The 144,179-nt window shown below is 37.4% G+C and overlaps 8 protein-coding genes across 22 annotated transcripts; 5 read left to right on the plus strand and 3 right to left on the minus strand.

Annotated features, from left to right (window-relative positions):
• Window positions 1–923: 923 nt before the first annotated feature.
• hsd17b3 (hydroxysteroid (17-beta) dehydrogenase 3) lies at window positions 924–34,949 on the minus strand. Of its 8 annotated transcripts, none has more exons than XM_058785388.1 (12): window positions 30,158–30,792; window positions 29,158–29,222; window positions 13,517–13,563; window positions 12,614–12,689; window positions 12,416–12,523; window positions 12,251–12,318; window positions 11,828–11,872; window positions 11,317–11,351; window positions 11,145–11,226; window positions 6,051–6,116; window positions 5,717–5,866; window positions 924–5,602 (listed from the first exon to the last, which is right to left on the minus strand). In XM_058785388.1, exons 1-12 carry the CDS (start codon window positions 30,187–30,189, stop codon window positions 5,507–5,509), a joined length of 870 nt encoding a protein of 289 aa, XP_058641371.1. In that variant the 5' UTR covers window positions 30,190–30,792; the 3' UTR covers window positions 924–5,506. The 8 variants fall into 8 exon arrangements, with proteins under 8 accessions (XP_058641371.1, XP_058641378.1, XP_058641375.1 ...); XM_058785395.1 differs by lacking the exons at window positions 29,158–29,222; window positions 30,158–30,792 and adding exons at window positions 13,920–14,022; window positions 14,120–14,376; XM_058785392.1 differs by lacking the exons at window positions 29,158–29,222; window positions 30,158–30,792 and adding an exon at window positions 33,449–34,949.
• Window positions 31,550–74,492, plus strand: slc20a2 (solute carrier family 20 member 2). 5 transcript variants are annotated; one of them, XM_058785383.1, is made up of 11 exons: window positions 31,550–31,654; window positions 49,950–50,504; window positions 50,934–51,074; window positions 53,353–53,438; window positions 55,025–55,121; window positions 55,347–55,466; window positions 57,427–57,636; window positions 57,732–58,341; window positions 62,523–62,708; window positions 66,274–66,358; window positions 73,274–74,492. In XM_058785383.1, exons 2-11 carry the CDS (start codon window positions 50,216–50,218, stop codon window positions 73,436–73,438), a joined length of 1,989 nt encoding a protein of 662 aa, XP_058641366.1. In that variant the 5' UTR covers window positions 31,550–31,654; window positions 49,950–50,215; the 3' UTR covers window positions 73,439–74,492. The 5 variants fall into 5 exon arrangements, with proteins under 5 accessions (XP_058641366.1, XP_058641365.1, XP_058641368.1 ...); XM_058785382.1 differs by lacking the exons at window positions 31,550–31,654; window positions 66,274–66,358 and adding exons at window positions 31,692–32,239; window positions 67,944–68,028; XM_058785381.1 differs by lacking the exon at window positions 31,550–31,654 and adding an exon at window positions 31,696–32,239.
• Window positions 74,493–74,640: 148 nt separating this feature from the next.
• Window positions 74,641–93,976, minus strand: mapk4 (mitogen-activated protein kinase 4). Of its 3 annotated transcripts, none has more exons than XM_058785378.1 (7): window positions 93,727–93,976; window positions 91,502–91,575; window positions 90,469–91,049; window positions 83,959–84,103; window positions 83,426–83,587; window positions 83,148–83,349; window positions 74,641–79,215 (listed from the first exon to the last, which is right to left on the minus strand). In XM_058785378.1, the coding sequence occupies exons 3-7, from the start codon at window positions 91,009–91,011 to the stop codon at window positions 78,246–78,248; spliced, it is 2,022 nt and encodes a 673-aa protein (XP_058641361.1). In that variant the 5' UTR covers window positions 91,012–91,049; window positions 91,502–91,575; window positions 93,727–93,976; the 3' UTR covers window positions 74,641–78,245. The 3 variants fall into 3 exon arrangements, with proteins under 3 accessions (XP_058641361.1, XP_058641362.1, XP_058641363.1); XM_058785379.1 differs by lacking the exon at window positions 93,727–93,976 and adding an exon at window positions 93,493–93,707; XM_058785380.1 differs by lacking the exon at window positions 93,727–93,976 and adding an exon at window positions 92,252–93,477.
• A 2,921-nt stretch (window positions 93,977–96,897) lies between these two features.
• tspan36 (tetraspanin 36) lies at window positions 96,898–100,782 on the minus strand. Its single transcript, XM_058785507.1, has 7 exons — window positions 100,625–100,782; window positions 98,914–99,105; window positions 98,661–98,735; window positions 98,474–98,569; window positions 98,200–98,349; window positions 97,724–97,807; window positions 96,898–97,638 (listed from the first exon to the last, which is right to left on the minus strand). The coding sequence occupies exons 1-7, from the start codon at window positions 100,682–100,684 to the stop codon at window positions 97,564–97,566; spliced, it is 732 nt and encodes a 243-aa protein (XP_058641490.1). The 5' UTR covers window positions 100,685–100,782; the 3' UTR covers window positions 96,898–97,563.
• A 1,586-nt stretch (window positions 100,783–102,368) lies between these two features.
• On the plus strand, window positions 102,369–103,039 carry LOC131546151 (histone H1.4-like). The gene has a single exon (XM_058785508.1). The coding sequence runs from the start codon at window positions 102,441–102,443 to the stop codon at window positions 102,951–102,953; it is 513 nt and encodes a 170-aa protein (XP_058641491.1). The 5' UTR covers window positions 102,369–102,440; the 3' UTR covers window positions 102,954–103,039.
• A 5,519-nt stretch (window positions 103,040–108,558) lies between these two features.
• On the plus strand, window positions 108,559–112,175 carry LOC131546096 (macrophage-expressed gene 1 protein-like). Its single transcript, XM_058785419.1, has 2 exons — window positions 108,559–108,588; window positions 110,532–112,175. The coding sequence occupies exons 1-2, from the start codon at window positions 108,559–108,561 to the stop codon at window positions 112,173–112,175; spliced, it is 1,674 nt and encodes a 557-aa protein (XP_058641402.1).
• Window positions 112,176–127,834: 15,659 nt separating this feature from the next.
• Window positions 127,835–130,869, plus strand: LOC131545816 (macrophage-expressed gene 1 protein-like). The gene is given in 3 exon segments (XM_058784973.1): window positions 127,835–128,324; window positions 128,643–129,714; window positions 129,717–130,869. Coding segments are annotated over 3 exon segments (2,169 nt in total). The 5' UTR covers window positions 127,835–127,871; the 3' UTR covers window positions 130,361–130,869.
• An 8,248-nt stretch (window positions 130,870–139,117) lies between these two features.
• LOC131545205 (perforin-1-like) lies at window positions 139,118–143,271 on the plus strand. 2 transcript variants are annotated; one of them, XM_058783794.1, is made up of 3 exons: window positions 139,118–139,656; window positions 139,877–140,414; window positions 141,664–143,271. In XM_058783794.1, the coding sequence occupies exons 2-3, from the start codon at window positions 139,885–139,887 to the stop codon at window positions 142,685–142,687; spliced, it is 1,554 nt and encodes a 517-aa protein (XP_058639777.1). In that variant the 5' UTR covers window positions 139,118–139,656; window positions 139,877–139,884; the 3' UTR covers window positions 142,688–143,271. The 2 variants fall into 2 exon arrangements, with proteins under 2 accessions (XP_058639777.1, XP_058639776.1); XM_058783793.1 differs by having other exon boundaries at window positions 139,124–139,638.
• The last annotated feature ends 908 nt before the right edge of the window (window positions 143,272–144,179 follow it).

Here is a 144,179-nt window from a genome sequence, read left to right on the forward strand (position 1 = left end):
TGATGAACCAAAGTCCATCACAAGCAGATTTTAAATAATATCATATATAGAAGGTGCACAGTGTCATTCACACAAACACTAAACACCATCATGGTGAGACTCATTAAACTAAAATATGCAATAAACATTAATTTAACAACATTAGATGTAACATACAACCCTAATAAACATAACTGATAAGAAAAAACTAAGAAGAAACCTAGTTATTTCGCAGTTATTTATTAGAAAAAAAATCAAATTCAAACAAAATTTGAAATGCAATGCAGGGAATTCTGGGAACGTCAATTTACGGTTTTTCCCTGTACATTTTACATTCTTTTTCACTTCCAAAAGCGGTATTTCACCGTAAAATTGTCTGAAATGTCTATTACAGTTTTTCACCATATATATTAGGCGAACTTACCGTTAACCATTTAACAGGTTTTTACCGTAGCTTTTTCACAGTTTTTTACCGTTAAAATCACAGTAATTTTTTACAGTGTGGCTGACAGTTTAACAGAATTACCGGCCCAAGTCGAGCCTGTCTTTTTTCTCCCTTCTTCCAAATCAGATCATAATACTGTTTCAGCTATTAAAATAGTTCAGTTTTGTATGTAATGGCAAAGTGATTATATTTCGTTAAATACGTTTTTTCATTCTTAAAGTAAAAAAAGCGGCCAGCAGCAGACCGGCAGGCTGATCATAGCCTATGTTTGATCAATTTAGCCTTCTCAAATCTCCACGACTTGCCTAAAATAAAATCTATAGATACACTGTAAAAAGTGATAAGTTGACTTAACTTAAAAAATTGAGGAAACCCGTTGCCTTAAAATTTTTAAGTAAATTATAGTTTAAAAAATAAGTTACGGAAATTGTCAAGTTCACTTCACTTTTTTTAAAATTATTATTTACTTAATTTTAATGCAAGGGGTTTCCTCAATTTTTTAAAGTTAAATCAACTTATCACTTTTTACAGTGTATGGCCTACTGGAACAGTTCAAACATATAACAAGGTTTAAATGTTAAACCTAGATAAATGTGCGCTGCATCCAATAGTTTGTGCGGAGAGTCGAAGCTAAAGCGCAGGACATGGAGGCACCAGCGCAATCAATTGCATTTTTTCCCCAATGGAAACACCTTAAAATACGCCATAATTTTTGCTCATAAAGGTAAGAGTAATACATCATTCGGAACTGTAAAGGGTCTACTTTTATTTGTGTGCACTCACAATATCAACAAAACGTCGTGCTTTTAAGAAAACAATGATACGCTTTCTGCCGTCTCGTCTTGAACAGGAGTGCTTCACAAAAATGCGAATACATGCCTCACAGATATGATAAATATATCTATAGAAAGCATTAAATTACTACTTAACGAAATAAATCAAATCGATAACAAAAACTCTTTCATTATAATCCGTGAAGATGCACTTCTCTCTAAAGGTGCGTCTAATCAGGAGACAGCGAGTCAGGATCGCATCATCTTCATCTTTGCGACACTGACACAGAAAACACTAGTTCATTAGTAAATAATTCAAATATCTCCTTACTATTTCCCCTGGACGCATTCATGGTAATTACTTTTACTGGGGCTTTGCAGCAAGCTTCAGCCTATTGCGTGCATTTGAAAGCAGAACTCTTCAGCTGCGCTTACGGCGCGCTCTCTGCTGCTGCGGGACTCTAAACACAGTCGCAGCACGGTCTCGTGTTGTTTCTACAATTTTTTTCATCACTAATTGATGGATGTCTAAAATATAAAAATAAGGAGAAGCCTAAAACCAGCCCGGCCCTAGAGGAGTAAAAAAGTCGGGGCCGTCCGGTCTGGGCTGAAATGCAGGGCTCTAGCGTTCCCCTCGGTAGAAATCACGTTTCCCCCTTGGGAACAGTATTTACCAGTATTTGGAACCAGTATTTGGAACGACATGAGGGTGAGTAATTAATGACAGAATATTGGGTGAACTATCCCTTTAACATTTTTTAAAAGTGCACTTTGTGGTGTCAAATTAAAAGTTTTACGTTATTCAGTATTGCATTTAAAATATATATTTTAAAGGTATTAAAATGCCACTTTATCATTATAAGTGTTTTAAATAGAAATTATAGCAATAAAATAAAATATATTTTATGCTTGTGAGTTCATTCAGTACTTTAATTTCAAAGACAAGAGAATTATGAAATTACGTATTAAGAAGTTCTACTTGAGAGGGTCACAAAAGCACTCCTTAAGTTCAACTAATTCTATTTATTATAACTGTAAACTAGAAACTCTAAATTAATAAGCTTGTGATGATGGATTGGCTGATTTGCGATGGCGTGTTTTTGTCATCACAGTTGCTATACAGTATATACACATATATATACATATACATTTACATTTAGTCATTTAGCAGAAGCTTTTATCCAAAGCGACTTACAAATGAGGACAATGGAAGCAATCAAAATCAGCAAAAGAGTAATGATATGCAAGTCTCAGGGTCCCACTTTATATTAGGTGGCCTTAACTACAATGTACTTACATTTAAATTAATCATTTGATACAATGCACTTATTGTGTACATACATGTTTTTACATTGCACTTATATTTTTAAAAATACCTGTATGTAGTTACATCTGTAATTAATTTCTGTATTTACATTTATAATTACTCGGGTGACCCATCCCTTACACCTTAACCCACCCTTAAACCTATCCATACCACCAAACCTGTCCCTAACCTTACCCATATCCCACCTCAATAGCAGTAAAAGTGTTTTGCAATACAATAAGTACATTGTACTTATTTTTTGATGGAAGTACATAGTAGTTAAGGCCACCTAATATAAAGTGTGACCAGTCTCAGTTAGCTTAACGCAGTACACGTAGCAAGGTAGAGTAAGCTAGTGTTAGAGGCCTTTTTTGCTTTTGTTAATTGTATAATAAATACATTTTTTTTTTTTGGAAAGAAAACAAGCAGTTAGTACATGAATAGAGTGCAAGTCTAAAAGGGACGAGTTTTTTTTTTTTTTAAGAATAAAATTAGAATACAGAGTGCTAGATTTAGAGGGTCAAATAAAGATGGAAGGGATGTGTTTTTAGCCGATTCTTGAAGATGGCTAAGGAGTCAGCTGCTCGGATTGAGTTGGGCAGGTTATTCCACCAGGAGGGAACATTTCATTAAAAGTCTATGAAAGAACGCAAGCTTCTAGAGGGCACATAAGTCTGAAGTAATTAATTTAGGTAAAGGGGTGCAGAGCCAGTGGTGGTTTTGTAGGCAAACATTAATGCCTTGAATTTTATGCGAGCAGCTATTGATAGCCAGTGCAAATTGATAAACAGAGGTGTGACGTGCATTCTTTTCAGCTCAATAAAAATTAATCTTGCAGTCGTGTTCTGGATTAATTGTAAAGGTTTGATAGAGCTGGCTAGAAGGCCTGCCAAGAGAGCATTGCAATAGTCCAGCCTGGACAGAACAAGAGCTTGAACAAGGAGTAGTGAAGCATGTTCCAAAAGAAAGGGCCTGATCTTCTTGATGTTGAATAAAGCAAATCTGCAGGACTGGGCAGTTTTAGCAAAGTGGTCTGAGAAAGTCAGCTGATCATCAATCATAACTCCAAGGTTTCTGGCTGTTTCTGAAGGAGTTATGGTTGATGTGCCTAACTGGATGGTGAAATTGTGATGAACCAATGGGTTTGATGGAACCACAAGCAAGGTTGAGTTGAAGGTGATGGTCCTTCATCCAGCAATAAATGTCTGTTAGACAAGCTGAGATGCGAGCAGCTATCGTCAGATCATAAGGATGGAATGAGAGGTAGAGTTGAATGTCATCAGCATAGCAAAAGCCATGAATGACAGAACCAAGTGATGCCATGTAGACAGAGAAGTGGTCCAAGAACTGAGCTCCGAGGCACCCCAGTAGTTAGATGATATATGTTATATATATATACTGTATATGCTATATACACACACAACAGATTTCTTTTTTGTATGTTTGTTCATTTATCACTGAACAGTTATTTTTGCTGCTTTTCAAATACATTTATGTATTGATTTGTTTTGTATATGCGAGCTGTAACAATGACGTTATCACACAATACTATTAAACACCGCATCATTTTATTCATTCAATCAAAACATTTAGTTAATAGTTTAGACTAGTTAGCTATGTAGTAGTCTTTTTAATTTAATGAAACAGAAACAAAACAGCCATCTAGCAAAATTATGGGTCAGCGAAAGTGTGACTATTTCGAGATACAGGGTATAAGAGTAGTTTGTACAATGTTTTAAACCATAGGAAATTGTTTTGAGGTATTTGGTGGTTTCCCGCAGATTGATTAGATGATCTGCAATCTTTACTTCTACACCACTTGTTTTTAAAAACACTAGATTTTCAGACACCACTGCTGCAATCAGAGCAAGCATAGCTTTCCCAGTTAGATAGTGAAGAAAATAAAACATGATTATTTTAATTATTGCCTTAGTTTTATACCACATAAATGTCTTTTCTGTTACAAGCAGTAGCATTATAAATTATCAGTGGAAATTCCCTGTAGTAAAAACAGAAACCCCTTTAATAAAAGTGCAAACTGATAGTTATCCTGTCAACTGTATTTCAATCAGGACAGCTCGCTCAAGGGAGAACAACTTTATTAACAACTACATCTGCGGTGGAAATCCCCCATCAGACTGCACTTGTTTGTATCCTTTACCTGCTCAGCATCTTCAAGACATTTGAAACTCGACTCCACAGAGATTCAATCACTACAGCTGATGTGCTTCAGGTTCTGTAATGCCTAGTCAAAAATCTGCCCTCTGCTGGCTGAATGTCAGAAACAGCTCTTTAAAACAGAGCTGCTTCTTTTTTTTAAGGTAAATGAGATATACCATAATTACTGCAGTGAATCTAGTGTTACTTAAAAAAAAATGTTGTAAGATATCTTCATATGTATATTAATATAAATAATTTTCAAAAACTGTGCACATTCTTGTAGTGCTGTCCGCATATCAGTGTTTTCATAATGTATTTTTGCTGTGGGTACAGTGATTAGTCACATAAATGTCGATATAAGGGGATAATTACATCACCTTCAAGCTTTAAAGATCATCACGTCAAAGTGCATTTAACCACTATGTGGCGCCAAATATCTGTTAAAGTGTTATGTGGATATTAATGTTATTTATAAAATGCACTTTAAATAAGACCAAACATTTTCTAATCTCAAAATATAGACAGAAACTAACAAGGCCACATCTCTTACTCTGTCATTTGGCCTTTCTGAGATTGACCTTCTGTTAATGTTATCAAGGTCAGTACAGCTCAACTATCTCCTTTCTACTGATATGATTATGATTAATAATGATAACATTCTATTATCGACACTGATTTAGAGTATTTTGAAGGACTGTGGGTAAACACTCCTTCTCCCTTTCTTTCCCAGCCTTATATTTTTGACATAAAGTACTGTCATAATTAATGCAAACAAACCCAACCATTTTGGTGTGTAAGTATCAAATGTTCAATACTGTACATATACTTTTAGAATGACAGCTCTCAGCTTCCGACCCTCTCCTTCACATATTCCCTAAAATGATGCTGAAATGCTTCACTCTGCAGGACCCAGGTGGGAATGGACTGCACAATCCCGCCCTATAGATCAATTACAGGTTGGTGAGGCACAATACATGCACATACCTGATAATATTACATATTTATTAGTAAAGCAAGTCATTTGCAATCATTACCAGCCATTGAAGTCATTACCAGTATAGTATGAGTGACACTGCCATATGTTTGGTCACCAGCCTTCAGATACTTCAGCGAGTTCCTCACAAACTCTTCAGGTGTGAATGTGACCATATCTGGCTTCTGATGTCCTGTCATTGCTGTTGAAACCCCAAATGGAGCCACCGTCTGAGACCAAAATCACCATTTGGGAATGAGGACATTAATATCTTACTCCTGGTAAACTGTATACATACATGTACTTTTAATACGCACAAAACATTATTTGCCTGATGTGTGGCAAGGTTCTGGATGGTAAAGAGAGCAAAATAACTAGCATTCATTTGCAGGCATGACAAGTTTTTTACTCTACCTGTATAATGATTCCTCTGGATTTATATTCTGCTTGAAGACCCTGTGAAAATCTCTCAACAAAAACCTGTGGATGAGATGTTTTTAAATTGATATGTTGACATTGCCGGTACAGTGCAGAACGGTATTTAGAATTACAGAAAAAGACAGAACGTTTCAACTTTGTATAGATGTCTTCAGAGCTGGGTAGAAACTGATTACATGTAATCTGGATTACGTAATCAGATTCCAAAAATTAAGTATTTGTAATTAGATTAAATTAGATTTTTTAAATACTCATAATCAGACTACAGTTACTTTATATTGATTATATGATTACATATTATTCACACAATAACAATAAATATTTCATAATTTATTGATTCTCCCTAATTCCTAATTTTTTTGTCTTTCAAATGCATTAAAATGCACAAATTCATGTTATTTTCTATTTACATGTAATGCATGGATTTCCAACCTATTTGGTCGTCTGAACCTCTTTCCAGTGTTGCCAACTGCTTTCAATTGATAGTAGCTAAACTTGTAGCTAAATGTCACTAGATGACATCATAATGGCAAATTCACTGATCTATATAAAGATGAATATAGATCAGTGGGCAAGATAAAAACTTAGACAAGGTTTGTCCAAGAAGTTGCTATATTTGTCCCTAAACTTTTGAAAAAAGTCTCAAAAGGGGTGGGGAAGTAACTAAATCTAGCTACAAAATCGCTAAATTGGCAACACTGCCTCTTTCACCTAATATATTTACAACCTGAATTCCGGAAATATTGAGACATTTTTTAAATTTGAATAAAATGAAAACTTAAAGACTTTCAAATCACATGAGCCAATATTTTATTCACAATAGAACATAACAAATAAATTTTACACTTTTATCCACTAAATGAGCTCATTTCAAATTTGATGACTGCTACAGGTCTCAAAAAAGTTGGCAGGGGGCAACAAAGGGCTGAAAAAGCAAGAAATTTAGAAAAGATTCAGCTGGGAGAACATCTAGCAACTAATTAAAGGGGTCATCATATGATGCAATTTCAAGTTTCCCTTTGTCTTTGGAGTGTTACAAGCTGTTTGTGCATATATAAGACCTGTAAAGTTGCAAAGATTCTCAAACCCAAAGAGATATTCCTTATAAAAGTTAAGACTCTGCCACACCTTCCTAAAACGGGTCATTCAAACACGCCCCCACATGTCTACGTCACGGTGTGGGAAGATTTGCATAACACCTCCCAAATGTACATGCAATGAAAGAAGGCGTAACTTTTATTCTCGCTGTAGTATTGTTTCTGCTGCTGCCATGTCGTGGAGACACTATGTGTTTCATTGTGCAAGCGAAAGTACTTTGTTTGGCCTTCCAAATGAGTACACAACTAGAAATCAGTGGTTAAGTTGTATTTACAACACTGCTCCAGAACAGTACAATGCAAATATTTGAGTGTGCGCAGCACATTTTACGGAGGATTATTTCCTGAACCTGGGAGAGAGTAGCCTACAATGTGAACACTATGAATGGCTGTGAACACTATAAAATGGGGCAATTCCAACGTCCAAGGACAGTCTGGTGCTTCTGACTGAGCCTGTAAGTACGTTTTGATATTTAAATAATTTGCTAACTTACTGACTATTCAAATGCGAGTTTTGAGCAGTGTAGAGTAGTGCTTGTTTGGCGTTTCTACGATCACAAATGCAGACATGGTGTTAAGTTTACGTGTAAAAAGACTGTACGAGTCATTATAATCAGTAATTATGTCCTCGCTGAATGCAACAAATGCCTCGTTTATAATGGGTTTTATTGTTTTAGTCTCGTCGCACCGGGACACGCCATCACAACATGGCAAGGGGCATAGCATTTCCGTCACACGCTTGAGGTATTCGGCCAAACACAACGCACTGGATAGCTGGCCAATCAGAGCACGCCTCGCTTCTCAAAACGATGAGCTTTCTAAAAATTGGCACATTTCAGAAAGGCGGAGCATAGAGGAGCAACAATAATGTACAGTATGTGTTTTTTGAACCTCGAACCGCGTAAACACATTGCATTACACCAAATACACAAAATAATATTCTTTTTAGAACATAATTTAACATTTTAATACCATATGACCACTTTAAGTTAATTGACATCAGGGGCTGGATTCACAAAACATTCTTAAGAAGAAATTTCTTCTTAACTGCCATTTTCTTCTTATTTTTTAACTGAAGAAAAAAGTTAAGAATATTTTGTATTCCCAAAAATTCTTCTTAAGAATATTCTTATCTTTCTTCATAAGATTGTTCTTAAGACAAAACTTAAGAAGAATTCAAATTCTTGAAAAGAATCTTCTTAAAAATCATCGTAAATCATTTCTTAAATTTAGGACAGCCCCAGACTTAAATTCCAAAGAGTAAAAATTATTTAATACATTTATTGGGCTATTTCAAATTAATTGTTATATTTAAACATTACAACAACATTAGCTACATATAATACATAGTAGGACTATTAATAGGGATGTGCATGAGTTGACAGACACGACAAAAAGAGCGTGCATGCTTATTATGATTATTAGAGTAATCTGCAGGAAGCGCAAAAAGATAATAAAGTGCGACTTTATCAGTGCGTCATGTATTCACTCACATATAGATATTTTCTTCTTAAGAAAAAAATTAAGATGATCGTAAGAATATATTTGAGAACTTATTAAGAATTTTTCAAGAATTGCACTTAAGAACATTCTTATGAACTTCGTGGAATTTATCTTAAGAAATTTCTTAACTTATTTCTTAAGAAGATTTTAGTGAATCTGGCCCCAGGTCTGTAACATGATTAGCTATAAAAATCTTTTTGCTAAAAATTGTGGAGTACTTAAAAAAACAACAACGTTCCTCAACGTCAAATTGCAAAGGCTTTGCAAAGCTCATCATCTACAGTGCATAACATCATCAAAATATTCAGAGAATCTGGAGAAATTTCTGTGCGTAAGGGACAAGGCGGAAGACCTTTGTTAGATGCCCATGGTCTTCAGGCCCTCAGACGACACTGCATCACTCATCGGCATGATTCTGTCATTGACACTACTAAATGGGCCCAGGAATACTTCCAGAAACCACTGTCGGTAAACACAATCCGCCATCTGCAGATGCCAACTAAAGCTCTATCATACAAAAAGGAAGCCATATGTGAACATGGTCCAGAAGCGCCGTCGTGTCCTGTGGGCCAAGGCTCATTTAAAATGGACTGTTTCAAAGTGGAAAAGTGTTCTGTGGTCAGACGAGTCCAAATTTGACATTCTTGTTGGAAATCACGGATGCTGTGACCTCCGGGCTAAAGAGGAGGGAGACCTTCCAGCATGTTATCAGCGTTCAGTTCAAAAGCCAGCATCTCTGATGGTATGGGGGTGCATAAGTAAGTGAATGAATGAATGAATGAATGAATGAATAAGTGTATACGCAATAAGTGCATACGGTATGGTCAGCTTGCATGTTTGGAAGGCACTATGAATGCTGAAATGTATATAAATGTTTTAGAGCAACATATGCTCCCCTCCAGATGACGTATGTTTCAGGGAAGGCCTTGTGTATTTCTGCAGGACAATGCAAAACCACATACTGCAGCTATTACAACAGCATGGCTTCGTAGTAGAAGAGTCCGGGTGCTGAACTGGCCTGCCTGCAGTCCAGATCTTTCACCTACAGAGAACATTTGGCACATCATTAAACGAAAAATATGTCAAAGACGACCATGAACTCTTCAGCAGCTGGAAACCTATATCAGGCAAGAATGGGACCATATTCCAACACCAAAACTCCAGAAACTCATAACCTCGATGCCCAGACGTCTTCAAACTGTTTTGAAAAGAAGAGGAGATGCTACACCATGGTAAATATGCCCCCGTCCCAACTATTTTTGAGACCTGTAGCAGGCATCAAATTTGAAATGAGCTTATTTTGTGCATAAAATTGTAAAATTTCTCAGTTTAAACATTTGTTATGTTATAGCTGTTTCCATCCACCTATTTTTATGCGCATTTTGGACTATTGCATAAAAAAATGCTGGATGGAAATGCCAAGATGCGCATAAATTCTAATAATGCGCATAAAAAACTTATGCGCACATTTGAGTAGGATAAACTTTTTATCCTATAAGAAAAAATAAAATTCCTCCATGCGCATCAAAAAAGACATGTGACTTTACGCTATGAGATGGGAGAACTTGACTAAAGCGGACTGATCTTGTTCACAGCATCTATATGTTGTTATAGTTATTCTGAAATGCCTGAGCAAAGTCTGTTGTCAAAGTATTTCTGTATAATTGTCTTACATGACTGTGTTCATAAACAGCAGGCATCCACCTCCGAAAGCAATGACTGCATTTATTGTGTTTTGTCTGCTCACTCTGAGGCACAAGTCATTTATAATGTATGAAAATTATTATATTCAGTGGCTTCTCCTAGTTTTCTAAGTGATATTTAGTGCTAGTTTACCCGGAAGTGACGATTTTGTTCTCTTTGACTTGTTGAATGGAAATGGTGCTTTATTCGCAAATGTTTTATGCGATATTCCAGTTTTGCGCATAAGCTTAATTCGAATCTTTGGATGGAAACATAGCTTATGTTCTATTGTGAATAAAATATTGGCTCATGTAATTTGAAATTCTTTTAGTTTTCATTTTATTCAAATTTAAAAAGCATCCCAGCATTTCAGGTTGTACTAGAAGTATGATTTTTATGATTTAATTAATTATTAGCTTTTCAATAAACTCACAAACACCCTGCAGTTCCCTTATGAACCCCAGTTTGGGAAACCTTGACATAATGTAACGTTTAATGCACTTCATGTTGTTAATTAAAACGAATGGAATATATTGTCTTACTCTTTGTATTTTTACATCAATATGGTACAATATTATCCTGTTTAAATCAATGTGATAAATGAGTTAGGTTAAACGTAATCTAAAAGTAATCAAAAAGTAGTCTGATTATATAACCTAAAATATGTAATGTAATGTTATTGTATTGTAATGTTAGTAACTACAATATTTGTCATGTAATTTGGAATCAGTAAAGAACTCAAATTTGTAAGTAATCTACCTAGATCTGGATGTCTCGTGAAGTTTACCTTGGATGCTGCGTAAAGGGTGTAAATGGGGCAGGGTATTTTGGCTATGCCAGAGGACACATTCAGAATGACTCCTCTTCCTCTAAGGAAATACATATGGTCAGTGTGCTGGCCATTTGTTACATTTTGTTTGAAAAATCCTGAGAAAACTATTCAACAGAGAAGGCCAAACCTTTGCTGCATTCCTGGTAGCACAGTTCTGCACATCTGAATATGGAAAACAATGTGAGTACACTATTAAATCTCTTTAGAAGAACCAATTGTTCTCAACTGTCTTTTCTTTAAAAAAATTATAATTTTTTTTTTAAAATAAATAAATAATAATAAAATAATCAAACATTTAAATCTATTAATATTATGATGAACTATAGGCCTAACAAATATCCAAAATTATTAACATGACAGTAAACTAATTAACAAAAATCTTGTTTGAATAGCATCATGACCTTTGGCCTTGATAACAAAAGACTGATAACAAGAGTTTTGTCCCCGACTTTTTAAAGTTGATCAACCAGTTTATTGTTGCTAATCATACATGATTATGCATTTTATTATCTGCATTCTGCAATTCTGTCAGAACAGAGCTGAATTTTGGGTGTGACTACTGCAACACAACAGTTGTTAACCACTGCCTCATTGTAATGTATATGGTGAGTGGTAAAGTTCAGTTTACTTGTACTCACCTTAACCATGGCTTTCACATTGCAGTTGATAACATCATGTATTCTCTAGGAGAGGCCACAACATGAAACATACTGTAGAGATGACAATATCTGATAAACACTCCAAAACTTCGACTGCTCACTTCTAAAAAATAAAGGTTCTTTATTGGCATCTATGGTTCCATGAAGAATCTTTAACATCTATGATTTCTCTTCAATGCACAAACGTTTCTACAGATTATTATAATGTTCACTAAGAAAGAAATGGTTCTTTGCATCACTACAAAAAAGTTATTATGGGCAATTTTCAATTACTACACTACATCTGAAATGATTTAAAAAGACTACTACTTCATTAATGAGAGCTGGCAGTAGCATATTCTTTATATGATTTATAATATTAAAAACATTAATAATGACTGTATGAACCATTGGTGACCTCACTTCTTCCAGATCAGACGTTTCAAGTAGCTTGCAGGGTATTTGGCTGGGCAGAATCCCCACATTGTTCACTGTGTTTAAAGAAAAGTAACATTGATCAGCACTGTTGAACATGTTATAACGTTAAATAAATACTTTGACACAATGAGATATCTGACACCTACTGACCTAAAATACCAATTTCCAAACCCTCAATGTTTTCTTGAATGTGTCCATATATATCATCTTTGGTGAAGTCAGCAGCTATTACTTTGACTTCCCGTCCTGTAGTGAGCTCTGTCAGAACAGGAAAAGGACGCTGGTGAAACCGAGCTCTAAGACTACAGACAAGTTGAGAAGCTGATATTCCAGCAGTAAACGCTTTACCGATCTTCCTTGCTGCTCTGTCAAGCTTCTCTTGGTTTCTACTGATGATGATCACGCTCATACCTAGTTTTGAAAGCTGCAGAGAAAGGCAGTGTTACCGAAACAGCCTAGTCTGATACTTGGGATGAGCTGGTGTAGTTCTTGTTTTTATGTGGTATGGGATCTTTACATAGAATTTTGAAGTAAACTAAAGATTACTTCCTGTTTCTGGTTGTTTACACATCCTGTTTAAGGGCCACTTCACTGGTACAAACATTTTTGTGGAAGAAGGCATTCAGAGATTATTTAGTTTTTATAATTAAATACTGCTGAAATCTGGACACCATGTTATTGCACAGAAGGTTTCATAATAATTTCTCTACTACAGGAACCCTGCAGCAATTTAGTGTAACTTTTCAGGGATCAATGAGCTGAGTAAAGATGCTTATGTATTTATATACATTACCATTTAAATGTTGGTAAGCTAACCATTAAAAAAACCCAAAAAACTTTTCAATTTTAATTTATTTTAAAATGTAATTTATTCCTGCCATTACTCCAGTCTTCAGTATCACATGGTTCTTCAGAAATCATTCTAATATGCTGATTTCTTATTATTAACCATGTTGAAAACAGTTGTTCTGTTTAATATTTTGTGGAAACCAGGATAAATTTTTCTGATTCCTTTAAGAAATAGAAGTTCAAAAGAACCATATTTATTTGAAATAGAAATATTTGATTGTTTAACATTATGAATGTCTTTACTGCCAGTTTTGATCAGTTTAATGCTTCCTTGCTAAATACAAATATTATTTAAGTGTACTTATTTAACTGTTACCTTTTAACTGTATACTTCTTAATTATTTAACTAATCTAATATCTAATCTAACATCAATATCATTACATATGTGGTAGTGTTGTTACCTCTTCAGCATATGCTCTGCCTATTCCATCTGACCCTCCAGTGACCACTGAAACAGAGGAAATAGTCTATATTAGACTTAAAATCATAAACTGGAAGGTATGAATAATAATTTGCTATTCTCTGTTACTAATTCACTGATTGTGAACAAGTGATTGACTATTCATTCTGAGAAACAAATAACTGTTTTTTTACAGTATAAATATAAATAAGTATAACCTTTTACAATATAATAACTATAACCTGCACATAATTAAAAATAGCTTTCAAATCAAGCAAATCCAGAACATGATAGTCTGTCTGTTTCCTGTCACTCTCTCTAAGAATCTCACAAACTTCAGATGAAAGGCAGTCAGTGTCTGTTTGTTTTAACAGCACATTCTTGAACAGACTGTGAGTACCCACCAATTCACTAAACAAATAGGGAGCATGGGTGGTGCATATGTGTGAAAAGTCATCTTCTCTGAATATCTAGAGCTGCATCTTCTCTCAACCACTATTAGTCCATCTGAGAAGTACATGGGAGTACTGAAGAAAAGGGGTGCTGGAGGGTCAATGGCATGACCAGTGAATAATATAGAGGAAATGATGTAAGATGTAATTACGGCCTTCATGCTTTCATTACTTTTGCAGACTAGAAAGGTTTGAACTAATGTCCGCGTTGTCTTCTGTGTGGGAAAATGGCTTTTTTGTGTCTTTCTTTCTTGTTTCCCATGCTTTCGTTCTTTCTTTGCGTCAGTGTTCTTGGTGTACAAGAAGTACAAGTAGTACCCTGCTTTAGATCTCAGTGAGATCTCAAGATAAGCGAAATATTTTGAATGTCTCAAATGTGAACAATTTAGTCTTTAGCTGGCTTGCCTCAACTTTTGCAATGTATAAGAACAATTGTAATAAATAAATACTATTAATATATACATGTTATATTATTTAATAGACCCAAGCTATGAACTAACAATAAACATTTATATTTATATTAACTAATGTTAAGAAAGATTAATAAATTATGTAAAAAAATATATATATATTACTTATAATTTTTGGGGGCCCTATAAGCAAGTGGTCCCTTAGGGGCCCCCTCAGTAGAAATTGTGCTCCGTGGGGCCCCATGGCTGCATTTATTAGATTAATAATAAAATAAAACAGTGGTATTGTGAAATATTAAATAATTAATTAACTGTTTTTTTTTAAATATATATTTTTAAGTATTCTGGTGATGGCAAAGCTGAGTTTTTAACCAGTCATTTCGCCAGTCTTCAGTGTTATATTTAGTCATTTAGCAGACGCTTTTATCCAATGCGACTTACAAATGAGGACAATGGAAGCAAACAAAATCAACAAAAAAGCAATGATCTGCAAGTGCTATAACAAGTCTCAGTTCGCTTAACGCAGTACACGTAGCAAGGTTTGTTTGTTTTTTAAATTATATAATAAAAAGAAAACATATAGAATAGAAAAAAGAATAGTGCAACTAGTGTTAGACGCCTTTTTTGCTTTTGTTAGTTGTATAATAAATAAAAAGAAAACCAAATAGATAGAATACAAAAAGATTAGAAGAGCTAGTGTTAGTTCTTTTTTTAAGAATAGAATTAGAATAGAGAGAGCTAGTGTTGCATGATCCTTTAGAAAACTAATATGTCTCTAGTATATGAACGCAAATCTTACAGCATTCTATCATGCACTCATACTGGCTAAACCAACTAGAATATGCACAACAACTTACAAAAATCTCTGCATGATTACTTATTTATAGTGAAAGGAATAGCAGTGTCTAAACATGCTAGAAAACACCCCCTGGAAAGGGACATTGTAATGCATGCACTCTTCTCTCTCACACACGCACACACACGCACACACACACACACACACCAGGAAGAACTTTTCAAAGCCTTAAAGAGAAAGAATAGTTGCAGAAGGAGAGACAAAAGTAATGTTAATTTGATTTCAAATGAGCAGGAACAACCATTCAAAGTCAAGAAATGAAAAGAGTAATAACGTCCTGGAACATACTGTTCTAATTGCCTTTTGTTCTCTGCCACTCTCAGTGCCGGAAAGGAATGGAAAGGAAGCTTGGGAAAAAGTGGCTGGAATTGTTGTTTTTTGTTGCTGAACTTGTATACTCAGTATGATTTCAAGAAAGCCATAAGGAGGGTCTCTCTTTTGCCAACAATAAAAGCGCTGTTTAGGAAAGCAAGACACTATGTGAGGGACAATTTAAAGTGAGATGAGAACCTTGTTCCTGGGCCAAATGGTGGAACAAAACCAAGGTAGTGATGGTTTGTAGGAGGGCTCCATGGTTCAATCATGCTTTAAATCCACTGCTCTCAAACAGGGTTCCCTCACAGCAGGTGGTCGGTTCAGAAGATATAATAAACATTGCATTTTCTTAAATGCTGAAATCATGACATTTCTAACTGTTAACTAATTTGAAACTTTCAAACTAATTATCCTTTAAGCAATATTTAATGTAGTAATGTGAAATAGTGTTCTTAATGAAAGTTATTATAAAGGTTTACCAACAAAATCCAGCTTTTTTTATTTTTAGCTTATGTCACTAGTTCAACATTGCCACTTTCTCTCTTATTATTTATTTATTTATTAATCATTTATTTCATGCATTTAGTATTATTTTCTTTCTTTTATTTGCAAAAATCTTTCAAGTACAAAAAGGCTGGTTTATACAGAAAATGCATGCTTAACACAAAAATGAAAATCAAAATACTGGTGTATCTCACCTGCCCATTTCCCCAGAGAGGTGAAAAAAGTCTCAGGAAGAGGACAGAAGAGCTTCGGGACAAGCATCATAAGCAGGCATACTAATTTTCCTCCAAAAACCAGGACAGCACAAGTCCCGGTCAAGATGAAGATAATCTCAATGAGCGTCATGACGGCTTTTCTCAAGGCTTAAAGTGAGTCCTTCCTGCTATCTTGGCCCCTCTTTTTACTGCCACGGTTCTCTCATTCTCTCATTTAATCTGACCACAAGCTTCAAAACCCAGTGCTGACAGCTCCCTCAGCCAATCAGAATCTTCTCTGCCCATTCTCACCAGGACAGAATTCACATTCCTCATTTTTTTGTGTCATTTAGTATGAGTAAGCTCACCTATTGTCATCCAAATCCCAGAGTGAAGGTACTTTTAGTGACTTGCCTTGCGTCACAGAATGCTTAAATCCTTTCACTGCTACCTTGATCTTACAGAACTGATTTTAAATGTCTTCATGGTGTTGTCCCTGCTTACTCTGGCAAAAGTGTTGCTAAATATAGTCCAGCCAGTTCAGGCATATCGTTTAACTGAAGGCTGCTGGTTAAACCCAAAACACTGCCAAAAAAAGATTTCACTCGCTATTGTCCCAAGCTGTTTGGAACTCTCTGACAAACTATAAACTATTCACTATATCTGGCACTTTTAGAACTATACCCCCCACCCCCATTTTCAGTTAATTTTATTTTCTCTTATGCGAATATGCTTGTATATGCATATTAACTGTGTTTTGTACTGTTTTAATGTAGTACAATAAACAAAGAGAAATAACTGAGTTAAATAATTACCAGTATTATATAATTGAGATTGGGGATGGGCGATACCTATACCGGTAGATAACATTAACTGGTAGAAATTTGTCAACTGGTATAGATTTTGGACTATCATCTCTACCACAGTTGCATGCTCATGTGACATTGCTGTGCTATGTGGTCATGAAAACCTATCATTTGCACATTTTGAAGCATTGTGAAAGCTATTTCAAGCTACTGAAATGCAATCAGCAGTGAAAAAGAACTCAAGAAGATGGTGCACATAGAGCGCAAGAGTTTTGAACTGTTATTTTTGCCACTTTATAGGCCTTGAACGATTAAATACACACAACTGTGTGTGTCAAAATGCCCGTCTTTGCAAGTTTCCTCGTAAACACATAGGTCTTAAGTGAGAGCAAATAGCTGAGAAAGAAGCACATGTGTAACAGTATACTGAATCCGGGCAGCTCTTAAAGTGAAAGCAGTCTACACTCTAAAAAGTGCTGGGTTAAAAACAACCCAACTTGGGTTATTTGGCAAGCCACACTCTTAAAAAAAGATGGTTCTTTAAAGGTTCTTTAAATGCAGTAATGGTTTTATTTAGAACCATAGCATTCTGAAGAACCCTTTCATGCTGAAATGGTTCTTTGAGTTAAGAGTTTAGGGTTCTGTATTCCCACCCTTTTGTTTTTCAAATCTGTAACTGTCAAAGCACCTCATTACTGATTTTCTGGAGTTCAGTGATCCAACTACACAGACTGTCAACACACTCTCAACATGTAAATGATTTCATTCTTAAAATTTAAATACAAATTTAACTTTAAAATTGTAACTGGTTTCCAAACAAAACATGTTCTTATCTTTTTTTTTTTTTTTTAGTTTTTGGTCACATAAGTGTTTGCAGCTCAGTTAAGCTGTGGAAACTTCTCTCTTCTTCTCCACTAAGTAAAAGAGACAATGAATCAATAATTCATATTGTTAGATTTTTTAATTATTACTTGGGTTTATGTATTAACATACCCAGTCACAAATATATATATATATATATATATATATATATATATATATATATATATATATATATATATATATATATATATATATATATAAACTATCCCATGACTTTATCTCACTTTTTTCTTTTAAGATTGTGAAGGGCTCACATACTGTCCATTTTTGCTTTTGGCCTTCATAAACAATTGTTTTTACATAAACACATGGACACACTGTAACTCTAAACTCAATTGTGTTTTTCAGATGTATCACATCCTACAACCTCATCATCTGCAGAGAAAAATCGCCACTTAATCACACCAAAATTATGGACTTAAAGGCATCATATGAATTGGATTGTGATTGTTTCACTGAAACTTGGTCTTCATCACATCTATTTTTTGTTCTTATGTTGTGTTTTACTTCTTTATGTATTTATTCATGTTAAATTTCAATTGTCATTCATTAATGTATTCAACTAATAACTGTTGTTAAGAGCACTGACAATTTTGCATGCCAATAAAAACAATTTACACAACGTGTTATGGAAGGAGACTCAAACAGAGGATTAGAAACAATAATGAAGTTTATTAAATGGCAATAGAGGCTGGATGGGAAACGGCAGGTGAGTAAACAGTTCAGTGGATGAGTTCGCTGGATAATTAGGGTTTGTAATATGAATTCTTGATCTTACAGGAGTTAGTGGAGTAACTGCTGGCTGAACGGATGACTGCACACACCTCACCAGAGGAAACAATGGAGCCAAACACTTGGAGACAATGGAGGAGACAGACGTTGGAGTGGATCACAGGAGGTAAGTACACGAGGAAGGTAAGGATATCAATCTGTCGCTGGAGTAGCATGAAGAGTCCACTTCGTGCAAACGAGACCGGACACTGAGTGAAGTAAGGTGTGTACTTTTGAAGGAGTGCTGATGAGAGTGCAGATTCAGAACAGGTGCATGTAATCAGAATTCAGGTGACGGTGTGTGCTGTGATTGGGTGGTGAGCGAGTCTGGCCGATCCGTGGCAGTACCCCCCCCTCCACAGCCTGCTCCTGAGGGCCGAGTACCCCGCCATTATGGTGGTCAACCTCTTCCTTGGGAAGCTGGATGATCGGGATGAGTGGAATGGAAGTTTTCCAGCAAACTAGGGCCGAGAATGTCATCCCTGGGGACCCAAGACCGTTCCTCCCGTCCAGAGCCTTCCCAGTCTACCAGGTATTCTATCGGACCACCACGGCGCCGGGAGTCCAAGATCTCGTTGACCTTGTAGATGACTCCTTCTTCCAGGATCAAAGGAAGAGGGGGTGAATCTTGTATTGAGGAGGAAGTTGCAGTTGGTAAGTGACCAGATTAATTTGCTTGGTGATGGTGAAGGGACCAACATATCTGGGACTTAGCTTCTTGCAGGGCAGTCGCATCCTGATGTCCCGTATTGACAGCCAGACTTTCTGACCAGGTTGGTATGATGGCGCTTCAGATCTTGAAGGTCTGCTGTCATCTTCTGTCTGCGCACTGCCCGCTGAAGCTGATGGTGAGCTGTGTCCCAGACCCTCTCGCTCTCCCGGAACCAGTAGTCGACTGACGGAACATCGGATGGTTCCTCAGACCAAGGGAACAGGGGTGGCTGGTAACCAAGTACACACTGGAAGGGAGTGAGTCCAGTGGAAGGCTGTCAGAGGGAGTTCTGGGCGTACTCGGCCCAGCCTAGGAACTGGTTCCAGGAGTTCTGATGACCGTGGCAGAAGGTTCGTAGGAAGCGTCCAACTTCCTGGATCTTCCGTTCCATTTGCACGTTCGACTGAGGATGGTATCCTGATGAGAGACTAACGGTCACACCTAGGAGAGAGAAGAATGCCTTCCAGACCCTTGATATGAACTGCGGTCCCCGGTCCGAGACAATATCCTCAGGGATTCCATAATATCTGAAGATAGAGTTGAATAGCAGTTCGGCAGTTTCCATGGCTGTAGGCAGGCTCTTGAGGGGAAGAAGGTGACAAGATTTAGAAAATCTATAGATTACTACAAGCACACGTGTTACCATCAGAGACAGGCAAATCTGTGATGAAATCCACTCCTAGGTGTGACCAAGGGCGGTTAGGAACGGGCAGCGGAAGGAGCTTGCCAGATGGTAGGTGGCGAGGGCTCTTGGAGATGGCACAATCGGAACAGCCGTGAACAAACCTTCTCACATCCCTGGCCATATTAGGCCACCAGAAGCGATCCTTCAGCAGCGAGAGGGTGCTGCTGGTCCCTGGGGGACCAGTGCCCAAAGATGCGAGTGGAGTGAATCAGGGGAGTGCGTTGTGCTCTGGGGACATACTGTAGTCCTGGTGGACAGCCCGGCGGAGTGGCAGTGGAGGCATTGGAGGAGGATACTGGAGAGGAAGTCCATTGGATGGGACTGACAATGAGTTCTTTAGAAATGATGGGTTCTGGTTCTTCATAGCTTTCCTCTGGAGCATGGAGTCGTGAGAGAGCATCAGCTTTGATATTTCTTGGACCTGGACGATAGGAGATGGTAAAATTGAATCGAGTGAAGAAGTGTGCCCACCGAGCCTGACGGGGATTAAGTCTCTTGGCTTCTTGCAAATATTGGAGGTTTTTATGATCTGTGAGAACGGTGAAAGGATGTTGTGCTCCCTCCAGCCAATGCCTCCATTCTTCCAGGGCTAGCTTGATAGCAAGGAGTTCCCTGTTGCCGATGTCATAATTCTTCTCCTCCGGGCTGAGCTTGCGGGAGAAGGCGCATGGATGAAGTTTGGCTGGAGTCCCCTGCTGCTGAGATAATACAGCTCCTACTCCGGTGGTGGAGGCATCAACCTCAACAATGAAGGGCTTGTCGGGGTCAGGGTGAATGAGGATCGGTGCGCTGGTAAAAGCCCTCTTTAAAGATGTAAAAGCTTCATCAGCAGCTGGTGACCAGGACAGTGACTGGAGACTTGAGCTTGTTTTTCAGCAGGTTTGTAAGTGGACCGGTAATGGTACTGTAATTGTGGATGAACCGTCTATAGAAATTGGAGAATCCTAGGAAGCGTTGGAGTTCTTTGATGGTGGTGGGTACTGGCCAGTTCTTGATGGCTGCCACCTTCCCCTCGTCCATCCGGATGCCACCGTTGTCAATGATCTATCCCAGGAACTGTACTGAGGGTTGGTGGAAGGAACATTTCTCTGCTTTGAGGAATAAGTTGAATTCCCTCAGCCACTTCAGGACCTCCGCAACGTGATGGCGATGTTTGGCAATACTCCGGGAGTAGATGAGGATATCATCAATATAGACGAGGACAAATCGATGGAGAAACTCCCGGAGTACCTCATGCATGAAATCCTGGAATACGGAGGGGGCGTTGACTAGTCCGTACGGCATAACCAAATATTCATAATGGCCAGTAGGATTCACGAAGGCTGTCTTCCACTTGTCCCCCTCACGTATCCGGATGAGGTTGTAGGCGCTGCGGAGGTCCAACTTAGTAAAAACGGTGGCTCCGCGGAGATGTTCCAAAGTCACTGGGACGAGGGGAAGAGGATAGCGGAATTTGACGGTTATCTTGTTAAGAGCCCGGTAATCTATACAAGGTCGCAAGCCTCCGCCCTTCTTAGCTATGAAGAAAAAACTCGAAGCAGCAGGGGACGTAGAAAGGCGGATGTAGCATTGTTGTAAAGCCTCTCCCATGTACTCTTCCATGGCCTTCTGTTCAGGAAGTGATAAGGGGTAAATCTTTCCACGGGGCACTGGTTCACCTGGAATGAGATCTACAGCACAATCCCATGGCCAATGTGGTGGCAGCTGTGAGGCTTTCTTCGGACAGAAAACATCACTGAAGGAGGCATAGTAGGATGGAAAATTGAAAGACTGTTTTTCCACTGGACTCTCGATGGAGGTGGAGTTGATGGGAAGTGTGTGAGGGAAACATGTGCTGCCCCACTTCAGGATTTCACCGGTATTCCAGGAGATGGCAGGAATAAACCACGGATGCTCAAGAATCACATCAGCGGTGGATCCCTCCAGAACCAGGAGATGAATAGTTTCCTCATGTAGTTGACCAACTTGTAGATGGATGGGACCTGCACTGAAGTGAACTTGCTTACGGCTGGGAGGTTTTCCTGTTATCAACTGGACTTGGTAAATGGTCTTAGTTGCTGTGGTCGGGAGGTTGAGCTGGCGGCAGAGGCTCCCGGAGATTAAATTCCCTGCTGACCTGGAATCGAGGAGGGCATGTACTGGAATGGAGATTTTGGAGGCAGTAAGTATTACTACAGTGGTGAGTGGTTGCATATTGATGATCGTTGGCATAAGGACACTCACCATGGGTCGAGTTGGACAGATTGGGCACAAGGAGATTACATGCCCACCAGCACCACAATACAAACATAGTCAGTGGGTCCACTGCCTCTGCCGCTCAGCAGATGAGAGCCGATTAGTATTAACTTGCATGGGTTCGTTGCCTGGTTCTGGAGTGCTGATGATTTCTGGCCGATGGAGGAGTGGAGTGGTTGAGAATGGAGGATGATCCTCATTGCAGGACTGTATCCAATTGGCACATCTGATAGATAACTGAATAAAACGCTCCAGTCCAAAGGAGTCATCATATGCCGCGAGCTGCAACCGCAATCTCGGCTTGAGACCCTGTCTGTAAGTAGTGATGAACGAGCGCACATTCCAGCCGCTGGCAGCAGTGAGGGTTCTGAATTTGAGGGAATAGTCATTAATGGACATGGAACCTTGACGAAGATGATATAGCTGCTCGCTGGCTGATGAATCTCCTATTGGTCTGCCAAAAACCTCACGGAAATGTTCCATAAAGTTAGATAGAGATTGGGTTACAGTACCGTTTTGGGCCCAGATGGTTTCAGCCCATTGGAGCGCTCGTCCTGACAGTAAGGAGATGATAAAGGCAATCTTGGCTCGATCAGTGGTATAGAGATGCGGTTGCATTTCCAGGGCTAAAGAACACTGGAGTAAAAATCCGTTGCACTCCTCCGCCGCGCCAGAGAAGGGCGCCGGTCTGGCCATGGGACTGGCGACTACTGTCGATGAAGAAGTGCTGGTGTTGGTGACGGTAGTGATCGGAGTTGTTGTGGTTGTGGTGGTGAGGAGAACTCGGAGGGAATCCACAAGCTCCTGGAATGGATCAGGTGCACTCATATTGCCTACTGTGTGGTCTAGTCTTCTGTTATGGAAGGAGATTCACACAGAGGATTAGAAACAATAATGAAGTTCATTAATGGCAATAGAGGCTGGATGGGAAACGGCAGGTGAGTAAACAGTTCAATGGATGAGTTTGCTGGATAATTAGTGTTTGTAATATGAATTATTGATCTTACAGGAGTCGGTGGATTAACTGCTGGCTGAACGGATGACTGCACACACTCGGAGACAATGGAGGAGACAGACATTGGTGTGGATCACAGGAAGTAAGTACACTAGGAAGGTAAGGATATAAATCTTTCGCTGGCGTAGCATGAAGAGTCCATTTCGTACAAACGAGACCGGACACTGAGTGAAGTAAGGTGTGTGCTTTTGAAGGAGTGCTGATGAGAGTGCAGGTTCAGAACAGGTGCATGTAATCAGAATTCAGGTGACAGTGTGCACTGTGATTGGGTGGTGAGCGAGTCTGGCCAATCCGTGACAACTTGCTGCTGTTGTTGTTGTTTTCCTGTAGAACCTTAACCGAGGCTACACTCTTAAAGGCATCCCTGGGTATTAAGACTTGTATGGCTTAATATAACGTAAATGATGTCTCTTACTGAAATATGTAGTAGAAAACCCATTAAAGATTTATGTTATTTTAAAAAATCACCTCGTTTTATACATATTTTGAACTATGGGGGCGACATTTTTCTGATGACGTAAAATAGTTGCACTCGGTGAGCTACTAGCGCTACCTGTTGCTATTTTTACCACAGCACAACTCGGAATAGACAACTCGGAAAATAAAATACTGATATGATGACCACAGCTACTGAAAGAGCTTACAGGTGGCGATGGATATAAGTGTAGGTTTAAACCAAATGCTGTACCATCGATTTTTCCCCACAAGAAGTGTAAACGCCCCGGATCTCAAGGGAAATCCATGCTGAGAAACTCCTCTAGCGGCCGCGCGTCGGCATGTTTACATCCTAACAGATGGCATCTAGTGTTCCTTTTTTCAGCCGTTTGTAAGCTCTTTCAGTAGCTGGGGTCTACTAAAAGACTCAAAGGTATCAGGGCTAAAGTGGAGAGAACAAAGAAGCGGGTCTTTAGGAAGTTTTATTCGTCCACGGGCATCTTCCCATTCTTTTCTCCTCTTCTTATCGCTAGGAAAGCAGTGAAATCTTACATTACATCGCTTCTTTTGTTGCCCTTCGATTGAAAATTACAACCAAAAGTCTTTTATTTTATTGTATCAGTATTTTATTTTCTGAGTTGTGTATTCTGAGTTGTGTTGCGGTAAAAAGCGCCAGTAGCTCACTGAGTGCAACCATTTGACGTCATCAACGCAGAATGTACTGTGCACGTAAAATAATGGCGCCCTCCATAGTCCAAAAACGATCTCGATTTTTTCAAATAACATACATTTTCATGGGTTTTTTACTACATATTTCAATAAGAGACATCATTGACGTTATATTAAGCTATACATGTCTTAATACCCGGGGATCCCTTTAAGATACCTCATTACTGATTTTCTGGAGCTCAGCCATCCAACTACATAGACTGTCAACGCACTCTCAACAGGTAAATAATTTCTTTCTTAAAATGTCTTTAAATTATAACTTTCAAATGCTAATTGGTTTCCTATGTCTTTTCTCTTTTTAGTTTAAGAGAACATGTAAGTGTGACCAGCTCTATTCAGTTAAGGATTAGATATTTTTTATTACTAGGGTTTATGCATAAACATACCCAGCTATCCCTTGACTTTATATTGCTTTTTCCTTTTAACATTGTGAAGTGCTCACTACTTTTGGCCTTCATAAACAAGTGTTTTCACATAATCAAATGATAGGACATTTTATATCTAAACTCAATTGTACATTTCAGAAGCTGTCACATCCTACAACCTCATCATCTGCAGAGAGAAACTGCCACTCAATCACACCAAAATACAGATAATGATTAATCTAAAGGCATCATAGAGGATTGTGAAGATATTTCACTGGAGCACAGTCTTCAATACACTATTTTATGTCCTATTTTGTTTTAAGCATTTATGTATGTTCAGTGTCCATTGTCATTCATTAATGTATTCTGCTATTAACTGTTGTTAGAACGCTGTCATTTTTGCTACAATTTCATGTCATTAAAAAAAAAAAAGTACCTAATTGACACATTGTTATTGTTGATTTTATGTAAAACCCTAATAGACACTTGAAGATTATAAGACCAGGCAGATAGAAGGGGAAAAAACAATATTAATAAATAATGTATACAAATAATATTAATGATATTAACATACTAATATTAATGAAAAACTATCTTTAAAAAGGTTATTTATAACACCATTAAGGTCCTATATAGCATTTTCAAAGCATGGTTCTATATGGAACCCTATAAAAAAGGTTCTATTTAGCACTAAAAGTTTACCCAGCGCTCACTCTTAAGAAAAATGGTTCTAAACAGTACCAGAAAAGGGTTCTTCGGCTTGTAACGACAGCAGAACCCTTTTCTGATACTGTTTAGAACCATTTTTCTTAAGAGTGAATGCTGGGTAAATATTGGACAGAACGCATGATGGGTTATTTTGACCCAGCTGGTTGGGTTAAACGTTTTTACTAGTGCTGTCAAACGATTAATCGCATCCAAAATAAAAGTTTTTGTTTACATAATATATGAGTGTGTAATGTCTATATTTATTATTTATATATAAATACAAACACATGCATGTACGCTATCAAGAGATGCTGATTGATCTGCTCAAATCGAACACAACTTTATGCGCTCTGCAGACGGTGCACACATGCTCCTCCAATTAATTATCCATTAACGGTTTAAATAAATAAGTTTGTTAAGAAAACTGAGGGGGCCTGGAAGGAGATATGAAACGAAAGCAAACTCAAAGTACACTCTTTCAGTGTTTTCGTAAGCCTGCCCCTGATGACACAAATCGCTCGAATGTTTTAATTGGCAAGGTAAAAAAAAAACGTGCAAAGGACACACCAGTGGCCCCATCGGAGCAGTGACAGATAAGTCGACTGTCCCGAGCGTCTTTCACACTGGACATCAGATCACTACTTGACCTGGTCATGATCAAATATGTTAGATTGTTATGTTATATGGAAAAGTATGCAATTATTTGTAAATTTAACTGACTGAAAACAAAAGCAAATGAGCGGAGATTTCTTATCCTGTGGCTCCCTCTAGTGGATTGCAGTTGTCATCTAGTCTAGAGAGGGCATTTTTGCTCAGCCAATGCAAGTCAATGGGAAATCTTTGATTTTTGATAATTATACAAAAACTGTAAGTCTCGTCATTTAGAAAAGATACAGAAACAAACTACAGATCATGTCCAAGGTCAAAGCTGAACCCAGCGTTTGGGTTAAAAAAAAAATTACCCAGCACCTGGGTAAAAATATTAAAAATAATCCAATAAAATGACCCAACAGGCTGAACCCAGCATTTTTTTAAATGTAATATTCCTGCAGTTTGTCGTTCATGTTAATCAAACAACAAAAGAGAGAAAATCTCTCACTGCTCTTAACTAAATTACTTCAGTAACTTTATTAGAAGAAATATATATTTTAATGTACACAGTGAAGAATATGCAGTTTTTATATATTTGATTACACAATGTATCGTTTATTTTTTTACTGTAGAGACCTATAAAGACCTTATTTAAAGCAAAAATAACTATATCATGATATCAGTTTTTTTTATTTTTATATTTTCTGTTTTAATTTTTGATAAAGGTTTAGTCGTTTTTTATTAAGACTATACAGGTCTTATTCATTTATTTTAGTATTAGTTACTTTAGCACAAGTTAATCAAGTTAAATCAACTTACAAATTACAATGAGAAATCCAAACTAAAGTTTAAAAAAAATATTTTATCTCAGTTAACGTTTATTTTATTTCAAGTAACAATTTTTGTTTTGTATTTTTGTTTCAGTTTCAGCTGTATCGCACAAATGTTAATTTACTAATTTGATTAAGACTTTTTTTTTTTTTTTTTTACAGGAATAAGGCAGGATTTTACAGTTTATGAATTCAAATCTGGGTGATGTTATGGTGAAGGATAATATTTTATTGATAATTCATCAGTAAGAACATCCAGATTCACCTATTTGTATTCACACTAACCTTTTTCAAGGTAATTGCTTAAGCTACCTTATTTGTTGAGATTTTGCTTTCATAATTATTGATCTTGTGAAGAAAAGTCAACATTTGCTCTTTATTTCATCATCACACTAATTACAGTTCTCTGGTCTCATGAGCCCTGTCTAGCACATTTGTCTGGCACTGCAGAGTTGAGTTCTATCATGGACTCAAAATATTTAAGCAACTCCAGCGCTATCTAGTGGTTAAAAAAAAAAGAAAAGAAAAAAAAAATCATGCCCTACACATTTGGGGATTTATTGTCTGACATGCACAGTTGTGTTCACAAATATTGCATTACCATTATGTAATCATCTATACTGTTTAAAATGAAAAATAAATAACAATATTTCAATATCCATCATGGCACCAAGTCAATACACAATATAAAAAACTTCAGCAGGTTATAAATGTTTCTGGGCTTATATCATTAAAGAAGACATGCGGCTATATTAATATTACATAGGCTACTTAGATGATATAAATCACGTTTTAATGCAAGTTTAAGAGTAACACTTTTGAATTTCCAAATATTAAACAAAGACGTGTTTTTGTGCCATTATTGTCCGTTACGCTGTCATCGCCGCGGCTGAAAAGTAGCACATGAAACACTGCTTACATTTATGTTTTATTCTGTGATAATAATGAAATATAATAATATCAAAGCACTGAAACTGTATCAGTTTTGAAAACAATGTTTGATTTTCTGTTATTGCCAGAGGTGGGAATGTCTGTAATCCTCCAGAACACATCAACCATTTAGTCTAGCAACACCCCAGCAACTGCATAGCAAGAGCCTAGCAACCAACTCTTGATCTGAGCTGTCGACATGACAGATCTCGTCACAGTTGCTGCTGATGTGTCCTACGATGAGAATAGAGGCCAATCCTTGAGGCACATATTCGGCCACAGGTGTCACACAAACACTGACTAGATATTGTCAGGTTTGGGAGGTTTAACATCTAACTGACCAAACTATTTATGTTTCTTAAACAAGACTTTAAGACAAGCCAGCATTAATTTGTCTTTCAAACTTTTCAATCTAGTTATTACAGGTATTCATAAATGCTTACACTCACACAATTCAAATACACAGATGACTTTCCTGCCCAGTGAACACTCATGAGATCAGTAACACTTAACAAAAAACTCTTATTAGGATTCAGGAATTATTTTTGCAGCTCAATGTCTATTACAGTATACAACATAAATTAAATTACAGATAATAATAATAATAATAATTCAGCAATGAACTTATGGGAACAGATAATTTTCCTGGTCTCCTAACACAAGACTAGCTATAACTCTAGGCAGTCATTTCTCAGTTCTGTAAACATGCAGTAGGCTACACATAAAAAAAAAAAAAAGGTTACAAATAAAATTTGACAGTCACACGTTTGAAGGTGTACAACATGTGCTATATAGAATAGTGAATTTTCCATCATCTAATGTACTGGTACTGTGCTGTAATTATAGGCTACTGAATGTGTAAGTAAAACCCATGTACAGAGGTGTAAAATACTTGAGTAATTTTACTTGATTACTTTACTTAATTATTATTTTCGGGGATTTGTACTTTATTCAAGTTGAGGTACTCATATTGAGGTAGCAATGTTGCGCTGCAGGCCCTCCAGGATCAACGCTCCCCATCCCTGTTTTACGGTGACAGTGATGTTGAATAGACAACACAAAAAAAGTGGCCTTTCAAAACGTTAATGTTGAATGTCCTCATTAATTCAACACGTTCTTGTATTCTGTATGGAATATGTTTTTAGCCTCTGCATCACATCTTGCTCTTCAAAGGAATAGTTCACACAAAAATGAAAATTCTCTCATCATTTACTCACCCTCATGTCGTCCCAGATGTTTATGACTTTCTTTCTTCAGATGAACACAAGAAAAGTCTGTGAGTCTGTATAATGCAAGGGGACAGGACCACTTCAGAAACCACACAAAGTGAACGCAACGTTCAAGTTTAAAATATTGGTATTTGTATTTTTTGTATTTATCGTTTCACTAAAGAAGACACTGATTTATTAAAAGGCATTGTATGAGTTACTGTCATATTCATTTTTGGACGTCCCATACACTTGCATTATACAAATATCGAGTTTGTGGACATCGACTTTCTTGAGGTAAATATAGTGTTGCATGCCATATTGTTTGACATGAACCATCATTCATGTTTTCTACTCCACTAGCATGTGCCTCTAGGAGGCACTGTTCAGCTGTGCTCATGAAAGTAATATATATATATATATATATATATATATTCTGTATAGGATGGCATGAGGGTGGAAAAGACAGTTTCCTTTTAATCCCTTTCCCTGTAGTTGTGTGTGTGTGTTCCACTGTGTTGCATTTTAATTGTTGTTGTTGCACTAGATCTATGTGTTTGACCTGCATTTTGTTTTGTTTTCTCCCTTTAACAAAACTTCTGTATATCCGTTAGAAAAAAAGTATTTCTGCCTTTCTAATACTTGAGTACAATTTAAAGTTGTACTTTTTTTTACTTTTACTCAAGTATGTTTTTGTCCAGATACCTACTTGTACTTTTAATTGAGTAAAATTTAGACTGAGTAGCCTATCTGTACTTTCACTTGAGTCAAATTTTTGAGTACTTTTTACACCTCTGCCCATGTAGGCTATTTTATTCGGTCAGCTCTCTCCTCTCTGCGTTGTTAGGATGCAGAGATTCTGATTGGTGTCATCAGTTTTGCTACCTAATGTTTAACTTACTCATTGTTAAACATTTTGAGAACTGAATAGATGGTTTGGGAAAATGGGCCAACTAAAATCAGTTATATTATGTTAACAATCGAGAAAACTGCAATATAAGATTCTTACCTAACTCTGCTATTAGTTTTCGTGATCGACATCTTCTTACTGATTTCATGTTATTGTTTCGTCCGATATGGCAGAAAGGCCTCAATATCCATGATGAAAGTGGAGCAAGCGGTCGGAGAATCGGATCACCAAACAATTACGGGATGAATCTCAGACATATCCGGACGGGATTAGATTTCAAATTTATTTGTATTTTACTTCTGAATAAACCGAGAAACAGTATCTGATTCACGAACAAATGTAAAAACAATCGTTAGTGAATGGGCTGCGTTTTGTGTTTTTGACTCAAAAAGAACCGGCTCATAAGAGTCATTTGTTAATGAACCCGACTACACTGCGTGCGCGTGCAACCATCGTGCACAGTTTAGTGAAAGACGTGTTTTTGTGCCATTATTGTCCGTTACGCTGTCATCGCCGCGGCTGAAAAGTAACACATTAAACACTGCTTACATTTATGTTTTATTCTGTGGTAATTCTGGGGTGGCACAGCTTTTTCTGTCACCCCGGTAGATCCGCCCCTGTTTGTTTGCCCACTCAGGAACGAATGTTTTCTGCCTCATTACTCAATCCCTAGTAACCGGTTTGTTATATGATTCAAGCGTGATGTTATTAGTGAGATGGAGACCTTTAAAATCTTCACTGAGGTATTTTTCTTTCTTAATTTTATTTGATTTAAGAGGTCGTACTAAATCAATATTTATATGTGGGCATAAAACAGCAGAGGGAGCTGTTCACCAAGTATGGGAATTTATTTGTGGGAATCTCAATACAACGATCAAGTCCTACAATAATTTAAATATAAATATTCAAATGCCTAGAATATATATCCATATGGTTCATATTGTCATATATAAAAAATGAACTCTTATAACAGCACTGAAGAAATAACGTGTCTTTGATTATGTATAAGGTCTATATCAAAGTAAACCTTATGGCACGTACTTCAGTAGAACAGAGTTTACTAAATATTCCTAATAATTATTCCTCGAAATATTTATTTCTAAATGTTAATATTCTGGTGCTATACGTCTAGGATGAACTCAGTGAACTCGTCGCTCATCTTAAAGTGTCTCGTGTAGCTGTGTCCGATTCGTAAACAAATCCTTTAATCCAGTCGATTCTGTTCAATGAATCTTTTGAATCACAAGGTTGGTCTGAACGACTCTTTCATGAAAATAAATAATTGTAAATATTAAAATGAATAAAGCGTGATATATTAATCAATATAATACAAAATATATTTATGTTCAATATTTAATGTTCTTTATTCGATGAATCATAGATAATATTACAACGAACTTCCTTAAAGTATTTAAACGTTAGAGCGTGTAATATGGCAGGGACCACGTGATTACGGGCATAAAATAATCGCCGAATCGTTTTAATATCACCCCCAAACGAATCATTAAAAGAACCGATACGCGCAAGGAGTCGGGATTCCCGTCAGTCTCGTGTGGTGCGCATGTGTTGAGAAAGCGCGAATGCTGTTACGTAACGGTGCGTATGCTGACAACTAACGTTACCTGCCCACTTTCTGAGACATAAAACATCAATATTACGAATAAAGTAATGATACCTAATTCATTGTTATCCTAATCCAGCGTCATTAGAGATAAGAATCGATCTCTCGTCACGTGGTCCCCGACAACATTGACTCTTTAATTAAAGGTTTCCTCAGGAAAAACAATGACCTCGTGCACCCACCAGAAAACATTTCTACAACAGCCATATCTAAAACATCCCATAATAAACCTAACATAAGACCGTTTGCGCAAATACGCTGCCATTTGGTTGATTGAGCTGAAGAGGGACAGGACGTTGCATCGACGGGTTTGTCTCCACTCGTTCTTTCCCGTTTTTTCTCCGTACACGGAAATCTCCTGCCCCCTGATCCCTCAGGCGCCCGGATGCACACCACCAGCAGCAGCAGCAGCAGCAGTCAGTCAGGACAAACATGGTCGCCGGAGCTGGAGCTCGCCTTTAGGAATCTCCGCGTTAAAAGTCGCTTAATTAAAGCGAGGGCTCATACACTGATTCCCGAAGCACGTTAAAGCCTCTCCGGAGGACTGAATTCTCTTCTCGGTGAGTAAGAGCTGTGTCATTGACCGCTGTCACGCCGTCGATAATTCGTCAATGGATCAGATTCACGCGACAGGGAATATTTTCAGAACCACGCGCTCTTGAATAGGAAAAGGCCCGCGCTTTACTTTGATACTCAAGTGTGCAGCTACATATGTCTTTGAGACGTGATGATATTGTGTTTAAAGTGAATGTATATTAAGGAGAGACTAACGTTACGTGTTTTTCTCAGGGTCAGATTGTTTGAGTCCACTTGTATTTAATGCTATTAACCGCTTTGTATTAATCACGGTGCTCGTTTTGTAAGTGTGACAGCGCTTTTGGTGATTTGCTTTAATTTGATTTGATGTATTTTGGTAAAGGTCGGACTAGTCAGGTAAACGCCTGTCGTGTCGAGACGGACAGCAACGGGCAGGCTGCGGTGATTTGAGACATACACGTGATTGTCTGTTGTAGCATTTTGTAACGTAGAGGCGCTTATATTTACTATAAACTCTTTTACACGATCCACAACAGAATGTAGCACATATATGCAGTTTATAGTTAAGCAATAACACGCGAGCAGTAGTGCCTCGTGCCACATATAATCACAGCTGTGGTAAAATTCACTACCACAGACAGGGACTGTGATCTTCAATAAATATTTAAGCTTGTATAAGGTAAGTGAGACTCTAGTGCGTTGTAAAAAAAAAAAAAAAAAAAAAAATTCACCACATAATACCTATTTTAAGGACTTATATTTTCATTAAAACACTGATTTATTTGTGAAAATAAAGGAAATTATTCGGCTAGAAGTTACAGTCCCTGTTATAAAGTAACGTTGCTATGCAACAAAAGATAAACTTTTATTTTAACTGAGCAGTGATATGATGTTACTATCTTAAAGCAGTAAGCCCCAAGAAGCTTATTGCTTTTATAAAACGGTTATATAAATAGAAATAAAAAATAGAGCAAATAAGTGTAATTATATTAATAAAAACAGTATTCTTCCACCAAACAATTAGTGATGGAAGTTCGGCTCATTTTACTGACTTGGACCTTTGAGTCTCGTTCAGCAAAATGAACAAATCTTTTTTCGAGTCATTTCGTTCATTTTAGCAAAATATAATTAAAATGTTATGTTACTTCCCTAACACATCTACTACTTATGCAAACGTTGACCACAAAACCATAAAGGTATAAGAAACAGAAAAAAAATAATTCATTGTTTACCTGGGTCTTCAGTCTATGATTAGCTCACCTCACCTCTTCTAACAAGTCTTCGGGTTTGAGTCGTTCGTTCATCACGTGACAGCCTCATAAGCTAAACCTATGCAGTCAGAGCCGGAAAGAGAATTGATTAGTTCATCTATCGAGTCTTTCGAGTTGTTCGTTCTTTTGTCACGTGATGTGACCACATTGGATAGAGAAATTAGTTAAATTACAACCTTCCTTACAAACGGGTGCATAGTTATTGTTGTTATTATTTACTCTTACAGTTACGTGATGAGTTTCTGGTCTCAAATTGTAGCTTTTTATTTCTTACAGTTTATAAATGTGTGAATTTCTGTCATGATGGTTATTTTCCATAACACTGAATGTGGTAACAAAGGTAATAAACTAAAGAGTTGGTTATTATTGAAGAACAACCCATCACTACAATGTAGTTCCTCAGAAACAGTTGTGGTTCGAACCTATGGTTGGAACAAAGTGGTTGCCAAGCAACAAACAAAGTAAACAAAGGTGTAGGTTTGGAGTGTAATTTACAACAGCTTAGAAACGTGGCTCAACCAATCAGAATCAAAGACCGGAACAATCCGTTTTATAAACCTTATTTTGCAACGTGAAAGGTAAGGTATTTTCATTGAATGTTCGAGATTTCTGATTCATTAGCCGCTGGTAAAAACAAACAAACAAAAAAATAAAATGAAAACCAATAACCGTGTGCAATATCTATCTATTTTTAATTTTTTTTACAGGTAAAATAATTGAAAAAGAATGATATTTAAAGTCTTGCACATTCAGATTACAAATCGCCTCACCTGCACTTATGTTAAAAATAAGGTGTGCAACAGTGCCCATCCTTTTTTTTTTTTTCAGTGCACTCACCTCAGTTCTGGAAGTATTTTTCCTATAAGAATTTATTAAAGTCCTTGTTAAAATGTTAGAATCTGTGAACTAAACCAACCAGCTACGAGGTGAATCACAAAATTACAAACTTTGTGCAAAAAATTAAATAATTTAACAACACTGCGTCGTTAGCGTTGGTATTGTATCAGACAGCTGCACTTAACATTATATGAAAATCAAGCTCAAATGGAGTTAATGTTTTTGACCAGAGAATGACGGAGATGGAGTGTTTTGTCTGTCGTTAGAACGGCTGTAACTGTTATGCAGTGCATAAGTGCATTAAGTGCATTATGCTTTCATCAACTTTTACAGGTTATATAACTTTGATTGTAGCTATATGGGCGCTTAGTTTTTTCTTGTTGTTTAATACACTTGGCCAAAATCTCAAATTAAGCGCTTATGCACATAATGCACAGGATATTTAAAATGTATATAGACAGCAAATAACTAATTCTTCTCCACTCTTCAAACACACAAAAACATTATCCTTTACTGACATAGTGTTTGAGTAAAGAAAACGCTGTACTATTCAAACACCAATTATTTATTCACCCTTGCATTGCGAAAAAGCAGAGATCTCATCTTCTCCAGGCTGTGCGTCAATCTGAACGGAGGCGGGTGAAGTTACGAGGTTTCGCTGAGAGCTCGATGATCCAATGGCGTTAAGTTTTACTGACAAGTTATTTTAATGCTTATCATTGGTTTACTATTTTTAAAACTCTCTGATTTAAAATAATAAAACGAATTATAAGCGACTCAAGTTTGGATAATTTTTCACAGCACCTGACTGGGCTAGGGTATGGCAACTGCCATACTCTGCCATACACAAACGCCGCCCCTGCTCCCACACCTTGGATGACTTGGGTCGCACGGATTTCTCTGCCTCCGCCATGTATCTTTCCTCTACCTCCGCTTTTTTTTTTTTTTTTTTTTTACTTTTTGTTTTTATTTATGAGGCGCCAAACTCTGCTAGCATCCGTCGCGAGAGAGACCGAGTGTGTTCACTCCGCTCCGCGCTCAACTAAAGTTTTTTTTTTTTTTAATAATCAAACGTCTCGCGTCGCGCGACACAACGAATCGATTATGAAATTCGTTGCCAACGCTTTTAGTAATCGATTTTTATCGATTTAATCGATTCGTTGTTGCAGCCCTAGCTAACATTAATGGCTCTAGTATTGCGCATACTTGTATATATTACAGAGAGTATTTTCAGGTTTTCCAGAATTGACTTTTCGTTGGGATATAAAAACTAGCATATATAGAATAAAGCAGTATGTTCTTCACTCCGATTCATGTTGTTTTAGTCACCAATTAACATTTTTCCACTCAAACACTAAAACGACTTTATGCAGCCCAATGTTTTTCTGTGGCTATCCAAAACACATGGATATGAGGCACGGAATTGGGTGTCTATTTCTGAAATACACTACACGACTTTTAAAGGGGTCATCGGATGCCCATTTGCTACAAGTTGATATGATTTTCTTAGGGTCTCGATGAAAAGTCTATAACATACTTTGGTAAAAACTTCTCAATTGTAGTGTAAAACAACACACTTTTTCCCTTGTCAAAAACAACTCTGTTCACAGCAAGCCGTTTCAGTGCATGTTCCTTTAAATGCTAATGAACTCTGTTCAGCCCACGTCTCTCTGCCATGGGGTGGTGAGCTGTTCTCATGAGACTGTAAACTTTAGCCGCATTTAGCCACAGAACTTGCTAATGAGCACATAATTAGGAAAGGCTTATTTGCAAAGATTCATAAAAATAACCCTTATACTCACTTCTTCTGGAGGTGAGGCTGGATCACGAATGATTCGCGCGAACATAGACGCATTTAGGTAGATCGGAGGCGCATTCCCTTCAAATACACATGTAATCCACTGTGTCCTCAGCGGCTCAGATGCTGAGAGTAAATGACGACTGCTATGTTCATTATTAAATCCAACAACAAAACACCTCAATCGCTTTGCAGACATTTTTGTCTACACCTGCTTCGGCGTCGAAACAATAGTAGTAATGTAGTGTTCCAGCCTTAAACGTAACATTCTAACACCGCATATTTCACACTGTACAAGTTTGGCACTGCAATGCAGGGTTTACACCGCAAAAGGATGAAAAGCAGTGCTAACCCCATTTCTAAGCTACAAGTGTGAAATGTACTTTTACACGAGATCAAAGGCGGGGTTTAAAACTGAAGATTTAACAAAACCACCAATTAACAACCTCGATTCTCACTGTAGGTCTGTATTTGACGGTTTAATGTTAAAAAGCGATTCCCCTATAGAGAAGATAAATGGGATTTTTGCTTCTTGAACCAGACTGTTGCACTCTGTATCCTTGAATATAACATGGCTGCTGTGTTGACCAGTCAATATCCAGGATCGATCCTTTGTTAAATTGAGTAACTTATGCTTCTAGTAAAATGGCCAGTTAATTCAGTTAAAGATGAAGACCATAATGGACAAATAGTATGGTCGATTGTGTAAACGTGTGAAATGAATGTGACTAGACTCCCTTCCTCATCTCCTATTGTGTGTACAATTTGCAGTCGGTGATTAATCTGCTCTTGATTGGAATATAGTATGAGAGATGAATTTAGATCAACAAGACTCTGAAATGATTTATTTAAATAGCATTCAAATATCCTGGAAGCCTTTCATGCTCTGTCTTCCTCACAGTGCTGATATCATTTAGTGGTAGATCAGATTTCAGTCCTTTTATGGACCTATAAAACAGACTTCACCTGCTATTGAGGTTATACTTCTCCACAGTTTTGAATGGGCAGAATGATGAATAATAATCAATGAATGTCTAAAAATCGATTATTAGTTTCTGTATTAAATTAAACATGTATGTGAATGTTTCTACACACATGCAGAGATGAGTTTAAAACCTGTATTTCATGCTAGAGCATCATGTGCAGCAGCATGTGCTGTGTTTATATTATTGAGATAGGATCAGACAGCAACAGTCGCTTAGGGTTTATGTAGCCAGGCCTACATTAGATAAGTGTTTGATGAGTTGTTGAACTTACTCAAAAAAGAAGTGGTCAGGATTAAGCCAATTTGCCCGTTTTTGGTCTTAGTGATTTATGAGTTTATTAACAAAAACTTTAGTTAACATTAAACTATGCAGAGTGAATAAACAGTTTGAACTTTAAAGCCAGTTCAAATCTTATAGATGGGTGGTCGGTTTGCACCACACCAAATTTTAATGTCTAATGCCAAATTTACACTGCAATGGTGGCACAGATGTGCTCATGAAGAGGCATTTACACAGCAAGTACAACTATATACTGTGATACCAGGGGCTGAAGTGAATCAGAGCAGGTATAATTTGATCTGGCTTTTATGCTTCATTATGTTTTTATGTCTAATTAATTGAAATTATGAAACTTACAATATTAAACAATTTATGAAAATGCTCAATAAGATGTTTTTTTTTCTCCTCTCAAATTCAGTTTTATTTTCTACTAAATTGTTTTCCATTAATTTTCTGAATTCCATTTTAATGATTTCATTAATTCATTCATCAAAAACATATCTAGTTAATTAAAAATATATTATTGTTTTATTTTTTTCCAGATATGCTGTTGTGTATTTGCATTTTTCAGCTAAATAAATTCCTAATATATTCCTAAATATATTCCTTTATAAATAATGTTTTAATAATAATTTTATTAGCAGCAGTAGTAGTACTATCATTACATTAAGTAAAATATTTCTGTCACAGTTTCTTCGAGTTAAACCAAACTTTTATTTTGACTGGTTGCTGTGAATACCTTTAAGTTTATGTTTGTACATGACAGGGGTCACCAAACTTGGTCCTGGAGGGCTGATGTCCTGCAGAGTTTAGCTCCAACCCTAATCAAACACATCTAAACCAGCTAATCAAGGTCTTGCTAGGTATACCTGAAACTTCCAGGCAGGTGTGTTGAGGCAAGTTTGAGCTGAACTCTGCTGGACACTGATGTACAGTCTGGTGACCTCTGGTATATGATATGACCATAGTTTTTCTCAAAAGAAATGGTAAAATGCTCACGAAGACACTCTCTGAGCAGTTCTCTCTGAGCGGCTTAATATTCACAGACACCAATCCATGTCGTGTTTTGATTCAAATGACCTTTTGATTTATTCAAAATTTGGCAAATTCTGTGACATTCCACGTTATACAGTAAATTCCGTGTTTATTACTGGATTCTGTGATTTTTGTCTGCGTTTTTCACATGGGATTTCATGAATTTCTATAAAATATTAAACTGAAAAAACATTTTAATTGTATTTTTTATTTTTACCTTTAATTAATTTACATTTGTCTATAGTATGATGGTGAGTTACACCTTTAATTAAGAAATGAGAAAGTTTTCCACAATACTGGGAGTGAATTACCCATCTTCCATCTTCCATGTTCCCTGTTGCTCTTCTCACAATACTTTCCATACGCTCCCTCTGAGCTTTGAATGCCAGTACTCACAACACAGCCTTGTGTGTATCCCAGACAACATTTGGCTCTTCGGTTGGCATTCTCAAAGGAAGGCAAGTTGCCCATTTACCATGCCCATTGCAGCACTAAAGGAACAATAAGTCATTGATATGTCTGAGGAACTGCTGGGAGGTGCTCTTTAAACACAATGGCCATTTCTCTGTAAAGCGACATGACGGAGTTGTGAAGATGTCGGAACAGGTTATGGTACTGTTTGTAGCAGAACATTGTGGCTGAACTCCCACCTAAGAGACATTTAAACAAAAAAACATGACATAAGAGGGAGGAGAGGAGGTGGCTGCATTAGTCTCTCATTGTTTATGAAATAGCAACGTTCTGAAATGTTTTTAAACAAGAATGTGGGACATTGTGTTGCTTCTTGACGTTTTGCTTCTCGAAGTGAAGTCATTGACTCTATTAAGCTATCATGAGGATGAATGGGTTTTTAAATGAAGTGCTGTGGCTCAATTTATGACCAGGTTAAGTGGTGTTAAGAGTTTGGCTGTTGTTACAAAACAAAATGCCTAAAATGCACATGTTTGCTTCTTGTTTAGGTTTTGAGTAACTCTAATTATGCCCTCCAATAAATTTGGTGGAGGAATCCACAAAGCCTCACCCTGAACTGCTGTTTACTTAAGGAAACTGGAGGAAGAACAGAAACACCCTGTACATGCCCTTCTCACCATCAAACAAGTCTGTGCTTTGCCAGTATGTACTTTAGTGTGTGTAAAGAACTGAAGAGGGTTTGTTTTCTCTTTTAGTCACATGGAAATACATGGCTGCTTGTTGTTGTCTGGCTGTCACTCCTCAGCAACTGGCACCAGTCCCAGATAACACTGTAGGACTGCTAGCACACTGGGGTAATGGGTGAAAATTCGGACCTGTCAGTAAATGGTGCACAGGTCTATCATGTGTCTGTCATCACTGAATCTTTCAGTCTTGAGATTTCACAATTGTATAAAAAAAAAAAAAAAAAAAAATCCGACTGACGCACTGGGGTAAAAATGTAGATCTATAATCAAAGCTATCATGACTGTAGTTGTCATTTCTCTTGGCATGTTAGGGTAATGTACAAAGACAGGTCGCCTGTAGCCACAGGCTGCCCCTAGTGCGCTAGATGTTGCTGTAGGCACACTGTCACCGAGCCGTTAGAACATAATTTTGGCAAATATGTCAAAATATCACCGAAATGACCGGGAGACTTACAGATGTTTTCAAAAGAGAACTCTTCCCTCCTTCAGGCTAAAAGCAGGAATGTTTGAAATGAAGCTCACATCTGAAGGAATGGAATAAAAAACAGATAAACATCATTTTGTGTTTTATCTAAGTTAAAGACAACATGTAAGTTTCGGGGCTTTTAGTCTGTGCGCCTGTTAGTCTAACTTTAAATGTGTAATAATAAAAGTACTTTTCTGTCAGGAAATATTATAAAAAATGATATAATGATATAAAGTCACACTTTATTTTAAGGTCCAATTTTAGCTATTAACAAACCGTTAACTATGACTTTTGCCTCACACTCCTAATTTGCTGCTTATTAATAGTAAGGTAGTTAAATTTAGGTATTGGGTTGGATTAGGGATGTAGAACATGGTCATGCGGAATATGTGCTTTATAAGCACTAATAAACAGCCGATATGTTAATAATAGGCATGCTAATAAGCAACTAGTTAATAGTGAGAATCGGTCCCTATACCAAAGTGTTACCCTTATATTATTAATTTGCTGAAACTGATACCTATCAAGATCTAAACGTTTAGATATCAATCTCAATCTTTTAAAAAAAAATAAGTATTATAAAATTGTCACTACTGTGCCACTTTTTTATATTGATTTTAGCCTTTTTATAAGACTTATTTTCTTTATTACAAATTCTGAACAGTTATCAGACACCTAGATGCTTAGACTTTAAGCCTCATAAAAATTCTCTGAATGAACTGCATTTTTGCATCATTTATTGTTTTTTTGATAATGACACAAAAAACTAGATACGGATTACTGCATTTCAGCCATGACTAGTAATAGTATTTTAGCACCAAACCAAAAATCATGGTTCATGGCTGTGGAAGAAAAATGGACAGGCCATTTGATATGCCTTGCCTCTTATTCCTGTTTAAGAGTAAATACGCCAGCACAGGAAGGAAACTGCGCTTATCAAAGCCATTTCATGGGGTCTTTAATGACAAATTAGTAGGTATATTAGTAGCACAAGGCCTTTTCTTTGGCCTTTACTAACCAACTACAGGCCTTAATTTGGACATTTATCGCACTGTGAGCAGCGTGGTTGCATGACATTTAACAGCGTAACACCTAAGCTTTCCAAAGCGCTCAAGCTGGGAAACATGAATGGGAGCCTCTAAAATAATATTTTCCGTAAACCATCCACCAACCAGCACTTATTACTCGCGCCAACAGTACACAGACAGCAGAGTGCCCATCTAAAAATATCAAATTACTGCTTGGCACTCGAGGAGGAGTGGTGTGCGCTCAAGAGGGTGTCTGTGTGCATTTTGTTCCTGTTCGTATTCCTGTAAGGGTGTTTTGTATGTATTACAGTTGATGATAGAATATGTGCAAGGACAGCTGGTTGCTCTTTTCTCTGAACAGCCTCATGTGTCACGACTATTTCCAGCACCCTAGGGTCAGCTTAGGAAGTGAGCACCCTGCTATCAGTGCAAAAGCAGCTATTGGCAGACATCCGAAGCCATTAATGTCTGTGCGGGGGTTATAATATAGTGGAGCGTCATTGTTGATTTTGAGCACTTCTTTGATGTAGGATAAAGTCTGAAAGAGTGAACATCAGGGTTGTGAATCTTTGACTGATTTGACTTATACAAATTATAACTTGTATGTATGCCAGCCGTCTGCGTGCTGCATTGTTTATTTTACATAAATAACTGGCCACTTCCTCTTATTAATGAAATATAGTAATATTTATTACATTTTATTTGTTTATTTTAGTATTTAAAATATTTCAAGATTGATGCAGTTCAGTTGGCAGGATTTATAATTGCATCAAAATGCATAAAACAGACACACACAAAAAACAAAACAAATGTATCATTCCACTCCTAAGAAAATTGGGATGTCATATTTTGGTATTTGGAGTCATATCAGTTATTAAATGGCTGATAATTTTTATAAAAAATTATTGGTATTAGTGGATGGATGTTCAATCATACATGTTGAAGGGATAGTTCACCCAAAAATGAAAATTCTGTCATCGTTTACTCACCCTCAAGTATTTCCAAACCTGTATGAATGTCTTTGTTCTGCTGAACACAAAGGAAGATATTCTGAAGAATGGGAAACAGAGCAGTTCTGCACCATTGACTTCATAGTATTTTTTCCCTACTATGGAAGTCAATGGTGCCCCAAAACAGCCTGGTTACAAACTTTCTTCAAAATATCTTCCTTTGTGTTCGGCAGAACAAAGAAATTCATACAGGTTTGGAATTACTTGACAGTGAGTAAACGATGACAGAATTTTCATTTTTGGGTGAACTATCCCTTTAATTTCCTTTTTTTTTAAATTTTTTATTAACATTAGCTTTGTCATCTAAACTTCATTTAAAGTTAATATTTTAACATTGGACAATTTCACAAGATTTGGGACCCTTCTGTTACCTCAAGCAATTCTATTCCTTAATGCAATGCATTGTAACTTAAAAGTTGTTCTGAATGTCACTGTATTGTATATTAACAGGCTGGGGAAGGGGTATTACATTTAATGTGTGTGTGTTTTTTTTTTTTTTTTTTTGTAAGTTTCTGTGCATATAGTAAAATTAATCCTGGAACTTGTGATTATTGTAAGGTTATTCGATGACTGAATAAAAAATGTAGTTGACAAAAATAAAAACTAAATAATATTTTTAATATTTCCTAATTCCTCAGAATGTACGTTATAATTTTTAGCATTTACAATGGCTGTTTTTAGTTTTTAGTTTTTTTTTTTTTTTTTGGCAAAAAAATACAATAAAGTCCTATAGAATGGAATATATCAGTATCAGTTAGGATTTTTAAATAAATGCATCCCTATTGAATAAATGAAACTGGCCAGTCATTTGTAATGTCATGTTATCTGACACAATGGACACTGTAAACATTGTTAACACACTGGCTAATATTCTGTGGTTGGTCAGCTCAACAAAGGAAGAGAGAGACAAGTTGTTTTATTGCACTCTGTGTGTGTCATTTGCTTGTTTACGGATTTCTATTTGCAGACCACCCATATATTATCTCCCATGATGCCCGAGACCGCACAGACTTGTTTTGAGTAGCTTGGTGCCACAGGACAAGTTGATAAAAGCGTTGTGTTCTGAAACACTGTGTGATGTGCTGCCGGTATTCCAGTTAGTCTGTGAGTCAGGGCTGTGTAGATGTGAGAGCGATGAGTCCCACAATTGCTTATGACAATGTCTGACAGGCTGTCATCCCCTTCTGATGGTGCATGTTGGAGAGAGTTCCTATAACTGCAGCTATCACCTATAGCTACTGTCTCAGCAGTGGATGAACGATTGTTACTGGAGGTTTGGCTATTTTAAGGATGGAGAGATGGACGACCTGAGGGCGAGTCAATCGGCTCGGGGCTGCAGACATCCCTTAAGTGTTAGTGGCGTGGATCAGTCTGTGATGTGCTGGAAAGGGTTAGTCGCTCTTCATGTTTTCTGGCTTTTGTTTTTGCCCAAGTGTTCAGAGCAAGAGAGGTGGATTGTGAAGGAGGGGGCACATGATAATGATATCATCATCCTGAAAGCACTGATTGTTCCAAACACTGCAAGAAAGAGAGAAAAACAGAAAAACAAAAACAAAAGGGAGGCAGAGAACTGCCGTTAAAGGCTTCTGCATGTATGGCGGTCTTGGAGTTTCCTATGGTTTTTATATATAAACTCAGCAAAAAAGTAACATCCTCTCACATTCAACCGCTTTTATTCCCAGCAAATTTTTAGCACAAGTTTTAGTAAGTTCATCAACTGATGCATAAACTTTGACAGACATGAATGATGAACAGAAATGTAAAAATGAGTTCCTGAACAAAGGGAGGGTCAATATCAAAAGTGGCAGTGAGTATCTTGTGTGGCCAGCAGCAACATCCTCATGGACTAGATTTGCCAGTTCTGGCTGTGAGATGTTACTTTAATCTTCCACCAAGGCACTTGTGAGTTCCTGGACATTTTTGGGGACACACACACAAGGATACATGTGGTTTGCCACTCCAAGGATGATCAGCTGTCCTTCCTGTCTTCCTGTAGCACTGTCTTGCGCGTCTTAGGCCTACATTACCGACATTGCAGTTTATTGCTCTGGCCACATCTGCAGTCCTCATGCCTCTCTGCAGCAAGACTATGGCTTGTTCATGCAGGTAATCAGGAACCCTGGGCATCTTCTGGTGTTTTTCAGAGTCAGCAAAATAAAAGGGCTCTTTAATGTTATTATAACTGTGATGTTTAAATTCCGCTCGTAAACCTTTAGTGTCTTAAAGGGATAGTTCACCCAAAAATTAAAATTCTGTCATTCATTAATCACCCTCATGTAGTTCCAAACCCTTACTATATTACTGAGCTTGGGAACATTTCAGTTGCGTTGCTTTCTGTGCAGGGTCAGAGAGCTCCCGGATTTCATCAAAATATCTTAATTTGTGTTCCGAAGATGAACGAAGGTCTTACGAGTTTGGAACGGCATGAGGGTGAATAATGACAGAATATTAACTGTCCCTTTAAGGAATTTTCCACAGGTGCATGTACATTAATTGTTTATGGTTCATTGAACAAGCATGAAAATTTAAGCATTTAAACCCTTTTCAATAAATTAAAATAAATCTCTAAAGGTTATTTGGTCTTTTAACATTCTTTAAAATACATTGTTTCTTTTTTGTTGAGTTTATATATAGTTATTTTTGCACATTTTATTTATAAAGATACATTCTTCACACAGCTAAATTATATTGATACATAAATATATGTACAATAATTTTCTAAATAAATATTGAATTATGAATGTAAAAGTTATGATTTTAAAATTAGAAATTAGATACTGAAAAGTCATGCAAAAATAATGCAAATTCATTGGTTGAAAGGTGTGGGAGCCGTATAATAAGATTATGAAACTAGATGCGATTTTATTGTTCACTGTGGAGGAGATTACTGAGAGACAATCATCCTTCAGTCATTCCTTTATAAGACTATAGCCATTCTAGGGACCTGATATGCACATTAACATCTACAATTATGTCTAAGTACAACACACGTTTTTTTTTTTTTTTTTTTTTTTGTCATTTAGGCTGTTCTTGTATTGTCAAATTAATAACTGCTATTATTATTACTAATAATAGGACTATTATTATTTGGGTTGGTTTTGTTTGTTTGTTTTGCTCTTATATGTATTGTTAAAATATATGTAATAAAAAATAGTTTTTCTGACACTGCTTGTGTTTTCCCCCATGCAAATTATATGCATACCATTGGCTTCCTTTCATCTGTTGTGCCACGGGAGTTTGCGTATTCCATAATATTGACATTTTTTACAATATTGTGTTTGTCTGCTGCTCCACTCTGAGGAGAGAGAATTCTGTGACGTTTTTATTTTTTGTAAATTTTCCTCTTGAATTTGGTTATGTGCTTATTTGATGCTACATTCCTTCAGAGAGACATAATGCAGATATAATGGAGCCAGCAGTCAGTGTATACACCACTGAATGTCCTTGGTGTGACTGCATGTCTTTTCCTGACTGTTAGAAATGATTCACCCACCCCTCCTCTTCTCTCCCCACTCTGATTGGCTTGATCTCCCCCGTCACGCCTTCTTCCCGTGCTGCATTATCCAATCACATCCACCGCTCCCGTTGAAAGTGTGTATGATTGGCTGGCTGGCCTGTGATGCTGCTACCTCTCTTTAAGAAGCAGTCTAGACTGCAGTGACAGGTTTTTCAATGAGAATCGAGCTGCTGTTGTCCTGCAACACGTCTGACTTTCGTCTGGCAATTCTTTATGCTACATTTTACAGAACATTGTGATCTTTTCTTTATCTGAATCCATTCAGCGGTCTCATTGCTCCTCTTTCAATGTCATAAGTCAGCACATCAGCCGGGCATTTTCCCATCATTTCATTCATGATCCCTCACGTTTAATCTGTTCATCTCCCATTTTTCCAGTTATTTTCCGACCCCACATTACAAAAAAGAGGAAAAACACTGAGCACTGCATAGCCCGAAGGTGAGTACACTTGATTAGAGTTTAGAGTGCTGCAGTCATTACAGATGCATTTTACTGCACTCTCTCCTTTCTTCTTGTCGTGTCGAATGCAACAGGTTCTGTATGTACCTCATATATTGGACAGGACATGTCATTGTCAAGGGGAATGCTTTGTAAAAACTTGCCAGAAAACATATTATTATTATTATTATTATTATGCATAAAAGGACCCCACACATTTCTCTTACTGCGTTTAGCAATCAAAGTATCAGCTGAATGCTTTTAATATTCAGATTAGTTAGTATTATGGTGATATTCTTCTCCCAGTGCTTGTTTTGTGCCTTAGGGGTTTGTAGTGTTGCATATCCCATAGTGTGATAACTTGAATTTTATGGAAATGTTTTTACATCCATGTAAAGCTGTTAAATGCATAATGAACATTTGAGCCTAGAGGGTTTTCTAGAGTTTTTGCACCCTATGGTATATGAAATATATCCTTGGCAATTTAAGTTTGTGCATATGTTTTATGTTGTTGTTGTTGCTGTTGATGAATGGGCCCTTAAAGGGATAGTTCACCCAAAAATATACATTCTGTCAACATTTACTCACCCTCATGTTGATTCAAATATGACTGACTTTCTTCTGTGGAACTCGAATGGATTTCAGTGGTAATCAACACTAAATAGCAGAAGAAAGAATTGATACAGGCTTTGAAAAATGTTAGGGAAAGAAAATAATGACAGAATCATTTTAATTTTTGGATGAATGGTTCTTTTAAGTATGTCTTGAAATGTTGCTGTGATTTTTTGTTGCAAACTGAGTGAATTTCTCACTTTTAAAACAAGGTCAAACATATCAATGAATCTCGAAATAATAATGCAGATTTTATTGATATCAGTTTAATCTCTTTGAATAAGGTGATTGTTTTCTCCTAACAGGAATTAGTTCAACAATAGTATGAAAAATGGGCTTTAACAAGAGCTGTCAACAAATTAATTGCTGAAGCTGTTACAAAGATTGCTAAAAGCTGAAGGGCCAAAAACCAATAGACCTCAAATTTCCGAGAGCAGCAGAAGCGTCTAATTTCATCCAAATTGTCTCAGCTTATCGCCCTGTCCTGATGTCACATGGCTGTATCAGTATTTTGGCTTTGCATCAGTTTTCCCAAAATGTGTCGTAACCATTATTTGTTCTCAAATGCAGACCTCTTTAAAATCCAGTGCTGCTATTTAGTATGCATAAGACATTTATATCTCAAAAGTGCTTTATTTCCCAAAAAACCAACAGGCATTGCTTGAATGTGTTATAACATCTCCTTTAGAAGTTGATCGACAGTATTTTTCTTTCTATTAACACTATTTTTATTTGTTGAAAATCTTGATATTTTTAAAGGATTCTTTGATGAATTTAAAGTTTAAAATAACATAGACATTAGTTGTAACACTATTAATCTTTACTGACATTTGACTCATCATTTTGATCAATTTAATGCATCATTGGTGAAAAAAAGCACTTAAAATTCTTAACCCCAAACTATTTAAGTATATAATTAATATGTACTCAATATCAATTCCGTGTATAGGTTTTTAACACCCCTCCAGTTGGCATGCAATTGTTATTTTAATGTAATTGCATGCGTCGTCATTGGAGAGTACAGCCTCTGCTAGTTGGGTTGGTTGAGGTTTCCTGGGGCTCTATGTTGTACTTGTCACACTCTTTACACAGGTACATCTCAGGTTCTTTTTATTTATAGGTGAAGTATGTCATTTCTGCACCCAATTGAATTGCAAAAATAAGGACAGTTTCAGACATTATGCCCTCCTTTCTGTCACGTTTAAACCGAGGGTGACTTAAAACATAACCATAACTACTATACAGACCATCCAAAGTCAACAACCATGTGATGTTTGATACATGAGGTGTTGACATTCACGTGACTCTTGCACACAATCAGTACCTTGAGCATGTATTAGTCTAGCTTTCCCACTGTTTACATTTAATTCCCTTTAAACAACAGGCTTAGTGAAGTAGAAGAATGTGCCGTTGTCCCCTCTCCGAGTTGACTTTTGTATCACTGAGCAGTGATTTTCACCCTCTGCATTGCAGGTTTGGCCTGTGGTGAGGACGCTCTGTAATTTTACAGGTGATGGTTTTGACGTCACTATACGGTCATATACCGTGTCTTTGTAATGCTTTAAAGTCCATTCAGTCATCAGCTGTTGACTGATGCTCTAAATACCGTACTGTCCCCCTGTGGTGTGGGATCAGTTGTTCCGATAAACAGGACTGATCAGATTTCACCGAGCACATAGTGGCCCATTTACAGACCTGACGTTTTCCAGTGAATTTGACCCACTAAGATTCTTAGACTGGGGAAAGCAGGAAGCAAGGAGGCTGTAAGCGGGTATTAGAGGCTGTGACTCTGCAGTGTTGCACAGTGCAGCTGGAGCATGACTCGCTGTGCTGCTTCGGCTCGGTGGGAGACTCGAATCTGAAACCAAGCCAAGAAGCCGAGAGGAGGTGTGAAGCAGAAGTGATTGTTTTGTGGTGCTTACTGCGCTGTTACATTCTGTTATGGATGTGCACTGGGTTAGTCACGTTGTGTCCTGGTCACACCTGAACGCTTCGCCCTTGGTGTCGTAGTGTAAGGTGGCCAGTTAATGTAAGTGCTCGTGTTTTTTGTCTATTTTGTGTAATGCTGTTTGATGTTTTATTTCAAACCTTTCATTTTTTTTAAATATATTATATTATATTGTACACTTGAATTAAATATAGAAACTTTTCATACTAGTTCAATTGTAACATACAAACAAATGTCTATATCCCACCTCCTAAAAATGCTGGTTTTAGCCTGTCTCACTTCAAAGTTCTTGACTTTTCCGACTCTATTCAACGATTAAAGTCATACAGTAACGTCATAATATCGTCATAATCTTCCCATAATCTGTTGAAATATTCATTTCATTGTAGTCAAACAAATTTGTGATTATTAATCCTGTTACCACATGATTTTCCCCCCTTTTCCAAACAATGTAACATTCTTCTACTATAGTTTTATTTGGACTCTTTTACAGCATGGCAGGAAGACAAGTTTGTCAAGGTGTCAAGTTTGTCATGTTCAGCCCTGTTACTTAAGTTATTGTGCGGGGGGGAAATATTAAACAAAGTCAGTTTAGTTTTTTGGAAAATGACTACTAACCAACATCTAGTTCCTAGCTAGCTAGCCCTTCCTGAGTGGCTAATCTTCAACCCTGTTGCTCATTCTTGTTTTTTTTTTTTGTTTTTTTTTTATTAAGAATTTTTGCCATTTAATTTGTTATTTTTTACTAGGACAAAGCACAGAAGCAGTGTTTTAAGCTGTATTTAGATGTGTCCTAATGGTTGAGTTCTTAAGGTTTATAATAACCATTTTCTGAAGACTAAGCGCCAAATTTTTTGACCATTTGTTGAAGTTTATTTTTGTTATTTTTACTTTATTTTGTGCTGTTTATGTGAAAAATTATCAAATAAATATTTATACAAACCTGCATATGGTTTTCAAACCTGTTACTCATTCTGCCGTTTTTTTTTTTTATTTTTTTTTTTTATATATTGATTTTTGTCATTTTTTTTGTTTTATTAACTAGGAAAAAAACAACACAGGATCAGAGTTTTCCACAGTAGGCCAATTTAGATCCTAGTGTTGATAATCAACATTGTCAGAAGGATAAGCACCTCCTTTTATTGACCATTTGTTGTTTTCTGTTGAGTTTCTAGCTCCCCAATCCTGTATTTTAATTATTTTATTTTCCCAGCTTTAATATTCCTTGATGTCACCAACACCTGTCTCTCCAACTTTTCCATTTCCCATGGTCTTTTAGGCTACATAATGCGATCTATAAGGAAGGCTCAAATACAGTCTAATGATGTCCTTGTCTCTCTTGTTTTGACAGCTGAAGGCGTCTTTGTGGACAGGACACTTAGAGGGCCAAACAATGGAATGCTCTCTCCTGCCTACACTGCTCAGCACTCAACAGACTGAGGTTAAACGGCTTAGTTAGCAGTGTGCCTCTCCCCCAAGAACTCTTTTAGCCTGGGGAAAGTTGGGAGAAAAAAACGGGCGAAGGAGAATTTCCTTCATAGTACAGCACCTTACTCCAGTTCTTTGTAGTTGCTTGCTTGGGATTCATTTGGAAGCTTTGTGTGAAAAAAAGCCAAGATGGATTTGGAACCGTACCTGTGGATGGTCGTGCTTGGCTTCATTATAGCCTTCATCCTGGCATTTTCAGTGGGGGCCAATGACGTGGCAAACTCGTTTGGCACGGCGGTCGGGTCAGGGGTGGTGACACTACGTCAGGCCTGCATCCTGGCTTCCATATTTGAGACCCTTGGCTCCATGCTCCTCGGTGCCAAGGTCGGGGAAACCATTCGGAAGGGAATTATAGATGTCAGTTTATACAATGAAACAGTGCCGATACTGATGGCGGGAGAGGTCAGCGCCATGGTCGGTAAGTAATGGCTCATTTAAAGTTGAAACCTCAAAGTTTCATTTTGAAGATGAATGATGGAGAAGCTTAGCATTCGTTTATTTGCTGTAGGCTTCCAGATTCTGGGGAGTCATGATCACTTGTTTTAGAGCGAGTTGTCCTAGAATATGTTAGCTGAAGTCTTGAGTTAAAAAAAATTCATTTTTAGAGTAACAAATGTAAATTAAAAAAAATGTTATTCAAAGAACTGCATGGATGGTTAAAAAAAACATTATGCAATGTTGTTGTTGTTGTTTTTTTAAATATCACTGGGTTATGAATGGCTACATTGTAATATTTTTAATAGTATCCCATCTAGAATCTGTATTGAAAACAGAAGGGAAGAGAACATATGGCTGGAAGACTTTTTTTTGTTGCTCCACCTCCCACTCATATTCCTGTCTTTTTCAGGGTCTGCGGTTTGGCAGCTCATTGCCTCTTTTCTGAAGTTGCCCATTTCTGGAACTCATTGCATTGTGGGATCTACTATTGGCTTCTCCATGGTTGCTATTGGCACTAAAGGAGTGCAGTGGATGCAGTTAGTCAAAATCGGTAAGAAAAAAATCCATTATGCAATTCATTATTTATTTTACTGTGGTAGCTATTTGCACACCAGAAAATTGAAAAACTTTTTTAAACACTTTGAAGCTAAAGGTCAGCCTTTTACTGAATGTTTCTGCTGTCTAATTCATTTTTAATGTCCTGTATCATAATCAATGTTCCACTGCTTTTCAAAAGTTTGGCATTAGTAAGAAAGAAAGAAATTATTTTATTCAGCAAGGATGCATTAAATGGATCAAAAGTGATCGTAAGGGCGTGTATCATGTTACAAAAGACTGTTTCAATTAAAAATACTGTTCTTTTGAGCTATATATTCATCAAAAAAATGTCACATACATATTAAGCAACAAACCTGTTTTCAACACTGCAAGGTTATTATAGTTTTGCATTTTTAAATTTGTTTTATATTAATATTGTTTTCAAATTTGCAATAAAATTTAGCTTTGTTTTTATTAGTTTCATTAATAATTTTGTTAGTCTTAGTTTATTTTGTGAACACATTTCTATTTAGTTTTTATATAGTTTAGTTTCAGTTTTAATTTTAGTAATTAAACTTTATTAGATTTAACAGATCACTTCCAGAGCGCAGGCCAAAGAAAGACTTAGGCTAATTAAAGCATGCTGAGATTGACTACATGGTAAATGTATACGAATAGGCTACACGCCAAAATGAAGCAGTCATGCCTTTTTAAATCTACACAACTTGCGCTTACATTATTTGTAAAATGCACTAGATTGAATGATAAATGTGTTGTGATATTTAATTTGAAAATAAATCTAGCTAATCTCTTTATATTATAGCCTATGTATTTCATCTTATTTCACCATAATCATGATACTGTAACTGTCGTGTCTTGCTCACTTTCCCGCGAACAAACGCGCATAAATCATAAGTGGGACTAATGAAATTCAATAATAATGGCGGAGCCTCGACATCCGATTTGCAGCGTTGTGCTTTATAGCCATTCGTGCTGCAGCTGAAGTCAATGACAGCTTGGGAGCGTTCGTTGCTTTGCTTTCTGTAGTAACATATATATATATCATTTTATTTTTTAGATTCATTTTTAATGCTTCTTTAAAGGACTAACGGCCACATAGCCTATACACTGCAGAGTTTAAGGAGAGACAATGGCACTTAACAGCAAAGGCATATGTAAATGTTCTTTTCATTTATGAAGATTTAAGCATGTAGTTTATGCACATTTGTTCAAAACAGCCTGGCAGATTGTTCACAAGATGTAAGCAAAAGGTTGTATTGTTTACAGGAAGGATGCGCGTTCTTATCTTTCTTCTGTTGCACTGCTTCTCTATTTTTCTTCAAAACACAAACTTAGAATGCCTATTTTGGTTTGATTGCTTGTGTAACATGAGAAAATAAATAATTTTGCCTTACTGATGCAGTAGCCTATTTAATGCGGGTGCGGTTCAGGATGCGGTCTTTATCTCAAACGGGTCGGGTACAGAATTAAATTGGTGCTGCTGCCAGATAACGGGTCGGGTGTTCTGTTCTGCGGATGCAGGTTTATCAAACAGGACCCGTGCAGGACTCTGCTTTAAACTGTTTTGCGTCTCTCGTCAGATAACCTCACGTGCGTGATGTGCCATTTACGGGTATTTCCCTAAACCGACACACAGCTCATATATTTTTCGGCCACGAGGTGAGAACATAATGATTACGAAAACGATTATTTATTTTTGTTAATTATTTTATTTACTGTTAGTTTTGCAATAACTGTTGTTAGTTTTCTTTTTTCAGTTTTCAAAAATGTTTTTTGACCAATCATTTTCGTCTTAGTTTTAGTTTTTGTTTACGAAAATAACCTTGCAACACTGTTAATAAATGTTTCTTGAAGACCAAATCAGCTTATTAGAATGGTTTCTGGAGGATCATGTGACACTTTGCCATCAAAGGAATAAATTACATTTTATATTCAAATAGAACTTGATTATTTTTAATTGGAATAATATTACACAGTATTTTGTTTTTACTGTATTTTTAATCAAATAAATGCAGCCTTGGTGAGCAAAAGAAACTTCTCTCAAAAACATAAAAGAAAAGTCTTACCAACCCCAAGCATTTGATTGGTAGTGTATGTGTCTATGTATTGTTTCTCTGGAGTGACATTATCTCATTTTTGTTGTCGATATACTTGTAACAGAGATGTGTAATTTGTTTAACGTTGCCTGTTGGCCTTTGTGCCTCTAGCAGCATTATGCGTCATTATATTGGCACGCTATTGATTTAGTAATTGCTATTTATTTGATGCAGTTGCCTCATGGTTCATCTCCCCCCTGCTGTCTGGTCTCATGTCTGGTCTGCTTTTCTTCATCATCAGATATTTCATTCTTAACAAGGTGAGTCATAGGTCGACAATTGCACCTGTCTTTCATCACCTTACTTCAGTGATCTCGCTTCAACAAATTTTGACATCAAAATGGGAAAAAAGAAAAAAAAAAAACAGATCAAAGTGCTCAGTCAGGCTTTAAGTGTTTTGCGCATTTGATTCAGACATCCAATATAAACATTCAAGAGACATTCGTCCAGTCCTTCAGTATACCAGTCCATCACTGGTCCTTATAAGACCTCACATGTTCCCTTTAGATTTACTGTTTAACATGCATTTCCAAGTAACTGTGCCTGTGGCTGTTTATATTGCTTGACAATAGCTCATCTGTGATGGCACAGCAACTGCTGTACAGTCGACAGCAATTCATCTTTTAAATATGTGCCTGGTGTAGACTCTGCTTCTGTAAACACTTAAATGTTTAAGCCTTAAAGAGTTAGGAACAGCAAAATGCATTCTTACCTGTGGCCACATAAGCACTGACTGTGGTTTAAAGGAACAGTTCACTTAGAAACGAAAATTCATCTTTTACTCTCCCAAAGCTGTGTGGCGTTCTGTCTTCAGTGAAAAACAGTAGGAGATGCTTAGCAGAATGTCCAAGCAGCTATTTTCTGTATAATGCAAGTAAAAGGCAATATATACAGTAATGTCAAGCTCCCAAAAGGATGACATAAATCATAAAACAATAACAAAACATAAAAGTTGTCCATACTTCTCACATGCTGTATTCCAAGTCTTCTGAAGCCATATGATTGCTTTGTGTCTGAATATACAGAAATTAGTGGTCAAGTTGATAAATCGCGATTAATCGCATCCAAATTAAAAGTTTGTGTTTACATAATATATGTGTGTGTGTGTGTACGGTGTACTGTATATGTATTAAAGAAATATTTACTTTTTTTTTTTTTTTTTTTTATATGTTACACTGAATGTTTTCTGCTCTGCAAAGCTCTAAAATAGACACCTTTTTGTAATTTTGGAGCTTAACCCAGCTTTCACTTTGTGGAAAAGAGCAGCTTGGACATTCTGCCTAATATCTCTTTTTGTGTTTCACAATTAAAACAGGGTTGGAATGATATGAGGATGAATAAATGATAATCGAATATATTATTAGTAAACTATCCCTTTAAGAGAGTATTTAGCCTAAATCAGTGTTGTTACTGTTAAAACTTAAAAGGAAATTAGAAATGTTGCCTTAGCAACTAACTGAATGAAATTAAAGCTGAAGTACTAAAATAACTAAAGAAAAAAGCTAAACAGCAATATTGAAATTTCTATTAAAATTTAACAAAAAAATCATTAAAACTTTGAAATTAAAATAAACACTAGAAATCTAAAAATAAAAGCTCATTCAGAATATTAAGAAGTACTATAATTCTATGTAAATAACACTGAAATGTGCTATTGCCTAAATTATAACCAACCATTTATAATTTTTTTTATGCTGCAAAATATTGCATCTACGTGATTTCAATGGATAAACAAAAAGAAATTGGCAGTAAATGTAACATTGGATGCGTTTTGTCCTTATCCATGACATCTGTGTGGTATATACAATACAGAGTTTAAGCTCTTTCTGTGATCTGTTCATTACAGGATGACCCTGTTCCCAATGGTCTCCGTGCTTTGCCCCTCTTCTATGCGTCGACCATCGGAATCAACGCATTCTCCATCATGTACACTGGAGCTCCCTGTAAGACTATTTTGAATACACATTCATCCGAGAGACGTCCTTGATCAGACATGAGTTTGTTTGTTGTCACTGAATAAGTGTCATTGAATAGGCCGTGTTTACAACATTGTTTTAAGAGTTTCCATCTAAAATAGCTTTTCTTTCAAGAAAAATTCACTGGATTGTTTGCAAATCTAAAATGTATTTATGTGTGTAACCGTGTCACGCTCTTTCTTTATTGTGCAGTACTGGGCTTGGAGATGCTCCCCGTCTGGGCTATTGCCCTCATTACCTTGGCTGGTGCTCTGGTATGTGCCGGTCTGGTCTGGATTTTTGTTTGCCCCTGGATGAGAAGGAAAATAGCAAGTACGTACTGTCCTTTTCCCTTCCGCAGACTCGTAACTTTAGGTGTTTTTAATGTCCTAAATTTTCTATTTCTTTTTCCAATTAGGAATCAATTATCTGAGGACAGTTGTGATTACTAACTACATTTGCAGAAATTGTGTGATCCATGTGTTTTTGCACTTGACATCTGGCCATTAAGTTAGATGTTATTTCTAATCTAGCTTTGGAAAAAATCAAAGATGTGACTCAGCATGAGGCATCTTCACCAGCTCAGGAGGGGAAGGATTTGCCTAACATCTGCTGCTCTGCTCTGCTGGGGCGCTCTGTAACGTAAAGACTATCTTTTGTTGGCTCTGGCTTGTGGGCCCATGTTGCGTTCGACTGATGCTGAGAGAAATGAAAAGCAAATAAACTCAGGCTGTTTATTTGAGAACATCACGTTTTTTTTTTTTTCAGATGAGTCACACGGACCTTGTGCAATCCATGCACCTTTCTCAGTGCAAGATTGGCTGCCCACATGTTTTGATTGAGAGAAGTGTCTTAATGAAATGAATCACTAATGAAATAAAATGTTAAAGCACTGCTTTCACTCACGGATCGGCGCTTTAAATTGTTGCATGCTTTATTCAATTTGTTTTCAGATCAAGGGTCTATTTCATAGTGCGGTTTCCCATGGGAGACGTTAGAGTTGTAGGAATCTGATTTATTTATTTATTTGGTTTTAGGCTGTTGAGAACGGTCAATTCATATGAGCAAAGCTGAAATTAGCATTAAATATGCGGGGCACTAATTTAAAGTGCTTGTTGTTGTTCATTATCACTGCTCGATTTAAAAGAGCCAGTTGTAATTATACTGATATCACAGTTTTTCACACATGGATTATCCATGTTTATTAGTGATTATGTTTGCTTGATTATATTATTCTCACTGTAATCTTGTTAATGCTGCTTTTAATTTTCAGCTTTTCACCAGTTTCACAAAGCTTGCCTACTTCCCCTCATCTGCTCGGCAAATAACCTTTATGTTGTTTAGGGATGCACTGATATGAAAATTCTGTATTATTTTGTTCAAAATTGCACTACCATTTCATGTTTGGGGTAGTGTGTTTTTTCTTGGAGAAATAAATTAATACTTTTATTCAACGAGGATTCATTAAATTGATTAAAAATTACAGTAAAGACATTAAGACATAAAGATTTTTATATCACGTGAATTTATTTTCTTTTTACAACTTGCTACTCATCAAAGAACCCTAAAAATAGAATCACTGTTTGACCACAATATTAAGCAGCACCACTGTTTTGAACAAAATGATCAAATATAAGAAATGTTTCTTAAGCACCAAATCAGCATACTAGAATGATTTCTGAAGGATCATGTGACACTGAAGAATGTAGTAATAATGCTGAAAATGCAGCTTTGTATCACAGGAATAAATTTCATTTTATAATATATTCAAATAGAAACTGTTATTTTAAAGTAAGTGCAGTCTTGATGAGCATTAAAAATGTTTCTTAAAAGCATAAAAAATATTGCCCAAAAGTCCCCAAACTTTTGAACTGTAGTGTAAATTTAAAATTAAACACTAAAAACTAAAACCAGTCATTTATGATCGAAGTGAATTAGTTTAATACAATTTAATAAATGCAATGATAACAATGTCCAATATAAGACATTTAAATCTAATATTTAGCAAATTAAATATAAAAGTATTATTACATTTTATTGCTTGTAAAGATTAACTTTGAGACCATTAGTTTACTGCAAAGGTAAAATAATGTAAAAATACTGGAAATAAGATGATGCACAATTAAATATCCAATATGGATTGATATGATAAATAAAATAAAAAAAAACAAATTAAATCACATATTGGCCAATAACCAATATGATACTGATATATCATGCATCCCTATTATTGATATCTAATATATGACTTTAAATTCAATAGTTTCCTGCCTTTTTTTCCCCCTTAAAACAGGTCGGCTGAAGAAAGAGCATGCTCTTTCCCGCATCTCTGATGAGAGTTTGGATAAAATCCCTGAGGAGGAAGAGGAAGCCCCTGTGTTTAAAGAGCTTCCAGGTGCAAAAAGCAGCAACGATGCTGTGCTGCCCCTGACAGAGGAGTCCACAGGAGAGCTGAACAGCCTGGCTAATGGAGGCACTGTGCTGCCCAACGGCAGAGTGTATGGTACGGTAAAGGACTTGTTTTGTTTTTAATGGATACCATCTGAGCAGAATGTCCTACGCTGATCTCATGTGTTTATTTCATTTTTTTTCTATCAGGTCGCACTAACTCCATGACCAACGGCTGCCTCAAGTCACCCGTGTCCAATGGGGGCTTCAGCTTTGACGGACACATGCGCAGCGATGGCCAGGTCTACCACACCGTTCACAAGGACTCTGGTCTCTACAAGGACCTCCTACACAAGATCCACCTGGGCCGCCTGGAAGACGAGCGCAGCAGCTCGCGTCCCGACAACAGCTACCGTCACCTCCGCCGCAACAACAGCTATACATGTTACACAGCAGCCATCTGTGGCATGCCGGTGCAGCCCCTGTTGCGGTCGGAGTCCAGCGCCCCTCCTCCAGAGGACAGCGAGAAGCTAGTGGGCGACACTGTCTTCTATTCGAAGAAGCGATTGCGCTATGACAGCTATTCCAGCTACTGTAACGCGGTTGCGGAGGCTGAGATTGAAGCGGAGGAAGGTGACGTGGATGTGAAGTTGGCAGCAGATAAAAGGGAGCCCCGGGCTCCCGCTGAAGCGGTGCTGGAGGACTGCGTTGATGAGGACAAGGAGGAGAAGGACAAGCCGCAAGTCTACCTGCTCTTCCACTTCCTGCAAATCCTCACCGCCTGTTTTGGATCGTTTGCACATGGTGGGAATGATGTCAGGTATGCCACTTTATTTGTTTCTAAACCAAGATTATTTTTCCTATGACAGGTGTTTTTTATGTGCAAGTGTTTAAGTATACTTTTGAGAACCTTTAGTATTTTCTTTTTTAGTATTTTTACATTTTAGTATGCTTTGTGATTATCGAGTTCAGAATAAGACCTGCTGTATTATTTGCACCATTTTTTTCACATTCCACAGCATTAGTGTGTCCTGAGAACAAGCCCTCAGTTCTGTGCCACCGATCTGGTTCACAGCTCTACAGATGATTTGGCATATAACCAGACTTCTAAGACTGTTAAGACCATAGTGAGACGTGGCCATTAGTTTAGGCTAACTTCAGCTGCTTAATGCTTTAACAGTTAAAATCTTTAAATTGGTTTTGTTGGTTACATAATTTGATTGTGTTTGTATTTAGTGTGAAGTGTAAACAAAATTCAAAGTTCTCCCTCAGAGAAAAGTATTAAAGCTGTCACTGGGGCAGCACCATTTCAAAAGGTACAAATATAGAGCATATGCACCAATATGTGCTAATATGTACTTATATGCACCCTTTAGGGGTAAATAAGGTACAAATGTGTGCCTTTTTAAAAGGGTACTGTCCCAGTGATAGCTTTTGTACCTTTTTTCTTAGACCATGTGACCTCTCCACTAGGGGTGGGCGATATAGCCTCAAAATTATATCACGATATTTCAAGAATATTTGCAATATTGATATTTATGACGATATACAAAAAATATGGAACAACATTTTATTGGTGATTGCAGCTGGCAGGCTGCAGATACAATTTACATTTACATTTATGCATTTAGCAGACGCTTTTATCCAAAGCGACTTACATTGCATTCAAGTTACAGTTTTTACATGATCAGCTCTTGCTTTCCCTGGGAATCGAACCCATGATCTTGGCGTTGCTAGCGCCATGCTCTACTATTTGAGCTACAGGAAATCACCTGAAGGGTGAAGGGCATTTTCCATCCTTTTGATGACAGACTACCTTATTTGAAGTGTAAATCTATTGTCACGAGGTGGCAGAAACAGCATTATAGTGCAATAGTAGTGACCAGTGTTTAAAAAAGCTTTAAAAAAGTAATTGGTTATAGTTACTAGTTACTTCTCACAAATAGTAACTGAGTTAGTAACGGAGTTGCATCATTATAAAAGTAACCAATTACCAGGGAAAGTAACTCTTGCGCTACTTTTTTGCAAAAAATGTTCAAATATGTCAAATAACTTGGATGCCTCCAATATTAAATGTTAAATTAATTAAATGGACACTACATGGAATAAATTATTATTTTTAAACATTGTACACTAATACAAAAGTTAAAAATACTAATTTAACACTGATAATTTTGATTTTTAACATTCTAGCAGACATTATACCAACAAAGCACAATTTAACTTAAAATTAATAAGTTAGTAAAATAATATTTTGTGGGCATTTTTGAGACCCCCTTCTTGAGCAGAAGGGAATTGTTTTATTTAAAACATTAAAAAATATTTCAGATCCCAATTTGAACACTGTGTGAACTTTATAATAAATGTATTAATAGAGCTGTTGTATTATCATTATTATTGTCTTACGTTTTAATTTTATTTAACAGAACAACACAATTACAATACTAACAATTATGAATGTTGATGGAGCTTTTATTTTGACGGAAACCCGCAGGAAGTCCTCTGCTGCTTTTTGTTCACAGCAGCAGATTTATAAATTATTCTCATTACTAATTTGGGAAGATGCACGTATCACACATTGTCACATGCCTTGTAAAAATTCAGAAAAGTGTTACTGAGCAACTGACGAGTAACAGTTTCAGAGCAGATTTCCCTCGCGGTTTGGACTTTGAACCCTGGATAACAAGACAGCGTCGGGAGCTCCTGCAGCTCTGTTTGAGTGCAGTTCATGCATGTATTAGAAAACATAACGTTCTGCAGTGTATTTAATTGTTTAAGGCCATTTCACAATTTTAATCATCAATACAGTAACCAGCAACAACCACCCCTTCCTCTTCTCATCGGAGACATGCGATGTAGTACTAAACAGTCTCTGGCTGTCGGTGCTTGTAATGATTTTTGAGTCTTTCTCAGACAGTTTTAAATGCTTCCACACTGCCATCATGTTTGCTGCATTAGTGCGCGCCTCTATTTGATTGTGTCACGTCATTGTTCAGTACAATTTATTCGGTCTTTTTGCTTATTCAGCCGACCACCGAAAGAGGTCTTTTTTCTTTTCTTTTTTTTTTTGCTATTTTCGGCCGAACAATTTCGGCTGCCGAACAATCGGTGCATCCCTAGTAAATACGTCATCAAGTCGCTATATCATTGATATTGCAATATGACACTTTTTTTTATCATGTAAAAATTGATCATACCGTGTCATCGTGGACGGTATGATATGGCACACCCCTACTCTACACTGTCAAATCAATAGCAGCACAAAATGAAGTAATTATTTAATAAGTGCAAGTAATTGTATTATTAATAAATATAGTATTAATATTTTATGATTTATAATAATATTTATTTCTTTGTGCATTAAAATTATTTTACATTTTTAGTAGGGGTGTCAACGCGTTAACGCATGCGATTAATCAAAAAATTTTGACGCGTTAATATTTTTTTCAAGCAAATTAATCGCTTGATAAGATTTGACCCCAACTTCTTCCCGTCATCGCAGCGCAGAAGGTTATCTATCATTGTGTGACGAGGGTACAGAGAACCAGTGTTCCCAGGGTAACGACACAAGTGGGCTATTTTGAAAATACAGTCACAGGAAAAATTACAGAGCCGTTTTGGGCTACTTTTTTAATGTACCGCGGCCGCCCAAAGTGTATATAGACGAGTAAAAATTAAATAGATCCTTTTACTAATGTGTATTATACTTGGAATGTATCCCTGGCAACTTAAGAACGGAGAGGCGGTTGTAACATCAAACAATGTGAGTTTCAGCAGAGCAGCAGAAATAAACATGACAACAGCCACTATAGATTATATAAGATAATAAACACACGATTACGATAGATATGGTCTGTATGTGATTTTTTTGAGTTGAATGTGTACATCTGAAATGCACATTTTTGCAGCGATTTAAAGGCTATAAATAGAATATTTTAACAACAGTAAACGACCAAATTCCACATGTGATCGCAAAAGGAAATTATTACAAACACTCGATGGTGGTTTCAAGTGAGTTCTGAGTAAAAGTGTACTATTAATCTCATAAATTGTCTTATGAAGCATGATGCTAATGTTAACTCTAATGCACCTGCAGAACAGGTCCAATTCTTCTTCATAATGCATTTTGTCATAATACTTCACGTAAGGTCGCAAGAAATGTTTTGTTGTATTTATTTAGAAACACTTTTGGTAATAGTTGGGTAAATGTATACTGGGATTGAAGCGATGTGGCTTGGTAAACGTTTTATTGCCAGTTTAAAGGCTGATAATGGCTGAACAAAAACAAAAGAATAATGATAAAAGAATAATAAGGATAATGTCTCATACCTGGCGGAAGTGTGAAAGGTTCGGGTTCCTTGTCATGCATTGCTTTATTTCAACACATTTACAGGTAAATCCTAGTATTTTAAATTTGCGATTAATCATGATTAATCACAGTCCACGACTGTGATTAACGCAATTAAATTTTTAATCGATTGACAGCACTAATTTTTAGTTTTGGGGGAAAATTAATTTAGGGCAAATTCATTCTCTGATCTATACACTCAAAAGTTTGGGGTCAGTAAGATGCATGTATTTTTTATTTTATTTTAATTTTTTTAAAGAAAAAAATTAATGCTTTTATTCAAAAAAGTTGCATTAAATTGATCTAAAGTGACGGTAAAAACAAAAGATTTCCATTTGAAATAAATGCTGTTCTTCTCAACTTTCTTTTTCCCAAAGAATTGATAAAAAAAATAAGGTTTCTCGAGCATCAAATCAGAATATTAGAATGATTTCTGAAGAATCATGTGACACTGAAGACTGAAGTAATAACTGCTGAAACTTCAGCTTTGCCATCACAGGAAGTTATCTTTTCATAATCATGATACATTTTGGGGCAGAGTTAAAGTGGTATGTCGGATTAAAGACCTTGTGGCTTCATCCATATAGTTTGCGTTGTAACCTTGTTGCAGTCACTTCCCCTGTGTACATGTTTGTTTGTTTTCTTTTCTGCAGTAATGCAATTGGTCCGTTGGTGGCCCTGTGGATGATTTACGACCAGGGTGGGGTGATGCAGGATGCGGCCACACCAGTCTGGCTGCTACTCTATGGAGGCATTGGAATCTGTGCTGGACTGTGGGTTTGGGGTCGACGTGTCATTCAAACAATGGGCAAAGACCTCACTCCCATCACCCCCTCCAGGTGAGATCAGCCTGTTGGCAGAGAGCATGATGTTTGTGCATGATAATTGATGCATGTGCTCCTGTTGCATGCAGATGTGATGGTTAATCCACAGTAAGACGCCTTCTTAAGCCCAATGCACATGTACACTGTACAATTTTGGCAATCATTTTGAATCTCACTGGCATTATATCGTTCAATCTAACAAGCAGCAATAAGAAAAGCCAGAAAGATTGTACAGTGGGCTTAGGATAAGTGGCCTCTTACAGTAAACCCATGACAAAAACACACAATATGTCTCTGTCTTGTTTATTTCTGACAATACAAAAGGTGTCTTTCTTTTCCTGTAGTAAGTGGAAAATTGTAGAAGTGGAGGACCGGTTTTTGGTGTAAAAAGCTGACAGAACTGAAACCTTCAACTTGGTCCTAAACCAGTGCTGAGGTGTAATTGTAGACTACAGAAACGGAGCATGTGCTTTGGCAGCAGGGTTATAACAGTTTATCTGATATTGAAATCTTGCTAGATTAGTTCAGTTCATCAGCTTTTCTCCTCTCTCGTTTGGGTACTTGCCCTCAATCCCTCTTTGTGTTACCACCACAAATCGGGTTAAATATCACCGTAGAATGACCTTAATTTAAAATTTTAGCACACTTTAGAATAAAGGCAGTTTATAGAGACCGGTCACTGTTTTGCACTCTCAGCTCAGAACTGCCTGGGTTTGCTAAATTTAGCAAGACACTTGTGCACACGGCCTCAGCGACCTTGCGTTCTCTTAGTAACAAGACAAACTGTCAAAAACAAATGAACTTGAGTTGATAATCAGAACAAAGGCATTCCACCCTATAAAAAGAAGTTTCGTCATTTGTTCAGAGAAAGCAAGCTGCAGATCATTTTTATAGGGATGCTTGTTAGGAAATCATGATTACTAAACACTGATACACTGAAACGTAACTGGAAACAACTCAAAAATCCAAAATTATTTTGAATGAGCCTTTGAAATAACCAAGCAAATTATTTTAGTGTAATAATATGTTTCTGTTGATGTCTGAGCTCCAAAATTGTATACACTTTTTAAATATTGAATTTAGAGATTATTATAATAGTGAATTATTGTTTATCCATGTGAATCTCACCACACACACACTTTTAAGTGTAAACATGACTTATTTTTTACCATGAATAATTATTTTATTATTACTTAACCTTTCCCTGGATTCAATTAAACCTGGATCATTTCATGGCACTGTTTTTTTTCCAAATAATTTGTCAGTAATTAGATGGTAAAGTAACAGATGCAGTGTTTTCCATACGTTGATTTATTTGTGGCGCGCCACCACAATATCCACCGCCCCCTGCCATCAGCTTCTGCGTCTCATACACACGAGCGCGACTTCAGCACAATATTTAGCAACTTTCAGACCCTTTTATCGCCTTTTTTCCATAAAAGGTACATACTGACAAACCTAGCGACTTTTTGGAAAAAACCTTAGCTTTCATTCAGTTGGAAGATGTCGCCAGTGCTGCCCCGCGAGCGTGAGGTCTGACTCTCCAGGCGCAGTGTCGCCTCTCTCGGCGTCTGTTCTGTGCAGTGAGCGGCAGAGAAGCAGCGCATTCAGTTGCAGCAGCAGACTTGTCAGTAAATGAGTACAAAACAGCGTTTCCAAGCACCTGTTGCTTACTGACTGTTTGGATTTTTAAATTTGAACGTAATTCGTCTGTTAAAATGCTTAATTTATTACTCAGACGTAGGCAGTGCGCTGAATAAGACAAAACGGTAATATAGCCAAAACCACCGCATATATTTGCTTTTTAGTGTAGATGTATGTTGATTTTATCAGATGATGTCACGATTATAAATCAGGATTTAAGGAGTATAATGAGTGATTCCTGGTTAACATGTATTATTAATGGGTCGTGATTAGTCTACTGTTTTATGTATGACAACAGAAAATATGTAAATGTGAACAGCTTTATTGGGCATTCAGTTGTATTATAGTATGTGACAGTTCATAGAGTAGAACATCTGAAGTGCCAAAACTTCTCTGAACGCAAACTTGACGCAATGACGTCATAAATATGCTAATTAATGTGACGTCGTTTGCCGCCACAAGTGTCACAAAATCCTGTGGGAAACGCTGAGCTGTAACTGAAAAAGTAACAAAGTTTAGTGCAAAAAATCTTATTGGCTTTCATTGAACTCTAACTACTAGGGGTGGGCGATATACGGGTAGACACGATAAACTGGTAGAAATTTGTGAGCCGGTAGAGATTTTGGACTATTGTCTATATCGCCGTTATGTTGTTGTGTGCCATGGTCACGAGAATTTATCGTTTACACACATTTTAAGCATTGCTGTTTAAAAACAAGTGATTTTAAGCTGTTGAAATGCAAACAATATTGCTATATGCACACATGAATCCGCTGCTCATAGAGCGCATGAGTATTTTTGTTGCTTTATTAAACCTTGAACAATTAAATATACATACTTGCATGTCAAAATGCCCGTCTTTGCAAGAATCCTTGTAAACAGGGTCATTTAGATTTATAGTGAAAGTAAACAGCTGAGAAAGAAAATGTATGTGTAACAGTATGTTGGATCCGGATGTTCGGCCTATTATTCATCTTGTCTGTCATTTATATTAATCAAACAACAGTGAGAGAAATTATCTTACTGCTCTTGACTAAACCACTTTTGTATCTTTAAAATAAATAAATAAATAAAAATTATATATATTGCACAGTAAAGACCATGATTGATATGTTTTTGATTAATTTATATAATATGATTATATTATTGATAAAACATTTTTTTTATTATTATTATTTTTAATATTTTCTAAAGACAACAAGATTTAACGAAATAATTATTATTTGAAAATGATTTAGATTTTCTGGAACAATTTGCAGTTTCTCTGAGTGTGTGTGTGTGTGTGTGTCTGAACAGATTTCCCACTGAAGGGTCACTCTACAATCCTGCATGACAATCCAGTCTATACTGAGTGAGTGTGCATCAGGTGGCCATGTTCCCAGTACCATGCCCTCACATAGCGCACAGAAATAACAATCGACATGACCTCAGCATCTGTCAGCTTGCTCATTGGCGTTTGATGTTTGTTGACAGGAAGGAGTTGTTTTTTTAACCTAGGGTTAATGTTAGGGAATAGTGAAGTATTTAGATGGGTTTGCATGATTTAATGGAAGCTTTGCTTGTTTATGCACAGTGCATGTCTTACTGACATGTTCATGCTCTCCGTGTGTGTGTTTTAAGAGGCCACAGGAGAGTTTATCAGCACAATCACCATGTTTCCACCTGCATGCATGTACACGTGTCTACCCTGTGATACACGCACATACGGACACACTTAATAGGCACAGAACTCAAAGAAAACCTGTCAACCTTGTTTTCTTGTTACTGCACCACCTTCATCTCCTTGTGGACTTTTTGCATGCCTGTTAAAATGTTTCCGCTCCTCCAGACCTGCATGCTATCTCGCACCAGCCTCTCTCAGCGGCATGCATTGTCATTATTGGTTGAACTACAGGTGTAACTGTATAAAGTTGTGTTTTGTTGCCCTCCCCCGCAGTGGATTCACTATTGAGCTGGCCTCAGCGCTCACTGTTGTTTTGGCGTCCAATATCGGACTTCCAATCAGTACGACACACTGCAAGGTAAAGATCGGGTCAGAGCCCAGCTGGCCCCCTTAGGTTATTGTGTGCAAGCCACCAGAGAGAGGAGGGAGCTGTCTGATTTTACAGGGAATGAGAGGTGCCCACGTCAGCTTTCAGCAAATGATGCTGTTATTGATAAATAATGACATCGATGCACACAACTTGACACTTTCCACAAATAGGGTGCTGTCCTATTACAATAAACAGACAAATCTCATGTTCTACTCTATTGGAGTCAAATGTCTGACAGGTAAAAAAAAAAATCTTAATTACTACAAAAATATTTAGACAAGTAAACAGTCTCAAATTAATTTTTGTACATTTTTTTTATTGTTGTCCAGCTCAACCATTCTATCCACTTAACAATGTTAAGGTATACGAATTTTAAGTTAAGTAATTAAGTAGATTTTTTCAACATTTCAGTTTATGTGAAAAAAAGGTTTTTAAAGTTTATTAATAACCATTGTTGTTATTTTAACTAAAACTTTTCAAAAGACTATTTTTTGTTAATTGAAATAAAGCTGAGATAATAAGTTTTAGATGAAAAACTGAGAAATGTTGCCTTGGCAAATAACTGAAAATATATTTAATTTGAAATAGTAAACTTACTCAAATTAAAACTTATGTAAAAATGAAAGAAAAATGTGAAAATAAAAGTAATAAAAAGTTCCAGAAGTGCATAACTAATTGACTTATACTAAAAATAAAATGAAAACTCAAAATATATAAAAGCCAATTCAAAATACCAATAAATAATTCTATTAATAAGTAATACTAAACATTCATAATTCAGAATGAATGAATAAATGAATAGTAAAATAACACTACTGACAAAAATATAGTCCCAAATTAACAAAGCTAATATGACTTTAATATTATTTTGAAATGTTACATTTCTACTTAATGAAGTGAAATACAGAAATATTACATATTACTTGTATTAAACAAAATTATAAATTTTTATTGTTAGAAAATAAGGAAATCACATAAATCAGGTTTATTATGTTAAATATAATTTAGACAAATCCAAACCCTCACATAACAAATAGAAAACAAAGCATTGCATATAAAAAGTTGCTTAAAGTGCATGAGCTACATTTCCCTTTTTTTCCTGAAATTGATAATGACATTTGATGTTGTTGATGTTTTTTAAATCAAGATTACTCTGGCAAGCATCCTACATTCTCTGATCACAGCCATTACTGATGTCATTGGCTTGGTCACTGTTTCTGATGGTTATAAAGCAACTTTACTGCACACTGATGTCAGTCCTTGGACATGCTCTCAAGGCTAAGATAGCTCTCTCAAACCCTTTAGAAATGAAGACAAGCACTCCCTCCTCTTCTCTCAGACGTGGCCTTGGTGCATACAGGTTGAAATGACTCTCTTCTCTTCACAGATCTGTGTTTAAGTGATGCTTCACTACATCATCTCTTTGTCCCCCTCCTCATCTCTCTTGTGGCATGTTGCTGTGTATTTGTCCACGTTTGCTCGGGCCACTGGTGTCTTGCTCCATGCTATGTGTTTCTCTTACGTTTTATCTGTTGTGATTGTCTTTGTCTTGTCATTTGTCGTCTTTTCACAGTGGATTTTGCATTGAAGTAATGAGTGCTCTAACAGTGCTCGTTGCCTCAAATGTGGGCGTTCCTATAAGCTCCACCCACTGCAAGGTATTGGTATAGTAGTGAAGCTTTGGTAGTGCTAAACTCCACCCCATAGCTTCACTAGTGTAATCACCAAACAGCCAATCAGTGCTCACTTCTGCAAACATGTAACTTCATGATTGCAGCTTTAATTCACTTATATGATTCATTCTTTTTTCATCTGCTTAGTTGTTTTAAAGAAAAAGCATTAATTGAAGTCAGTATGCTTTTAAAAGGTACTGTGTAGTGCATACATTGTAGTTCAGACGCTAAACATGTTAACTAAACCATGCCACTTGCAGTGATTTCATTTAAAAGTAGGTAATTTCTCCTCATTAGCATAGGTCAACAACCTGAACTGTTCACATTAACCAAATACTTGACAGAAATGAGTCCAGTAACCTCATCCAGTCAGAAATCAATACAAAAGCCTGTTTACTTTTTGTCGCTACACATTCCTGGAGTATAAATGAGCTGACCTCTATTTATTCTCTATTCTCTTGCGTGTGCTTTGTGATGCTTTTGTGGGGGTTTTGTTTGGCTTCAGACTGATACCTCATTCAACTTCATGACCTCTATTCAGATTTTTAAACTTCTTGTACAATCTTTCTAGTGCTTTAAAACCTGGACTGAGCTGAAAGGTAGAGGGCATGAAGTTCAGTTTGGATTGGGGCTGTAAATCTAACATGGTAATTTGGTGTGGTTTAAAAAGAATAACACCATAAAAAATGTGTGTGTATAGGCTATATTGTTCAAAATCAGCCGATGATCAGGGCCAATTATATCCTGTCAATCAAAAGGCTGCGGAAAAACGTGTCAGATTGCAACTCATACTGTGAGTGAAGAAAATCTGTTGAATTTAGGGCTGTCAAAATTAACGTGACAATAAGGCATTACCAGTTAAAAAAAGCAACATTAAAGCAGACTCTATTTGACCAGATGAATCACCCGTAGTTCAAGACAACATTGCCAGATCCGCAGTTTTTCTCTACACCAAACATGTGTAGCATGCCTCGCATCCAATAATCACAAAGAGCTTTGTGCTTTCTTACTTCTGATAAGAAACAAACTCTCAGCTTTCAAATCCTGTACATTCGATCACGAAATACAAACAATGAATGCTGTTTTGACGCTTTTAAATGTGACGTGACGGATCGCTATTGCACCTCAGTTCAAGTTCAAGTCTCTTCCTGTTTAATAAGTGCTGACGCGGCGAGTATAAACCAGGCTCTGCTCCCAAAGAGCATCATATTATATTATTATCATTCTGAATAATCGGCTATCGGTATCGGCAGAGAAATTCAGTATCATCTCTAATATACAGTGTGGCAAAAAAGTATTTAGTCAGCCACCAATTGTGCAAGTTCTCCCACTTAAAAAGATGAGAGAGGCCTGTAATTTTCATCATAGGTATACCTCAACTATGAGAGACAAAATGAGAAAAAAAAAATCCAGAAAATCACATTGTAGGATTTTTAAAGAATTAATTGGTAAATTCCTCGGTAAAATAAGTATTTGGTCACCTACAAACAAGCAAGATTTCTGGCTCTCACAGACCTGTAACTTCTTCTTTAAGAGGCTCCTCTGTCCTCCACTCGTTACCTGTATTAATGGCATCTGTTTGAACTCGTTATCAGTATAAAAGACACCTGTCCACAACCTCAAACAGTCCAACTCCAAACTCCACCATGGCTAAGACCAAAGAGCTGTCAAAGGACACCAGAAACAAAATTGTAGACCTGCACCAGGCTGGGAAGACTGAATCTGCAATAGGTAAGCAGCTTGGTGTGAAGAAATCAACTGTGGGAGCAATTATTAGAAAATGGAAGACATACAAGACCAATGATAATCTCCCTCGATCTGGGGCTCCACGCAAGATCTCACCCGTGGGGTCAAAATGATCACAAGAACTGTGAGCAAAAATCCCAGAACCACACGGGGACCTAGTGAATGACCTGCAGAGAGCTGGGACCAAAGTAACAAAGGCTACCATCAGTAACACACTGCGCCGCCAGGGACTCAAATCCTGCAGTGCCAGACGTGTCCCCCTGCTTAAGCCAGTACATGTCCGGGCCCGTCTGAAGTTTGCTAGAGAGCATTTGGATGATTATATGGTCAGATGAAACCAAAATAGAACTTTTTGGTAAAAACTCAACTTGTCGTGTTTGGAGGAGAAAGAATGCTGAGTTGCATCCAAAGAACACCATACCTACTGTGAAGCATGGGGTGGAAACATCATGCTTTGGGGCTGTTTTTCTGCAAAGGGACCAGGACGACTGATCCGTAAACGAAAGAATGAATGGGGCCATGTATCGTGAGATTTTGAGTGAAAACCTCCTTCCATCAGCAAGGGCATTGAAGATGAAACGTGGCTGGGTCTTTCAGCATGACAATGATCCCAAACACACCGCCCGAGCAACGAAGGAGTGGCTTCGTAAGAAGCATTTCAAGGTCCTGGAGTGGCCTAGCCAGTCTCTAGATCTCAACCTCATCGAAAATCTTTGGAGTCCGTGTTGCCCAGCGACAGCCCCAAAACATTACTGCTCTAGAGGAGATCTGCATGGAGGAATGGGCCAAAATACCAGCAACAGTGTGTGAAGACTTACAGAAAACGTTTGACCTCTGTCATTGCCAACAAAGGGTATATAACAAAGTATTGAGATGAAATTTTGTTATTGACCAAATACTTATTTTCTACCATAATTTGCAAATAAATTCTTTAAAAATCCTACAATGTGATTTTCTGGATTTTTTCTTCTCATTTTGTCTCTCATAGTTGAGGTATACCTATGATGAAAATTACAGGCCTCTCTCATCTTTTTAAGTGGGAGAACTTGCACAATTGGTGGCTGACTAAATACTTTTTTGCCACACTGTATATAAATTTGGTCCCAAACCGGCTTTAAATATTCATTGTATATTTTTAGTTTTCATTTTAGTTTTAGATTAAGTTTCTACTCTTATGTACCCTTTTTTTAGAATGTAGAATTACTGTACAATTTTAGTAATTCTGTTTTAAAAAAAATAGAAGTGTTGGCTTTGTAAGTAAAGTTTAAGTTTAGATTTTCATCTTGCATTTTATTTGAGCTTTATTTCAAAAATGAAAATATTTTTAATAGTTTTAGATTTAAGTTAACAATAACCACTGCTCGTCAAAATAGAGCGTTAAACTATTTTTTAATGTTTCCTTAATGTTTTTCCCATCAAAATATGGAAAGCACACAAATCAGCAAATGTTGGTAAACGGGGTTGCATTCAAGGCTTTCATCTGCTATAATAATATAATGTGCTTGAATTGTCTTAAATCGGGGGCTTTTCTGGGTAAATATTGATTTGATTAATTCACCTGCATATCTGCAAATAATTCATTCATAATCTTTAAACAATTGACAGCCCTAGTTTGGGTATTAGAGTTATCAGCATTACTATTGTGAGCATGTCATGTCTTTGTGTCCCAGCATCCAAAATATGAATTGACAGGCCATTAATGTTCAGATGATCTTTGTCCAGTAAAGCTCATCTGAACATTTAACAGCCTGAGCATTAAAATGGTAACATTGCAGCAATAGAGGAGTCACATCTTCATCAGTTTTATATTGATTACAGCCTCAAAAAATAGATCTTGTTTGCTGAACAAACTCACAGAAAGGTCACCACGCTTGTCTTGATTTCATGGAGTAGTCATGGCTCAAGCATCTTATATGATGTTTGAGTAGATCAAAGGGGTTAAATCATGGAAGAATTAAAGGCCTGAAGTCTTTTATTCTCTGTTGTTGACTTTGGGTTGACTTTTGCTCCAGATTTAGCCCCCCTGTGATGGAGGCTTCGGTTACACTGACCGTATAAGAAGAACCAGATCGCTCTTGTATCTAGAACAGCACCTGTCATCAGAACCCCTGAGTCACACAGCATGTATGGAAATGTTACTCCTCCTGCTGCCCTGTGTTAGGCAGGACATGACATGACTTTGCCTCTCAAGCAAAAGGAGAACATGACTAATGCAGAACAGGATAATGGCTTTGTTAAAAGCACTGGACACTACACCTTAATTGTAAATTCCTCTTCAGTGTGCAGACAACGATGACCCAGATTTTATGAGGAAAAGAACACTTGATTTCAAACCTTGCAGTACTTTGTGTTCTCTAACTAACCCCTACCCAGGTGTTTGCACCATTAATCAAATCCATGTATTTTGTTATTTCAGAAGAGAATTTATGCTCATGACCCTAAGAAATCGAAATTCGGATACGCCTATGTCTGTTAGCTTCGAGGCCATGTAGATATTAGTCAGTTTAGCCCATACTGTTTAGTTAAATGCTCTCTTATCATGTATAATTGGGAATTTCATTTAAGAAACATGGTGAATATTGCAGTGATTCAAGCATTATTAGAATATATATTGCTAAAGCGATAAGATTTTTAGATTTTGTCATCTTTTTTTGACTGGCAGTTTATGAGAATGAGATCGTTAAAGCGATGGTTCGCCCAGACATGAAAGTTCTGTCTTCATCAGATTTAATTTACGTTTTTTATTCATATAAAAGCTCAACGTTGTTAGTTAGCGAAAAGAAACATCAATTTATATATGAATGAGTGAACAAGCCACTTAATTTATGAATAAAAACATCTCTCTTCAGAAGACTTAGATTAATCGGATTTATCGGGATTAATTTGACATTTTTTATTTTTTTGATATGTGAAAGTTTTGGTTAGACAAAAATTATATGGGAATATATTATTTTTGTTTAGAAGATGAACAAAAATTATATTTATGGAGCGACACGAGTGTTCAGTAAATTGTGACAAATTTTCATTTTTAGGTGAACTATCTCTTTAAGGCAGGTATTGTAATAGCATTTTTGTTTAAACATCATTTATAGTAAATAACCAAATATAATTTCATTTGGTTGACAACATTCAATATAATTATTGAATATCATCCAGTGCTACTAGAAAAACCATGTCAGTCGTCCTCCTACCACCTACTAATATCAAATAGCCATGTCTGTGCCTTCCACTAAAGGATATTGACCTTAAAAATGTCAACCAAAGAAAAGCCAATGTAACTTCCTGTTTCAACAGAAGATTGAAGCAGGACAGAAACCTATGCTTGTGATTTCATGGGGTCTTTAAAAAACCTTTATAGGGATAACAAAATACATTCCATAAAGATTGTATCCCTAGTTCCACCCTGAAAAATGAAATCCACATTTTATTGTTTTCATATTTTTGTATTGTGCTACTGCTGATTTAGCCTTTGCTGTGGGTGCAGGTGGGCTCAGTGGTGGCGGTGGGCTGGATCCGCTCCAAGAAGGCTGTGGACTGGCGTCTCTTCCGGAACATCTTCCTGGCCTGGTTTGTGACGGTCCCTGTAGCAGGCCTCTTCAGCGCTGCTGTCATGGCCCTGTTTGTCTATGGCATACTGCCTTACGTTTGAGTTGGAAAATGGGGAAGAGAGGGAGGTATAGGAAGGTAATGACAAAAAAATAAAACCGAGACACAGACAGAAAAAAATAAATAAAATCAAGATATAAGGGGACAGCCAGAGGGTGGGGAGGATCTTCAAATGCTGCCTGGAAAAGCATCCAGAATCCTTTGACTTAAATATCCTTAATCTTGTCAAGAGTATTTATTTCAGTTTCATTTTTCTATTGTTTTGTTGAAATGTTACCATAAACCGTAAAATCTTTGACTCGTGATTTCAAATGGTACATTTTCAAAGTTTCAAAAAATAGCTCTCGTACATTTGTGGTCCTACATGTTCAAGGGAGTAAACAGATGGAGAACAGTTGCCAATATCGCATAAAATATCAGTATACGAAGAATGGGACTAGAAAATTGGTTTCATGGCACAATTCACAGTATATTGGCACAAAATATAGCTACTAACTACTCTTGGGCCTCTAAATGTAATGTTTTAAAATGTTTCATGTGTGGTGTGTTGTAATCGCACCTTTATTCCCATTCGCTGAAACATCAAACTTCTACGTAAATGACACTGAGAAGCATCCTGCTGTTCAAAACCTACATTAGCTGCATTGCTAAAATCATACCTCAGTCAACCCTCTATGCCACATAAAAGACAAGTGACAAAACTGTGCTATCTCATAATACGTGAAATATTATAAGATTAATCATTTTTGTAGTGGTTAATGTGTAAGAATTCCCTGTTCTTTTATTGTTGTATTTATTTTTAGACATGTTACCGTTCATACCTTTTTAAAAACACAAGAGGTGTGAAGACTAAATCATATTTTGAACTATGTATGCTACTATAATTTCTACTGTGTATATATTCAGCTATGGATTTTAGATTTTTAGTTTTGTCTTATTTCGAGGTCTTATATTGTTACGTTTAAGGAGACTTCAGACCAGGTTTGGTAGTTGCATGAAACGTATGCTTTCCAAGCATATGAAAAATATCAAATATTAAAAAAATGATTTCATTATGACGAGACACTATCCACAATCCTGTCAGAGTATATCAAAAAGAATTCTCCCATTGCCTACCCTAAAAGATCCTCATATCAGTGAAAAATAAAACATTCAGCGTCATTTAAATATATAAATGAGGAGCTGGTTAGGAGTCATATCTGAGGTATTACATTTTAAACTTTCTGTAATTCACCTTTTGTATACATATCAATAGGTGATTTTTGCCCATTTGATTTTTTTTTTTTTTTTCTTTTTGGAAGATTAATAGCCAAAGATTGTGATGATAAATTTTTTAATTGCCATACTCGTTGACAGTGTTTGTAATTACAATCTAAACAATATCCAAACAAAAGTAATCAGTTTGACTCTGTATTGTGGATAGTATATAAAGGATGCTAGTAGTTCGGTCTAGCAATAATATATAATGTTCTTAGAGCCCAAACGGATGATGCCAATATAAATACCTGTATGTGCCGGAAAAGCCAAAATCACTTACAGTGAACCCATAAAACCAGCACAAACACACAAGCATAGATTTACCCACGTCACGTTTATGATGTATTGAGAGGCAGTGTTAGATGCCAGGCCTGGCTATTGGTCAGTCTCAAATCAGCTCCAGATACTTGATTCCGCCTTCAGTACTGATACCACATTGAGCTTTATCAGAAGAGGAGTTTGTTTAACATCGGGTCAGTATGTGATTCAGTGGCACAGATGTGTCATATAACGAAAGGTTAATATGTAACGACCTATTTGTGGCCCTGACACCACAAGAAACCAAAAAGTCTCATGATTTCAGTCCAAAATGGCCAGGCTCACATCAGGTGAACCAGGCTTAGATGTTTGTCAGACACCGTTGTAATCTGCCTCGAGATAGTCACCAGATTTGGAAACTGTACAAACGTGTGGCTTTGAACCAATGCAAAGTGTTGCTGTTTCTTTCTTTTTTTGTGTATTACTTTTGTTTTTATTATTCATCAAGAACAAATCTATGCTTATATGGCCATTTGCCTTGTAATGTTGTGCTTTACTGTTTGTTGGATACAGTAACTTCAGTACTGTGGTGTTTACATTGTAATCATATTGTAGAATAACTCATTGCAGTTGCCTAAAAATGCCAATCAACTAACTATTAATCACAAATTAAATATGAAATAACCAGGCATAGTGCAAAGGTGTTTCATGTCATTTTGTGTTTAGCAGTGTGAATCATCATGATGATCTTGTTACATCACACTGCTATATGTAGTACACAACTTTACATGGTGGATATGATTAAAAAAATAATAATTAAAGAAATTAATAGAGATGAATTTCATTAAACTATATTTTTCTACATATATAAGTTCTACCGGGGTGGTGACTTCTCACATGGAGAGTAAACTGGGATCCTTACAGTACCAGTAACTATAAGAAGACAATTCAGTGCTGAAATACCACTGAACAATTTCTTAAAGATGGTTATATCGCAAAAGAGTCTAAAAAGTTCGGGCAGGGGATCATAATGTGGATTGGTTCCATATATCCATTGTTTGTTTGTTTTTCTTGCCCAGGGACGTCTCTCCCTTGTGTGAGAGTGAGTGGTTGCGAGTTGTTAAAATTTCAACAGTTTTTCATGATTATTTTTTGAAAAGTAAGGCTGAATAACTTTGTAATTTTGTTTCCCTGAAATGCAATATTGAGCTGCCAGAATGAGGTCAATTGAACCTCCACCAGCAGTGGCGATAACATGGTTTAGAGTCAGACAGGGGCACAGCAAGATTCAGTAAAACGTTTTACTAACCTGCATCCGATATTTTGCATCAACCTGGCGATATAATCTGCCTTTCTGCTATGACTTGGTTTGTTTTTTAACGGCACGCCAGCGAAATCTTCCACATGCGCAGTAAAAAACATTATTTACGCAAGTACACGAACGCAGACGCTTGCCGCTCTTGTTTTGGTATCGCGCTAACAAACCTCAGTACTCAGAGAGCAGTTCAATTTAAATGTATCTGATGTTAAACTACATGTGTTAATAAAACGTAATAAATTCTTACTGCATCATGACAGTAGTTGATCCATAATAAATTTACGCTATTTTGTCATTGCAGCGCCCCTTGTGGCAATGCTGAGAGTTGCGTTGAATTTCGTAATCGCGTCTGTGTTCAGGTATTTGCGTAACCGAACATGAGGCTGCAGTAGTTTGGCCACAGAGTTAGTTTTGAGTTACATATTCAAAGAATGGTGTGTGAACCACTACTATGCTAAATCACAGTCAGAAACGTCAAAGCCATTCTGTGTTTTTAGATGGACATGTTATGATTGGACAAATCCAGAGATCACTATGTAAGACTTACAGAAACAAAATCATCCATATCCACAACCAGTGTGTTGATAAAAGGTTTCATAACTGTTCTTGGCAGCCTAGTGACATTCTCCCGTAGTGTACTAATATCATTTATTAAGTTTCCATGTTCTTATCTGCACTTGAAAATAGAATGTAGCCCAATCCTCTGCTGGCCTGCTGATTGCCTGCTTTGTGTCGTCTCTATTGCCATGATGTGAATGCTATGCTGTTAACTGTCTGGTACCATCTTAAGACAGGGCTTTAGTTTTAACAAAAAAACCCATATCTGCATATGTACTGTATTGCTGTTTCCTTTCTTTTTGGAACTTTTTTGTGAAAGTTGTCTGCATTTTAACTAATTAAATTATGGGAATTAAAATTACAAAGAATAACAATCTGCTGATCTCGTGTTTTAATTTAGCGATTGATGTTTTAAAAGTTAAAGATGTGGGTTTCTCTTTGGAGCAACCAGTGGTGTGAGTTTGGTGTGGGACTATCCGTTTAGCCAACCAATGGATGATGGGGGGAAATCTATTTGAAAAAAATCTGTAGAAATACCCTATGCAAAGATATATTTGATATTTCACATTTAAATAAAATACTTTAAATCAGCAACAATATGTTCCATATACACGGTGGCCAAAAATGGAGCAAACTGAAATGACTGCAGTCTTTATTGCATTGTGAGTGAAAACTTTTTAAATATGCTTATCAAAAGTGCCATTTTTAGCCCACACTGGGAAAAAAAAAATACTCCTGTTACACACTTCTGTTAATTATTTAATAAAGTAATAAAAACTAAAAACTATGCAGCCTAAAGTTATTAAACGACAATTAAAATGAAAAGACAAAACAATTAAAAGACATAGCCTTCACTCTTGCTCAATGCTTTTAGTAACATTAAATAAAACATTTTAGTTTTAAATTTACAGTGCGCCTAAAGACATATAGTTATGAGAAAAATTAACTGGGAGGAAAAAAAAAAATACTTGCACATTTTCATAAGAAACTTGAAAAATTTCTCTAACAAAATTTAGTTTTAAAATTTAGTTTTAAATATATTCACCAGAAAGATTAAAATATTTCAAATGGAATAGTTCATAGAGAAATGTGGGAAATCAAATATGAGAGCAGCAAAAACAAATTTGAGAGAATGCAAAAGTTTCTTGGAGGAACACAATTTTTTTTGGAGAGAGAGAGAAAGATTCATAAGGAAGAAAAAAAGATTTCCCATCAACATGTGCCCTCAAGGCTCCAATCAAATCCTATTTGAGATCTCAGATGTTTTTTGCCAGGCTATCCTCATTCTAGAGGTAAATACTTCATATTTCTTCTGGAATACAGAATCATACCCTCAGGTAATAAATCAACATTCTCAAAAAACTCAAAAGGTCCCCAGTATTCACATTCATTCATTCCACCTTAAATAAGTTGCACTAAACATCTTCAAAATCATTAAATAAAAAGTCAAAGATCCCCTCTACCAGTGCTCTTTATGACACCCATGAGCCTTGACCATCTCAGGCGTTGGAGTTTGTGTTCTGGAGGGTCTGTGATCTGAGACGTTGTGAACATGACTAATGCTGCCCGATTTGGGAGCGTCCGAGTTCTCCGCCAGTGCCTCACTCTGACTACACAGCCTCAGAGCCTGAGAGATAAACACGTCCAGGTCAAAATGTTCTTCCCCGGAAGGCTCCATCTGCGAGGGCTCCTCATCATTTTCACAACGAATGGAGGAAGACAGGTAATTTGCTGAACCGTGATGAGGCGAGGAAGGAGAAGAGGGCAGCAGAGATGGAGGAGCGGTGAAGAACGGGTTAGGACTCCTCCTGCTGTCGTGAAGGCTGGACAGTTGCAAAGCTGCTGGGATTTGCATGTGAGAATGAGGCATCATTGTAGGAGACAGCGGCTGAGGAGGGGAACACGGGGAGGTGAGAGCTTCTTGAGGAGAACCGGGCGAGTGGAGCCCAGACTGTGCGCTCTCCACCCAGCGCGAGATCTCCTGGAACAGATCTCCAGGCTCGGTGAGAAGCTTCTCCACGCTGCCACCTCTTGGAACAGACATGCTGTTATGCCTCCAGTGAGACAGGTCCAGTATTAGCTTGGGTTCAGAGTAGTGCTGCGGCTTCCCTTCCCGCCACGCAATCTTATCCAGGTAGGACGGAGAGCCCACCTTGTAATCGCAGGAGCGGCCGCAGTCCAGCTCGGTGAACTGGCCACAGACGCGTTCCAGAGACGAATGGGACTGCTCCAGGAAGCGCTCTGCGGAGCTGCTGTGGGAGTATTTGCGAGGGTCTACCTGAGCCTCCTCGATGTGGGCCGCTGAACTCGCTCGTGGATCTCTTTGAACCTCGTCGTCTTCCGCCTCTCCCAGTTCAGAGACGCTCTGCATGCAGCCGCACTGCTCCTGCTGCGGCCAATACACGTCTGACGATAGACTCCCATCATACCTGGAAAAAACAACAAAAATAAGTGTATTTTTACGATGTACAATGAGGTGCATATTAGCAATTAGTCAGTGCATTATTTATTTTAAAATAATGTTTTTGGTTAAATCGCCTCAATCTCTTTTTCCACAGTTTTTTTTAATTGCATTAATTGACTTTACATTTTTTTTTTTTTATAAAACATTAAGTTTTATAATGTAAGGCACTGCACCACCAGCATCAATGATACTTTTTTTTTTTAATTAAATTTTTTTATTTTAACTTATATTAATAACTTTTATTAAAACATGCATTATTAAATAAGATTTGCAAACTATACTTATTTTTATACTTGTGTATTTATTTACTGGATTAACATTAAAAATACATAAAAGGATACAGTACTGTTCAAAAGTTTGCGGTCAATAATAAAATGAATACTTTTATTTAGCAAAGACACTTTAAATTGATCAAAAGTGACAACTGATGTATCATGCTTTCCACAAAAAAATATTCGGCAGCACAACTGTTTTCGACATCGTTTCTTGAGGATCAAATCAGCAAATTAGAATAATTTCTAAAAGATCGTGTGATACTAAAGATTGGAGTAATGATGCTAAAAATTCAGTTTTGCACCACAGGAATAAATTATAGGTTTAAAAATAGAAAACCTTTTACTTGGTGAACATACCAGATTGAAAAAATAAATAACTTTTTAATCAACCAACATTTAACAAGCTTGGTGTTGACTAATGTGATCAGTTAGTCACGCTTGTCTGTGCTATCAATTATTTCAACTTCTGTCCTGATCAATGTAAGTGCATTACTTTAAGCACAAATGTTATGTTAAACAAAGAATAGAGTCAAACTGGTGGTAATGAATAACATCTGTGGCATAGACATTCATTTCTTTTCAACAGCCGCATTTTGGTGAAAATAATTTTAACGTTTCAAGGGTTCATTTCTGTTTCTGATCTTTGGTCTCAGCTAACAAGCTTGTTCTCCTCCCACTGCTGGCTGTGATCAGTAATGGAAGAGCTTCTGTCAGATGAGCCCATATGGCCACACAGAGGACAACAATGACATTCTTATTAAGTTGTCACAGAGTCTGCTACGAGATATAATTATGCAGGGATTTAATAAGCTTCTATATTCAAACAGCATTCTACATCACTGATAAGTCCTCGGGGCATTTCAGTACCCATCTGTGTAAACTGCCTTTTACATGACCCTTGTTTTTACTCTTCCAGTGTTCATGTATCCACAAACTTTTAACGATCAAAGTTTAATCATTAAAAGAAGTATCAAAGAACGAATGCAGACTTTAATTTGTTCTCCAAAACTTAAACTTCATTATGCTGTAGTACTCAAGTACTGCATTTTATAGGGTCCACAAAAGTTTTTTTGTTTGTTTATTTTTTTATGTTCTTTTAAAAGTATTGCTCATTGTACCCAAAGGGTAACAAACCAATTTCTTTGCTTAACACATATACGATGGGAAAATGCTTAATAATAACAAAAACACACAACAAACCAATAAAAGCTTTATCTTGGTCATAATATGTCCTGGTATACATTGTAACATATTTTTGGGCTTTGTACTATACATAATTTGGAGAACACCTTTTTCCCCCCTTTTTTGCTATGGAGAGCCTCAGAAGGAAATAATATTCAAATTTTTTAGTGAGTAATCATCATAAAGTCAAATTATTTTTTATTACGAGAAATATGTTTGTTGCCAAGAAGCAACATTGTGTGACAGAGGAACAGTTGCTGTAGAACATATATTGCCATTATCATACAGAAGATTCAGCTTTGCCACAACAGAAGTAAATAACATATTAAAATATAATTTACATTTTTCAGGTTTCATAAACCCTACTGTTTTTACTGTACTTCTGATTAAATATATACAGTCATGGCCAAAAATATCGGCACCCTTGGTAAATATGATCAAAGAAGGCTGTGAAAATTAATCTGCATTGTTAATCCTTTTAATCTTTTATTTAAAAAAAAACTCACAAAAATCGAACCTTTCATTGGATAATAAGAATTTAAAGTGGGGGGGAAATATCATTATGAAATAAATGTTTTTCTCAAATACACGTTGGACACAATTATTGGCACCCCTAGAAATTCTCATGAGTAAAATATCTCTGAAGTCTATTCCCATTCATATTCACAATTTTGAGCACTCCAGGGTGATTATGAACATGAAATTATCCAGCCATGGCTTCCTGTTTCACAGAAATATAAATAGGAGGGAAAACTAAGCCCAAATGCCCTTATTCATCCATCACAATGAGAAAAACCAAAGAATATATTTCTGATGTGCAGCAAAAGATAATTGAGCTTCACAAATTAGTGAAGTGGCATTAAGAAAAGAGCTACAGCAGTGAAAATTCCCATTTCCACCATCAGGGCAATAATTAAGAATTTCCAATCAACATAAAATGTTACGAAACTGCCTGGAAGAGGACGTGTGTCTATATCGTCCTAATGCACAGTGAGAAGGAGAGTTTGAGTGTCTAAAGACTCTCCAAGGACCACAGCTGGAGAATTGCAGAAAATAGTTGAGACTCAGGGTCAGAAAACCTTAAAAAAAAAAAAAACACTAAAAAAAAAAAATTGTCAAACAGCACCTACATCACCACATGTTGTTTGGGAGGGTTTCAAGAAAAATTCTCCTAGCTCATCCAAAAAGAAACTCCAGCATATTCAGTTATCAGACACGACTGGAACTTCAAATGGGACTGGCTTCTATGGTCAAATGAAACTAAAAAAACGTGCTTTTTAGCAGCAAACACTCAAGATGGGTTTGGTGAACACAGGGATAAAAAGTACCCCATGTGTACAATGAAATACACTGCTGTATTTTTTATGTTGTGGGCCTATATTTCTGCTGGAGGTCCTGGACATCTTGTTTAGACACATGGTATCACTGATTCTATGAAATACCAACAGATAAAAAAAATATCAATAAATGACTGACTCTGTTAGAAATCTTATAATGGGCCATGTTTGGATCTTCCAACCGTACAATAATCCAAACACAAACCTCAAAAACAACACAAAAATGGGTCACTGAGCACGAAACCAAGCTTCTGCTGGCCATTCCAGTCCTCTGACCTGAACCCTGTAGAAAATGAGTGGTGAACTGAAGAGAAAAAGCACCAACATGGAGCTGGGAATCTAAAGTGTCTGGAGTGATTCTGGATGAAGTAATGGTCTCTGATCTCTTGTCAGGTGTTCTCTAACCTCATCAGGCATTATAGGAGAACATTTAGAGCTGTTAAACTGGCAAATGGAGGTTTCAAAAAGTATTGAATAAAAGGGTGCCGTTAATTGTGGCCAACGTGCATTAGAGAAAAACATTTATTTCATAATGATATTTCCCCCCATTTTAAATTCTTATTATCCAATGAAAGGTTAGATTTTTGTGAATTTTTTAAATAAAATATCAAAAGGATTAACAATGCAGATTAATTTTCACAGCCTTCTTTGATCATATTTACCAAGGGTGCTGATATTTTTGGCCATGACTGTAGCTTCTTTGGAAAATATTTTTTTAAATGTTACTTTTGAACAGTAGTGTCTAAATTATTTATTATTATTAATTTTAGTTTTTTAAATTATTTTCATAACAAGGTGCTAGAAATATATATATTTTAAACATTTCATTTATAATACATGCACTAGAGTAATTATTAAATATGGTAGGAATGTGGATTGTACTTTATTTGAAACTTGACATTTGATTTATGAAATAAAAATTAAGTTTGCTCGGCTATATAAATTACATTCTTTGTAAAAGACCAAGATTGTTTTTTTAAACTGTCACAGATCTTTGTCAGCAACACTGGAACTGTAACAAATGCCATCATCCGTATTGAAAATTTTGAACTCTGGGTGTTGGCAAGTCTGAGAGGCTCGTGTGTGACATGCGAATGCTGTACCTGTCCCAGTGGGAGCTGAGCGCGTGACCATGCTCGGTGACCAGACTGTCCTCCAGCTCGTCCTCTATGCGAAAAGGCTGCAAGGAGACAGGCTCATCCTGAGGACACGAGTATCTCTGGAGGTATGGATAAGACAAAGCCGCTTCTGCTGTCAGCCGGTCCATGGGATTAAAGGTGAGGATACACTCCAGGAAATCAATGGCTGAAATGTGGAGTCAGTGAATAATGCTGTTGATGTATGACAGTATCACATATTTTAAAAATTATGCTCAACTTACCTTTGTCCTCCACCTCTGGCAATAGTTTTCTGAGTGACCTCTTAACCGCCCACCCTTGACCTACAAAACAGGGCATGACCTTCAGCAATTCCTGTCTGTCCTCCTCTCTAATAACAGGCACAGTGTCCAAAATCAGCTGCATCTGCTCCAGTTCATGAGCACCTTAGAGAAGACAAACAAACAGAGAGGCGTCACAACTTTGTACCTTAATGTTATCATTAATACAATTTTTTTATATTCTTGACACTGCTTTTGTTGCATGTATTGGTGTTTTGGCAGTATTGCATGCACAACAATCATGCTAAGATGCCACTGTGAAATTAAAATATAAATCGATTGATATGTCAGGTCTAAACGTCTATTTTTACTTCACCATCTATAGCCACTAGAGGACGCCCTAAGACTAGTCTGGATAATGAAGATTGATGTTCTTGTTTTTCAAGTTAAACCGCAAGATCTATACAAAACCAACAGAGCAACAGAAACACTAATGGCAACCCTTTGCTCATTACTGAGTGCTGTTCTAGTCTTACCTGCAAACAGCATGCGTCCTGTGAGCATCTCAGCCAGAATGCAGCCTGCGGCCCACATGTCAATTGCTTTAGTGTAGTTATTTGGAGACAGCAGCAGTCTTGGTGAACGGTACCATTTAGTGACCATTCCTTCTGACAGATATCCCTGCAGAGAAAACATAAAATGCCATCCATATATAACATACATAACTATTAAATGGTGTACTTAACATGATAATAGCCTTTTTTTTTTTTTCTTTTTTTTTTGTCGTTTTTGGAGGTAGACAGCCTTTTAAAAAAAAAAAAAAAAAGGAAAAAGAAATCCTCATTTGATTGTCCAAGATTCCTCATTTGAACAGAAAATGAATAAACCTAATAAAAACCTAATATAATTTATATAAAGATATATTATACTGTTTATTGTACATACATACATGTGTATATACTGTTTTACTGTATTTACAAATAAATGCAGCCATATTATTTTGTTTCAAAATAACTGTTTTTACTTTTAATGCATTTTAAAATGTAAATGTATTCCTGTGCTGGCAAAGCTGATTTTTTTTTTCATGAAATCATTCTAATATGCTGGTTTGATACTCAAGAAACATTTCTTTTTTATTATCTGTTTTGATGATTGTTAATATTTATGTGAATCCTGATACATTTTTCAGGATTCTTTGATAAATATAACGTTTAAAAAGAACAGCATTTATTTAAAAATAAAATCTTTTTCATCTAAATCTAATTTAGTAAATGTGTTGTACAAATATAAATACGTAGGGTGTAAGAAAAGCCATGTGACTCAGCATCAGTGTAAAGTCAGATGAGAAGCAGCTGATGTACAGTAACCCTATGACTCCCAATATCCCCTCCTACAATCTCCTTCAGCTCATCCTTTCCTCTTCTTTCTCACCTCCCACTCTCCCCCTGGGCCCAGGTGATGAATTATTTGTGAGATTTTAGCAGGCAGCCTCAGTAGGGTGGATCTGAAGGGTGATGGTGACACAAACGAGAATGATATTTACATATCCTGCTTACAAAGAGAGCCTTTGTCTTTTCACTGGAGCTGATTCACTAAGACCTTTGAAACTGTTCACAAGCCAGACGAACAAAGACTGAAAATGAGCACTAATAAGGGAAAACGGTTTTAGACATCTTGACCAACGAATGTCTATGACGCTGGTTTTGTGCTGTCAAGAACTGTCAGTGCAACTTACACGCTGAGAAGGGCAGAGGATTTTCTGCTGTCAACATCTCACATTTCACTGTCGAAAAATCAACAAATATGATAAACTACATTTTTTAGAAAGTGTAACATTAATATTTTTATATTAATAGAGTTACTTTCATTTTATTATATTTGTATATAAACACTGTAATATACAGTTAAAGGTTATCAATAATACTTAAAAATAACTGAGCACCGTCGGCGCCGATAGCCTTGTGGGCAGCGCGTCGACATGTAGCACCGTTGTGCTTCGGGCGTCCCGTGTTAGAGTCCCGGCTCGCGCACCTTTCCCAATTCCGTCCCCCCTCTCTCTCTCCAACTTCGTTTCCTGTCTACCTACTGTCCTATCAAATAAAAGGCAAAAACGCCAAAAATAAATCTTAAATAAATAAAAAATAATAACTGAGCACCAAATCAGCATATTGATATTCAGTAAATTCAGCTTTGCTATTACAGAAATAAATTTAATTATAAAATATGTGACCCTGGACCACAAAACCAGTCATAAGTAGCACAGGTATATTTGTAGCAATAGCCAACAATACATTGTATAGGTCAAAATTATATTTTTTTCTTTTATGCCAAAAAAAAAAAATACTTTTTGTACGGAAATAAAACAAAAACACAGGGATACAGCCGCGACACAGGGATACGCTGTTTGCGTTCAAATCAAAGCGTAAATCGACGTATAAAGACGTATCCCAGTGTCGCGGCTGACACAGAAGAGTGCACGCATTTTGCGTCCAGGGGATATTCTCCAAAATGGTGCTACGGTGAAGCAGAGGAGACATTACGGTGCCTAATTGTTGAATAAAGTTGTTATTTTTGTTTTATTTCCGTACAAAAAGTATTCTCGTCGCTTCATAACGTTAAAGTTGAACCACTGATGACAGATGGAGTATTCTGACGATATCTTTCATACTTTTCTGGACCTTGACAGTGTACTTTACTTGGCAGTCAATGGGACAGTCACAAGCCTCCCAGTTTTCATCCAAAATATCTTAAATTGTGTTCCGAAGACAAACAAAGCTTTTATGGGTTTGGAACGACATGGGGGTAAGTGATTAATGGCAAAATTTTCATTTTGGGGTGGAGTATCCCTTTAAGTAAAGATCATGTTCCATGAAGATATTTTGTAAATTTCCTACTGTAAATATATAAAAACTTAACTGTTGACAAGTAGTAGGCCTATGCATTGCTAAGGACTTCATTTGGACAGCTTTAAAGGAGATTTTCTATTATAATTTGAAATTTTTTGCACCCTCATATTCCAGATTTTCAAATAGTTGTATCTCAGCGAAATATTGTCCTATCCTAACAATAGCACAATAGCTTTTAGATGTGTAAATCTCCGTTTCGAAAAAATGACCTTGTTTTGTGGTCCAGGGTCACATTAAAAAATTTTATTTAAAAATTATTTTATTTTATTTTAAATTGTAGTAATATTTTAATCAGGTAAATGCAGCCTTGGTGAGCTTAAGAGATGTCTTTCTAAAACATTAAAAACATTGTAATTACCGTTGTGAATTTTAATTATTCCAAACTTTAAAAATTAAAAGTCTTGACATTAATGTTTTAACATTAAAAGATGAATACACATCTTTAATATCTAAAGATGTGTATTCATTTGTTTTTCAAGTTATCAAAGCAATCTTAAGTTAAATCATAAGTCTTATAATCTATGGTGTATCTGTTTAAAAGTGCTACTTACGCTGGTCAAGCCATCTTAAATGAGCTACTGAACAGGACAATGGGCCCACTGGTTCCTTATTTAAATTATAGATGACGTTCAGTGTCCACATCATTTTTATTCTCCATGTGATACTGAAGGAGTATAACCATCTGGGGCCCTCTCAGTTGCCTGCCTGCATTGCTAGCATATGTGGATCCAGATGCTTCCGAGAATCCATAGTCCACTTATCTGTGATCCTCTAGATTTGGGAACTGAATGTTCCCTCCATGCTGAGAGGGGAACAGACGCTCTCAGCACTGAGTGGCAGAGTTGCAGGAACTTGCTCAGTGAATGGGTGAAAGGAACTACTGCCCTTAATTCACTGAAGCTCGCTGCACACTCAGAGGTCCAATGACACACTAATGATTCTTTAGACTAATACAACCAGGAGTATCATGCACCTATATTTTAGAGGGGGCACAGGTGGCAGTCCAGGCTCATTTGGTATCCCTGGTATATGAGACATGACCAAAATATAAGAGTATTTTTCTCATAAGGGTAACTGTATATACTAGGTGGGCAATATACCGGTAGACATGATTTACCGGTAGAAATTTGTCAACCGGTAGAGATTTACACGCTCACGCGGCTTTGCTTTGCTACGTGGTACGAGGTCTTTTGAATAAAGACCTTATGCAAATCAAAAACAACTATATTGTGATATACCTATACAAAATTACTCGTATCATGACATAAGATTTTGGCCATATCGTCCACACCTAGTATATAGGGATAGACCCTCAAATGTTAAACCACACTTAAACTGTATGAATCCCATTGCATTTGATATCTGGAATAATATCTGGAAAAATGCTCAAACTTTTCTCAAACCTAACATTAATTTTTGTCAAATGTATGAACTTAGTTTCCCTTAAATGAGTGTTGGCTATAAGTTACTTTAGGCTTGTTTTTTTTCATTGGTTATTCACATACACTATCATTCAAAAGTTCAAGTTGGTAACATTTTTTAAAAGAAATTAATACTTTTGTTTCAGCAAGATGCATTTTTTTAATCAAAAGTTACAGTAAACATTTAAAGTGTTACAAATTATTTCTATTTCAAAGTAATGCTGTTCTTTCTTTCTATTCATCAAATAAACCTGGAAAAAGAAATATGTCATGGTTTTCATATTAATATTAAGTAGGTATTGTACTGTATACCAGCACATATTTCACAAATTTTTCCTAATCAGGAAATTTCTGCTGAATACGTCTTCATCATTTTGCACTATTTTTTTTTTTTATAGTTAAACATACAGAAAACCTTTCTTGCTTAAAATGTCTTACCTAAATGTTTGTGCAATAAGTGTGGCTAAAGTATTCAAACATTTTTTGAAGCCACTGAACAGAGAGCAGCTTTGACATTTTGATAATATATGCATATTTTGAGTGACATGAGAGCACAGGGATGCTGCTCTTATAGAGTCTGCAATCTCAGCTATCTTCCTATCAGTGCATGGCATTTTAAACAGGGCTCCTCAAAGAATAGACTTACTATAATTTCCTGAGCTGTTTTTATTCTAGCTGTTCCTTCAATCCCAAACTGTGACTATCCCCCTTCCCTGATCATTCACCCCACCTTGTCCTGTCTGACACAAAGCTCTCCATTCATGCTATCCTCCCGGTCTGCTAGTGTTACACAGTGAGCTCTGCTAAATAATACAGAAGCACAATGAGACAGTAAAGTGCCACATTAATCTTTCAGCTCCCATAACATCAAGATAATAGTTCATAATTATTGTGTAACGCAATAGAATAATGTTAAAGTTTGAACACATCTACGAGCAATGCACGGAAATATTGAATTATTGATGAATAATTGATTCAATTATTAAAAATGAATTATTTGGTGTACAAAATTGAAAGCATGGGAGAAGGTTTTGTGCAAGACAGACAAACAATAAGTCAACAAAGAATTTTCTAAAATATCTTTAGATATAGACTGCTTTAAAATGACTTACATATGCATAATAATATAGGAAATTGTTAAACCTCATGTAGTATAGCAGAAAGTACTGCTTAAAGCAGTGGTCTCAAACTCAGTTCCTGGAGGGCCACAGCTCTGCAGAGTTTAGCTCCAAATCACACCTGCGTGCAAGTTTCTAGTGATCCTGAAAACCTTGATGTGTTTAATTAGGGTTGGAGCTAAACTGTGCAGAGCTGTGGCCCTCCAGGAATTGAGACCAACGGCTTAAAGCGATAGCTCACCCAAAAAAAAAAAAAATTAAAATATCATATCAAAATGTACTCACACTCATGTTGTTCCAAACCTGTATGCAAGAAGACATTTTGAAGAATATTGATAACTAAACAGTTTCAGTTTCAGCTTTGGAATAACATTATGTTGAGTAAATGATGACAGAATTTTCTGGGTGAACTATCCCTTAAGACTCATTTGTAGCTGCCTAGACTTATGACAATGAAAACCATCAAAAGACTGATTGAAAGCAGATAATCTAAAGTACTTCTGTTCTAAGGAGGTTACGTTGAAGATGAAGCTGTAAATGGATTAATATGTCATTATCGTAACAGCCTGCAGCTTATGATAATTGATAGGAAATGTGATTCTGCTAATCAAGGCCAGACTGTAACTGCAGGGTGAACCACAGTGAAAGCTCACATGACAGTATTATACTTACTAACATCTAAAAGTGCTCCAAAATAAACTAAAATAACCAATTCTTCAAAGTATTACTCAGTAAAAAAAATTCCACCAATACTGCATAGTGTAATCCAAGACTACTTAATAAACATCTCGATCGGCTTTGATAGGATCAATACTGACTTATTTTGACCAATAACAATACAAATTATTTTCAGTTTAAGTGACCAATAGCTAATGCAGAACTGATTTGTAATTATTGTTATATTTCTATAACTCAATATTCAAACCACAACAATAATGTATTAATTAGCATTATTTATTGGTTTTATTTTAAAAAATTTTTGCAAAGTTGCTGTCTTGATCTAAAGTTATAATCTTTTTTTGGGCAATGTCTAATTGTTCAGATAATCATTATAATTTGATTATTGTTAAAATAATGTAATAACTAAATGATCATTAATCTACAAAACTAAAAAACAATGTTTATTATTATTATTATTATGAGTTACATTTTCTTGCAAAGTTGCTATTTCTATCTATGCAAATTTATATTCGTTTTGCGGTAATGTTTAATAGCTAACTATTATTTGATAATTGTTACAGTAATTATTATCTCTGCTTTTGTAATACAAAAGTACAAATGAATCAGCATTAATATACAATAAAACCATAATATGCATTGATTTTTTTTTTTGCAAAGTTGCTGTTTTGATCAAAATTAGGCCTAATTATTAAGTTACACATTTCTAACTTAAGAACGAATAAATGTTAAAAAGTTACTTTACCTGTGAATACAGGTGACCATTTATCAGTAGACCCGTTACTACAGCACTGATAACCAATAAAGCTGGAATGTAGGAACAACTGTATCACTTCTGTACCTATTTATATGCATGTTATTCTTCCTAGTAAGTGAAGCAGTATGTGCTGCAGTGGCACCTGCCCTGCTGCTGTGACTCTTACCTTGTGCGAATAATGTGGGTCGACAATGCGAGCCAGACCGAAGTCTCCGATCTTCAGCAGCATTTGCTCAGTGTTGATAAAGATGTTCGCTGGCTTGAGGTCACGGTGCAGCACGTTGGCCGAGTGGATGAACTTGAGCCCGCGAAGCAGCTGATAAAAGAGCAGGGTGGCGTGTTCTGCTGGCAACGGCCCTTGCTCCAGTAACCGTGCCAGGTCAGTTTCCATACACTCTTGCACAATGTATATCGCTGACACATGGGTCAGGTCACGCGGTAAAGGGTGACCGGATGGCCCCAACACGTCATGCACCCGGACGATGTTCTCATGCTGCAGCCGTCGGGTGATCTTCACCTCTCTCAGAGCATGTTTTACGCTGACGGCATCTCGCATGACCAGCTTCTTGACCGCCACACGCAGGCCGCTGCGCCTGTCCACAGCAGAGAGGACGAGTCCGGATGCTCCCGTGCCAAGAGGACGCAGATCCTGGTAATGTCCCCCCAGGTCAAAGCCATATCGGAATGGGGATGTATTCTGCCAGGCCATAGCTTAGAGAGGAGCAATTGGGCATTGCCTGTGAGAGGCTGCAGAGAGTGAGGAGAATGATAAATGACCAAATAATGCAATATTCTACTACAAAGCTATAAAAAAAAAACACAATTTTATTTTTATTACAATCTACAAGTCAAACCACAGCTTCATGATGCAAAAATTAACCCTTCTTCTCGAAGAGAGATCTTATATCACAGTTGCACACTATCAAAGCAATGGGGGCACAGTCCTGGGTGGAATACAACTCAACACCCTGGTACAGGGCAAGTGTTTCCATAGCAACATCCCACAGTCAGCCAGTGCCTGCTGCACACAGCAAACACTCTGAAGCGCAGTCTCCCAGGATTCATCTCTACCCCAAAAACACTCCATGTAATATTCAAACTCAATTACACTCCTGCACTGGAGTTGGAGATTCTCTGATGTCTGACTTTAACGTTAGCGGCAGGTGAGTTTCATTTATAATCTAAGAGCTTTCACTTGCCGTCTCCGGCTCCAGGCTGTCCTGTTCCCTCCATGCTCCTCACGCAGCTATGTGTCATGCTTCTCATGCATTCCCTTCAATGGAGAAAAGGAAAGAGAGAGGCAGAGAGCAAATATGTCATTAGATACTGATCACAATTACAATAAAAATGTACATTTTTACATTCAAAGCTTTTAAAATGTTTCAGCTTGGTGGTTTTCTGCATTGTTATATAAATATGCATCTCACTTAAAAACTCGGTTTGGTTAAAATGAACACCTTTGCCTTTAGCTGGCTCTTAGAGTGCAACAGTGCCCACACACTTTTTCTGCGGCCCTTGATCCGGAAGTTTTTCTCCCATTCATTTTTCCCATAGGGATTTTTTAAAAAAAGTCTTATTATCCATGAACCAAACCAGCCAGCTGCGTATGAGCGAATCAAAACATTACACTCTTTGATTTGAAGCAAAAAAATATTTGAAAATTGGACAAAAGCACAAAGGTACAAGACAATCTACAACAATCCCATAAAGCACTGCAAATGACAATCAAATTAAAAAGATGGAGAAATAAATGGAGAATAAAATATAAAAATATTGCTTTAAAGATGTTAATTGCATATATAGAAACAACATATTTTATTTTATACATATGCATATGTACACAAATATTTAAGGTATTTTGAGAGCCTAGGGAGACTAACTCGATTCTGTCATTCGCAGTGCCTCATGGGAGTGGGTGGGCGCTATAGAGTTATTTTGGTACAACTTACTTGAATCAGTTTCTGACTGGTGGAGATTACTTTGCAGAATCATGGGTAATATAATTTTTCATTCCGCAGATAAACACAATTATTTAAAAGAATAAGTTTGAAAAATAAAATCGGCAAAATAGATTGAGCAGACTGACGGCTTCAACAAAAGCACATAGTCTTGAATGTCTTGGAACAATAGGACTGTGTTTAAAGTTAAATAAATGATCTTTAAAAATCAAATGAATGGAATTTTTACTTCCGGAACCGACTGTTGCACTCTATGCTATTACTACTACTTTTTTTTTTTTTTTTTTACTCTGTACTGACACCTATTGGCCTGAATGCATGCAAGTGTTTTGTTTTACCAACTGCAGCTTCGCCACAAGCAAACTGTTTGTTTATATTTTGTTTTTTTCCCCTTTTTCCTCATACTACACACCTCCATGTAATAGACACTGGCCATTGCTCATTTAGTTTAGATGTATTGTTAATGCTTTGTAAAGAGCATTGAACATTAATTAAAAGTTTTATATAAAGTTAAAATTAGTATTATATACTAACTCTTCAATTTGCATAACACCACAGGTCATGTGATGTCAACATGGTAGCACCCATGAGGGGATGGACCCGTTCCTGTAATATAAAAATGCTTTTCTTGGACACATAAGTTTAGAGTACCTATCTCACATCATATTTTATTGATTTAAAAAAAAAAACATTGAGTGCACGGAAGAATCTAGTAGAAACCAATGGACCAGACTGGGTGAGCCGAACTTTATAAATAATGCATGTGACTATGGCGCTGACCGTGCAAGCGGATGCGATTTAATGTTGAACGTTAGAACAAAATGAATAGGCTACATTTATTACGCTGAATGATTTTATTGTTCATATTTACGCACAACGTTTGGTAAGGTGGATTAAAAACGGAGAACTTGTTAAGCCTGTGAATGAAGGCAAGAAAGCACAAATGAAGCTGTGGGTCCAGCTGAACACACAATAGGCAGCGCTGCATTCATTCGCCTTTGTGTGACAATAGTAACGCCTGTATTTGGTTCTGAAATTGAACGGATACATACGCAAACCCGTGCGCGCATTATAGTACAGAATAACAGCAGTTTCACTCGCAAGTGTATTCAGAAGTGCCTATACACGTATGAAACATAGTACAAAATCAGATTTTGACAACACTATCTTCTTATCTTCCGGCCCATCCGCGGAGAAAACTACAAAGGCAGCGATGCTCCTGGATCTCTTACCGTCGCCTGCCTTTGTCAGCTGCTCCACGGGTTTGCTCTATTTGTGTTGGAAAAAAAAGAAAAACGAACACAGTTTTCCATCGGGAAAGTGGTGTTTTCGTAGTTCAGAGTTTGTTATTGAATCTTGGCACTGGTGCAGTCCGGTAGATGGGTGTTTTAGTCTGTCAGTTTGCTGCTGCTGCTGCCGTGAGGAATTTTCCGTGTGTGTTATCAGAGAATAATATTAGATCTTACCCTCGATAGTGTCGCCGAGAGAGCGTTCCTTTGAGACACAGTGCATTTGTTCGGCTGCCAGTGTCCCTCTTCCAGTGTGGATCTACAAGCTTTTCTTTGACAAAACTCGTTGGTGCCCCCTTGATGACGTCACGCCCTCCCCGTCCATCAGCCGGTGATCCTGACACCTGCGCGCTCGTGCAGGACAAACACATCCAGTGCTCTGGCATCAGGTCTGCAGCTGGTCTTGACTGCTCAGGGCATCTGTTTTTGACATCTAAGTGCTTCACTCAACTATTTTCAAAGTACATTTTTATTGAAAAAATACTACTAGGTGCGGACACTAAATAAATATTTTTTATTTGTAGACTATTTCATAGGAAAGATTGTAAAATAAAAATACAGTAAAACTAATTTTATTACTATATTACATTACTATACTGACAAGACAGTACGTGCAAATATACAAAAATATTTATATTATTTCCATATATATATATATATATATATATATAATGAAGATTTCAGATGCAAAAGCCTCTAAGTGCCGTTTGAAAATTTCTTCTAAAATGAGCATTTTTTTTCAGGCTCCTATGTGTAGGTTCAGTATTTTCGCTTTAGGTTCTTTTCATTGCCATTAAAGTAAAATACCTGAACATAAACATAGGAGTCTGAGAAAAATGCTCATTTTAGAAGAAAATTTTAGACTCTCTCTCTCTCTCTCTCTCTATATATAGTGGTGGCCTGACATATCTGAAAATATTGACCTTTTTTTGCCTCCAAAACATGATTTCATTTCATAATGTTTATGAAACATGCAGATGGTGCTCTGAACACAACAAATATCAGATGAAGTGAGTCGTACTGTCCACTTTTAACTAATATTTGGTTTGTCCACCTTTTGCAGCAATTACAGCAGCACATCTCTCTGGCATAGTGTCAATATATTTCCTGAGAACTTCAACACTAATGTTATCCCATGCCTTCTGCAGCTCAAGCCAAAGGCTTTCCTTTGAATGTACAATAGATCTGTCCAGTTTATTTTCCAACTCGCCCCAAATTTGCTCGATGGGGTTGAGGTCCGGACTTTGAGGGGGCCAGTCCATTGTTTTCAATGTTCCAGCAGATTCCTTACACCGCAGGTAGTTCTGGCAATAGTTCGTTTTATGGGTAATGGCCAATTCAACAAAATCATTACTATATAAAATAAATAAAAAATATAAAGCTTTATTTATTTTCTAATTGATACAATTATAATTTATTTAGAAACATTTATACATTTTATACAGTGAAACTTAATTGGTTAACTTTGTTGCTTTACATGATGAATTTCAATGTGTGTGTGTATCTTGGTAAACCCTATGTTATGGGGACAAAATGTCCCCACAAAGATGGCAATATCCAAAATCCTTGTCCTTGTGGGGACATTTTTTGGTCCCCATGAAGAAACAAGCTTATATATCATAAAGAATGACGTTTTTGCAAATCTACAAATGCGCAAAGTTTTTTGTAAGGGGTAGGTTTATTTGTAGGGTTGGTGTAGGGCGATAGAAAATACAGTTCGTACAGTATTAAAAAAAAACATTACACCTATTGAATGTCCCCATAAAACATGGAAACCCAACGTGTGTGTGTGTGGCATCTTACTGAAATACTGTGATCAAAAAGACTGATGTAATTTCCTCAAATAATGTTAAACATTTAACTGTTTATTTAAATATTATTTCCTTTCAGATATTGTAGTAATTCATGCTGTCATTTCCTGAGAACTATGCATCAATTTATTTTCTAGCTCTCAGCTACAGTAGCATGTGCTGCTAGCATCGAGGAAATGTGTTTCAGAATATTTTTCAATTCATTCTGATCACCATTTATCTTTTTTTCTCAAGATATAGTGAACCGAGGTGAACTCTGCTGCTTTGTTTTGTACTTGCACACTCTCACTTCTCTCGCCCTCATTCTGTTTATGTGCCTTCAACTCCTTGATAAATGCTTAAAGACCTTCCTCTACTAAAAGTACAGCAGTTCCTGGAAACAAAATGAGCACCTCGGTTCCGGCAGTGCTGAGATGCAGAGATGCAATATCTTTGGATTCCTCAGCAGGAGAGACGGGGTGTTTGGCTGCCCTCCAAACGCTTCATCCTGACTGGGGTCAGGTTACCGCACTGAGAGTCAGTGGCGAGAGGAGGAAATTAGATAAATGAAGAGCTCGTCTACATTTCCTCTGTCCAAACACCTGAGTCAGCTCTGTGAGAGTGAGAGAGCAAAAAATATGTATAGATACACATGTAGTGTGTACATTTCTGAAAACATTTATAAAAATAACCAAGGCAGTATGTTGTGTTTAATTACTTCCACTTAAATTATGCATATGCTTATCATTGATCATTTATATCGTTAGATTATACTTAAGCTTTTATAATGCAAAGTAAAATAATTCAACCGCCATGGTGTATGCATTTGGGTCCTCTGAAAAATTTTGCCAGTTTGCTTTCCCCCCTTTAGCTTGCAGCGACCCCTAATGGTTACAATAGTAAATGATTTAGAATCAAACACTCATATTAGTATGTTTAACCTTGATTTGTTTAACAAAATAGAGTTTATATATATTCAGTTGTATCGTATACTATATTTATAAACCACTAAATTCAACAGGTTTTGTCTCGTTCTTTAAAGGTTTTCTGATTAAAAACTGACAAAGCTGAATTTAACTTCATTCAAATTGGTGCTGTAATTATATGGTGTTAACGGATTTTTTTTTTCTCTCTCTACATATGAAGACCATTTTATAGTATTGTAAACACTGAATGTTTATTCATTACATTCAACTTAAAGTGAAGTTGAATATTTGAAAACGCTGCTTAAAACTACAAAGTATGGGACAGTTTGTTCATTTTAAGGTTGTCAAAGTGGTTTACACAATTCAGGGATTCAATACATTTTGGGTTGTTTGCATTAAAAAAAAAAGTGGGCCAACAGAGCCTCTCTCATAATTACAGTTCAGGGCTTACATGAGCTATATCGTCACAAATGTGTCAGCGTGAGACAGATAGCAACTAAAGTATACACCCACAATTTATCTAAATTCACATGTGTATTTCCTCAGAAATGGTGTTGATGAACAACAGTCATTTGAGGATAATTATGAACATGCATTTTGGTAATCTAGAAAAGTGCAGAAATACACTCAGATCAGTTTATTTCCATAATTTAATATCCTTCTGTTGTGCTAAATCATTTTAACGAATATAATAAACATAGATACCTACATGACAGATATAATTTGACAAAAAAAAAAAAAAATTAAATACACTGCATGTAAACAGACAACTATAAGACAGATATAATTTGGACAGTAGCAGCAGCACACAAAAAAAACACAATGTAATGTAGAAATTAAAGCCCACAGAAACATAAAATCCTTAAAAATGAAGTGCATCTATCAACTCTAAAGTATGATCTACATTTTAAACACATTTGATAAAGTGCTGCTATATAACATTTCCTAGTACTTTTGTGGGGTTGGAGACATAGACAAAGTATTTGTCAAGGGCTAGCATAAATTAATAGTCGATACTAAATGTCACCTCTTTGATCATTTGATAATGTTCAGTGTTTTTCTGACCACACACCCTGTGTGGTTCCTGTCAGCATTGCTTCAAGTTCAAGTTGCACTTTTAAATTCAAACCAAAGGGCATTAAAAAAAGTTTTTTATTTTTTTTTTTTAAACTAAATGTTTGGAATACTGCCACACCTTCAAACCGCTTTTGTTTATGGTGCCAGTGAGGCTGTGTTTAGCTGCACAGTATCGAGAATGTAGAGACTGTCCCAAGAGAGGGATTCGGGAGATTGTACTATCACGCGTAAAGAGGCTCATAGTCATTCTTCTTGCTTCTGCAGGCAATGACACAGATGCTGAGCATCCCAAACAGCTGAAAAAGACACACAAAATAAGTTGCTGAAAATTCATTGTCTGAAAAACAAGGATGAAGATGAGGCTAAAATGAGCTGATGTACCTTAATGATGGCAAATCCCAGGATGACCAACATTGCATAACTAAGCACATCCTGAAGCATCTGCTCCAGTTTAGCTTCACATCCCTGTAGGAACAACAGAGTACAGAGGGGTTTCCCCCCCCACAAAAACTCTTAAAAAACAAATTACATAATTTTAATATAATATGTTGATCTGAATACAAGTGTTGCAACTAAAAAAAAACCTTGTAAAACTAAAAACAAAAATGTATTTTATTTATTTGAAATAAAATAAAACATACATATTAGATTAAAAACAAATGAAAATAAGTTTAAGTACTAAAATTACAAAAAGTGAACAGAGAAATAAAAAAGAAATAGCTAAATAAAGGTTTTTTTTTTTCAAATGAACTGAAAATAGAAAAATAAAAGCCAATTCAAAATATTAAATACTACAATAGCATATAAATAACACTAAAATAACTGAATAAAATAATGTACAATTTCAGATGTCAAACCTGTGTGTTCAGAAGATCTAGTTGGGTGAGTTGGCCAGTGCATTGTGTAGCATTTGCTTTGCAGCAGGAATGAGGCACAGAGTTGTTATGTTGGCTATACCATGGTATTGCAGTCCAGTCTGTGATGTTATTCACCCCACAGCACTCCAACTGGAAGTGTAAAAGTAAAGAAAGATGAGGGGAGAACAAAGAGAATGAGAATCCTTCACGCATCTGTTGCGTCCGTCATTTCCTGTGCAACCAAAAATTATATGAATTAATCTTTCAGCCTTACTTGAGTTTGCAAGTAATCCACTGCATGGGTTTCAGTGTTCACATCATCATACTTTTGAAAGATGCCGCTCATTGACTTTTCTAAGTCACCCTTAATCTGTAAACATCATAAGAACCAATTTCCAATGATTCATATTTCTACATATCATACATATTATTCAGAAGTAAATCATTTGAGAATTACTTACTCTTCCCCTGTAGATGAAGCCAAACACAAAAGCGGTCACCTCGGCTGCGAAGATTATCATGATGATGATAAGAAACTAATGCAAATTCAGAGAAAAGTATACAATATTAAAAATGATGAAACGAGTAATACCCCAGAGGCTTTCAAGAAGGAATAGAAACCACCACATGGTCCCTACTTTCTATTTTCGATTAAATAAACCGAAACAAAGGCTTTGGGCACAAAAGGTACTCAGACAGATGGCCCATACTTACAAAGCCTAAACCGACTTTGGACTCCCTCAGAGTTGCACAGCAGCCAACGATCCCGATGACAAACATGACCACAGCTACACCGATTATGATGGCTGCTGGGATGACAGAGTACTTATCAGACACAAAGTCTTCAAAGCTGTTGTAGCTCTTTATCACATAAGAGCCAACATACGCGAGGGCCGCTCCAGCAGCCTGGAGAAAAAAAAAAAAACACACAACAGGTGGGGTCAAAGACATGATCCTTAGATCTATTTATAGGTTCCAAAATACATAAAATATGAATTTGAAAAACTTTATTAAAAGGTAAGGTTAGTTAAAATCATGTGGTGCAACTCCCCAAAAACATTTCAGTTTTTATCATTTCATGACATTTGTAAGAAAAAGAAAAATAATGATTAAGACGTGTACACTCGCATGTATTTAATGTGTAAGAAGAACAACAACATATGTTATTAGTTTTTACTTCTACTATACAACATGGCATTTTAAAGCAGTGGTGCTCAACCAGCAAACTAACTAAACATTTACTTATGTGCAAAAAAAAAGTTTTTTTAAAGAGAGTTATTAAATACATATTTTCAAGAAAGGTTTACTTTGATTTTTTTTTTTTTTTGGAAAATCATAAACTACATGATGTCATAAGGTGTCATTTCATAACAAGTACACTTTGGAATTCTGGGTGATGTATGACTCGCTATCGCATGATCTTTTTCTTCAGTAGTCAGTCACAATGCACAGTCACGAGACTAGGAGTAACCTTCTCCTGCCCTCTAATCTTTCCTGGAACGCTAGTCTTGTGCCTCAGCTTGAGCAGAAGCAGCACAGCAAAACAGAAACCCTTGAGGTATGAGGGTACACATGACAACGGCAATACATCAGCTTTCCACAAGACAAATGCTGCAATAAGAACTTTCAGTTCCAGATTTCCAGGTTGTGTTACTTACTGTACTATTAGAGAAAGAAATAAAAACTGTCTCACAAAACCACAAGTGCATGATGTCCAAGAGGGCCCCTAAAGGCCTTAACCTTTAAAAAAAATATATATATATATATATATATATATATATTATTATGCATGTGTGTGTGTGTGTATATAAAGTGTCTTGATTTCTGTGAATTTTAGCAATGGCTGACTAACGTTATATGTAGAGGAAAATATTAAAATCTCCCTTTCCTGCCCATTGAAGCCTAAAATGATTAAGCGGCACTAAGCCAAGTCAGATGACTGGGCCTACTTGATGACACAGAAAATATTGGCAGTGGCACCAACAACCTTTTTTTTTTTTTTCTTCTTCTTCATTGAAGTCAATTTAGAAGCTCTGACAGTTACATCAACTCTGATGTAAACAAGTGTGAATACCTTTAAAGGCAGCAAACAACACAAGCTCTTTCATATGGTTTTCTTAAGCCTATAAACAAAGAGCAAACAAATGACTCACCCTAAATTAAATTTCATTTTAGAGAAGAGCTCGCTGTCAGAAGCAAGTTACTCTGACTAAACATTCATTTAGTGTCTGGAGGAGGAGGGGAAACGAGCTCTGGATGAATACAAACTATTGTGATGCTATAAAGGACCCTTCTTCCTACAAATAGCCTAATCAACTAACAGCAAAAACAACAGTATGGGTTTGTAAACCTCTTAGGGTGCATTTATGTCTTTCCATAACAACATACAACAGAAATTATGTTAAAAAGAAAAACACAAACTTACCCAAAATATTAAACTGAGAAATAAAAGGACGGTTTTAGATGTTAGAATTCCGCAATCCATGTTTGCTGCTGAGTGATGGGCGCCCAAGCTGTGAATGTTTCGGATTTGTGACGTTTTATTTCCTCGTGTTCTTTATAGTTCAGATTGTCAGTCAGTCACATGCTCCTCTCGAGGTTTAAGAGCGGAAACCCCCAGGTCCTAAACACCGTAAGGCTCCGTGGTTTACATGCAAGGGGTTCACGGCGGAAATGCGTGACGCGTTGCTTAGGGGACGTGACCAGAGATGTAAAAGCACCGAGAATGTGGGACAGTAGCTATAGATCCGTGATAGAGCACTGATAAAAGCTGTTTTTTTTATGCTACAAACTCTTTGAATGTAAATGGCTATCAAGACGACATTATAGCCTGTAACTTAATATTTAAAGCAGTGTAACTTTTGACACTGCATTTCACTTGATTTTTTTGTTGAACTGGGACATCATTAGCAAAAGTGGGACATGTCAACTCGAGGTGGTCAGACTTGTTTTTGTTGCATGGGAACTGGTTTGTTAATGGTACAAGGTGGCCTACTTTTAATTTGTTTACACAGCAGCTTTGAAATTCCAGTTTGGAGGACATAATTCATAATATAAGGATTCAATAGGCTACCTTAATGCACAGTACACTTGCGAAAACCTCACACTATGTTGAACTTTGCCAAACACAAAATGCTGTGAATTGCACTGGCTTAATGAAGATGTTCAGTGCATACAGAGCATTTTTTTAAGCACAAGTAACACAGTACAGGGTTTTACTTTTAGTTTATCACACAACCACTCACGAACTGAGCATGTTTGATTTAAAAGTAGTAAAATCATTTACGCTTATGTAACCCTCAGATATCTCTGAACGTGCAAAACAACCAAAAGGGTCCTTTTAGGTCATTTATCATCCAACTGACATGGCATCAGAGATAAGGTTTTAGCGGTCTGGGAGACACCCTTCTGGTGTAATAACTCCAGAAGATCAAACTGTAAGAACTAAGAAGTAAAATGCTTTTATGAATTAAACTAATATGATTTTAACATTTGAAGTTATGTCAGCCATATAAACACAATGGATGTAATAAGTGACATCTGATAGCCTCAGATCTCAGACAATCACACCTAATATATCTGAAAGTGTTAGCACCTAAATAAAATAAAAAATAATATATTAAAATATAATTTATCGTTGTCATTGGAGTTCTAATTACATTTATTCATCGTGTTAGTGTTTTTGTAGGGCCATAATTTGCTAAAAGTGAGAAAAAAGAAAATGTGTTTTAGTCGGCTAAAACTGCATTATTTGTTGAAAAACTCTGCAAAATATTCTATTTTTTAAATTCATGATAATATTAAATATGGTCCAATCTCACGGAACAATTGCACATAATAAGCAAATAATCTTTTTAAAGGCATACAACTGTAAAAAGTCTAGAAACTGTTCAGTCTTAAAACAGCATGGCACATCGATTCTTCACATTTGCAAATAGAAAACAAGTTTTAACTGTATTAATAGAATGCTGCGTACAAATTAAATGTTATTGTGGCACTTTTTAATAATTTCTGGCTGACAATCCGGGTCGTTATAGTAATTTAAAAACCAGAAAACATACTGTTTCTATTGGTCGGAAAACACAAATAATTGCGGCTCATAAAAAGGCGCTGAAATCATGATTAGTAGAGTCTACACGGTTCTCATGGTGACTATTTTAATTGCACGCGCCCGCCCTCCAACTCAGTCTCATCAGACATCTCCTTCCAGCTGACTTTCCAGCTCAAATAAGCTGTCAGTCATGTCCACAGCCGCTCCATCAGCCCCATCTTCTGCTACTAAAACGCCAAGACGAAGGTCCAAGGCCAAGAAGTCAGGAGCCAGCGTGTCCGATCTGATCCTCAAGGTCTTGTCATCTTCAAAGGAGCGCGGAGGTGTCTCTCTGGTCGCTCTGAAGAAAGCTCTGGCTGCCAGTGGATATGATGTTGTAAGAAACAACTCGCGCATCAAACTGGCAATAAAGCGACTGGTGGCCAGCGGTCGCCTGATTCAGACCAAAGGCACTGGAGCATCTGGATCATTTAAGATCGGCTCGAAAGCTGCTACAAAGCCTAAGAAGCCAAAGGCGAAGAGGGCAAAGAGAAAGACGGCTAAGAAACCTGCTGGGGCAAAGAAATCACCCAAGAAGAGAAGGAGAAGTTTGAGAAGTCCTGAAAAAGCCAGCGAGACAGCTGCGGTCAAGAAGACCACAAAACCCAAGAGAGCCAAACGAAGAGCTTCCAAATCAAGCAAAGCAAAAACTGCCAAAAAGTAATTGACAGGATAATAACTGTTTATACTTTAAGGATTCTTGCATCCCTTTAATGCTTTGTAAAAATAAAATAATTCTAATTAACAAAACCCTTTTTTGTCTCTTGTTGCATTCAACTTGGTTATTTTATTAGCAGTAATAGTATTTTATTTTACACTATTATTTTTACTCAATAAATGAAATGTATTAGGCTACGTTTAAACACAAAGTGGCCCGTTTTCACAAACGGGGCTTAGCTTAAGCCAGGACAAGGCCTTAGTTAAATTAAGCAATTTTTACAAAAATTACTTAAAAGAAAACATTAAGGTGTGCATCTTGACACAGAACAGTGACACTGACATATTTTAAAATATGTCAGAGCAAGATATTTTCGGTTGAGACAGCTCAAACATGCATTTTAGTCTGGGACTAGTTTAAGCCTTGTCTGTAAAACCAAGGGTTTGTTTACAACAGACCAAAATTCATATTAGCCTAAATCCCATATAAAGCTAATAAACAATTAATAGCCTATTTATTTTTAACATAAGAAAGAAATGTAAAAGGGCAAATAATACCAGGTATTAAGCCTGGATGCCCAGTCTGTTTAATATCTAACGGATAAATGTTAAAAATAGCCCAATTTTGTAGTGAAAAGTGACTGTGTAATTATGCACGAGCTTTATACAGGTTATTCCACTAGATGGTGTTATCTGAAAAGCAGAAGACTGCTAAGTGCTTTAGTCGTCCTTGTTTAGACATTAGGGTTAGAGCACTGGAGCTGGTGTTCAAATATCACCATCTAGTGGAATAACCTGTATAAAGCCAAAGTCCCTTTAAGGGATTCTATGGTCTTTGATAAAGCTTGTGTGTATTTATGTCACTTCTTCCTTAAAAAAAAAGAAAGAAAGAAATGATTATCAAAGAAAGCAATTATTTTATACTATAGTATATTTTAAGTTCAAGCAAATATTAGAGAAAATTTGAAATTTGCATACAACAGGGTAAACTGATCTGTGTTGTACCAGAAAAAGAAAAAGCACAATTCCATCAAGGGGAATAACATATTTGATCTGACTTGCAAGATGATATTTCAGTGCAGAGTATAAGAAGAAAACTAGACAAGAATGGCTTTCATGTTAGGACATCTTGCAGAATGCCACTCAAGAAGAACATAAAAAGCCATCTGATAATGCTTAAATGAATTTGGATATAAGTTCATGAAGTTCTGGAAGAATGTTTTATGGAGTGATGTGACCTTTTTGGACTCGCGGATCAGTGGTAAGTTTGGTGCAAAAAAGGCAAAACCTATGAGCAGAACACTCATAAAAAAAAAAAAAAAGGTGCTTCACGATGCCATAGAAGAACCTTTTTGTCTAATTGGTTCCATTAAGAACCTTTAACATCAGAAGAACCTTTCTGTTTCACAAAAGGTTCTTTGTAGCGAAAGAAGGTTCTCCAGATTATAAAAAGTTAAGAAAGAGATGGTTCTTTAAAGAACCTTTGACTGAAAGATTCTTTGTGGATCCAAAAATGGTTCTTCTATGGCAACGCTGTGAAGAACCTTTTAAGCATCTTTATTTTAAGAGTGAAGGACACCATCTCCGTGGTCAAACTTGGAGGTGGACCTGTCTTGCTGTTGCAGGAAGTGGAAGTCTTGGCTCTATGAAGGACATCATGGATTCTTTGAAGTATCAAGTCATTTTGGCAAAGATTGTGATGTTTTTTGTGCAGAGACTGAAGCTTGATGATCAATGGTGTTACATCCTTGAGTTGTGTTAATGTCTCTTTTATTCTTTCCCCAAGTCTCTCTTCTTTTTTACTTTAACTTTCACTAGGCACGTCCAATTGGCCCATGCCGCACACCTGGTCCCCATGTCCCTGTGCCGTCATTGACCAGCACTTCAATCTGATTGGTGCCCCCAAGTAGATGCCACTCGCGATGCTCTAGATGCTTCAAAACTTTATTCAACTTTTCATCCTATAGTTGTGTTGTGAATCTGTGTATCCCACTTGATTCTGCACAAAACTTGACTTTTGCGGATTGAATAACTTTGTAAATTAATGTTTAGAGCCAATTTTATGTATGTATATGTGTGTGTGTATGCACTATTATTTATTGTATGTATGTATGTATTTATTTAATTTTCCCTCTACTTTACATTCAATCACTCAAATGTGTATTAATAAACATTCTATAATATGAATAGAATATGGTCATGCAGAATAAGGCACTGGTGCTTTTTTAACTCCAAATAAACAGCTAATGTGCTAGTATGCTAATAATCAAGTAGTTAATAGTGAATAGTGATCCCTAATATAAAACGTTACCAAAAGTGTTTGCCATAAATGTAAATTCCCAACCAAGTTAAAAATTACTTAAATCATACTTTTGACCTGCAATAAGATTCAGTATCTCTCATCTGCTTATCTATAGAATACAATACTAATAACTAACAGAGGAAAATGTAAATGCAAACATAACAGTATAAAAAAAGCAACAAGCAGTAAAACAGCAGTAAAATAAATTTAACATTAACCAGCAAAATGTATTCATTCTTTGGTGCAACCCGGAAAGGAATTTATTTTTGAGCCTATAGGGAATTTCCTATGTTTTTTTCCCCCCACAGTGTGTTTTTTGTTTTATAATTAAAATAAGACTAAAATAAAATCAGATGTTAATGACATGTTTTTTTTTTTTTCTTTTTAAACCTCTCATTATGTTTGGCCCATTTTCTTACAAAAGTCTTGCATAGTTAAGAACCTGCAGAGTGTTACTAGCAGCTTTTCCATATCTTGTATTTTAATTGATCAGAACTGAAAGCTAGTCAAACAAACTTCTCTTAGAAGCACTCACACAATAGGAAGGGTTGAGAGAAAAGGAATAATAATAATAATAATAATAAAACATGGGTAAAGTATAATAAAGCATAACATTTCATAACCATCATTATTACAAAATAATATAAAACATAACAAAAGTATATAAATAAAAAATATAATCAAAAGGTATATAAAAGGAAGTCAGGGTGTGGAAATTAGTGAGGAAGTGTTACTGTAAGTACACAAAGCATTTTGGACTCAGCATTTGAGTTTCCTCCTCGTCTCGTGTTCCTTGTTCCTCCCCACTGTGTGTGCACCATGACACTAGGGATTCTGTTTGTTATAATTAATAGATTACAAATAATAACACATAAAAAATATAATACCTATTTCACTTTCCTACAACACTGCAAACCATGCAGCCTTGAAGTTATATTCTTTTTGAGTCAAGAGGTGACATTTCATCCTTTATTTGTTATATGCTGTATAGACTTGTAAGGTCATCAAATATGAACTTTGGTGCTTGCACGCGTTTGTGTTTCTTGTCTTCCATATATAAGCGTGTGTGAGAATAGAAGTTAAAAAGTGTATTGTGATTGCACCTTAAGCCAAGAAGACCAGGACAATCTTCAGAAGAACTATCTGTAAGACCGTTGTTTTTATTACTTAAACAGCATTTAAAAAGTATCATAATTATTGTGCATGCCATTTTTACATTAAATATTCGTACTTTTAAAAATATTGTTTCACAAAATTGATGAAAAGTGGCAGAACAAGGTTACAGCATTAAAAAAATAATAATAAATAAATAAAAAACATTTTCTCTCTCTTTTTTTTTTAATTTATAGAAATGTAAACCTGAAATCTTCATGGTGAAGAAAGTTCATGCCCACTGCCAGCCCACTCTACATGTACAGGAGGCAAATAGCAAGGCTATTTATAATGCTATCTACATCATCTTCAATATTTTATAGCCTCCATTAAGCTTTTACATCAAATAAAAAAATAAATAAAAAAAACCAAGGCAAAAACTACAATAAAAATATAAACATACTTGTGTGTAAGACTTGCTGAAACAGAATAACCCGATCTCATGAAAATGCGTATAAATAGTACGCCAAATAAAAACAAAAACTCGTGATATTGATAAGCAAAAATGGACTTTGGCGTGTATATGCTACGCGATGGGTAGGATTAGGGTTGTGGGGTAGATGCGTATTATACGCGAAAACTGCGTATCATATGCACGTCAACAAATTTCGTATCATATGCACGCCAAAGTCCATTTTTCGTTTTTATTTGGCGTACTATTTATACACATTTTCATGAGACCGATACACACAATGTGTGTAACTGAGCTATTTTCCACAGGTGATAAGGTTCTTGGGTGTGACAGCATCTGCCTGGGAAGAAATACACAATCCGCTTGTTAAATCTAACATCACGCGCCACCGCTTCCGCGTCCAAACGCTCTACCAGACACCACGAGAAAACAACAAAAAGTGCTAATATAAACTCACAATGTGATATAATACTACCAAAAAAAATTATAATCCTAACCTTCAACTCCATACCGAAATCCCAGATAGCAAGACAATGAAAATATAAATAAATAAATAGGGCTATAAAAATTATTTGTGTTTGGGACGCTGTGAGCATGGAGACTGCAGTATGCACCGTAAGTTTGAAAACGTTTAGCTTAAATATTTAATATGAATAAACAGTGCTCATAAACGGCTTGCTGAGGTAGTATTCTCAAGTAAAGCGAGTTGAGGCTTGGACCCGGAAACAGCGCTTCTTACGTCACCACTTAACAAGCGGATTGTGTTCAAAGTCACAGTGTGTTTCTTCCATTTGTTTATGTGAATTATGGATTAACAGTATCTTTCAATTAAGAGAACCATAGGCCTTTATAGATAATGTACATGCTACAATAACAGTTTGGACAAAAAAAAAAAAAAAAATGCAAACCGCATATAGATCTCTTGGCTAAATAATACAAACCTAAGAGCTGAATGTTTGGCAATATTGTGGAAAATGCAGTAGATTTTTTTTTTTGTTGTAATTATTTTGAATGTATTATTATTTGTTAAGCATTACATAATATCCTGCTGTGGCGGCTGGTGGCAAATATTCTAGGTGGGGCACCACCACATCCAAAACTTTTAGCATACATCCCGATATGTTTTATCCCAGTATAACAAAAAGAAAAGGATTAAGACATGAAATATTTTAAATAAAGAAAATTGTTTTACCAAATTCAAGATTGAGGATGATGCTCACAAAACTATATTTTATGCAAGCTTTTTTCAAGAAAAATGAAAACATTTTGTTTTTAATTTTAATAATAATTTAAAATTGATGTATACAGTGCAACAGCAAAATATGTGAGAAAAATAAATAAATGTTACATTTGATTAAACCATTTTCTATACATATATAAATAACTACAAGTCAAGCTGCAGTACCAAGCAGGATCACAAGGAGACGGCAACAGACCGCTATCCCAGTCGCCTTAATGTTATATAAATATACACGGATCTGTATTCAGAATTATTAAACAGTGCAAAACACAAATTAAAAAAAGGAAATAAAGACATTATGAATTTGTTGAGTGTGGTGATCTGAAGGCAGCTCGACCAGTGAACAGTTCCTCTGTCAGAGTGAATGTTGATGCCAATACACCACTGTACTTAGCAAACTCCTATAAAAACATGCTTCTTCAGTGAGTGTCCATTATAAAACACTTGCCAGACATGCGATCATACTGAAATCTGTTCATAAAGCTATCAGAGAGCGCACATCGCACATGTACCCCCTTTCCACCAGCAGGAACCAGGTGCTAGTTCAGAGCCAGTGCTAGTTGGTTCGACTGGCGAGCCCTTTAAGAACCGGTTGCTTTTCCACAGGCTAGAGATCCACCACAGAGCCAGGTCTTACGTCACTGAATACGCTTCATGTTTCGTTTCACTAGTGCGGCAGCGCCAAACACAACAGACTTGTTCGAGGTGCATCGGTGCCACACAGACAGATTGATCGGCACAAAACACACTAAAGCACCGCGAGAGCGATCCAAAAGCATAAAGAGCCGTCTGCTTTCCAGTCGCTCCTGCAGTACCCCGATCGGCCCACGCAGTGCCGATCCATCCCGAACAAACCTAAACGAACTATCAACAATGGCGGACGCTGCGTTGCTATTGATGTTCATGGCTTTGCGAACCTACATCGGCATCCAAACACGGCGAATCCAATGTGTTCGTGTTTAGCTGCTATTTCAAATATGGCGGTCCAAAGTTTTTATCGTCTTTTCAGCATGCAAAGTTATTAAATTTAGATTAAATTCTAATCTGACTCCATTTTATTATGACCTCGAATTTAGGTTGAAATGCAAATTGGTTCGTCTGTTTCTAATTATTACTAGCACTATGAAATATGCTAATACTTCAACAGTGTTTGATCTAGCCCCCTATAGTTAGTTTTAACTATATAACAACTTTAATAAAACTGAGACAATAATCAGAGGTTATGGCTAGTACTATGAAATATGCCTGAACCATGCTAGTACTTTAATAGTATTTTATCTAGCCCCCCATAGTTGGTGCAACTGCATAACTACTTAACTAAAGTCAAGCAGTTAGTCAGAAATCTAGAAACTCACCTGATGTGCCCCATGCTCCATCTAACCTGAGATCTAGTATGTACTTAACCCTGGACACATATTTGGGGTAACATACACTTAATCTACTTGAGAAAATAATTTCAGAATAAAATCAAATGTAACAATTTATTTTCAGTCAGGTAAATATGTATTATGTATTACACAAAATATCAAATTCTCAAAGATAAATCTAAGAGTAACATGCATACCTGACTTGAGAAAAATACATTGTATGAAGTGCGCGAACACACTTCATCCTATGGGCTCATTCTGGCTACAGAAGGCCCCAATCCTTTTGCAACATTTCCTAAAGTACTTCAGACCAAAACCAATGTCCCCCAAGATGGAGACAGGAACTAACAATTGGAATTTGCATTGATCAAGTAGAGCTATCACCTTTTGGGACAGAAGGTAATTTGCATGAAAGACACTGGGAACTTACCCGCCCTACAGTGTGCAAAATATCTCTAAACTCTTAAGATCTGTATTACATTTTAGTTTACTTGTAAGAATGAGACCATTGTACCAGATGCACTAAGACAATTCAAATGATACCAAACATGACTGTAAATATCACTTGCATTCATGTAGAACATTATATTCTACAATTGACCATTCTGAGTGAGCTGAGTGAAGGGAAGGATGGGTGAGGGGAAGGAAGGGGATGAAAAGGAACTGATGCATATGTGAGAGAGGCGTTTTCCCGCATTTTCTCTCAGTGGGATGTGGAAACAGATGTCTGTATGTTAATACACCATGTTGGTGTTGTCCATCTCAGAAGTTCAAAGTGTCTGAGGTTCTGTAATTCTTACACACTGTATGATTGAAATATTGCCGTGGGTTCTTAATATGGATTGCAAATGGCCAAAACCATTTTGTTCAGAAATACCTTCGTTTTATTCTTTTGAGAGGTGATCTTAATATTTGCGGCTGGGAAACATTGACACGCTTGTGCTGCAGTTGGATGTTTTGCCCTCCAAGTCTTCGAGCCTGTCACATGACTGAAAGCTATGAATAGCAACATAAAATCTAAACACAATTCTAATACCAAAATATAACCAGACATTAAAAAAAAAAAAAAAGTTTGGTTAATTTTCTCATATTATCAAAAAATTGTTTCTCAGGTCCGTAACCATCTGTACACAGTAAAGGCATATCCTGACTTCACTCTGGACTCCCGCTTTGCTCGACAGGCAGAGGAAATCGCAGATGCTATTGAAAACAATCAAACTCGTCAAGCAACATATCTGTCAGAGAAACTCATACTTGATTATGGAACCCATGTCATCACAAGTGTTGATGCTGGTGCCACTTTGGTGCAAGAGGACTATTTAAAAATGTCTTATGTATCTAACAGTCAGTCGGACGTGTCTTCTGTTACTGCATCAGCAGGATTTAACTTTTTTGACAAGGTTAAATTTGATATTGGTGGCAGTACATCCCATACAACCTCTCAAAACAGCGGTTATCAGGGAAATATCATATATTCGCTAATGCAGAGCCATGGAGGAGCTTTATTCTACCCAGGCATCACTCTGCAGAAGTGGCAAGAGAGTACGCTCAATAATCTGGTGGCTATTGACCGCTCCGGGCTGCCGATTCACTATTTTCTGAATCCAACAACATTCCCAGACCTCCCAGTACCAACAGTAAATAAAATGGCTTCATCAGTTCGTCAGGCTGCAGAGCAATATTATAAAGTAAACACTATTCCAGGTTGTGTAAGTCCAGATTCCAAAAATTTCAACTTTCAAGCAAATGTAGATGATGCATCTTGTGAGGGTCCAGTCACCAATCTTAGCTTTGGAGGCATTTACCAACAATGCACTCCACTGACATCAGATGGAAATGCTATCTGTGATGAAACAGCACAGAAAAACCCAGCTACTGGTGATTATTCTTGCCCTCAGCAGTACTCCACCACCCTGTTATGCTCTGAGACAGTAGAACGAGGTTATAATCATTATGAATGCCACAGCCACTGTCACAAATGTGGTTTCTTATGGTTGCGTACTTGTTGTGATCAAACATGTGGTGATGCTTACCGTGTTCGTCGTGCAAAAGTTGAAACTTACTGGTGTTCCTCAACTCAGAAAACCCCTGAGTACTCTGGATATCTTTTTGGAGGTCTATTTAGACCAGGCATGCAAAACCCACTGACCAAATCTAATAGCTGTCCTCCAAACTACTTTGCCCAACACTTTTTGTCTAATGGCATGATGGTTTGTATGAGCAATGATTATGAGGCTGGAACAAGATTCTCTGTGCCTTTTGCTGGTTTCTTCAGCTGTCAATCTGGCAACCCTCTTGCAAAGGGTCAAAATCGTTGTCCACCTCAGTTCAGCCAACATCTTGCTGCCATTAGTGATGGCTGTCAGATATTGTACTGTGTCCAGTCCGGTGTTTTCACTGGTGGTCAGTTAATGCCTATCCGCCTCCCACCATTCACAAGACCACCGATGGTCAGCATGATTGCAACAAACACTGTAGCTGTAATGACAGAAGGTGATCGTTCTTGGGTGAGAGTTGGAGAAACTAAAATGTGGAGATTGGCAAAACCTGGTGAAATTAATCAAATGGCATCAATGTTTGACACATCATCTTCTTCTCAGATGTCTGGAGGAGAAAAAGCTGGTATAGCCATTGGTGTAATGGTTCTGGTTGCTCTTGTGATTGCAGGAACAGTGTTTATGAAAAGGAGAAAGAGGTTTTCTGCCATCAGGTTAAGGAGAGGGTATGAAGAGATTCATAGCGAGGGACTATCATAACAGTTTTTAAAAATGACTGTTTAGAGATTTATAATGCTATAATGAATATGATTAGGCATAGAAATAGTTGGCAGCAGCAGTAACAGTTAGGCTACCGCAGTTATACTAGTGGTGATATTAGTCAGTAAGCATTATCTAAAAGTAACTTTTTACATTTGTCTTACAGCTAACAAGCATTGGAATAAATCTGAATTTTTTTTGTTGTTGTTGTTGAGATTGTCATAAAAAACATTACACAAATAAAAAAAAATAATAATAAAAATTATTCAGCTTGAGCCTGATTTTTTTAATTTTTTTAATTTTTTATTAAACAATGATATATCAAATGTAAATACAATACAACATAACATCAATAAAATTAACAAAGAACATAGGGAACAGCCAGGGGAAAGAAAATCCAATTATAACCTGAATAAAAAAAATAAAAAAATAAAAAAAGATAACATAAAATCAAGTAAGCAAATGAATAAATAAATTAACAAATAAATAAATACAATACAAAGTAATAATTTTACAGGGGAATTCTGAAAAAGGCACAACAAGTTAGTGTTTTCCTTGCCTTAGTATTTTCTGATACTGAGAACGTTTCAAAATATTGTTGCAACTCTCTAACAAACACCTTAAAATGCGGCTTATTATTGGAGAATTTACATGTGTGGATATGGTATTTGGCTAGGAGAAGTAATAGATTTATAAGATAAAACTCTTTCTCAATATTTTTATCTGTATCCACAAAACCAAACAAAACATCTTTCCAAAACAAAGAAAATTGAGAGTACACAGAATCAATTACAAACTTGCTCCTAAAGTGTGTTCCAAAACACTTTATTATAATTACAGTACCAAAATAAATGTACAATCATTTCGTCTTGTACATTACAAAAGTTACACATTGTGTCAATATCAGGTTTGATTTTTTTTTAGGTAACTATTCACTGGGTAGGATCTATGGATTAATTTGAAAGATACTTCTCTGACTTTGTTCACAATAAGGTATTTATGTGGCAAAAGCCAAACTTTTTTCCAGTTTACAATATTAGTAAAATTACTCCAATAGGCAATAACATATTTGGATACAAAGTCCTTCTGAAAAAGAGCACAAATCAGTTTGTTACTTGAATGTGGTACGAGACAAGCTTTTACCCACTGTTGTTTGGAACTGATCACAAAGAGGTGGTACGGTAGAGTTCTATCAAGACCTTTAAACAGTGTAATGATTTCTGAAGGAACAGCATCAGACAACTGCAAATTCTTTGGGTGAAACAGGAAAGTTAAACTTCTGTAAAAACTCATAATATGACAGAAGAAGACCACTTTCATAAAAAATATCACGTACTAAAATTATTGTATTATTTTACCAGTTCTGAAAAAATAAAGACTTGTTTTTATAGAGTATATTATGATTGTTCCATATAAAAAAAGAATGTGGAGAGAAATTGTGCTTATAAATAAGAGACCAAGCAAGAAGCATTTGCTTGTGGAATGCCGAGAGTTTAACAGGTAATTTTTCAATATTATAATTGCATAGAGAAAGAAAATTTAGGCCACCCAGCTGTGAAAAAACATAATTAGGGATATAATTCCAAATCGACGAGGGACATTTTAAGAAGTGTTTCATTCAATTAACTTTAAAAGTGTAATTTAGAGTATTGAAATCTAGAAAATGTAGTCCTTCATTTTCATACGTGTTCATCACAACTGTTTTCTTAATATAATGGGTACGATTCCTCCAAACAAAGTTAAATAACAGATTATCTATCATTTTACACATTTTATTTTCCAAATGTAAAGCCAAAGCTGCATACGTCAATCTAGATAAACCTTCAGCTTTAGTAAGTAATACCCTTCCTTTTAAAGAAATATTCCTTTGAAGTCACTGGTTAAGTTTTTTTTACAGGTTTTTTCTACAATTGGGATAAAATTATCATTATAGCGTGTAGACTCGTTTTTGGTTATAACAATTCCTGAATAAACTGCTTTTTCTTTAACTGGAATATTACAAATTGAGGAAATGGTACAATCCATAATAGACAATAGTTCACATTTAGAAATATTCAGGTGTATACCAAAACTAGTCTAATATTATTGGCAATGTGTCTATTCTTCATGAATCCTGATTGTGTTTGATCAATAATTGAGTCTAGAACAGTTTTAATTCTCCCAGCAAAAATCGCAGCCAGTATTTTATAATCATTATTTAATAGACATATTGGTCACCAATTAGATCTTTCTTTGACTCTGGAATAAGTGTGATAAGACCTTGATTCATACTAGATGGCAGCTGACCATTGGAAATACTCTCATTGAATACATGCAGTAAGAAAGGCGCCATCTGCTGGGCGAAAGATTTATAAAACTCTGCTATTAACCCATCTGTTCCAGGTGATTTATTATTTTTTAAATGGTTAATGGAGTCCAGTATTTCTTTAATAGTTATGGGTTTGTCACAAAAAATCTTATCTTCTATTAAAATATTCTTAGAATCTTTTAAAAAGGAAAAAAAGGAGGATGTTAATTGTTCCGAGTAATCTGAAGTGTATAACTTACTGTAAAATATAGAGCAAAATTTGGAAATGAACTTAAGAGTCAGAGGTAATCGTACCATCAATATTAAGTTGATGTATAGTATTGTGATTTGCATGCTGTTTTTCCAATCGGAAGAAATAAGAGGAATTTTGCTCGCCCTTCTCAAGCCACTTCTTCCTAGAGCGAACGAATGCACCGTCAGCTTTCCTTCTGTAAATCTCATCTAATTTGTTCTGTGATTCTGTTAATTTTAGTTGATCTACTTCTGTAAAATTATCTATGCCCTTCTCTATAATGGAGGAAATGTGCGCTATAATATTATCTTCCTCTACGCTCTAGCCCTTACACACATAGCCTACTACCATAAGATCTCAGGAATTTTGTGCATTCGTATTTAAATAACTCCCAGTTTTTACAAAAAGACTGTTCTACAGTTGCTTTCTTTAAAAAATATTCAAGTAAACAGTCCAGTAAAATGTTCATTTTTTAGATATGAGCTATTAAGCTTCCAATAGGATGTTCTGGCTATATTTCTCTCTCAAGTGCACATATATTAATTATTATTAAAATTGCTTAATGGGTCATTCCTGGTATCTGGTAAGATTTTGGCTTCATAATTTTTGGAAAAAAACATGTTTTTCATGTTTTTAGCATTCTACCAAAATAGTGACATGTTTAACTATATGGAACACATACTGGTCAAGCTTAGTGACTTAAAAAATAATAATTATGGGTATATTTTTCAGACATTCGCTGTGAATGTATTACACCCTGTTAGGGACATATACATAGTTATCACAAAATTTTAATAATGTAAATGTTAAACAATAACGAGCAATAATAAGATAGTATATGTCCCTTATGCCATAATGGTATTTTTAATTCTTGAAACAAAAACAAAACAATTATTAATGAATAGAATATGTAATATTACTATTAATATTACTGTAATATCTTAATATTATTAAGAACAGGTACTTTTTTGTGCCCATTTTTGCCAACAGGATGGTAAATAATGTAAAATTTTTGCTCAAAAACATATATATGCTGGTAATGCTCCCCACCTCACAAAATAGTCAAGTCAAGTCACCTTTATTTATATAGCGCTTTTAACAATACAGATTGTGTCAAAGCACTTAACAGTATCAAATTGGAGGATAGAGTGTCAGTAATGTATAATAAGATTAAACACTCAATTTTCAGTTAAAGGCATTTCATTATTGAATTCAGAGATGTCATTGTCTAGCTCAGTTTAGTTTAAATAGTACCTGTGCAATCAAATCGCGATAATCGCTAGAAATGAAGTGTCCCCAACTGAGCAAGCCAGAGGCGACAGCGGCAAGGAACCAAAACTCCCTCTGTGACAGAATGGAGAAAAAAACCATGGGAGAAACCAGGCTCAGTCGGGGGGCCAGTTCTCCTCTGACCAGACGAAACCCGCAGTTCAAAAGTTTAACTTCTATTTTAATTTTGTTGCAATTTCTAACAATAGTAGTATTATGTAGTTAGGTATTTTATTATATTTTTAGTTATTTTGTTATATATTTATGTATATTTATATATACAAAATAACACAAAGGTATGCCAAACATTTAATGCTGCTTTCAAATTTTTATTTAAAATTACTTGTCTAACAGGGAGGAATGGAACATAACAGGGTGGAACGGAGCATAACAGGGTGGAACACCAGTATTAACCGGTTCTAACAGCAAATGAGCTTTCTGTCATTGTCCTGCATGGTTTGCCATATGTAATGTGTGGAACTGCAAGACAATACAAAGCAATACAAAAAATGAAATCCAGATTTCCTTTGGGGGAGGGACACAACAAATAGATATGTGGTTCCTTATCACAATCAGTCATGATGACAAGTGGCAAAACAAATCTTTGTTTAGGTGGCTATAGAAATAATAACAAATTAGAAAGGACAGACAAATGATTTTTTAATTTTTTTTATTTATAATTGATAAAAATAAAGATGCTGTAATTAGTTTTGATTAACTAGATTAACAAACAAAAACACAAAAACCATCACAAGAAACAACATATTTGTTACATTTGGCTACATTTGTTCTTCTATGTACCTCCATGTTTGTAACGGGGCTGACGAGATGTGAGACGTGCGGATCCAAGTGTAAGCTTTTATTTACAGGCATGGTCATAAATACAGGCAGGGTCGAGCAATGGCAAACAGGTATGGCAGGGACAAGACAAAGAGTAATCCTAGGGCAAGCGAAGGTCGACGATAGGTGAACAGTATCCAAGGGGTAAGGCAGAGAGATAATCCAGGGAACACAGGCTATAATCCAGGCAAGGGAATAAACAGAGTCCGAACAGTGAGACAGGGGTAAATACAGGGAACACAGACTAGAAAATAACAAACGTTCCATAAAGCAGCTGACACTAGGGGAGTGAAAAACGCAGAACAATACAGGAACTGAACAGAAACACGGAATGGCACAGAAAGGGTTAATCCAGGCAAGACTAGGATAACTAACATGGGCTCTGTAGAGTTGCTATGGCTAGGGGAGCAGTAAACACATACAATACTCGGCCAAGAGGGAAACAAAGTCCAGGGTTTAAATAGAGTGTGTGATTAGTGATGCTGTGTGATCAGTGCCTACAGCTGTGTGTGCAATTAGTGCAATGAATGATGGGAAATGGAGTCCATTGTGATGTGTGGTGTGAAAGTCCATGTGGTGAGCGAGTGACCTCTGGTGGTGAATGAACGGAAGTTCAGACCAGATTCGTGACAATGTTGCCTGGTCTACCTGTAAAGACCTTTTACTGAGGGCCTGCGGTTCTTTGATCAGGCACACTATCTGATTGTCAGCATACCAGCTGATGTCTTTTCTTGGGCCCGGCCAGAAGAATTTATTGATGCCATTGTGATTTTTTATGTTTTTAAAAGAAGTCTCTTCTGCTCATCAAGGCTTCGTTTATTTGATCAAAAATACAGCAAAAACAATAATATTGTGAAACATGTTTATAATTTAAAATAACTGTTTTCTATTTGAATACATTTTAAAATGCAATTTATTTCTGTTGGCAAATCTGAATTTTCAGCATCATTACTCCAGTCTTCAGTGTCACATGATCCTTCAGAATCCATAAATGCTTTTCTTTTGAACTTTCTATTCATCAAATAATCCTGAAAAAAAAATATATATATATACACAACCGTTTTCAACATTGATATCAACAAATCAGCATATTAGAATGATTTCTGAAGGATCATGTAACACTGAAGACTGTAGTAATGATGCTGAAAATTCATGTTTGCCAACACAGAAATATTGCATTTTAAAATGTATTCAAATAGAAAACAGTTATTTTAAACTTTTAAAATATTTCACAATATTATTGTTTTTGCTGTATTTTTGATCAAATAAATGAAGCTTTGGTGAGCAGAAGAGACTTCTTTTAAAAACATTAAAATTCTTGCTGATCTAAAACTTTTGAGCGGTAGTGTACATATATACAATTGTATTCATGTACATTACCACTCAAAAGTTTTATGGAGGTAGATTAATTTGCAGTATACAATAAATACTATTTATTCTATTAGAATTTCCACCCTGTTAGTTTCACATTCCACCCTGTTAGGTTTATAGACCTAACAGAGTGGAATCTAAATAAATTTTGAGCTGTAAATTAGCTGTATTAGCTCTCTAACCTTCTACAGATTAACATAACTTTTATAACTATGTCAGATATGTTTTTTTTTTTTTTTGATCGGACAAGCATTCTCCATAATATAGCCTAACAGGGTGGGGCTTTAAGAGTGTGACAAGCAGGAGAACATTTCAAAAACTTATAAAAAGGTAGGAGTGAGAGTTGACACTTACCTCCATTTGTACAGTTGAATTGCAGCGGAAAAAATATACAATATCACTTCCTGAAAGTGATCTCAGTGGAATTGTAGTCTATTTTGGAAGGCGAGGGAGTACATACTAACAGGGTGGACGATGACTTTAGGGACACGGTAAATGAAGAAAATTGTAAAAAGAAAAAGAAAAAAAAAATAGTTTCACATGATTTATATGTATGATTAAATGAAGTTTAGCCTAGTCCATAACATAATTTAAAAATATTTTGAGATTTTTATCATTTCATGGTTTATATTTCTAGTGGAAGTTGATTACTTTGCACTGAGGACATGATAAAACTGAACACATGTATCAATAAAAAGGTGTGTAAAAAAACTAAATCATATTTTTAATGCCTATTATCGCTGTTTAAGTGATAAAGTAGACCTAATATGTATAATTTAAGCAATTTCTTATAAATATGTGATTATTTTAGAGAAAATATGAGTAAGTAAATCATAGAGACAGAAAAGTCACTGTATAACAGGAATGACCCTTATGATCGGTCAACGGGGTGGGATGAGTAGAAATAGAAATGTCCTCTTGGTTTAAATCCTTTGATACTAACCAGTAATCGATAAAGTAAATAACGGATAATCGGGAAATTTTTGTCGCCAAGTATCTACTAGTCCATGCCTATCCATTAATGATTTTATCTTTGTAGTTACCGAGGAATTTCTACCAGGGGGCCAGCGATCAATTTGACTATTAAAAGTAATATTAAAATCTCCTCCAATTAAAATGTGTGCACTAGGAAATTTAGTCAACCACTGTTTAATTCTGTGTTCTAACAAATCAAGCAGCCGGGCATTCTGTGCATTGGAGTTGTACCCATAAATACTGATAATCAAAAACGTTATGTTAATAATAGAGATCACGTGAATGAGAAAGTGGCCATTGCTATCACCTTCTGAGTGTAAGACATTGCCATTAAAACGATTTAGCAAAGTAATAACACCAGCAGAACACTCAGAACAATTGGAAAACCAAATATCATTCCCCCATTGGGATCTCCAAAACTTGGAGTCTTCAGGTACAGAGTGTGATTCTTGAAAAAAGCAAAAATCAGTTTTAAATTGTTTAACCAACAAAAAAAGTGCTTTACGTTTTAAATTAAGTTGTAATCTCTACTCGGAAGGTGCCTGTTATAATGTTATGATCAAGGCTCTGGACTCTGAGCATAACTTGTTTTTCTATAACAAACTATAAAATATTTTCTGTAAAAACGTTAAAGCCCTGGCAGTGGCAAATAGCTTTGGCTTTATATTTAATTTAATAACATTAATATTATAAGTTGAGATTTACAATAAATATTTTAACTGCTACTGGCCTATGTAAAAGGAATACTGCTGTAAAAAAGCACCTTATTTGTTTAAAGTGTTTGCAAACCAAATGTTCTTGCACTTTTGTTCATATAGCAGTCCTTTTAAATGAGAAAAGTGCACAATCCACTACTTTTGAATTAACTATTGAATTTTGTGCATAACAATGCGATTAATCGTGATTAATCACAGAAAGTCATGCGATTAATCACGATAAAAAAAAATGTAATCGTTGCCCAGCACTAGTTTATTTGAGTAGAAATAAATATTCTTTTAAGTATGAAATTGTTACATTAATATTTTTTATTCACTTAAACATTCAATTAAAGCACATTCTTGTGATAACAGTTACAGTGAAAGTAAATCATTGTATGTCTGGCTGCAGAAAACACATGATCACTGAAGTTTGTAAACAAATTCTACAACATTCTGTTTAATATTTCCCAAGGAATGCCTGCATTAAATAAAATAAAAGGATAAAATATCTGCAAAATGGATAAATGTATTTACATTAATCAATTTGGCAGACTTGGTTTTTCCTAATCAAATTATAATTATATATATAATAAGTCATACTATTGAGTACTTTGTTCTATTTGACCACAAATAGATACTACTCTCATGGCATTTACGTACCTGGGTGCACTTTTTAGCGTGACATGAAATAAGTACCCATAAGTACATATCACTTCAGTTTCCAAAATAAATGAACACTTTCACACAAATTTACAGAGTTGCGATTAATAAAGCGTAATTTTCGCACAATTACTTGAAGAATATCATGCTATGACTTCAAAACAATATTAATATGCTAGGAGATTTGAAAACTGATGCTTTTGAACGTCAGCATCGCAAACATCCAGCTTCATATTTATGGGTTTTCATAGATGGTAAGTTTGTTCGGTAGCTCATGGAGTACGGAGACTGACTTAGAAGACGAGAAGCACCGGTTTGAATGCCGTGTAACTACGGTTTGACAAAGCAGTTAAAAGGAAGTTCATATAACACAGTTGTATCAGCTAATACCTTTTTATATTAGTTTTGCATTTGTTAACACTATCGGGTAGGTTTAGGGTTGGATTTGGTTTAGGGCATATTTCCAACATGATAGAGCAGGGCTCCTCAAATCTGGACCTCGAGATCCACTTTCCTGCAGAGTTTAGTTGTAACCCAATCAAACACACTTGAACATGCTAATCAATAGGCTTGTTTGAGATGAGCAAAATCTGCGCAGAGCCGATCACCGGTGATCACCGCGAGGTGCATGCCGGTTAGAAAAGTGTCCGAGTTACGTCCGCCTTGCTCTGATGTCACCCTGACGTGTGCCAAAAAACTCTCGTGACGGCGAGGCGGCTGTGTCGGATTGAGCAGTCGCGCACAGTTGCTCTCCACCGACTGCGCTGATCAAAAGCATGATGGGAAACGACTGACTGACGACACAGCTTAATGCTCATTGGTTCAGAATAACGCGATATCTGCCTTTGATCTCTTTGGTATCTGTTCCACTTCGAGAGGTCAGAACTGTCCGTCTTGACTGCTCTTATTTCACTCCTCCCCTCACTGCAGCCGCCTACTCTCGCCTACATTTCAGGCGAGGCGAGGCGCATCTCAAACAAGCCTAATGTCTTCAGGATCATTAGAAAATCACAGACAGGTGAGTTTGATCGGGGTTAGAGCTAAACTCTGCAGTGGATTGGACCTCCAGGGTAAGATTTGAGGAACCCTGCGATAGAGCATTAACCTTTAGGGACAGTCCCCGGATATTTGAATTCTGAACCACTGCAATACGTAGGCCTATCTGAAGCAACGTAATAAAAAAACAGCAATACGTAGTACGTACCAATATCTACGTAATAAAAACGTGCCAGGGTTCACATATTGAACCTGTGTTTTAGCGCCACTCAGTGGACATTTCTATTTGAAACTGCGGCGAAACGTGCAGCAAGGTACGTAAAACGCTGTCGCACAAAAAGTGCACAGAGGTACGTATTTTTATGAGACCAGGTTGAATACATCTTCCATCTGGTTATCTACAATACCTTTAATTGTAATGCCCGACTCAGGCTGGCGAGCCCTCCGGCCTGCAGCCCCCCATTTCTGGAGAGGAAGTCGGCTACAGCCATCTGCGGCCCCGGCCTGTGGACCACCTTGAATTTAAAGGGCTGTAATGCCAGATACCAATGGGTGATCCGCGCGTTGGTATCCTTCATGCGGTGGAGCCACTGCAGGGGGGCGTGGTCCGAACAGAGAGTGAATTCCCGCCCCAGGAGATAATAGCGGAGGGTGAGGACCGCCCACCTTATCGCCAAACATTCCTTTTCTATGGTGCTGTACATCGCCTCTCTTCGAGAGCTTACGACTGATATACAGCACCGGTCGCTCTCACCCTCTACCTCCTGGGACAGGACTGCTCCAAGCCCCTGTCCGATCGTCAGTCTGCAACAAAAAGGGAGAGAAAAGTCAGGAGAGTGTAGGAGCGGCCCGCCACACAGAGCAGCCTTTATCTGGGTGAAAGCCTGCTGGCACTGCTCCGTCCACTGGACCGGATCTGGTGCTTCCTTTTTAGTGAGTTCAGTCAGCGGGCTGGTGAGGTCCGAATACTTGGGCACAAATCTCCTATAATATCCAGCCAGCCCCAGGAACTGCCTCACCTCCTTTTTGGTCTTGGGTCTCGGAGAGGTCGCAACCGCTGCGGTCTTATCAATTTGGGGACGCACCTGCCCGTGACCCAAGTGGAAACCCAGATACCTGACCTCCACACACCCAACCGCACACTTCCTCGGGTTGGCCGTCAGCCCCGCCCCTAAGCGATCTCAGACCGGACCGTAAATGCTGCATATGACGCTGCCAGTCGTTGCTGTAGATGATAATGTCATCTAAATAGGCAGCGGTATATGCAGCATGTGGTTGGAGTATTCGGTCCATGAGCCGCTGAAAGGTGGCGGGAGCCCCGAACAAGCCGAAAGGAACCGTAACAAATTGGTGTAATCCAAACGGCGTTGTGAAGGCTGTTTTTTCTTTGGATATCGGAGTCAAGGGGATCTGCCAATATCCTTTCGTTAAATCCAGTGTCGAATAAAAACGAGCCGAGCCTAGCCGATCAAGCAACTTGTCAACCCGCGGCACTGGATATGCATCGAATTTTGATACAGCATTCACCTTCCGGTAGTCTACACAGAACCGGACCGAGCCGTCCGTTTTAGGCACTAAAACTATCGGGCTCGCCCAGTCACTGTTGGATTCCTCTATTACTCCCATATCCAGCATCGCTTCTAATTCAGCCTGAACTACCTTTTTTTTGTGTTCAGGTAAACGATACGGCCGGCTGCGCACTACCACACCGGGCTCGGTCTCAATGTGGTGCTGAATGAGGTCTGTGCGACCAGGCAGGGGCGAGAACACATCGGCGAACTCCGCTTGCAACTTGGCCACGTCAGTGAGCTGGGAGGGTGAGAGGTGATCCCCTGCTGGGGCCAGAGCGAGAGATTGGGTTTTAGGTTTCACTTCTGGCCCGAGATCTTCCTCTCCACCATCGCCAACATCACTGACTCCGCCTCGCTCCATTTTTTAAGGAGATTGAGATGGTAAATTTGACGTGCCCCGTTCCTGTCTGACCGTACCACCTCATAATTGAGATCCCCAACTCGTCGTGTGACCTCAAAGGGTCCTTGCCACTTGGCGAGTAATTTGGAGCTAGAAGTTGGGAGCAATACAAGCACTTTCTCTCCCGGTGCAAATTTGCGTAATCTGGTTCCCCTGTTATAAAGCCGGCTTTGTCTGTCCTGAGCCTGTAACAAATTCTCCATAGAGAGCCGCCCCAAAGTGTGGAGTTTTGTTCTCAGGTCCAGCACATACTGAATTTCGTTCTTACCGGTTGAAGGTCCGTCCTCCCAAGTTTCTCTTAGGACGTCCAAAACCCCACGGGGCTGTCGTCCGTAGAGAAGCTCAAAGGGGGAAAACCCCGTGGAGGCTTGGGGAACCTCGCGCACGGCAAATAACAGGGGTTCCAGCCACTTGTCCCAATTTTTGGCGTCCTCGTGAACGAACTTCCGAATCATGGTTTTCAACGTGCGATTAAACCGTTCGACCAGACCGTCTGTTTGTGGGTGGTAGACGCTGGTGCGAATCGTTTTAATGCCCAATAACTCGTAAAGCTCGCGGAGGGTCCGTGACATAAACGCTGTGCCCTGATCGGTGAGAATCTCTTTCGGGATTCCCACCCGGGAGATTAAATGAAACAATGCGTCCTCCACACTTTTCGAGGAGATGCTGCGGAGCGCCACTGCTTCTGGATATCGCGTTGCATAATCCACCAGGACTAAAGCAAAGCGATGCCCACGTGCAGATCGTTCTAATGGCCCGATGAGGTCCATGCCAATTCGTTCAAGCATTTCCCGACGGCCCTTTGGTACTAATAACTGCGTTGTATCTTGTTTTGACTGAGTGTCCTGGGTCACTCGATACAACCGATCTTTTAAAATAGCAAAATAAGGATAGGAGAGCGATCGCGTCGGCTGGAGAGGCTGTCCGTCGATGGCACGGACCTGATCAAAGGCGTGTTTGAGCGACTCATCCTGGGACTGTTCCAGGGGAAGATCATCACACTCTGTGAGGTTTCTCCTCACCACAGCACTCCGTTCCCCTGTCTCAGCTCCCATTGGTCCCGGCTCAGCCTCTCCCAGCTGCGCGACCACCCCCCTTCCCCGCTTCCCATGGCCCCAGGAGACATCCGCACATAAATGCCCCAATAATACATCAAACCCTGGCCAATTTGTTCCCAAAATCAGCGGATGTCTGAGGTGCGGGCTAACTGCCACCTCTATCCTATGCTTTTGTCCCCGAAATTGAATAGCCACCGACACTAGGGGGTAGTTCACCACGTCCCTGTGTACACACCGCACCCTAACCATGCGGCTCTTATCCAATGCCTCTGGTTGATGCATTGAGGATTGGTTACATCCCGAATCCACCAAGGCCTGATACGTACCCCCCTTAATACTCACAGGTATTTGGTACTGGCCAGCTTGATCGGGGGCAGCCTGTGGGTTGTCCGGGACCCGTATCAGTGTCCCCACCTCCATCACGGGACACCGACTGATAAAATGACCTGGGTCCCCGCAACGCCAACAGACTGGCCCAGGCCTCCCCGCCGCCCCAGTGGCAGGAAGTGGGTCAAGGAATTGGCGAGGAGGGAGCGGAGAACGGAAGGCTGCAGGCGCGCTAACACCAGATGCGCCCACCCCCCTGGGCGGTGGCCTCGGGGCAGCTAGCGGCTCGGGCCTCGGGCCACCCCTCTCACGGGGTGGGGCTCGCGGGGAAAGACTCCCCCTGGACCTGGGAAGAGGGACAAATACATTATAATAACACATTCAAAATATTAAAAATATAATATTTCATATTACCACAACATTGCAAAAACCATGCACCTTTGGAGTTTAAATTCTTTTTGAGTCGAGCGGTGATATTTGTTCCTCTTTGGGTTAACTTTTTGCTGTACAGACTTCTAGCTCATCAAACATAAACTTTGGTACAAAGGGGAAGATAAAATTTCTTCTTGCACATGCTTGTGTTTCCGCTTTTTTGTATATAGGCTATTTATTTGCAGATGTATATGTTGTTAAAAAGTGTATGATTGCACCTTAAGCCAAGAAGACCAGGACAAACTTCAGAAGAACTATCAGTAAAAGTTTTTACTACTTGACCAGAATTTTTAAAAAGATTTTTGTACATATTTTCATGCACATGAGTTTACATGGAATATACTTTTACTAAAAAAATAAAAAAATAAAAAAAACTCACAAAGTTGATTAAAGGTTGAGGAAAACTTGAAAGAAAAAGCTTACATTATCGAAAACATACACTTTTTAATTTTTATATACAATTATATACAGGGACATGTTTAGCAAATAGCAAGGCTCTTTATGATGCTCTTTATTTTAACATCATCTTTTAATATCCTATAGCTTCTATTCAGTTTTTACATTGCTCAGCATGCACCTTGATACCAATTTTACACCAAATATTAGTCAAGACTTGATCAAGATGATAATTTTAAATTCAGTTTGGATGGCAATTTCTTTCAGTGGTAATCGGGTGAAAATAGTAAGTTATATAAATAATAATATAAATAAAACATTAATTCAACACTTAAATTGGTTTAATATATATGTAGGCAAATATGTTTGATATTCAGTTTACATCAAATCAGCATCATGTAAAGTTTTTGACATCAGTTTGATTTGAATATTTGACCTGTTTTTTGATGTCAGTTGATGTCAATTTGATGTCTTTTAAACATCAATTGCCCATAGGTGATAAAACAAGGCATGCATAAATAAATAAATAACTTGTGTGTATGACTTGCTGAGACAGAAACAGCAACATAATGGTTACACTAAGAGCAGTGTTCTGTCATTGTTAATCTGTCCATCACAATGTGTGTATTTTGGTTTGTCTTAATCATTCTCTACACAGGTGATAAGGTTTTTGGGTGTTACAGAATCTGCCTATATACAACATGGTCATGTATCTTTTTGCACTGCAAAAAATGCTTTTCTTACTTAGATTTTTTGTCTTGTTTCCAGCCAAAATATCTAAAAATTCTTAAATCAAAATTAAGTGAGTTTTTGCTTGAAACTTTTTTCAAGCAAACAAGCAAACAAGCAAAATAATCCGCCAATGGGGTAAGAAAAATGATCTTGTTTTCTGTTTGACATAAGATTATTTTTCTTACCCCATTGGCAGATTATTTTGCTTGTTTGCTTGTAAGAATTTTTAGATATTTTGGCTGGAAACAAGACAAAAAATCTAAGTAAGAAAAGCATTTTTTGCAGTGTGTGCATTCTCTTATGAGAAAGGAGCCACTCATCATATTAGCAGTATGTCTAAACAGCAGTAGGGCTCATTTTCATGGTTTCATTCCACATACCTGCCCTGTCAATATTTATTTGACAACTGTTAGACTGAGCTTGAACTGAGTACAGTATGTCACTGAATGGGCAGACCAGAGCGGTTTAAAAATAGTGTTGCTAAATATATAAATTTGCTATATCTCCTGGTTCTTTATCAGTTTAACCCTTTTAAGGTGCAGTCAGGATTTGAGCATTCAAAAGTACTTTTTGGACCCTTCAACCAATAACATCTGTTGCATAATTTAGTAAATTATGGCCTTGAAAATTTACATTCAGAGAATGTAAAGGTCACATATCGAACTCTTGGCTAATACACAGAATACAAAGCTCAAAGCTGAACGGTTTGCAATGTTGTGGAAATACAGTAGATTGTATATTTTAATGTTGTGAATTTTATATTGTTATTTAAGATTTGTTATTTGTTAATAAAAAATAAAAAGCCCTTGAGCATAACATCATATCCTGCTCACTATATATGCATTACTGTATCTAAGTCCATAAGCATAAAACTGCCAGCACGTTATAAAAAATTGATGATGAAAACGAAACCTGTTAGGGGCTTTTCATCTACACCCACAGCAATTTCTGAATGTTTCTCATGCTGAAGAGGATTTGAAAAGACCTGTGAATGCCATGCTCTAAATCAAGAAGCAGCAAACAATCTCATTTCCTCTTATTTAAAATTAAATTTAAAAAAAAAAAAAACCCAACCCCTTCTATATCATCAAAAATATAGGACATTATGAAGACCCAGAAAATGAGAGGAATTGTATAGATAAATTTACCAAAGTATAGGCCATTATACACAACAAAAATATTTGTTTCATTCTGTTCATAAAACTGTCCTTCAACTGAACGTTACAACACAGGTTGAAGGTTCTTTTGTCTGTTTGTGCCTCCAAGGTAGCCAGTGAAGAGGAAGTCATAGTCTCATGACTTTATTTTCTGACGGATGTGAAACACAGAAGTGGTTTTATTGAGGAACTCAACAAATTCTAAAATCACCCAGATATCATTTATTGAAGGTCACATCACTGCAAAGTAGCGTGAAACCCGCATCGGCTGATCATGGAGTGGAACACCTTCTGTCTGCTGATGCTCTGCTGTTTTATCAATGTCTGCAACCTACATCCTCTCAACCTTCGTCCTAGTAATGGACTTCGTTTGTGCCGCAAAAACTCAAGTCAACCAGCGCTGGAGGTTCTACCAGGAGGAGGCTGGGATAACCTGCGCAACATAGACATGGGCCGGGTGATGAATCTGAGTTATTCTCAGTGTCAGACCACAGAAGACGGTGTCTATCTCATTCCAGATGAAATCTTTGTCATTCCACAGAAAGTGAGCGGAGTGGAAACACACTCTGAGATCATCATGTCATGGCTGGAACAAAAAAGCTCAACTTCAAGTTCCATCAATGCAGATGTTTCTTTTTATTCAGTGCTCAATGCAAAATTCTCCACAGAAAACCAGCGTACGAAAACCCACCAAGTGAAAGACAGCTCTGTAACGGCACGAGTTCAAGTAGGTACAAAAGTAAAAAATGTCATATTGAGAGTTCTATGTACTATATAGACAAGCAGGATGAATACAAAATTTTGAAGTATTTCTAAATTAGTAAAAATGTAATTTTGAATAACCTACACTATGGCATCATAAAATATAAATACCAATTCTTATACCAAAACAAATAAACAATTTAATGAGCATCTAAAATAATAATAACGAAAATTAAAAAAAGAATAATTATCATTTAAAACAAAAGATGGAATATTTTCAATTGCAATGCTGATAGTCAGTGTTTGGTTCATTTTCTCATATTACCAAAAAATTGTTTCTCAGGTCCGTAACCATCTGTATACAGTAAAGGCATATCCTGACTTCACTCTGGACTCCCGCTTTGCTCGACAGGCAGAGGAAATCGCAGATGCTATTGAAAACAATCAAACTCGTCAAGCAACATATCTGTCAGAGAAACTCATACTTGATTATGGAACCCATGTCATCACAAGTGTTGATGCTGGTGCCACTTTGGTGCAAGAGGACTATTTAAAAATGTCTTATGTATCTAACAGTCAGTCGGACGTGTCTTCTGTTACTGCATCAGCAGGATTTAACTTTTTTGACAAGGTTAAATTTGATATTGGTGGCAGTACATCCCATACAACCTCTCAAAACAGCGGTTATCAGGGAAATATCACATATTCGCTAATGCAGAGCCATGGAGGAGCTTTATTCTACCCAGGCATCACTCTGCAGAAGTGGCAAGAGAGTACGCTCAATAATCTGGTGGCTATTGACCGCTCCGGGCTGCCGATTCACTATTTTCTGAATCCAACAACATTCCCAGACCTCCCAGTACCAACAGTAAATAAAATGGCTTCATCAGTTCGTCAGGCTGCAGAGCAATATTATAAAGTAAATACTATTCCAGGTTGTGTAAGTCCAGATTCCAAAAATTTCAACTTTCAAGCAAATGTAGATGATGCATCTTGTGAGGGTCCAGTCACCAATCTTAGCTTTGGAGGCATTTACCAACAATGCACTCCACTGACATCAGATGGAAATGCTATCTGTGATGAAACAGCACAGAAAAACCCAGCTACTGGTGATTATTCTTGCCCTCAGCAGTACTCCACCACCCTGTTACGCTCTGAGACAGTAGAACGAGGTTATAATCATTATGAATGCCACAGCCACTGTCACAAATGTGGTTTCTTATGGTTGCGTACTTGTTGTGATCAAACATGTGGTGATGCTTACCGTGTTCGTCGTGCAAAAGTTGAAACTTACTGGTGTTCCTCAACTCAGAAAACCCCTGAGTACTCTGGATATCTTTTTGGAGGTCTATTTAGACCAGGCATGCAAAACCCACTGACCAAATCTAATAGCTGTCCTCCAAACTACTTTGCCCAACACTTTTGTCTAATGGCATGATGGTTTGTATGAGCAATGATTATGAGGCTGGAACAAGATTCTCTGTGCCTTTTGCTGGTTTCTTCAGCTGTCAATCTGGCAACCCTCTTGCAAAGGGTCAAAATCGTTGTCCACCTCAGTTCAGCCAACATCTTGCTGCCATTAGTGATGGCTGTCAGATATTGTACTGTGTCCAGTCCGGTGTTTTCACTGGTGGTCAGTTAATGCCTATCCGCCTCCCACCATTCACAAGACCACCGATGGTCAGCATGATTGCAACAAACACTGTAGCTGTAATGACAGAAGGTGATCGTTCTTGGGTGAGAGTTGGAGAAACTAAAATGTGGAGATTGGCAAAACCTGGTGAAATTAATCAAATGGCATCAATGTTTGACACATCATCTTCTTCTCAGATGTCTGGAGGAGAAAAAGCTGGTATAGCCATTGGTGTAATGGTTCTGGTTGCTCTTGTGATTGCAGGAACAGTGTTTATGAAAAGGAGAAAGAGGTTTTCTGCCACCAGTTTGAGCAGAGGGTATGAAGAGATTCATAGCGAGGGTGAAAACGAGAGCAGTATAGAGATTCAGAGAGAACAACTGAATGAGAATGCAAATGAAAACCCCACTCAACACTTGCTATCATAAAAATCTTTTTAAGATGACCATTCAGAGATTTTCAGTTACGATTTATAATGTTATAATGAATATAATTAGACATAGAAATAGTTGGCAGGAGCGGTAACAGTTACAGCACTTATACTAGTGGTGATCTCAGTCAGTAACCATTCTTTAAAGGCAACTTTTTACATTTGTTTTACAACTAACAATCCAAGCATTGGAATAAATCTAATATATATATTGTATTTTTGTGTCTGAATGTCATAAAAACATTATACAAATGAAAAATATATACAATTTATGTACAATTATTCAGTGTGAGGAAAGATTGTACAGTAAATGTTTCAGTAGTCTATTTTACAGATTGTTGTGAAATAAGAAAACTCTGAAATGAATTAGTTTTAGAGCAGCTCAGGAAAAATACATATGGGTTTTAAATACAACATGATTTTCTACTGTTTTATTTTACTGATATATGTGTATGTCTCTCTTTTTGAATTTTTGTCACTGTCACTAATAAAGAGTTCTTAATGATATGCTGAGAAAATGTCATTAACCTAAACATGCAATACGATCAGGAACCTGACTTAACGTTGTGAATAAAAAGGACATGGAATCCTGGTGAGTTTAAATGACTAAATTTATAATTGTACTGGTTGGTTTCTTGGTAGGAACTACAAGACAAACACTGTAACAATATAAGAATATCATTATTAATCTCCAAATCCCAGTTAATTGCCTTCCTCTATCTTAAATTATTTCATACTCAAGACGGCGCCAACTATCTGCTCTAACTTGCTTTTGCATGATATGAAAGCACGTGATAGCACTGCTATTGTTTGCCCAGAGTAATCAGTTAAATAGTGTTGATCTGGACAACAGTCATTATTCAAAGATGTCATGTCTTCCAAGTCTTATTTCATCTCACCCACACACAAAATAACAGGAATTAGGAAAGTAACTCATTTAGCCTAGATCGTAAAAAAAAAAAAAAAGTTGACCTAACTCAAAAGAATAAGGCAACTATCACAATCAACTTCTTAAGTTAACTCAACTAGCAACCGGCAACTTAAAAACTTTAGTTCATCTAATGAGCTAATGAGTGTTAAAAAATCTGTTAGAGCAACCAAATATGTTTTAGCATTTAGCAATGCTAATCTTTTTTAACAATTCTCTTTCTTTTAGATTTATGCTTATTTTCAAAGCCTTCTACATAATATGGATAATATTTGCCTCTTAAAACAAAAAGCAAACATTTATGCTAATAGACAAATATATTAAACAAGTTGCAATGAGATGCACATATACAATACCTCAGCACACGATTCTCAACAATGGTGAGGATCAACAAATTTTAACTCTGATCGACATGACAGTGACAGTAGCAAATTAAACTGACTTCTCATACTAAAAATTCTTTGTTCAGGCTACTTTTTTTTTTACATTGGTTAGTAGAACTTTTCGAAAGTTGGATTTTTTACAGTGTACCTGATCATCTACCTGATATAGGCCTATAGCTGAATATAACTACTTCCATTTAACAAGTTTCTGTATTGAATTCTAGTATCTCAGCTTCTCGTAAGTCACAACACAAGTTTTCAGACACAGTGAACAACCAAAACCAGTGAGTAGAAATGAACAGTGGATCTAATAGGCTACATTATATGACCCAACAAAAATAGGCTTTATAAAAAATATATATATATATATATATATATATATATATATATATATATATATATATATATATATATATTATTAAACATTAAAATATTGTACAGAACTGCTGGACAGGATATCTCTTACACAGAAGAAAAGTTAAAAAATTATTATTGTGGGAAAATGTACTATTTAGGCACACAATAACCTAATTTTTAATTATGAATTGAACCTAGATCAGTGAAACGCCAACTGTCTGTCACTATTCCACTTACTTTATGGCTATTTAAATAGAGAGACCGATAAATTTAAACCATCAACTTTGTACACAGCAAGCTAGGCTAAATAGCAGTGTACCCTGCAAACATGTCCCTGCAGGGCCGATGCTGGCTTTTTGCGGGCACAGTGGGCTAGGGCCAGCCCACACCAAACCTAAACAGGCCCAGTGCGGGCTTGCCCAGGCGGGGCCCACAGCCCTCACTAGCGGACTGCCCACATTAATCCCATGATGGCCCAGTGTGAGCCAGACCATTCGGGTCCAGAGCAACTTTTGTACCATTGGGCCCATGCAGGTTTTGTTTTGGCAGCCCTGTATTGCAACTAGGAGAATACTAACAACATTGACTGGCCATTCTTTAGCCACACAATTCAACTGGAATGGCTCAAACCAAAAGAGACCTTTTCAGAACCTGTTGTTTCATATAGGCCAGGGATCCTCAAATCTAGCTCGTGAGAGCCACTTTCCTGCAGAGTTAAGCTCTAACCCTAATCAAACACACCTGAGCATGCTAATCAATGTCTTCAGGATCTTAGACAAAAGGAGCGCTACCACCGTCTGTTGACCTCGGGGGAAGAGTGAGCTTTGCCAATGAATAGTTTAGCACACAAAACATATTTTCAGCAGAGGTCAAAATAATAATTTGGTATTTATTTTTATGTTAATTTGTAATATATTTATATTTGTATAGATAATTTGTAGTCCCTTTCAGAGTGCTAAATTAGCAGTATTAACCTGAATTGAATGTTTTCTATTTTGTATTTAATAAATCCCTTTGACTACTGTACATTTTTGACAATACAGACATTAGTTATGTGGTGACTGCATCTATTTGAGATGTATAATAACTTTGTTTCCCAAAGACTTCAGTTATAGTAGCTGAAAAGTATTTATAGTGAAACAGATTTATTGTTGTAGATTAAGGCTCTGTGTGGGCCTAGTGAGGGCTTCCTGGGGGCTAAGTGAGGGCTGCCCATGCAGGGACAGCTCTAAGGAGCCAACGTTTTGCCAATAAGCAAAGCCTCAGTAGCCCTGTGCTGGCAGCCCGCTGGGGGCACTTAGGCTAGCCCTAAGCGGGCCTGTTTCAGAAAAACACCCCGCGACAGTCTCAGAATTCAATATAATCAAACTCAGAATAATCAAACACGCCATCCTCGAGTAAAAGTAACGTCCCCGGTTACTGAACGTAACCTCGGTTCCCTATCTGTCGGTCACTACGAGTTACGTCGTGATGACATTAGGGGATTCACTTGGGAGTCCCAATCATCTCTGACTTTAAGAGAAAACACAGCAGTCACAGCGCAGTCCCTCGGGAAGGCGATGTCCACACTTGTGGTCCAAAAGCGCCATCTTTGGCTCAGCCTTGCTGAGAGGAGCGATGTCGACAAAGTGCGTCTCGCAGGCTGGACTGTTCGGCGACACTGTCGAAGACTGTGCCCAGTAGTTCTCGGCAGTACAGAAGCAGACTGAGGCCATCCAACACATCTTGCCCCGGCGTGATGCACCATCTGCCACCGCTCTGCCACAGGGCAAGCCCCAGTCTGCTCGTCACCGTTGGGCGCCCTCCTGTGTCCTCCAGAGCTGCTCCGCCCCGTGCTGAATCGTCAACTAGGCCGGCATGTCGAGCCTCTCGCACGACCATGGCGCCCCGGGGTTCCAGCTGGCCCCGATATCGTCCAGGGAGGCGATAAAGCGGCCCTGACACAGGCAACCCGGAGATGTGGGAAGCTGCTCAATCTCAGGAGATGGCGAGGACAGCGCCGCTCCTTCCCCCAAAGGAGGGCAGGGGGAGAATCATTTAATTCTGTTCCACCGCTGGCTCAAGGGCCTGCGGTAACCACATTGTCAAAGAAAGGGCAATTTCCCTTTCCTCCGGGTTCTCAGGCTCGTGGGCTGACAGTGTGCGATGCACTGCCTCCTCACTCTCGCTTGAGATGCCCCCTCTTGCCAGCAGCCAAGAGATGGGAGACGCGGTGTCTTTCCACACATCTCTGGCCAGTCCCACCGGGGACCTGGGGAGTTCGACGGAGATGTGTCAGAACTAGGGATGTTCATTTTAACCGTTTAACCGTTAACCGACCGCTAAGAATTTTGACCGATTAATACTATCAGTTAAACGGTTTAAAAGGTATTTTGTTTATTTAATTTTTTTCCAGGTTTTGTTTTTCCAAGTATTATTTATTTATTTATTTTAAGTTTGCTGCATGAATATTGCTACACATATTTAACTCACGGGGCATCGACACGTGCAACCACACGTGCCTACAGATTTCGCCGAGCAAGCAAAATGAAGCGAGCGAAAAGAAGTACTGCGTGGGACCATTTCGAAAGAAAGGCAAACGAAGTGACTTGCAAAATATGCAACGCGGTATTAAAATACAGCAGTAGTACAAGTACAATGCAATATCACTTGTGAAGCAAACACCCACAGTCATCATGTGATGAAGGACAGCAAACTTTGCCCTCTATTTTGTCAGGGAGAAGATGCGATGCACGGCGATCTGAGGAGATAACTCGGAGAATCTGTTCAATGGTAGTAAAAGACATTTTGCCCATCGGTGTCGTCTGTGGTGAAGGCTTTCAAGAGCTACTGGGCTATATAGAGCCCAATTACGAAATCCCATCAAGATATACTATTACCCGTAGAATTGAAGCCTGTTTTGAGAAGAGAAAAAAATCGCTTAAAACGCAACTCAGTAGCACAAAGTGTGTGGCCCTTACGACTGACTGCTGGACAGCACTCACAAAGTTTACAGTGTTTATTTAAAGTGTTTGTGCACCGGGTTATCATTGCAGCTGGGCGGCTAGTCAGGCACTTTAACCACAGCACCCCAGCTTGCAAAGCACTGGAAGCAAAACAAGAACAAATGAAACTTCCGAAACACCAGCTAATTCAATCATGTAAAACAAGATGGAACTCGTTGTGTGACATGTTTGGAAGACTTCTCGAACAAAGGTGGGCCGTTACAGCTGTTCTGTCGGACCGAACGGTAACAAAGCTGCAAGATGCCAGAACCCTCGAGATGCGAGACGAATACTGGCAGATAATGGCAGAGATTTCGCCAGTGTTGGAAACTTTAAAATGTGCAACCACTATAATGTCAACAGAAAAGAACGTGTCAATTTCCAACATTTACCCCATCACCTTCAGCCTCCTGAACACACACCTGATGAGAGCCGAGGAGGATGGGCACAGAGTGACAGAGTTCAAAGCGAAAGTTCGGCAGTCTTTAAGTGACCGCATGGAGGTAGATATTGATATTATTATTATTATTATTATTCATTAATTAGGAGGATATTGTTCGCCACAGGTTGACACAGATGAGTTGGTGGCCAAACCAGCGCTTATTACCTCTGTCCTGGACCCTCGCCATAAACATCTCAGTTTTTTTCCCACAAGTGCAGAAAGAAGCCGCAAAAGCAAAAATTACTGAAATATGTGCTGCTTTGGAAATGGCCACTACGGGAGGAGATGAGAAAGCGGTGTCTTGTGCCCAAGCTGGAGATACACAACCCAGCCAGAGTAATGCCATGATGTTGCTCCTGGGAGAAGACTACAGCACCCCTCAACAAGCCACTGATTATCCAGAAGCAGAGGTGGAAATCTATATGAGAGACAATCTGCCCTCTTTGGATATTAATCCTCTTGACTGGTGGAAAGTAAATGAACGGCGCTTGCCAAGACTGGCCACTCTAGCGAGCCGTTATCTCTGCATTCCCGGGACTTCTGTGCCATCTGAGAGGGTGTTTTCTGCTGCAGGGCTAACTGTCAACAGGCTGCGTTCCAGACTATCCCCTCACCACGTAGACATGTTACTTTTTTTAAATAAAAACTAAATTTGTGGATTGAGGTAGGCCTGCTATTTTACTTTATTGAACTTAGTCTGACGAAAAAAACTGCCGTTTCTTCAAAGCTTCAGAAGGATTCACTGTGTTTTCGTTTTGTCGTGTTTATTTAAGAGAAAAATATTTAGTGTAGGCCTATTTATTTTATTACTTTTTATTTATATTATTCTGTTTTTCTCTGTTGTCAGAAACGCTACAGGTGCGTGAAAATCTGACTATGTGTGAATCCAGGTTCTGTTGTTGATCTGTTCTGTATGCTGCTGTTTGCACGTTAAAATAAACCTGTGAAAAAATTTTTAATATTTAATGCGTCAGACACATTAATTCTATTTTTATTCAATTCTAATTTAATATTCTAATCTTATCAGTTAACGGTTAATGTTCGAATAACGAGTGGCGGTTGTCGGTTGAGAAAATTAACCGAAATGAACATCCCTAGTCAGAACGCAACGCCTTCTGTACCATCCAGCTCTGCTCCCCTCCGCTGCACCACCATGGGTATGTCGATTGTCCCTTTGGTGCCACTCGCATGGAGTTTGGGGATCGTGGCTTGTGCTCCCCAACCTGTCCTGCTGGCTCATTCACATTCAGCTATGCGATTCAGTTCGCCAGGCGACCTCCCGAGCTCAGAGGCGCTCTCGAGACTTCGGAGATTGCTGTCCTCCTGGCAAAGGATGCAATCGAGCCGGTCCCTCCACCCGAAATGAGGCAGGGGTTTTACAGCACTTACTTCATCGTACCTAAGAAAGGCGGTGGCCTTCGGTCAATCCTGGATCTGCAAATCTCGAATCAGCCCTTCTCAAGCTCCCATTCAAGATGTTGACGCAGAAGCGCATCATCAGATGCATCCAACCCCAGGATTAGTTTGCAGCGGTTGACCTGAAGGACGCTTACTTTCATATCTCGGTTCGCCCTCGACACAGGCCATTCCTACGTGTTGAGTTCGAGGGCCGGGCATGGCAGAACGGGGTCCTCCCCTTCGGGCTCTAAGTCACGGAGGGCACCCTTGGCCCGTTACGGGAAGTGGGCATTAGGATCCTCAACTGTCTCGAGCATGGCCCACGCGCGAGAACAGTTGTGCTATCACAGGGACCTGGTGCTCCGGCACCTCAGCCAGTTGGGGCTTCGGGTCAACTGGGAAAAGAGCAAGCTCTCCCCCGTGCAGTGAAACTCTTTTCTCAGTATGGAGTTAGACTCGGTGAGTGTGGTGGCGCGTCTCACCAGCGAGTGTGCCCAGTCCATGCTGACCTGCCTAAGTTCCTTCAGAGGCAGCATGGTGGTACCACTGAAACACTTTCAGAGGCTCCTGGGGCATATGGCACCCGTGGCCGCAGTCTTGCCGCTCAGATTGCTTCATATGGGACCACTTCAGCACAGGTTACACTCCCAAGTACCGAGATGGGCTTGTCGCCACGGTACAGTTCGCATGACCGTCACACCAACGCGTTGCCGCTCATTCAGCCCCTGGATGGACCTTGTCCTTCTACGGGTCGAAGTACCTTTAGAACAAGTGTCTCGGCATGTCGTTGCCACAATGGATGCCTCCAGTGCGGGCTGGTGCGCTACATGCAACAGGCAGGCAGTCTCGGGGTTCTGGACAGGGCCTTGCCTGCTTTGGCACATCAACTGCCTCGAGTTGTTGGCAGTGCTACTAGTCTTGCAGCGGTCCAGCCGCCCACCATCTACTCCTCCGGAGTCAGACGCAGCGCAAGTTGCTGCGCACCGTCCACATCCTGGGGGAGCTTAATCGTGCAGCCGATGTGCTCTCACGACAACTCATGTTCCCCAGACAATGGTGACTCCATCCCGAGACGATCCGGCTGTTCTGGAGTTGATTCGGGGATGCTCAGGTAAACCCGGTTGGCTCCCACGAGTCCTCCCACGGCCAGTTGTATGACTCCTTGACCAAGGCTCTCGGCATGGATGCACTGGCGGACAGCTGGCCTTGGGTTTTATGCAAGTTTGCACTTCCCCCAGTGAGCCTTCTCGCACAAACACTGTGCAAGGTCAGCGAGGATGAGGAACAGGTCCTGCCGGTTGTGCCGTTGGCCCACCCGGACCTGGGTTTCGGAACTCATGCTCCTTGTGACAGCCCCTCATGGCGCATCCCTCTGAGGAAAGACCTCCATTTTCAGGGGCCCGGCACCATGTGGCACCCGTTTCCAGATCTTGGAACCTCCTGTGTGGTGTTTTTGTCCACCGGCGGTGGAAGACACTTCACTCAGGCCAGAGCCCTCTCCACGAGGCAAGCTCTTGCCTTGGAGTTGAGTCTGTTCACGATCTGGTGTTCTTCTCGCTGAGAAGACCCTGAAGATGTACGATTGGAGTAGTGCTTTCTTCCCTGCAGGAAAGGTTGGAGCGTAGGATGTCACCCTCCACCTTGAAAGCGTATGTGGCTGCTTTTGCAGCACATCACGTTGCAGTAGACGGCCAGTCCCTGGGAAAGCACAATCTCATCTTCAGGTTCCTGAGGGGTGCCAGAAGGTTAAATCCTCCCAGGCCACCCCTGGAGAGCAACGACATTAAGCGAATCAGGCTTCAGTATTCTAAGGAGAAAGGTGTTTCCCAAATGCGTCAGCAAAAGCTGTACATAACGTCGGGAGACACTTCGAAAGGGAACTTACATTTTACAGAAAAATGACGGCTACTTTGTCTTTTTTTGCGCTAACGGAAACAGTCGACCGTCGAGCATCTTCGACTCTTTGTGCAACATTCTAAATCCGTTCCTCAATGAAAATCTTTTTAACAAATTGATTCGTTGACATACTCATAATAAACAAAAAAATCCATTGATGACACCTACAGACATAATGATGTAACCGCACTGACTGAAAAATCCCATCCAATACCTTTCTGTTTGACATTAAAATAAATTTAATTAATCGTAATTTTTTTTTTTTTTTTTTTTTAATGTTAAATCTGCCATTTTCCTCCATAAAATTTATATACTAAATAAATAATTGTATTTATTTAAATAAATAAATAAAAACATGACATTAGTATGTTTCCATATATCCAAAATCTTCTGACCGGTACTTTCCCATGCAATGTGCTAATGAGTAGCCCTATGATTTTCATTTCATAATATCCATTGTCTTACATGCAACTGCAAGTAAAAAGGAATATGGTACATTTTGTCATCCACATGTCCTGTTTGATTAATCTTGACCTTGCACTTCATCTTCAATTCCCTCACAGTCTCATGAGAACCCTCCCCCACTGCACAGCTGGTATTCACAAAAAAAAAAAAAAAATTCTAAACAAAACCAGTCAGCGGATGAAATCTGTCCAGCACAGAAGAAAAGGGCTGACAGGAAGACACTCCCTTCGACAAATGCCACAGACTCAGTCTTCACAGTGCTCCTTTTTAGCATTAGCATTCCAGAAAGTGACTCCACAGCAAAAACATTTCGTGACGAAACTGTAATTTGGAAAGAAGAACAGAGAAAAGGATTTTTCTGAAGTAGGTCAATATGGTGGTATAACACAGCTGGAACAGACTGCTGCATGAAAGCTACTCTTGGTAGGTAAAACTGAAATGGTGAGCTGATGTTTTTTTTTTTAACAGATAGGCCTAAGATATTTTAGCAGATTTCAATTCCATAAATAATACAAACTAAACTGCATTCTGGACTTTGATTATGCAATTATTACAATAATATTCTTACATTACTATGATTATTTAAACTTTGCATGTATATTTTTTCCATCTTAGAAATAATGAAATATTAGCAATTGAACCCTCTGCATTTTCTCTTTAGACATCATCATGGAGACAAATCACTGTGTTTTCCACGTGTTTTTCTGCATTTCTCTGATCTTGACACACTGGCACAGGGTTTCAGCTTGCTACACAGGCTCTCAGGTAGAATGTGAGAAAGCCCCTTTTGTGCCTGGTTACAACCTGGTGGGCGAAGGCTTTGATGTTGTCAGGATGCGCCGTAAAGGTGCATTTTTGATTAATGTGAAGTCACACATGGATAATGGAACTTGTACAGTCTGCAAGAACCGCTTTCAGGGAGGGCAGATGCAGAAACTTCCCTCAGCTGTGCTGGACTGGCGTCCCTTCAGCCGCTGCAGCAAACAGCTTTCTAGTGCTCTTCATCATTCGGTTGACTCCCTAATGAAGAGTTCAACATCACTCATCAATAACAACTGGGAAATGGACCTTAGCCTGGATGACATAGGAAAGGCAATTTTTGGAGGGAGCCGTTCAGATATTGCTAAATTTGCCCAATCTCAAAATGCAATGGATAAGGCAACATTTGCCCTCCATGAGCTCAGTTGCACATATTACAGGTAAGTCCATATGAGTTTATGACTCTTTTTGCATTGTATTTGTAATGACTTTTTAACTTCTCCACAGAATGATTAGAGTCTGACCCTTTCTCAGTATCTCTGAACATGCATACAATATTGTTAGATGATTTGCATTTATTTAGCGGTCTCATATCTCATCTACGGTGGGCAAATTGAAATCTAAGAATTCCTAAATAACATATAAATTAGTCTGTTAAGGCTAATACCTTCTGGTAAAAAAGGTATTAAAAAGGTATAAAAACTGCAAAAATCCATATTCTAAACCATGTCTTTAACCAAATACACTGTTTTAGAGCTGGCGGGGCGGATTTTGCATGCATACGTCATTCATCGGCAAGTATCACGTCATATCTGCAGACAGGACTCATTAAGCTAAACGTTTTGTGTCACACACAATAATTGTTTGGACCATGGATCATTAAAAAAGGCAGGCCTTTGGGGCATCATTAAAAAAAAACTAAAACTCTAATAAGATGGTGTGCATCTCTAATCATTCATCCGCACAGACAAGCAGAGCCAAAGCACAACCAAAACAAAGTTATTCCGCAAGATGCATGCAGTTTCTTTTTTTAGCCGCTAGAGAAACTAGAAAACTACATAGTGTAGACAAAAATATCAGAGCAGGTGGCAACTACAAGCAATTGATGTTAACAATGTTGATGTTAATTCATAGGCCTACATGTTGAATCCAAAGAGATACACAAAACAGATGCTCAATTGCAGTTTACAATAGGCTACTTAATTTTCTTGTAGTTAATGAGAAAGGGACTTGAGAATACCAGCTTGATATTATAAAAAAGTTATAAATTTACGTGCATTTCAAGTTAATTCTTGTTGGCTGTTCAGAGACAGTAACATATTTGAAGGCTCATAAGATCCTAATGTAGTTTAAAGGAAGCAGCAGTGCAAGTAGCTTGTTAATTTAATATTGTTATTTAGTGCATTTTTTACTTGTGAGACTCGGGATTGCGTATTATGAGTAAGAGACATTATCTCAAAGATGCTTAGATTAGCATCTATTCCTCATCTGACCAAACAATTTAGACCTAAGTCACTTGAAAAGTCAGCCAAATCACCCAGAGCATGCTTAACAAGTAGTTTCTTATCACCTCATTGACCAAATTACTGTCTAAAACACTGAAAAAGAAAACTTCAGGCAAAGTACAGTTTTATTTAGAAACCACAGCCAAAATCTACTGACAGATGACTTGTTGTTGTTCATTTGCAGTTACAGAGTTACAGACCACCCAGAGCTCAGCACTGAATTCTCAAAACACCTCCAGCGACTTCCGACACAATATGATGTCAAAACAAAACCCCTGTACCGCAGAACTATAGATACTTACGGCACTCACTACATACGTCAAGTCCATCTGGGAGGGCGAGTGAGGCGGGTCACAGCTTTTCGAACTTGTCTTGCAACCCTGAAGGGCTTCTCAGAAACTGATATCAAGAACTGTCTGAACATTGAGTTAAAGATGACTTTGGGGTTCCTTCCAGCTAATGCCTCGCTTTCCAAAAAATGCTCTCAAATCCTTAAAGATAACATGAGCATGGGATTCTACCAGGGCTTCATGACACACAAGATAGAGGTGCTGGGAGGTGAGAAATACTTTCCAGACCTAGTTTTAAACCAAAGCCCAGCTGAAGCATACTCAAACTGGATGATGAGCTTGCATGACAATCCTGATGTTATATCATATGCAATTTTCCCTCTTCATCATCTGGTGGCTGATCCTGAGGTTAGTGCCAATCTAAAAAGAGCAGTAACTGAGTATATTGAAGAGAACATGCTTTCTGTAAATCACAAGGAGAATCAAGGATGCTCACAAACACCAAATCTGGACCACAACTGCTGTCCTATGCGAGCCGGCCGTGGCAAGTTAGGAGTGTTGGTACAGAGAGCCGCAGGCCTGAAAGCAGATCTCTTCACACGTACTGATGGTTATGTGAAAGTTTGGTACAACCTCATGTATGAGGAGACTGAGGTGGTGATGGACAATAATGATCCTGAATGGAACATCAGCTATGATTTTGGATCAATTGAGTTTGGTCATGAACTCATATTTGAGGTTTGGGACAGTGATGTCATTTATAATGACATGGTGGGGAGATGTGTGGTCAGCCCTGAACGTGGAACTCATTCACACAGCTGTAAATTAAAGAGAGGCATCCTGTATTTCACCTACAACGTTTCTTGTGATGCTCATCTGATTGGACCCAGGTGTAGCAGATATTCCCCAAAACCATAAGACCTTGTATTTGTATAGAACAAATGATACGAAAAGAATATTAAGAATATTTATAGTTAAAGGTGAGACGTCATATCATAAACAGAGATGTATAGAAAAAAATAACACAAATAAAAAAAATCACATTTTCTTTATTATTTTTTGTAATACAGTATAATTCCAGTAAGTATAGTGTTCAAATTAACTTCATATTTTGATATCTCTTGTGGAAAAAAGAAAATGACTGCAGAGGTTTTAGCTGTTGGTGTTTTTTTTTTTTTTCTCAAGACTAATAGATTTCAGAAGATTGTTACTACATTTGTTCTGCTACTGCAGACAATAGTTTTGGTTTCGGTGGTCTGATTCCTGTGCGTGTTTGTGGTTGTGTATTGCAAAGTGAAAAGTTTAAGATCTTTTCATGTTCTGTAAGAGATCATTCATTAACTCAAAAACTGTCTACTGGTTCAATGAAGACCGCGCACAATGGCTTTTCAATACATAAGACATGAAATTCTGTGCTGTGTTTATCATGCCAAGGTCACTGGTTCATTTCCCAGGGAACACACAGTTATTAAATAACAAAAAAAAAATAAATAAAAATCTGTCAGAAATACAAATGGAAAATGGCGGCCTTTCATTTTGTTGTTTTTTTTCCCCCAGACCAGGGCTGTGTTTTGCAAAAGCAAGCCTAAGTACATCATAGAGGCTGTGCAATATTGTCCAAACAGATATCCCAAAAGAAACAGAGGTTGGACACGTACATATAGTTTTATCTTTCAGTAACAAAGAGAGAAACTAGAAAAATGAAAACTTTAGCATTCTACCATAACTTTAAATGAATGGAATAATTAAAAGATGAACAAACAATACACAAAAGGACAGAACATAAACTAAAAAAAATAGACAATGAATGGTTTTAAGTTTACCCAGGTGAACAAACAGCACACAAAAGGAAAAATGGCATGATGAATAGGATTAACATTATCAAATAACATTGATTTAAGTTAGACCTCAAATGCTGTAACATGAGTTGGTAGGTCTTTTTGAAGGATTGCCACAATATGATGAAGAAACAAAACCTCTGTACTGAAGGACCATAGATACTTATGGCACTCACTACATACGTCAAGTCCATCGGGGAGGAGGCTGGTCACGGCTTATTGGAACTGGTCTTGCAACCCTGAAGGGCTTCTCAGAGACCGATATCAAGAAATGCCTGAATTTTGAGTTAAAGATGACTTCCCAGTGGGCAATTGATGTTGAAAGACATCAAATTCACATCAGAAAACAGGTCAACTATGCACTGATGTCAAAAATATGATGTAAACTGAACATCAAACATATTTGCCTACACATACAGTAAACCAATTTCAGTGTGGGATAAATTTCCTATTTTCACCAAATTACCACTGAAAGAAATTGCCATCCAAACTGAATTTAAAATTATTTTACAACATCTTGATCAAGTCTTGACTAATATTTGATGTCAAGTTGATATCAAGGTGCCGGAGTT

The sequence above is a fragment of the Onychostoma macrolepis genome, chromosome 08, assembly GCF_012432095.1.
Source record: "Onychostoma macrolepis isolate SWU-2019 chromosome 08, ASM1243209v1, whole genome shotgun sequence".
Taxonomy (NCBI): domain Eukaryota; kingdom Metazoa; phylum Chordata; class Actinopteri; order Cypriniformes; family Cyprinidae; genus Onychostoma; species Onychostoma macrolepis.

Coding starts and splice junctions, on each gene's coding strand:
- hsd17b3 (XM_058785386.1), bottom strand. CDS start 16,397: ATGACGCTCATTGAGATTATCTTCATCTTGACCGGGACTTGTGCTGTC. Junction 12,524..12,613: donor CAGAGCAGCAAGGAAGATCG/GTAAAGCGTTTA, acceptor CTGTTCTGACAG/AGCTCACTACAGGACGGGAA. Junction 12,319..12,415: donor TTTGGAAATTGGTATTTTAG/GTCAGTAGGTGT, acceptor CTTTAAACACAG/TGAACAATGTGGGGATTCTG.
- LOC131546096 (XM_058785419.1), top strand. CDS start 108,559: ATGTACCCCCTTTCCACCAGCAGGAACCAG. Junction 108,589..110,531: donor TTTCCACCAGCAGGAACCAG/GTGCTAGTTCAG, acceptor ATTGTTTCTCAG/GTCCGTAACCATCTGTACAC.
- tspan36 (XM_058785507.1), bottom strand. CDS start 100,684: ATGGATTGCGGAATTCTAACATCTAAAACCGTCCTTTTATTTCTCAGT. Junction 98,736..98,913: donor CCAAAGTCGGTTTAGGCTTT/GTAAGTATGGGC, acceptor AATTTGCATTAG/TTTCTTATCATCATCATGAT. Junction 97,639..97,723: donor TGGGATTTGCCATCATTAAG/GTACATCAGCTC, acceptor TGTCTTTTTCAG/CTGTTTGGGATGCTCAGCAT.
- LOC131546151 (XM_058785508.1), top strand. CDS start 102,441: ATGTCCACAGCCGCTCCATCAGCCCCATCTTCTGCTACTAAAACGCCA.
- LOC131545205 (XM_058783793.1), top strand. Junction 140,415..141,663: donor CTCAGTTGCACATATTACAG/GTAAGTCCATAT, acceptor GTTCATTTGCAG/TTACAGAGTTACAGACCACC.
- slc20a2 (XM_058785383.1), top strand. CDS start 50,216: ATGGATTTGGAACCGTACCTGTGGATGGTCGTGCTTGGCTTCATTATA. Junction 58,342..62,522: donor CATGGTGGGAATGATGTCAG/GTATGCCACTTT, acceptor TCTTTTCTGCAG/TAATGCAATTGGTCCGTTGG. Junction 62,709..66,273: donor ACTCCCATCACCCCCTCCAG/GTGAGATCAGCC, acceptor CCTCCCCCGCAG/TGGATTCACTATTGAGCTGG.
- mapk4 (XM_058785378.1), bottom strand. CDS start 91,011: ATGGCCTGGCAGAATACATCCCCATTCCGATATGGCTTTGACCTGGGG. Junction 84,104..90,468: donor ACCCACATTATTCGCACAAG/GTAAGAGTCACA, acceptor TTTTCTCTGCAG/GGATATCTGTCAGAAGGAAT. Junction 83,350..83,425: donor GCCAGAGGTGGAGGACAAAG/GTAAGTTGAGCA, acceptor TCCACATTTCAG/CCATTGATTTCCTGGAGTGT.